Source organism: Mercenaria mercenaria, chromosome 12 (assembly GCF_021730395.1).
Source record: "Mercenaria mercenaria strain notata chromosome 12, MADL_Memer_1, whole genome shotgun sequence".
NCBI classification, from domain to species: Eukaryota; Metazoa; Mollusca; class Bivalvia; order Venerida; family Veneridae; genus Mercenaria; species Mercenaria mercenaria.
In genome coordinates this window covers 29,023,228-29,132,371 of record NC_069372.1, presented here as the reverse complement: position 1 = coordinate 29,132,371, position 109,144 = coordinate 29,023,228, and the positions used below count along the sequence as shown (strand labels likewise).

The 109,144-nt window shown below is 35.3% G+C and overlaps 1 protein-coding gene and 1 long non-coding RNA gene across 3 annotated transcripts; both read left to right on the top strand.

Annotated features, from left to right (window-relative positions):
• Window positions 1-49,318: 49,318 nt before the first annotated feature.
• LOC128547527 (uncharacterized) lies at window positions 49,319-49,910 on the top strand. Its single transcript, XM_053520499.1, has one exon. It carries the CDS (start codon window positions 49,452-49,454, stop codon window positions 49,908-49,910), a length of 459 nt encoding a protein of 152 aa, XP_053376474.1. The 5' UTR covers window positions 49,319-49,451.
• A 26,144-nt stretch (window positions 49,911-76,054) lies between these two features.
• LOC123534243 (uncharacterized) lies at window positions 76,055-108,498 on the top strand. 2 transcript variants are annotated; one of them, XR_008366434.1, is made up of 3 exons: window positions 76,055-76,272; window positions 102,948-102,982; window positions 105,412-108,498. It is a non-coding gene; the product is annotated as an uncharacterized LOC123534243 (long non-coding RNA). The 2 variants fall into 2 exon arrangements; XR_008366435.1 differs by having other exon boundaries at window positions 76,124-77,625.
• Window positions 108,499-109,144: the final 646 nt, after the last annotated feature.

Below are 109,144 nucleotides of genomic sequence, written 5' to 3'. Positions count from 1 at the left end.
GCCCTATATTTTCTGCTAGATGGGCAAAATTTTAAATCAAGCCAGGTAAATTCTGTTAAAAGCAATTACTCGAGGGTAAATTGTCAGAAGACATAATTATATTTTCGTGTTAAATTCTTTTGCATGTGTTTAAGTGTGTAAAAGGAATAAATTTTGGAAGACAGAAAGCGATCGTTATGTTTTTAGAAATTCGCTAACAATTTCTTCAGTTTGAAAAATCCAACAAAAATCCAAAGTTTCGTGCATATTGTTTTGTTTATGAACAGTATGTGAGAACTTTTATCATCTGAACAGATGTCTCCTTTCGTAACACTTGCATGTGTGAAGTTTCAGGGTTCTACAGTCGGCTATCGAGAATACAGTTGTATGAAAGTAAAAATCAAAGCACTGAGAGGACTGATGTGGGCAGCGGTTGACAGCTTTTGGTAATGGGCATGAACAGTTAGCTTAAGTTTGGTGATTCTAGTTAAACTACTTTTGATTAATAAGCATTTTCAACCTTTCTTTTACCAAAATCAAGGGGTAAAGCTTTTACTGTGCCAAAGGGGATAAAATAATATATGAGCAAAGCTCGTGTGCTTATTAAAAAATTTGTGAGGTTTGGTTAATTTTGCTCAAAACCTTTTTTGAATGATAAGCGTTTTTTAAACAAATCAATGGGAAACACCCTGCTTTTACCGAAACAAGGGGAAAAACAGTAAATGTGAGCAAAGGTCATGGACTAATTGATAATTATGTGTTATTTGGAGATTCTAGTTATAACAAGAGCTTGTAGAACACTTGAATGACTTAACTGACAAGGAACAGAAATTATTTGGTCACTGCGTACTGGACAATTAACGTATTGATCTTAAATCAATAATCATGGGTCATTTACCTGTCTTAAATGACCTCCGTATCAAGTGTAATCTTAGACCAAAGCATAATCTAGTTTTCTGGCAAAAAAGTTCTATTGTCAATGTGATATTGACCTTTGACCTACTGAACTCAAAACCAATAGGGGTCATTTGCTGGTCATGACAAATCTTCCGATCTCATGATCCTAGGCCCAAGCGTTCTCCAGTTGTCATCCGGAAACTGATTTGTCTACAGACCGACCAACATCCATCATCAAACATTAATATTGACAATATACCCCTCCTCCTTCGAATGAGGACAATTAAATTTCCAATTAGAAGATGCCCATGTCTCCCTAGTCCCCCAATGCATTGTCGTACTAGGCAAGAAGTCAATAGAGGATAGGAGCGAAAGACAAAGAGACACTAATGTTTGGCTGCAATAGAGATCATCTACTTGGCACGTCCAATCGCCATATGAAGTTACAAAATTCTTGGTCAAACGGTTCTCAAGTAAACCGTGTTCCATGTTCAGGCCCCTGTGACCTTGATCTTTGATCGAGTGAGTCCAAAATCTACAGGAGTCATCTACTCTGCATGTCCAATCATCCTATAAGTTTCAACATTCTGGGTGTTCTGTGTCAAATGATTCTAAATTTATTGGTTGGAAACTGTTTTCATATCATCAAGTGACCTTAACTTTTGATCAAGTGATTTAAAAATCAATAGGGGTCAATTGCTCTACATGTCCAATCATCCTATGAAGTTTCAACATTCTGGGTCAAGTGGTCCTGAAGTTATTGATCAGAAACGGGTTTTCCATGTTCAGGCCCCTGTGACAGGTGATTTTTTTTTCCAAATGAGATCTCATCTTGGTAAAAGCAGGCTATGAATATATTATACATAAATTACATAGATAAAAGACACTTCAGAATAGTTCTTAAACTAAAAACAACCATAAAAGAATATTTACAATGAAATTACATGTTTTATTCAATTTTAAAACAACCAAAACAACTACTACTATCTCCAATATCAGCACACATCTTCGGGTTGCATTTAGTCAATTTTCAGCTGTAGATTAATATACTATGCCTCATAATCATGCCAATATGCATGTTTTAGTGTTGTTATATTTTCTGGTCCTTTGGGATCATGGAGTTCATTCAACATATGTGTAATAAAGTTCTGCTTAAGCTGGCGCTAGGGGCACATTTCATTACCTCTCATGAAACAGACTCAATCAACCCGAGTCTAGCTGCTATTATTCTTCTTGGCTGCATTCTATGCATCCAGAGGATCTTTTTACGAATTTTATTGTTCAAATTCAAATATTAAAAACTGGAATTTTTCCAACTTTGTTTGAATGATCTCAAATTATTTCATTGCAGTTTTCAAAATCCCGCTATTGTATAATTATCCGAGAAGAAATCGTACGACAGAACGTGAATATTTGGGGACGAAAACACCGCAAATCTACCGGCGATTAAAAAGGCGAATTTGTTAAAAATAATGCTTCTTTCGAATTAATTATACTCTTTAATGATATGTCAATCACAAACACCAGCTGGAATGTAATATTAAAGGAAATTGAAGTGCATACGATCGTATTTTCGGGAAACAGGTACGAATTTTCCGCCCTCTCTGTTACGGCTGCAATTATTTTCCTGAGTCGTGCAAATAAAAATTATCTACGTAAATATTATGAAGTGATCGTATCTTTCTCTATGAAAAATAAATAGGCTAACACCTCTTCTGTTGATTTCATGCAATATATCTTTCCATAAACCCATTTCTATGCTACAAAGTTCGGTGCGATTTTATCCGAAAATAGAATGCACGCCGTGCTAGTTAGATGTTTTCTGATCATGTGACCAAAACAAGCTCTTTGGTGTTGTTATGATAATAAAATTTCGATTAACTTTTCTAGCAGGAACTAAGTTTTAATTTTAAACGTTCACAAAAGACGCAACTTGGTTTTAATAGCGATTATAGATATACGCGGATGGTGCTGAAGTAGCCTACTATACTATATTTTCGTAGGTTATTTATAGTTTATTTTGGTCACGTGATGAAGAATTGTTTTGGTCATGTGATCAAAGTAAGCATGCTCATTTTCATACGCGTTGTTTTTGTTATAAAATATAGATTACTGCAAATTTGTACTTAAGCAGTGCATTTTTTGATAAAGTTGAATCTCAGAAGCTTTCTGAAAGTTAAACAGACTTCAGTTAGGTAAAATTTATGGAGGACATGGAACTACTTGTTCTTCGCTTTCGGATAAGCATTTTGACTGTAAATTTGTGGTATGGTAAATCTGTGGTCACGCTTCGCTGCCCACAAAAAACTGTCTTGTAGACATGTTATATGCCTTTTAGTGTCTCTTATTCATGTATATTTTGTATCTGTTTAATCTATCTGTGTTTTTGCGATTTCTTCGTCTTTCATTTGTATACAAAGTGTATACTTACAGTCAGTAAACAGTTTACATATACTCATGTATGGTCCTTAAATTATTGTCATGTTGAGTAATTCTGGTTGATTTCATTATCATTGACCTTTTGGTTTAGGGTCTAAAAATCGCATAGTTCCTTTCGTCCGTCCGACCGCCCGCAGTGTCTTGTCCGGGCTGTGATTCTACATGCATGGACTGATTTTACAGTACTGATTTTTAAACTTCAAACATGTGTAACCAATGATACAAGTATATGTGAGCCCCAATCACGAATGGCCACCTCCAATGTCATTAGATCTATCAGAAAACAAACTTTAACACAGAGCTATTTATAAGTATTTTGTGTCGGACTGGCATTTTCTACATGCATGGACCAAATTTCAATATATTCATGTTATTTCATAGGTTTATAACGCAATATTTCTTTTCCGGCATATTACTTTATTATTCTTTGAGAGATTCTTAAATGTGTTACACAAATATTAACTACAGCCAAATGATCTTGGACATGCAAGAGTCATCAATAAAATTAAAAGCATCGAAGACAGGAAAACGGCTGCTTTCCTCGCCACAATTTAAAGCGTTTGCCAAATATTCTTAATTTATACACTTCTGCCAAATGTTTTTCACGGACCATATGTGTAGCTAACGTATAAACTAGAATTTGGGCGAAGCGTTTGAAGTTTATTTTTTATTAAAAAGGAAATTACAAAAAAAATGAATTGAGCGATTTTCCACGCGTGTACGATGCCGAACATTCACGTGGCTTAGCCACCATGTGGCTATCATATGCATATGATTAGCACCTTCACAGGAGAACCATCCGAAAATGTTTCAAGATTACAACAATCATCATTATACTAATAAATCCTGACAGGTGCAGGTTAAGTTGCAGAGACATAATTAGTGGAAGAGGATTTAGGTACAATACCCAGTACACGTGAACACTTTCTCGTGTGCAGAACCTGAACTTGTCCTTTAATTGGTTCTTGGATCTTAGATATCCAAGTGACCTCTGCAAAGTTTTGAACGGACCTTCATGCAGATTGACAATCCAAATCGGTATCACTATACCTCTGAGCCACATTAATACACGAATCTTAGTATACCTGAATACACTAAAAGTCTGTGTTTTATGGCGCATACATATCTATTGACCAATCAGTCTGCTCAGTGTACAGCTCAGTATAAACGCTTCTATTGGCCAATCAGTCCGCTTAGTGTACAGCTAACACATCTATTGACCAATCAGTCCGCTCAGTGTACAGCTCAGTATAATACATCTATTGGTCAGTCAGTCCGCTCAGTGTACAGCTCCGTATAAACACATCTATTGACCAATCAGTCCGCTCAGTGTACGGCTCAGTATAAACACATCTACTGATCTATCAGTCCGATGACATGATAACGCCTACAACCTACATTTTAGGTACAGGTAGTAAGATCAGTATAGAAGATTTGTGATTGGTTCATCCATAATAAATATGTATTGATCTATCAAACCATGACTGGTTCATCCATAACAAATATGTATTGATCTACCAAACCGAAAGGTTATCTTAAATCATCTCAGACCAGCTGGAACTATGTGATATGAACTTACATAATCTAAACTGCAGTCAATGATGTAATCGTAGGCTGGACTAAATCTTCCATAATCTAAATGATCAGCTTAACCTGTAACCAGTCACTGTTGTAAACGTGGTTTGACCACTACTTTATCTGCATTGCTCATGAATGGAATTATATTTGATGCAGCGCAGAAATTTAGATGTCGTTAGGAATAAAATAAGCTGATTTCAGAAAGTTAGTATTAACTTTGGAAACCGGTAAAATATTCTTGTCTAAGTCTGAAGCTTAGCTATGACATTTTGTTTGTAGCATTTTCTAGCGGTCCTCTACAAATAATATTCAATTCATTCCTCAGTTACTTAGATTTATATAGGAACAACTTTAAAGGTGGTCAATCACATTTAAACAACATTTAATGACATTTTTTAATTTTTGTATATTCTGGTAGAGAATTATTTAAGGAACAAAAAGACCGATTACATAGAGTCAGATTCCTATTTGAAATGTATATTTTATTATTTTTATAAAATTTTGTAATTACTCCCCTTTAATATGAAAGTATATAAAAAGCTGGGTATTTCTTTTTATTTCGATACAATGTCTAGTTTTACATTTGCATTTGATAGACATATCAACTATTGAACAATCTGAACCAAAATGCAAGTTTAAAAGCTGTGTGTAGCTTCTGAATTCATTTATTTCCAATCTATCTTGGTTGCGCAACCAGAGACAAAGGGAGGTAATAATAATTTTTCAAACTTGCGTTTCTAATGAATTCCATCTAAATACATAATTTTTAATGCAAATATTTTACAAATATATTACAATATGTCTTCTATTTAAACATTTCCTTAGGCAAAGTATGTTTATCAAATTTATACTTATGATAAAATAACTCTATCTTGGTTGGGCAACCAGGATAGGAAAATGAAATTTTAAAAATACCTCCAGTGAAAATCTAATTTGTATTAAGTGTTAAGTGAACATAAATGAGTGTAAATGATCAGATGCTAAAGTTTCGAACAAATCCGTTACATGGCCAAAATCTGATTATCCACCTTTAAAAGCCTATATATATGGCATTTAGCTTTGTGAAATGTTCCTCTACCAGATTATTCAAATATTGCCCCATTGGTCAAAGCTGACCAAGCTTTGAAGTATTTCTTGTATAAAACATTAAGGCCACTGTGTTTAGATCACGATAATCTATAATTAGCCAATCGCAAAGCAGTGTTGTATCCGTCTATTTCAAATGCAACAGTAACGTATATATATATATATATATATATTGAGAAACTTGAGCAAAAATACGTGGGTTTCGTGTTACTATCTAACAGTACTGGTAAAATGGCCTTACAATATTGTCATCAGTTATTTAACAAAAGTAACAGTTTCCATGACCACATATATTTTCATTAAACTGACTTTACAGATTCGCTGAAGCGTTCCAACTAGATTATGACAACAGTTGTAATTGTTTCTGGCTTATTCAAAAGAACAGACTTGGCTATGGAAATTTACACTTGTAGATAAAACAATCCCTGTCATAGTTTTTTGTTGGTCTAACACTGGAACTGCAAGATCCTTACAAATGCAAACATCTGTAGCAAAACAGAACAATTATAGCATATGTTACAAGAAAAATCACGTTATATTGTTATTCCTGCGAGTGTCTATGCATTACATATATCATAATAAACAACAACAAAATAAACACCAACATTGGGTTCTGTTTGAATAGCTTAACAACACTCAAGAAATAATTATCGGTAGAACCACAATTACTTTTTCCTGTCAGTAAAAAGGCAGACTTTAGTATTTAAAGATACCAATTAAAAGTGGTTTATACTAGAAGTTGATAATTTATATTTGATACCATTAAACAATATACTTAAAATACCAGTTTACCTCTGTACATTCTTCCTAACTAATATATAAACGTCCGATCTGCTACTAGCTTTTTATGGTTTTGGAAACTGTCTATTACCTTATATCAAAGTTTCTGCCTTCCGGGTGTTTCGCAAATATGCCCACTCCACACAAAAAGAGAGCAGTTTTGATTTTGAGTATTTCCGCATATTAGCTGCTTATCACTGATGACTGCAACTGACTCGAGGTGTTTTATAAGCGTCAAATTTGAGTAAATCCGGTATTTGGAAATTACAGAATTCATGCTAACTAACATGCATATTTTACTATGCTGGTAAATAATCTATAACGGTACAAAAATAATATTATTCTTATGTCTGTAGCAGATTATATTATAATCCTAATTTCTATAGAACGTATGGGACAGTTTCGAGTGATTACAATTTTTATATCAATGGTTTAAGTCGGATAGACAAACTCATAACCATCCCTATCCGATATATACCCTCGCTGCGCCCGGATATATATCTAATAGACACGGCCACTGGTTGTCTACCTATACCTGTCTATGTTATATCAGTGCAATAGAAAAGTAATTAAGCTATCTGTGTAACCTGCTATGCAGGTGACACAGTCATGCATCCAACACTACAGAAATTGATTTCTTGTTTTTTTTTCATACTCCTATATATTTTCCCCATACTTTTGACCAGATATATGGGTAGCAAGAGATTTATTCTCTTTCCAGCCGTACTTTTTCAATAGTAGTTTACCTTGTGAATTCCTGTGGGGTTTTGAATTTTTCACCACATAAAAATGTCACAGACTTTCCCCAGGGCATAAATGATTTGATCTTATTACATAGTATTCTTCAGACTGAGAACGTTGTAGTACATGGCTACTAAACCCTAGCGCCATCACCAAAAAGAGGCGATCACGAAAGGAGCTGTCGACATTTCCAAGGTTTATTACCGGTTTAAAATGGTAAGGATTTACATTCTGTCTTATATTTTTATTTATATACCTTATTTCGAAAATCGGAGAATGTAGTTCCTCGGAATACGTCATGGTTTCAAACATAATGGCTCATCTTGACTCCTTTACAATATGGTTTTCGCTCGAAACATTCATGCAAAACGCAACTTATCTCTTTTACACAAGAGATCTTTGATAACCTTGATGCTTGTAAGCAAACTGATTTAATTGTTATGGATTTTTCTAAAGCATTTGATAAAGTAGACCACCAGCTTCTAATTTACAAATTGGTGAACCTTGGTGTGAATAGGAATGTATATTTTGGGGATTAATCATTTCTGTAAATAAACCAGACAATGTAGTTAGGGCCACCAGCATCCCAATCAGTGCCATCTTGTCATGAGTGCCCAAGGTCATTGCTGAATCCCCTGTCTGTTCTTATGTTTTTATCAGTACTTCCTGAGATCAGTAACAAGAAGGGTCCCAGACTTTTCGGGTCGGGGCAAATAATGTCTAGTGAGTTAATTCAATCAAAAGTCTGATCATTAAATTACTAAAAGAGAAAACCTGACATTACTACAACTTTACCCTTTCAGTGAATTAAAAAGTAACAAAAATGCAAAATACCTTGGAGTAACTATCACGATGACTTAAGTTGGAAAAAGCATATTGTAATGTAACATCAAAAGCGAGTAATACCCTTAGATTTATAAAAACAAATGTACATACTAATAACAAAAGCATACATGACTTAAGTTGGAAAAGGCATATTAGTAATGTAACATCAAAAGCGAGTAATACCCTTAGATTTATAAAAATACTAATAACAAAAGCATACAAGACCTATGTGAGACCCCATTTGGAATACAGAAGTACAGTATGACAAAAAAAAAAAAGCTCTTACACATGGTATAGAAAGAGTGCAAAGAGTTGCAGCTAGATATGTCATGAGTAACTATTCATACCAAAGTAGTGTCACGGCAATGTTTATATCACATAAACAGCAAATTTAGAACAACGAAAATACATTTTCACTGGGGGACCTAACACTAACTGAAATTCTCCAACAGCATTGCGTCCTGTAGACCACTACCAGCGTAACACTATCTATAGACTACCAACAGCATTGTCATGGTAGACCACAACCACCTATCACTATCTATATCTACCAGTAGCATTCTAATGGTAGACCACAACCACCTAACACTATCTATATCTACCAATAGCATTGTCATGGTAGACCACAACCACCTAACACTATCTATATCTACCAAAAGCATTGTCATGGTAGACAACAACCACCTAACACTATCTATATCTCCAATAGCATTGTCGTGGTAGACCACAACCACCTAACACTATCTATATCTACCAAAAGCATTGTCATTGTAGACCACAACCACCTAACACTATCTATATCTCCAATAGAATTGTCGTGGTAGACCACAACCACCTCACACTATCTATATCTACTAATAGCATTGTCATGGTAGACCACAACCATCTCACACTATCTATATCTACTAATAGCATTGTCATGGTAGATCACAACCACACTATCTATATCTCCAATAGCATTGTCATTGTAGACCACAACCACCTAACGCTATCTATATCTCCAATAGCATTGTCATGGTAGACCGCAACCACCTAACACTATCTATATCTACTAATAGCATTGTCATGGTAGACCGCAGCCACACTATCTATATCTCCAATAGCATTGTCATGGTAGACCACAACCACCTAACACTATATATATCTGTCAATTGCATTGTCATGGTAGACAACAACCATCTTACACTATCTATATCTACTAATAGCATTGTCGTCGGAGACCACAACCACCTAACACTATCTATATCTCCAATAGAATTGTCGTGGTAGACCACAACCACCTAACAATATCTATATATCCCAAAGCATTGTTGTGGTAGACCACAACCACCTAACACTATCTATATCATAATAGCATTGTCGTGGTAGACCACAACCACCTAACACTATCTATGTCTACCAAAAGCTTTGTCATGGTAGACTACAACAACCTAACACTATCTATATCTCCAATAGCAGACCACAACCACTTAACACTATCTAGAAGCAATAGCATTGTCATGGTAGACCATAACCACCTAACACTATCTATATCCCCAATAGCATTGTCGTGGTAGACCACACCACCTCACACTATCTATGTCTACTAATAGCATTGTCATGGTAGACCACAACCACATTATCTATATCTCCAACAGCATTGTCATAGTAGACCACAACCACTTAACACTATCTATATTTCCAATAGCATTGTCTTGGTAGACCACAACCACCTCAAACTATCTATATCTACTAATAGCATTGTCATGGTAGACCACAACCACACTATCTATATCTCCAATAGCATTATCATGGTAGACCACAACCACCTAACACTATCTATATCTACCAATAGCATTGTCGTAGTAGACCACAACCCCCTACCACTATCTATATCTCCAATAGGATTGTCGTGGTAGACCACAACCACCTAACACTATCTATATCTACCAATACCGTTGTCTTAGTAGACCATCAACCACCTAACATTATCTATAACGCCAATAGCATGGTTCGTGGTAGAACCAAAACCAACTCGACACCAATCTAGAAACAATAGTCATTGTAAGGTAACCACAACCACCTAACACTACCGATATATCCAATAGCATTGTCGTGGTAGACCACAACCACCTAACACTATCTATATCTACCAATAGCATTGTCGTGGTAGACCACAACCACCTAACGCTATCTATATCTTCAATAGCGTTGTCATGGTAGGCCACAACCACCTTACACTATCTATATCTCCATTAGCATTGTCATGGTAGACCACAACCACCTAACACTATCTGTATCTCCAATAGCATTGTCATTGTAGACCACAACCATCTAACACTATCTATATCTCCAATAGCATTGTCGTAGTAGACCCCAACAACCTACCACTATTTATATCTACCAATAGCATTGTCGTAAAGAACCCAACCACCTACCACTATCTATATCTACCAATAGCATTGTCGTGATAGACCACAACAATCTAACACTATCTGTATCTCCAATAGCTTTGTCGTGGTAGACCACAACCATCTAACTCTATCTATATTTACCAATAGCATCGTCATGGTAGACCACAAGCACCTAACAATATCTACATCTCCAATAGCATTGTCATGGTAGACCACAACCATCTTACACTATCTATAACTCCAATAGCATTGTCGTAGTAGACCACAACCACCTAACAGTATCTATATCTCCAATAGCATTGTCATGGTAGACCACAACCACTTAACACTATCTATATCTCCAATAGCATTGTCATGGTAGACCACAACCACTTAACACTATCTATATCTCCAATAGCATTGTCATGGTAGACCACAACCATCTAACACCATCTATATTTCCAATAGCATTGTCGTAGTAGACCCCAACCACCTACCACTATCTATTTCTACCAATAGCATTGTCGTGATAGACCACAACCATCTAACACTATCTAGATCACCATAGCTTTTCGTGGTAGACCACAACCACCTAAAAACAACATCTATACTTACCAATAAGCAGTGTCCCATGTAAGACCACAACCACCTAACAATATCTATATCTCCAATAGCATTGTCATGGTAAACACAACCATCTAACACTATCTATATCTCCAATATCATTGTCGTAGTAGAACACAACCATTTAACAATATCTATATCTCCAATAGCATTGTCATGGTAAGACGCACAACCATCTAACACTATCTAATCTCCAATCACAATGTCCTTAGTAGATCCACAACCACCTACCATAACTATACTCCAATAGGCATTGTCATGGTAGACCACAACCACCTAAACTATCTATACCTCAGATAGCATTGTCAGGGTAGACCACAACATCCAACACTATCTATATCTCCAATAGCATTGTCGTGGTAGACCACAACCACCTACCACTATCTATATCTACCAATAGCATTGTCATGGTAGACCACAACCACCTAACACTATCTATATCTCTAATAGCATTGTCATGGTAGACCACAACCACCTAACAATATTTATATCTCCAGTAGCATTGTTGTAGTAGACCCCAACCACCTACCACTATCTATATCTACCAATAGCATTGTATTGGTAGCATCGGTAGCCTAGTGGTAGAGCGTCCGCTTCGAGTGCGGGAGGTCATGGGTTCGAACCCCGGCCGCGTCATACCAAAGACGTAAAATGGTACTAGCCGCTTGATCGCTTGGCAATCAGCATTAAGAAGGATAGTGCTAGGACTGTCAGCCCGGTTCAGTATAATGTGACTGGGTAAGAGTATCATGCCACTGTCACGGGCGTGATATTCAGTGAACGCAGCACTATGAAGTTGGGCATTGTGCTCACTGCCACAAGTAGACACTGTCGTTTATATGACTGAAAATTCTTATCTCCAAGAGCATTGCATCTAGACCACAACCATCTAACACTACTATATCTCCACAACGTTGTCCATGGTAGAACACAACCACCTAACACAAGCTATATCTAGCCAATAGCATTCTCATGGTAAGACCACAACCACCTAACACATCTAAATCTCCAATAGCATTTCGTAGTAGAACCACAGCCACCTAACACTATATATATCTAAACCGAAGCAGGTCGTGGTAACCACAACCACCTAACAACATCTATATCTACCAATAGCATTGTCATGGTAGACCACAACCACCTAACACTATCTATATCTCCAATAGCATTGTCATGGTAGACCACAACCACCTAACACTATCTATATCTACCAATAGCATTCTCATGGTAGTCCACAACCACCTAACACTATCTATATCTCCAATAGCATTGTCGTAGTAGACCACAGCCACCTAACACTATCTATATCTACCGATAGCATTTTCGTGGTAGACCACAACCAGCTAACACTATCTATATCTCCAATAGCATTGTCGTAGTAGACCACAGCCACTTAACACTATCTATATCTACCAAAAGCGTTGTTGTGGCAGACCACAACCACCTAACACAATCTATATCTCCAATAACATTGTCGTGGTAGAACACAACCACCTAACACTATCTATATCTCCAATAGCATTGTCCTGGTAGAACACAACCCCCTACCACTATCTATATCTCTAATAGCATTGACATGGTAGACCACAACCACCTAACACTATCTATATCTCTAATAGCATTGACATGGTAGACCACAACCACTTAACACTATCTATATCACTTATAGCATTGTCATGATAGACCACAACCACATAACACTATCTATATGTACCAATAGCCTTGTTATGGTAGACCACAACCACACTATCTATATCTCCAATAGCATTGTCATGGTAGACCACAACCACCTAACACTATCTATGTGGTAGACCGCAACCACCTAACACTATCTATATTTCCAATAGCATTTTCATGGTAGACCACAACCACCTACCACTATCTATATCTACCAATAGCATTGTCGTAGTAGACCACAGCCACCTAACACTATCTATGTCTCCAATAGCATTGTCGTGGTAGACCATAACCACCTGACAATATCGATATCTACCAAGAGCATTGTCATGTAGACCACAACCACCCCCCCCCTAAAACAATTATCTGTATCCTCCAAAAGCATTGTTCATGGGAGACCACAACCACCTAACAATATTCTGTATCTCCAATAGTCATGTTATGGTAGACCACAACCACCTAACAATATCTATATCTCCCAATAGCATTGTCATGGTAGACCACAACCACCTAACACTATCTATATCTCCAATAGCATTGTCAAGGTAGACCGCAACCACCTAACAATATCTGTATCTCCAATACCATTGTCATGGTAGACCACAACCACCTAACAATATCTATATCTCCAATAGCATTGTCATGGTAAACACAACCATCTAACACTATCTATATCTCCAATAGCCATTGGCAGGTAGAACCACAACCACCTAACAATATCTATATCTCCAATAGGGCATTGGTCATGTAGACCACAACCACCTAACAATATCTATATCTACCAATAGCATTGTCATGGTAGACCACAACCACCTAACAATATCTATATCTCCAATAGCATTGTCAAGGTAGACCGCAACCACCTAACACTAACTATATCTACCAATAGCATTGTCATGGTAGACCACAACCACCTAACACTATCTGTATCTCCAATAGCATTGTCATGGTAGACCACAACCACCTAACAATATTCTATAACTACCATTAGGCATTGTCATGTAGACCACAACCACCTCACAATATCTGTATCTTCTCCAATGGCAATTGTCAGGGTGACCACACCCGCCTACACTATCTATATCTACCAATAGCCTTGTCCGTGTAGAACCACAACCACCTAACAATATCTGTATCTCCAATAGCATTGTCATGGTAGACCACAACCACCTAACAATATCTGTATCTCCAATAGCATTGTCATGGTAGCACACAACCACCTAACAATATCTGTATCCCAAAGCAGTGTCCATGTAGACCACAAACCAACTAACCTTACTGTATCTCCAATAGCATTGTCATGGTAGACCACAACCACCTAACAATATCTATATCTACCAATAGCATTGTCATGGTAGACCACAACCACCTAACAATATCTGTATCTCCTATAGCATTGTCATGGTAGACCACAACCACCTATACAATATCTATATCGCTCCAGTACATGTCCCCGTGGTAATAACCACAACCACTAATCTGTATCGCCAATAGCTATTGCCATGGTAGACCACAACCACCTAACAATATCTGAATCTCCAATAGCATTGCCATGGTAGACCACAACCACCTAACAATATCTGTATCTACCAATAGCATTGTCATGGTAGACCACAACCACCTAACAATATCTATATCTCCAATAGCATTGTCATGGTAGACCACAACCACCTAACAATATCTGTATCTCCAATAGCATTGTCGTGGTAGAACACAACCACCTAACACTATCTATATCTCCCATAGCATTTTCATGGTAGACCACAATCACCTACCACTATCTATATCTACCAATAGCATTGTCATGTTAGACAACAACCACATAACTCTATCTATATCTCACATAGCATTGTCGTGGTAGACCATAACCACCTAACAATATCTATATCTACCAATAGCATTGTCATGGTAGACCACAACTATCTAACACTATCTATATCTACCAATAGCGTTGTTGTGGCAGACCACAACCACCTAACACAATCTATATCTCCAATAGCATTGTCGTGGTAGACTATAACCACCTAACAATATCTATATCTCTAATATCATTGACATGGTAGACCACAACCACTTAACACTATCTATATCTCTAAAAGCATTGTCATGATAGACCACAACCACCTAACACTATCTCTATGTACCAAGCCTTTGTTATGGTAGAGTCCACAACCTACACTATCCTAAATCTCCAATAGCTTTGCATGGTAGACCACACCACCTAACACTGTCAATGGGTAGACCACAACCACCTAAACACTATGTATATCCCAAATAACATTTGTCATGGTAGACCGCAACCACCTAACACTATCTATATCTCCAATAGCATTTTCATGGTAGACCACAACCACCTACCACTATCTATATCTACCAATAGCATTGTCGTAGTAGACCACAGCCACCTAACACTATCTATGTCTCCAATAGCATTGTCGTGGTAGACCATAACAACCTAACAAGAGCTATTCTAAACCAATAGCTTGTCCATGGTAGTCCACAACCACCTAACACTATCTGTATCGCCAATAGCATGTCATGTAGACCACAACCATCTAACACATCTATATCTAACATAGCATTGTCATGGTAGACATCAACCACCTAACAATAACTGTATCTCCAATAGCATTGTCATGGTAACCCACAACCAACCTAACCTATCTATATCTCCCAATACATTGTCCACGTAGACCACACAAAAACCTAACAATATCTGTATCTCCAATAGCATTGTCATGGTAGACCGCAACCACCTAACACGAACTATATCTACCAATAGCATTGTCATGGGTAGACCATAACCACCTAACAACTATCTATATCTCCAATACATGTCGTGGAAGAACACAACCACCTACCCTAGCTTATATCATCCCATAAAGCATTTTTTTTTCATGGTAGATACATCAATCACCTACCACTAAGCTAAAATCTACCCATTAGCATTGTCATGGTAGACAACAACCACATAGCACTATCTATATCTCCAATAGCATTGTCGTGGTAGACAATAACCACCTAACAATATCTATATCTACCAATAGCATTGTCATGGTAGACCACAACCATCCACCACTATCTATATCTACCAACAGCATTGTCATGGTAGACCACAACCACCTAACAATATCTGTAATAGCATTGTCATGGTAGACCACAACCACCTAACACTATCTATATCTACCAATAGCATTGTCATGGTAGACCACAACCACCTAACACTATCTATATCTCCAATAGCATTGTCATGGTAGACCACAACCACCTAACATTATCTATATTTCCAATAGCATTGTCACCACAACCATCTAACACTATCTATATCTCCAATAGCATTGTCGTAGTAGACCCCAACCACCTACCACTATCTATATCTACCAATAGCATTGTCGTGGTAGACCACAACCACCTAACAATATCTATATCTCCAACAGCATTGTCACGGTAGACCACAACCATCTAACACTATCTATATCAGCAATAGCATTGTCGTAGTAGACCCCAACCACCTATTACTATCTATATCTACCAATAGCATTGTCGTAGTAGACCACAGCCACCTAACCCTATCTATATCTCCAATAGCATTGTCGTGGTAGACCACAACCACCTAACCCCTATCTAATATCTACCAATTGCAGTCCCATGGTTGACCAACACCACCTAACAACTATCTGTTTTTCTCCAATAGCATTGTCAAGGTAGACCACAACCACCTAACACTATCTATATCTACCAATAGCATTTTCGTGGTAGACCACAACCACCTAAAAATATCTGTGTCTCCAATAGCAGTTGTCATGGGTATACCTCAACCATCTAACACTATCTTATCTCCAATAGCTTTGTCGTAAGACCAAAACATTTACAATATCTATATCTCCAATAGCAATGTCCATGGTAGAACACACAACCATCCTAACACTATCTATATCTCCAACAGCATTGTCCCTGGTAGGACCACAACCACCTAACAATATCTATATCTCCAATAGCATTGTCATGTAGACCACAACCATCAACACTATCTATTATAAAAAAAAATTCACCCTCCAAAGCATTGTCGTTAGACCACAACGCATATTAACAATATCTATATCCTCCAATACATTGTCATGGTAGACCACATCCATCAAACTAATATCTATAATCTCCATAGTATTGTTCCTGGTATACCGCAACACACCTACCACATCTATATCTACCATAGCAATTGTCAGGTAGACCACAAACACCTAACACTATCTGTATCTCCAATAGCATGTCATGGTACCACAACCATCCCAACACTATCTATATCTCCAATAGCATTGTCGCAGTAGACCACAACCACCTACCACTATCTATATCTACCAATAGCATTGTCATGGTAGACCACAACCACCTAACACTATCTATATCTCTAATAGCATTGTCATGGTAGACCACAACCACCTAACAATATTTATATCTCCAGTAGCATTGGTCGTAGTAGAACCCCACCACCTACCACAACTAAATGCTACAACAGCATTGTATTGGTACATCGGAAGCCTAGTGTAGAGCGACCGCTTCGAGTGCGGAGGTCATGGTCGAACCCGGCCGCGTCATACGAAAGACGTAAAATGGTACTAGCAGCTTGATCGCTTGGCAACTCAGCATTAAGGGGATATTGCTAGACTGGTCATGAGCCCGGTTTCAGTAATATTGACTGGCTAGTGTATCATCTACGTGTCTTCGGCGTGATAATTCCAGTGACGCACACATAAGTTGGGCATTGTCCACCGCCCACAAGTAGACACTGTCTTTTATATGAACTGAAAAATCTGTATCTCCAATAGCATTGTCATGCTAGACCACAACCATCTAACACTAACTATATCTCCAAAAGCATTGTCATGGTAGACCACAACCACCTAACACTATCTATATCTACCAATAGCATTCTCATGGTAGACCACAACCACCTAACACTATATCTCCAATAGCATTGTCGTAGTAGACCACAGCCACCTAACACTATCTATATCTACCGATAGCATTGTCGTAGTAGACCACAGCCACCTAACACTATCTATATCTCCAATAGCATTGTCGTAGTAGACCACAGCCACCTAACACTATCTATATCTACCGATAGCATTGTCGTGGTAGACCACAACCACCTAACACTATCTATATCCCCAATAGCATTGTCGTAGTAGACCACAGCCACGTAACACTATCTATATCTACCAATAGCGTTGTTGTGGCAGACCACAACCACCTGACACAATCTATATCTCCAATAGCATTGTCGTGGTAGAACACAACCACCTAACACTACCTATATCTCCAATAGCATTGTCGTGGTAGAACACAACCCCCTACCACTATCTATATCTCTAATAGCATTGACATGGTAGACCACAACCACCTAACACTATCTATATCTCTAATAGCATAGACCAGGTAGACACAACCACGTAACATAACTATTATTCTCTAATAGCATTGACCAGATAGACCACAACCTCCAAACACATCTTAGATTTTACAAATAGCCTTGTTATGGTAACCCACAACCACAGTATATAATCCTCCATAGCATTGTCATGGAAGACCACAAAACCACCTAACATTTCTATCTATATGGTAAGACCACAACCACCAAACACTATCTATGTGGTAGACCACTACCACCTAACATTATCTGTGTAGTAGACCACAACCACACTATCTATGTCTCCAATAGCATTGTCATGGTAGACCACAACCACCTAACACTATCTATGTGGTAGACCACAACAACCTAACACTATCTATATCTCCAAAAGCATTGTCGTGGTAGAACACCACCACCTAACACTATCTATATCTCCAATAGCATTTTCATGGTAGACCGCAATCGCCTACAACTATCTATATCTATCAATAGCATTGTCGTAGTAGACCACAGCCATCTAAACACAACTATATCTCAATAGCTTGTCGTGGTAACCCATAACACACCTAACAATACTATATCTAACCAATAGCATTGTCATGGAGACGCACAAACCATCTAACACATCATATCTACCAATAGCATTGTCGTAGTAGACCACAGCCACCTAACACTATCTATATCTCCAATAGCATTGTCGTGGTAGACCATAACCACCTAACAATATCTATATCTACCAATAGCATTGTCATGGTAGACCACAACCACCTAACACTATCTATATCTCCAATAGCATTGTCGTGGTAGACCACAACCACCTAACACTATCTATATCAGACAATAGCATTGTCATGGAAGACCACAACCACCTAACAATATCTGTATCTCCAATAGCATTGTCATGGTAGAAACCCACAACCATCTAACACATACTATATCTACAAATAGCTATTGTCTTAGTAGTACCCCAACCACCTAACAATATTATTCTACCAAAAAGCATGTCATGGTAGACCCCCAACCACCTACCACATCTATATCAACCAATAGCAATGTCGTGACTTACCGCAACCATCTAACACTATCTATATCTCCAATAGCATTGTCGTGGTAGACCACAACCACCTAACACTATCAATATCTACCAATAGCATTGTCATGGTAATCAAAGCCACACGAGCAAAAATCTGTATCTCCAATACTATTGTCTGGTAGACCACGAACCACCTAACACTTCTAATCTCTCAATAGCATTGTCGTGGTAGACCCATAACCACCTAAAAATATCTATAATCAACCAATACATTGATACATGGTAGACCACAACCACCTAACACTATGTATATCTCCAATAACTTGTATCATGGTAGACGCAACCAACTAACACTATTCTTTATCCTCCAATAGCATTTCCATGGTAGACCACAACCACCTACCACTATCTGTATCTACCAATAGCATTGTCGTAGTAGACCACAGCCATCTAACACTATCTATATCTCCAATAGCATTGTCGTGGTAGACCATAACCACCTAACAATATCTATATCTACCAATAGCATTGTCGTGGTAGACCACAACCACCTAACACTATCTATATCTAACAATAGCATTGTCATGGTAGACCACAACCATCTAACACTATCTATATCTCCAATAGCATCGTTATGGTAGACCACAACCATCTAACACTATCTATATCTCCAATAGCATTGTCGTAGTAGACCCCAACCACCTACCACTATCTATATCTACCCCCAAAGCAATTGTCGTGATAGACCGGTCAACCATTACACTAATCTATCTCTCCAATAGCTTGTCGTGGGTAGACCCACAACCACCTAACCCGAACCTCTAATCTACCAATAGCATTGTCATGGTAAACCACAACCACCAACACTATCAATATCTACACCACAGCATTGTCATGGTAGACCACAGCCACCTAACACTATCTAGAAACAACAGCATTGTCATGGTTGACCACAACCACCTAACACTATCTATAAGCAATAGCATTGTCATGGTAGACCACAACCACCTAACACTATGTATATCTCCAATAGCATTGTCATGGTAGACCGCAACCACCTAACTCTATCTATATCTTCAATAGCATTGTCTGGTAGACCGCAACCACCTAACACTATCTATATCTTCAATAGCATTGTCATGGTAGACTGCAACCACCTAACACTATCTATATCTCCAATAGCATTGTCATGGTAGACTGCAACCACCTAACACTATCTATATCTACCAATAGCATTGTCATGGTAGACTACAACCACCTAACATTATCTAGAAACAATAGCATTGACATGGTAGACCACAATCACCTAACACTATCTAGAAACAATAGCATTGTCATGGTAGACCACAACCACCTAACATTATTTAAAAGCAATAACTTTTATGTGTCATTCTCACGACCACAGTCCTCACATCATATTATTCGTCACCTCGCTCATCAGATATTGGAATGATAATCCATACCACACACGCATCAAGGCTTGTGCAAGCCTTCAGTACCTTACTAACAGCCTAGCTGCTTACATGCTTTAACGCAATCATATTGTTTTAATTTTTAACTATAACTAACACCCTTATTTCATAGTAAGATTTTACTAATGACCCCTGACCTTCCAGTTATAATAAGATTTGATTGTTGGAACACTTTTACTACAAGTTGGTTGTAATTGTGTTTAAATATTATGTAAATTGTGGTGCTAAGAGCTTTTCTCCTGATGCGGACGTTTATGTGTAATGGTGGGGGGGGGGGGGGGGGAATATACATGTATGAAAGTTGATCGTCGGCGTTGGTTAAAATTTTTTTTGGTCCTCATTTTCTCAAGTACTATCAGAGCTACAGCTTTGAAACTTTGCACACTATGTAGGTTAGGAACCATAACTCAGAATTATGGCCCTTTTTGTACTTAGAAACTATAACTCTTTTCTTACATATTGTCCAGCACTTGCAGACGAGCGATGGCACCTGTCACACTTCTCCCTTTCGCCAACGTTTTCAAGTATTTCTTCATATTAATTCTAATCATTAGAATTTTCTCATTTCTTTAAGTGTTTCTTGATTTGATATTGAATGACATGTGAAAGTTTTGCACTGTTTGGAAGGTCACTTTTTGTGACACATCTTTTGATTGATGAACAAATTTAGCCCTTTTGAATGGCAACATTTTAATGGAGTTAGTTTTGTTGTTGCAGAACTTGCCTTTCGTGGTGTACTTGTGTTTACTAGAACTATTTCTTTGGAGAAAAAGCTTGGCAAGATTTTGTTCTTCTTTTGGTTGTTTGGAGAGGCCCACTTTTCTTTTTCCGCTTTAAAATCTCCATATGCAGTAGATAAATAGCGTATGCAGAATTTATTATAGTGATACTTAAGTATATATAAAACATTTGTGTGATTCAAAAATTAATTGTTCACTGATTGTTAGAAAACATGCTTCTCTTAATTCTAAAACAACTTTTAAGACATGAGAATGAAAAGGTGAATGACAATCCAAGAAAGCATACCATATTTCTCGTGAATGAAACATACTTATTTCTGGTCAGATATTTAACACTATCTATACGCCAGAGCGCCACCACTATTGTATAGCTCCACCACTGATGTGATAGCGCCATCACTTTCAACAAAATACTGGCATATTTCTTTTAAAGGAGATTTCATTAATTCGATGTTGCATTTTATACGTATCACCCACATTTGATCATCCGCCCTGCAACCGGATGTTCATAAAGAAACGAAATGTATTTGGACTTACAACACATATCTCACAGATGTGCAAACGTCCGAATCAGGACGGAAAAGCTCTTGACATCCAAATTTACATGATATTTTAACACAATTACAGTTAACTTGTAGAAAAAGTATTTTTACACGGCACTACATTCTCCAATTTTCGAAATAAGGTTTATAAAATAAAATATAAAACAAAATGTAAATTTTACTTGCCGGTTTACAATATGAAACCAGCGATGGCTGCACCACGGAAATGCCTCAGGCTCTTATCCATTATCACCATTTCTGTACAAAATAAGCAATAATTTTATTAAAATCCTTTTTTGAATAAACATAATTCAGTAAAAAGTATATATTCCATACATATTGTTTTATGTTGGACTTATGAAATGTTTTGATACTATATATAAGGATAGGCCTTTGGTTGAAACTGATAAAGTCAGGTATAGGTGGTCGCCTTTTCAGGGTAATTAGGTCTTTATATCATGATGTTAACTTATGTGTTATACATTTGTCCGATTTTTATGAATCCCGCTCCAGGCCAGACATGGGGTGAATTACTTGAGATTGTAATGCATTAAATTACAATTCTACATTGCCAAAACAGTGCATTAAAATACAATACGTGGATTTCACATTTGTAATGCATTACATTACAATTAACTTTGGACCTTGTTAATGCATTAAATTACAATTACATTTTCCCAATTTATGATGATTAAATCACCATGACATATCTTTAGTAACAATACAATGCTATCCGTAAGCTATCCTGAATATAACAGAGGAACATTGGCGGCCTTGCCTTAAACGTCCTCATTTTTGTCAGATACATTGTGGAAAATATCGAACAGATCAAGGCTGTTCATTTTTGGCAAAATGAAGTTTGGCTTATTTAAACACAATCATAAACAGGTATTTTCACTGATTGGACATACCAATATCCACTAATTGTTAACAACCTCTCAGCAAGCATTTTGCATACAAGCACCAGGTCAGTAGTTAAATTATGTTCTTACAGTAATTGGTTAAGAAAGACTTAATTAATGCTATTGACAACATGTGATGTCATTTTTTGTTATAAGCAGGTAATTGGGTAATTGTAAAAAATTACTCAGGCTTGAACTGAATGGCAAATAATATATTTTCTTATAATGTTGATTTGTTTTTCATATAATGCTTTTTTAAAAATCAATATTTCTGTATTAATTGCTTTAAGTTTATTATTGTTAATTGGATACATTTCTATATACAACCAACACCAGTACATTTTTTGCACATATATTTCTTCCTAACCATCTTTACTTATGTAATGTAATGTAATTCATTGTAATGCACTTGCATTACACATATTTTTGAAACTGTAATGCATTGAATTACAATTACATGTAATGCAAAAAAGACTGCATTACACATTACATTGAATTACTTACAAATTGGAAAAGCATTGCAATGCCTTACAACTCCATTTTTGCATTACCCATGTCTGGTCCAGGCAACTGAACATTTCTGAGATCGTCTTGAGTGTCTCCCACCTATCTAGAGGCATGTACTGGTTTCCTTCCCAGGAAATGACGGTTACTTTCGCTGTATCGTGCTATAGCAACCGACACTGTATAAAGAACCAGACTGGTCTATTCGAAAAGAGCTAGGCTAAGTTAGACCGGACAACGTCTGTATCTGAAAAATTCTGCCTCTGTCTGTTCTCGGGGGGCTTTATCTCACTCTGTCCCTCTGGTCAATCGGCTCTGTGTCAGTATAGTAGAGGATGACTTCGCGCCCTGTTTGCCTGCAGTGCATATGAAAAGCGCTTTGAACGAGTTTATCATGAAAAGGCGCTATATAAATCTGTAATAATAATAATAATAATGTGACATTGGATTATTGCAAGGGAGATAATGTCGCCAGTTTTATTTTCACTGTTTATTAATAATACTGAAATACACCTACAAGAAAATGATAGTTTTTGACATTAGATCAACTTTCTATATATCAACAATTACTTGCTGACGCCGCAGTTACTTTTTTTTCAGATTCAGCAAAATGGATGCAGATATCTTGAAATAGCTTGCATGATACTGGGCAAAATGGGAAACTACAGTCAATGTTGAAAAAACATAAATCGTGATCTTCAAAAAAAGGAAGACGTGATCATCAAAACTATCAATTTTGTAATAATGGTGTCCAATTAGAAACAGTCACATCATTTAATTATCTTGGATTGGTTCTTATCAAATGGTGGATCATTTATGACTGTAACGCAAACACAAGTTTTTGGTAAACCGATCTTTATTTTCAGTACCAAAAGATTTTAGAAGTACCTGTAAAATTAATCGTAAATCTTTTGATACATGTGTGACATCTATATAAACTATCATGTGAGGCTGGGGTTTTTAATAGGGCTTAAAATATAGAAGAAGTACATAGAAATTTTTTATTATTGCTAAGATGTCGACCATGTAATACCGCTTTATACGTTGAAGATTAGAGAATTCCTTTGTATATAGTTACTAATGTTTTAGAATACTGAAATATCTCTTGAAATTGGACACAGAGAAAAACAACGTTAGAATTATAAAAACAATGATTATTACAATGAGACAAGATATAGACAAAAACGTAATTGTAAAACTGTACCAACACGTAAAAAAAATTTTTTAAAACTCCGGCTTTTTTATGATGTAGTTTAATTCCAGGAATCTGTAAACTGTTGATATATTTTATTTCCTATATTTAGGGTGCCAACCATCCCCATCAAAGCAGGAAAGTCACAATTTATGACATATAATTGGATCCGGTGCGACATTACACCCAACAAATTAGATAAAATAATATATCCTAAACTTTTGGAACAGACTCCTGTTTCCAAATAGAGGAATATTTTATTTTATCTCATTATGTAAATATTATATATTTACGAACTGAGAAATATATCATAGCATTAGAATTTTCAATGATATTGTATAAGAATAAAAAAAAAAAACTGAGAAATACTGACAACTTTGAAATCAGTATATCTGGAAAGAATTAAAACTTAGAAACATGATAGCCAAAGTTAGATTATCGTCACAACAACTTAAACATTGAAACAGGAAGACATCAAAACCCATCATAAGAATAGATTGAAAATGTACTATATGCCCAAAATTGACATTAAAAGAAAAATACCACTTTGTGTTTGTATGCAAACTATAATACTTAAAGGCGTAAGAATAATCTAATTTTATTACGATCGCGACCAAGCATGTAATAAAATTTAACAACTATGAAATTCCACAAATGAAAAAGAATTATTATATAAGTTAGCCATTTATTGTAAGAAATGCTTTTTTTAGAACACATATTGGAATTGTTGAATATGCAAACTTAACCTAGTATTTGATTTCATACTTTATGTTAATGCTAATTCATGTTTGACAGCGTGCGGATTTGCACATAATAATTTTAGATATTTTTCCCAATATATCTATAGAGTACTGTTGAGCTAGTTACTGTATCCCATTGTAAGTATTCTAAAAAAAAATCTCTTATCTTCAAAAGGTACCGCAAAAAGCACGATTTTTAGTGACCACTTTCTGGCATGTTTCAAGATAAATCGTGTGTTTTCTTTTCGGAAAGGTTTAAAAGACTTTAGGATGTTCGTGTCAACCAGTATGCCATCTAAGGACAGACAGACAGACAGACATTTCATTTCAAATCAAATAGGCAAAAAAAGCCAATGATGACATACATAGTCACAGATACAACAAGCGGACCGTGTTCAAAAGAAATATATATACCATGACATATATATACATACGATTAGCAAAACTGACATTGCTTTAAATAACCCCTATTAGATGGTAAGTACAAATGTATTCACCCGAGAAAGCCGGTAGAAGATAGAAAAAAGTTACCAAAATAATGTCTTAGAAGAATACATTCAAATATATTACATTACTGCGACATTTCACCTTTTCGTTTAATATTTACCAGGAAGCAGGATAACAACGATGCTGGTAAGCCGATGACAAAAAGTAGTTCCAGAAGGGGGTGGGGGGGGGGGGGGGGGGGGAAAAAGGGGGGGGGGGGGGGGGGTATAAGGGTAAAAGGGTAATGGGGGTGGAGGGTGGGGGGGGGGGGGGGGGGGGGGGGGGGGTATTGATGGGGTTATAGTGTTTTTTGGATAAAATGGATTAAATATGGGGGTTAGAAATCAACTACAATATACAACTCTACTCATGGCCACATTAGCTATATTTTACAAATTGTTATATATAATACACTTGTACATAATTTATGTACTAACAATATGGATGCCAAGCCTTGTCAAAATATAATACAAGACTAGCTATCCTACATATGATTACATTTATTAACAACATGAGCTTTGAAACCTTATAACGAAATCAGCGAAAAATAAGGTCAAATTATTATAACCCTAAATAAAAATTCAAAAGAGAAAGTACAATTCTGTAATAATAGTATCGTATCATGGTCCAGTAAACGTAAAATTAGAGAATACAATCAAGATACTTTCTTTGCCAATAGAAAATATGGTTATACATATTTATGATGAGTCCTTGAAGAATTACCTATACAAAAGTGATGTTTATCTTGTCATTAAAGGCTTTATCGTGTAGAAATACCAAGATTTTTTATTAAAGCTTTTTGTTTTCTGACTTTAGAAGTTCAGTATATTTAAACATGTTCGTGTCTGACCAAAATCTACGAGGTATATATCGCTTGTCTTATGTCTTGGTATAAGTCATTCAATAATAAAGTGATATTCATTTCTAATTTGCCACAGAGTAGGTATTTCTATCCAGATATGGTGTACGTTGATGTCAATTCCATCTACCTGGCTTCAATATGCAATCCTATGGGATGCTACTCTTAAACGAGTTAGAAGCTTGACAAAACTTATTAATATAAAACTAATCTAGTATGGTTGAAAACGAAAACTCGTAATAGTCTTATAAAATAATGCCGTTCTACTAAATTTTGTATTCTTTCATGCCATTTTTTGAAAAAAGTGATCAATTAATCGTGCTTCCCCACGAAAGGATTCTTGGTCATCTCCTACAACCTTGATTAATCCAAGCTACTGCAAACCAAGAGAACATAGGCAATCTTTTAAATAACGCACCAATTACTTTTATTTTGGATTATGTTCAGAATCACTTTAAAACATATTGTATGCTAAATAACAACATATTTCCACTTAACTTAAATTCTCAACCAATATTTAATGACAAACGAAACATATGAATAGTTTTTGAATGAAGATCGACCTATTTCGCCATAAATGAAATCATTTTGGGTAGTTTTCTTGGACTCCCTAATATTTTTTTTACAGAATTGCATGTGAACCCTTTCTACAGACAAGTTATTAGAAAAAACACATACTTTTCACAGCACTAGTTTTAAGATGGGGAATCAAGTTTATCGAACAATTCTAGCTTTATGACATGTGATATATATGTAAACTTTATACAAATAATTGTTTAACTTAAGGATAGCTTTAAAGTGCTTGACCCGATAAAGTATCTTAAGCACTACTTCACAGAAACCACCAGGCGTAAAAACAATATCTATATAACTAAATTTGATCACTATTTCTACAGGCTGTCCATTGTATTAAAACCGTGGGTCCCTAGGAAAGGCCCTCTCTTCGAAAAAACCATAAATTTTGTTTTACAACATTCACTTTTTAGTTTTCCACAGACAACAATATTCGTATAATAAATCGATACCTTTTTTGTAATTCTACAGCAGTATTGCAAATATGACTAATATATCATCATATATAGCACGAATAGTTAAAAGTGACATATCTAAAAACCTTACCATATTGTTGTTGATAAAAGAATCTGCAAGATAGTTGATTAGCAGGGAAAAAAGGAAAGGGACAGGCCTTCACCCTGTCTTATACACCTAACAAACCGTATAACTTCGTCACTAATTGATGATCAATAACTTAACTCTGATTTCAACGGAGTCATACATAGATTTATAATGTTTAAAATATTTCCCAAAGCCCAAGATTAAATTAATTTAGATACCATAGATGTCAGGTACCACATAGTCAAATGAGCCCTTGGTATATCCACAAATAACTTATAAAGAGACTTTTCCCTGGTTCAATATATGACTAATTAAAACTATTTAAAACAAATACATTTCTACAGTCTCATATTTGATCGAAATCCTCCTGACGTCGTGTACACATTGTATTTTCGCCCAGTCCTTAAACGTTGTCAATTACTCGAGTAAACAATTTCCAAACTACTTAAAAGGTGATACCTCTTTAATTTTCTACAATTGTTAATGAGCTTCCTTTCTTATTAATGTATAACAAAAACCCTCAGACCACCACTGGTAGGAAAGTATCCTAGATAAAAATATTATGTTGAATAAGATTTGTTATGAGTCACCCCCGTATAGAAGTACTTCCGGGTCGTTGAATCCTAGAAATATTTCTTTGAAATTTTTGAATTCCCAATTTAACGCTATCCCTACTTTGACTGTTATATTCCAAATTGTATTTATTGAAACTGTGTACATTTTTGTTCATTTCTGATGTCTATAACAGTTGTTTTATGTGTGTTTTTTCAGATTACATTTCTGTGCCGGAAGGATTAAAAACACTACACCAGACTGGTGGCCATAGACAGATTTACAGTGGGAAATTTAAACATGGACTAGATACTTTTGAAGTGTAGCAAAAAAGTTCATCGTTGATGGAGGTTTTTCTGTAGATATATTGATGGATAGTATTACTCCTTTAGAATACAGAGCTGTCAAATGCTGCAATTTTGTTGTGAAATTCACAATCCATGTCCAAAAGCGTGCTTGTTTTTATACTATACAGCAAAGAAAGGGAGAAATGTACCGGGCCGACACCTAATATGGCAAATTCAGAAAGTGGAACTACTCAGCAAACCATAGGGTTACATCAAGAAACTTCACACACTAGTAGACGATACCATACAAAATCAGTGGCTAAAAGGAAATTTTCTAAGGTTTTGTGAAATTTTAATTTTAATCAAATTTTAAAAATTCAGTAGTTGAATTTTTCTTTGAAAATTGAGTAAAAGTTAGTCCTCCTCTTGATTTGTCAGTCTTCCTACTATATGCAAAGATCCCTGAACAACAGGAAGCTTTTAAAAAGGCTATAATAAAAAAAGACACATAGTTTATTCACATTAATTTTAAGAAAAAAATAAATTTTAAATTCTTAAATTTTTTTAAAAAATTCTATTTCGCATAGCGTCTCTTTTCCGAAGAATTTAAAAGTCTATATATGTGAACAGTTACATAGTGCCGCAGAAACCATGGATGAACATGTCTATGTGTGGAAGCTGTACATTTTAGACCGGATGGGTTTATAAATGAGGCTATAGTCGGTTCGTAACAGGAGGTCGGAGAGACTGATTGCTTGTCGGCCTGGATCTCAGAACCGGTCACGGTGTTATTACACTAATGTTAAAGCCAGTCAGCATCTCTCATATAGAAAAAAAAATTGCGTGAATTTTCTTCCCTTGCGTATGAGACGCATAACAAAATTACACACGAGAATAATGCGTTTTTCTCATTTCAGTCAAACCAATTTGCACTGGCAGTTTGGGCATTGAAGGACATTGCTTAACTGGTGTGCCGCGTGCATTTGTCCGGCATTATAAGTTGGTAATAAAGCCAATTTTCTTTACACCTGAACAGGACATTGGTTGTATTACTCAGGGAATAACATGGAGATTGCTTCAGTGTGATAAAAAGTTGTGTTGTTGTTTTGTTGTTTGTGTATTATTTTATTATTCATTTGTTTTTTCAGTTAGAACATATTCCGAGCTTTCCAGCTTCAGCCCGCATTCAGGCCTCGTCAGATACATTCTGCCTGAATGGAATGCTTCTATTCTGAATTTGCTTTTCGGTTTACAATGGCAGGTCTGTGTTACTAAGAAAATAGTTAACGGGCTAATTTCCTGGTCGGCCTCGTGCATTTCCCTTAATATGTATTTGTCCTGGTACCCGACTGAACACAACTTGACGGTATTTTGTATTCATTTTGGCTGCTCGATTCATTCTACTTCCTTCTTAGATAGGACATTTCCTGTTTGGACTTTTAATCATGTTTTTCTGTATGTTTTTTTTTTCCATACATTTAATGTGTTTCCAATTCCTTTAAAATGTGCCTTTCATACTTTGATGTCTGTGCGAAAGTGTTTGTCTGTAATAGTTTTATTTTAATATTCTTTTCACTGTTTCAGCTTAAATATAGTAGAAAATTATTCAGCTGCAGTGTTTTTAAATGACAGACTTCCTGTAAAGTTCCTGAACCATTAATATCAGCATGATAAAGAAATGATAGATTGTACCAATCTGTGAAATATTATGTCACTTTGTTCTATAGGTGTTCCTGATCACAATTAGAACTATACACACTGTCACATCTTCCAGCTGTTTCTCAAGAAAGGCCGACACCTGTTCACAATCTTCTTTTGTCATTTGCAGCGATGAAATTCCATATCAGAAGAAATTTAGAATCGTACAACCCTGGTCAGCACTTCCCATAAACCATACCAACCTATTAAGCGATCGGGCAAAGCTGTGATTCCCAGTGAAACCCGCAAAATGACGCTAGTTTTCGGTAAAGGCGATTTACCAGTTCCCCCGTGCATTGGCCCTCTGTCCTAATGTTCTTTAGACAGAACTGTAAGCCTTAAAGGTCAGTAACTGCTTGACGTTTCAGGGTACCCTGAGACTGTGTCTGGCTCCAGTTGGAGTTCTTGACCTTCCCCCGTCACTTGCCTCTTCCAAGATGGCGCGGATCCGGCTTTGCATTTGGCGTTTTCAAGGCATTGTTTCGGCTTATCCGAGAAATAATTCATTTTAAGATAGACTGAGATGTATTGATCTGTTTTTACTTCCAGTAATGTCATAACTATAATCACATATTGGTCCTTTGCTGTGGGTTTTGTCTTTCATCATTAAAGATTTCATTTTTCTTTTGCAATTGTAGTGGAAAATAATGCATTTTTTTTACTAAAAATGCATATTTTTTAAAGTAAATACTCATTTTGATACATCATTTTTCAAAATAAATAAAGCTTAAAGTTACATAAAACATAAACTATAAGCATTAACTAGTGATATCACAGTTGATTTTCATGAAATTCTATTGAATTTTCAAGAAGGCAAATTTTTTAATGTGCCCTTTTTTCTTCAAAATCCGGTTTCCGCCAATTCTCCGCAAAGTAGTCCTAATGTTTGGAAATGTGTCTGCGGACAAAAATTTTCCTTTGCACATGACAATTCTTGTGTACAGACTGTGTTTTCTCGCAAAACCCTAAGTTACAAGATATTATGGGAAAAATTTGGCTAAATTAAAAATTTGATAAGATTTAGGTGTCAAACCCCGGTATAGAAAGTACTTCCGTCCGTTGTATCCTAGAAAGTAGTTCTTTGAAATTTTGAAGTTCCAATTTAAAACGCTATCCCTACTTTGACATGTTATATTCCAATATGTATTTTATTGATACTGTTACATTTTTTGTCTTTTCTATTCTTTAACAGTTGTTTTATGTGTGTTTTTTCAGGATTACCATTTCTGTTCGAAAGGATGAAAAATCTACACCAGAAACTGGTGGCCAGGACATATGACATTGGGAAATTTAACATGGACTAGATACTTTGAGTGTAGCAAAAAAGTTCATCGTTTGATGGTGTGTATTTCTGTTATATATTACTGGGATAGTAATACTCTTTAGACATACAGAGATGTCAATGCTGCAATTTTAGTTGTGAAAAAACCAATCCATGTCCAAAAGTGCTTGTTTTAACTATACAGCACAAGAAGGAGAAATTGTACCGGGCCGACACCTATATGGCAAATTCAGAAAGTGGAATATCTCAGCAACCATAGGTTTTCAGTCATGAAACTTCACACTAGATAGCCTGATTAACAAATACAAATCAGTGCTAAAAGGATATTGCCCAAGGTTTGTGAAATTTTTAATTTTATTCAATTGTAAAAAATTCAGTAGATGAATTTTCTTTGAAATTTGAGTAATAAGTTTATTGTCTCCTCTAGAATTGTCAGTCTTCTACTATAGTGGCCAAGACACTGAACAAGCAGGAAGCGTTAAAAAGGCTGATATTGAAAGAAGACACATAGTTTTTCACTTTAATTTTTAGAAAAAATTATAAATTTAAATTTCTAAATTTAAAAAAAGAATTTCTATTTCGCATAGCGTCTCTTTTCGAAGATTTTATAAGTAGATAGAAGTGGAACATGTTTACATAGTGCCCAGTAGACCGGGATGAACAGAGTGTCGTATGTGTGGGAGCGGTACATTTTGGAACGATGGTTTAAAAATGGAGCTATATCGGTTCGTAACAGGAGTCGAGAGACTGATTGCATGTCGGCCTGGATCTCGAACCGGTCACGGGTGTTATTAACACTGAAGTTAAAGGCCAGTCAGCAGGCGTCCTCAGATTATGATATAAAGAAATTGCGTGAATGGTTCTTCCCTTGCGTATGAGCGCATACTAATATTACACGAAATAATTTTTTTCCATGTCAGTCAAATCCAATGTGCTACCGGCATTTTGGCAGGGAAGGGCGTTGCTTACCGGGTGCCGATGCATTTGTCGCATTAGTTATGTAAACAAGTTTCTTACACTGACAGGACATTGGTTGTATTACACAGGGAATTACATGGAGGATGCTTCATTGATAAAAAAGTTTTGTTGTTGTTGTTGTTTGTGTATTTATTTTATTTATTCATTTGTTTTTTCAGTTTAGAACAGATTCGCCGGCTTTCAGCTTCAGCCCGCATCAGGCCCGTTGTCAGATAACCATTCCTGCCCTTGAATGGGATCTTCTATTCCTGAATTGCTTTCAGATTTACAACGCAGGTCGTGTGTTACTACAATTATTTAAACGGGGCTGAATTTCCTGGGGTCGCCTCGTGCAGTTTCCATAATATTATTGGTCCTGTACCGACCTGGAAACGCAACTTGACGTTTTTGTAGTTTCAGTTTGCTCGATTCATTCTACTTTATTCTTTAGATAGGACTTTTCCTGTTGGGACTTATATTCATTTTTTTCTGTTGTTGTTTTTTCATAGCATTTATGTGTTTCAATTCTTCTTTTAAATGTGCATTCAGATATTTTGTTGTCTGTGCTGAAAGAGGTTGTCCTGGTAATAGTTTTTTAATATTCTTTGCACGGTTCAGCTAACATATAAGAAAATATTCATTGCAGTGTTTTAAGCAGACTTCTGTAAAGTTCTGACCAGTTGATATCAGACTATGATAAAGAAATGATAGATGGTACCAATCTGTGAATATGATGTCACATTTTTCTATAGGTGTTCTCCTGATCACACTTTAGAACTATACACACACACTCCAGGCTGTTTTCTCAAGAAAGGCCGACTACCGGTTTCACCAACTTTTCTTTGTCATTTGGGGCAGGGCATGAATTCCATATGTCAAAGAGAAATTTTGATTTCGTACATACCATCAGCAGCTACCCATAAACCAGACCAACCTATTAAGTCAGCGGCAGAAGCTGTGATTCCCAGTGTAACACCGCAGAATGACGGCTAGTTTTCGTATGAGCGATTTACATGTTCCACCGGTGCATTCCCTCTGGTCCTAATGTCTTTAGTCAGAACTGTTACCGCCTAAAATGTCAGTAACTGCTTGACATTTCAGGGTACCCTGAGCTGTGTCGGGCTCCAGTTGGAAGTTCTTTCTTGACCTTCCGCACTTCCTGCTCCCAAGATGGCGCGGATCGGCTTTGCATTTGGCGTTTCAGGCATTGTTTCGGCTTAGCCGAAGAAATAATTCATTTTAGATAGGCAGTGATGTAATTGATCTGTTTTACTTCCTTAAGGGCATAAATATAATCACATATTGTCTTTGCTTGGGGGGTTTGGTCTTTCAATTCAATCATAAAAATTTCATTTTTCTGCAATTGTATGGGGTAAATTATGCATTTTTTTACTAAAAAATTGCATATTTTTTTAAAGTAAGATACTCATTTTGAGACATCATTTTTCAAAATAAATAAGCTTAAAAAAGTTACATAATACTGACTATAAGCATTAACTACTGATATCACAGTTGATTTCATGAAAATCTGATTGGAAGGATTTTCAGAAGGGAAGCAAATTTTTGTAATGTGCCTTTTTTCTTCAAAATTCCGGTTTCCGAGCCACATTCTCCGCAAAGTAGTCTATATGTTTGAAATGTTTCTGCGGGACAAAATTTTCTTTGCGGATGACACTGTCTGTGTAACTTTTTCTCGCAAAAACCTAAGTTACAAGATTTTATGGGAAAAATTTGGCCTAAAGTAAAAATTTGATAAGAGTTAGGTGTCAACCCCGGGTATAGAAAACTTCCGGGTCGTTGTATCCTAGAAAGTATTCTTTGAAATTTTTGAAGTTCCCATTTAACGCTATCCCAACTTTGACTTGTTATATTCCAACTGTATTTTATTGGATACTGTGTACATTTTTTGTCATTTCTGATTCTTGAACAGTTGTTTTTATGTGTGTTTTTCCAGGATTACATTTCTGTTCGGAAGGATAAAAAAACGACACCGACTGGTGCCCATGACAGATGTCAGTGGGAAATATAAACATGAGCTAGGATACTTTGATGTGTAAGCAAAAAAGGTGGTGTTCAAACGTGATGGAGGTGTTTTTTTTCTGTGATATATTGACTGGGATAGTATTACTCTTCAGAAATACAGAGCTGTCAATGCAGCAATTTTGTTGTGAAATTCACAATCCAAGTCCCAAAAGTCCTTGTTTTACTATACAGCAAAGAAGGAGAAAATTTTACCGGGCCGGACACCTATATGGCAAAAAAAAAAATTTTTGTTCCAAAAGTGGATACTCTCAGGCAACCATAGGGTTACGAGTCATGAAACTTCACACACTAGTACTATAACAATACAAATCATTGGCTAAAAGGAATATTTTCCAAGGTTTTGAATTTTAATTTTATACCAAATTTTAAAAAGTCAGTAGTTGAATTTACTTTGAAATTTGAGTAATAGTTTGTCTCCCTCTTGATGTTGTCAGTCTTCTACATAGTCAAAGACACTGAACAAGCCAGGAACTTTTAAAAAGGCTCTATAAAAGAAGACACATAGTTTTTCCACTTTAATTTTAAGAAAAAAATATAAATTTTAAATTTCTAAATTTTTAAAAAAAATTTCTATTTCGCATAGCCGTCTCTTTTCCGAAGAATTTATAAGGATATAGATGTGAACATGTTACATATGCCGCATTAGACCGTGGATGAACAGTGTCGTAGGTGTGGAAGGCTGTACATTTTGGGACCGGATGGGTTTTCATCAATAGGCTATAGTCTGGTTTCGAAACAGGAGTCGGAGAGATGATTGCTTGTCCGGCCTGGAATCTCGAACGGTCACGGTGTTTATAACACTGATGTTAAAGCAGTCAGCAGCGTCTCATATATTGATATAACAGAAATTTGCGTGAATGTTCTTCCCATTTGCGAGAGACGGCATAACTAATATTACACGAAATATTAATTTTTTCTCATTCAGTCAAATCCCATGTGCTACCACCTGCATTTTGGCATTGAAGACGTTGCTATTACCGGTGTGGCCGATGCATTTGTCGCATTATTAATGTATATCAAGTATTCTTTACACAGACAAGGACATTGGTTGTATTAACACAGGGATATTACAATGGAGGTTGCTTCAGTGTGATAAAATAGTTGTTGTTGTATGTTGTTTGTGTATTAATTTTATTTATTCATTGTTGTTTTCAGTTTAGAAACATATTCCGAGCTTACAGCTTCAACTCGCATCAGGGCCGTTGTCAGATACATTCGCGTGAATGGAATGCTTCTATTCGATTTGCCTTTTCAGATTTACAACGCAGGTCTGTGTTACTAAGAAATTTTTAACGGGGCTGATTTCCTGGGTCGGCCCGTGCAGTATCTTACTATGTATTTGTCCTGGTACCAGACTGGAACACAACTTGACGTATTTGTACTATCCTTCTCAGTTTATGCTCGATTCCTTTCTACTTTATTCTTTAGATAGGACTTACCTTTGGGACTGTTTATCATGTTTTTTTTCTGGTATGTTGTATTTTCATAGCATTTATGTGTTTCAATTCTTTTAACTGGCATTTCAGATACTTTGTTGGTCTTGCTGAAAGAGGTTGTCTGGTAAATAGTTTATTTAATATTCTTTTCACTGTTTCAGCAAACAATATGTAGCGAAAATTATTCAGTTGTCAGGTTTTAAATGACAGACTTCCTGTAAAGTTCCTGAACCAGTTGATAACAGAAGCAAAGAAATGATAATGGATACCAATCTGTGAAATATTATTCACTTTCTTCTCTCTATAGGTGTTCCTGATCAACACTTAAACTCGACACACAACACTCAAGCTGTTTCTCAAGAAAGGCCGACAAACCGGTTCAATTCTTTTCTTTTTCATTTGCCATGGCGAATGAATTCCATATGTCAGAAGGAAATTTTGAATCGTACAAACAGTCAGCAGCCTACCCATAAACCAGACCAACCTATTAAGTCGAGCGGGCAGAAGCTGTGATTCCCCAGTGTAACACCGCAGAATGACGGCTAGTATTTTCGGTAAGCGATTTACATGTTCCACAGTTGCCATTGCCGCTGGTCAATGTCTGTAGGTCAGACTGTAGCCAAAAAGTCAGTAACTGCTACAGTTTCAGGGGTCGCCTGAGCTGTGTCTGGCTCCATTGGAGTTCCTTGGACCTGCCGCACTTCTTTGCCCTGCTTCCAAGATGCGCGGATCGGCTTTGAGCATTTGGCGTTTCAGCATTGATCGGCTTCGCCGAAGAAATAATTCATTTTACGAGAGGCTTGTGATGTATTGATCTTTTTTACTTTCCATAATTGGCAGAATATAATCACATATTGGTCCTTTGCTTGTGGGTTTTGGGCTTTCAATCTGTTAAAAGTTTCATTTTTCTGCAATTGTAAGTGGGAAATTATGCAATTTTTACTAAAAATTCATATTTTTAAAGTAAATAACCATTTTGATACATCATTTTTCAAAATAAATAAGCTTAAAAGGTACATATAACATACTAAAAGATTAACTAGTGAATCACAGGTTTGATTTCATAAAATCTGAATTGGAAATTTTACAGAAGGGAAACAAATATTGTAAATTGTGCCTTTTTTCTTCAAAATTTCCGGTTCCCGAGCCAATTTCTTTCTCCCGCAAAGTAGTCTAATGTTTGAAATGTTTCTGCGGGAACAAAATTTTCTTTGCGATGACAATGTCTTGTGTAACTTTCTCGCAAAACCTACAGTTACTAAATTTTTTTGGAAAAATTTGGCTAAATTAAAAATTGATAAAGTTAGGTGTCACCCTCCGGTATAGAAGTACTTCCGGGTCGTTGTATTCCTAGAAAGTAGTATCTTGAAATTTTGAAGTTCCCAATTTAAAAACGCTACCATACTTTGACATTTATATTCCAAATGTATTTATTGATACTGTGTACATTTTTTGTCATTTCTGATGTCTTTAACAGTTGTTTTATGTGTGTTTTTCAGGATTACATTTCTGTGCGGAAGGATTAAAAAACTACACCAGACTGGTGGCCATGACAGATGTCAGTGGGAAATTTAAACATGGACTAGATACTTTGATGTGTAGCAAAAAAGTTCATCGTTGATGGTGGTGTTTTTCTGTGATATATTGACTGGGATAGTATTACTCTTCAGAAATACAGAGCTGTCAATGCTGCAATTTTGTTGTGAAATTCACAATCCATGTCCAAAAGTGCTTGTTTTACTATACAGCAAAGAAGGAGAAATTGTACCGGGCCGACACCATCTGATGGCTGAACCTATGTTCGGAGCCAGGGGCACTAAAAAAATTCAATGTAGAAACAACCTGCTGGAGTTACTTCCCTCTTAATGAATAAACATATATATATATATATAGAACAAACATAGGGACGGGAGCCAGTCTAGGGACTAGCTAGCGGGGTCCGGGGGCATACTCCTTCATAAAATTTTGAAATTCAGCGCTTCATTTCCTGCATTCTGGGGAATTTTGGGAGCATTTAAGAACACTTTTACCACTGCAATTTTATATACAATATACCACGTCTTGACATTTTTAAATGAATACAGTATAATGAGTATAGTATAAAAATTTTAAGTTTTTTTTTTTACATTTTCACATGTTTTCTGTTTTGATTTGACACTAATAATGTTAAAAATACAATTACAAAACTGCATGTCTGGTGACAGGTCACAGCTATTTAAAATGGACTCGCTGTCAAAAAATAATTAATTGCTAAGATAATTACCATACCATAACCCCTGCGCACCCCCACCCCCCTCGTTCCTACGGCCCCTGTTTTACACCTGTAAATAAATTGTTTTTATGATCCAACATTTGACTGAAGGATGTAGATTTTACATTAACCAATAGGTTATATTTAATAGTGATATCTTATACCATACATTCTACGCCAATGGAAATATCCGAGACGTTGCGGTTCGTCGATATCGGCCAATCAGAAATCGCCAAAATAAAAACAGATAGTCCACATGATTATTTTGGGACCAATGGCTTATTTTGGGACCAATGGCATTGCAGTATTCAGGTTATAGGGCATTTGTCGGTAGTTGGGCGGCTAATGCAGAACTGAAAAACCGAGGGGGTGGTAAAAACGTCAATACCACAACTAGCAATTGCTACTGACAGTTCTGAGCGGCCTTAATCCCTGTATTTAGTTATACTTGTTAGCAATGAATACTGAATGTGACCAGTGCTCGGCTGTCAACCACAGTTTAGTCCGTGTTTACGTACTTATTTTTTTAGCTACTGGGACTTTCAGCAAGTCAGGACCTTTGTTTACTGTCAGATAGATATTTCTTGAACGGGGAGGGCCTTTATGTAACTAAAAAAGCGAAAGGTTAATGATTGTCTAGCTGTTTTTATTTGTTTCACAACGGCATGGGAAGTGAACCCTCGAAATTCTGGTTTATTAAAATGGTATTTATCATTTGAAAGTGGCTCATATTTTACTACATATTTTTCATTTGGAAAAATTCCTTTTCATTTTTGCTAGATTTCGGACGAAAATCGACTTTTTTTATCTATCTGGTCATTTTTTTTCATTCCTGGTCCGATACTCGTGCCTTTACTCCCTATAGGATATTGCCGTTAATCTCAAGCACTCTTCAGAGCCTCATACGAATAAATCGATATCTATTTAAAAGCGGAATGAACTTTTACATAGCGGAATGACCTTTTACACATACTAGCCATTCCGAAAAAAATGTTCCATTTCAGAATTGAAAATATCAAAAAATTATGGTTTGCCGTTTCGTATAATACCAACAATTTCATAATGTACAAGGTGTCAAGTTAAAAATCTGAAAATTCCATCCACCAACTAATTTGCGTTTCAAAGATATGAATATTTATTTATAAGGACCTAAATTTACGAGTAACGGAGGTTAATTTCTGGTTCATAAGATTTCTTGGGCAACGTATATGTCATTTGATACATTTAATGCACATTTTCAACACTTCTGTACTCTACAAACCCTGAATAAGATAATAAATGTGCTATCAGTCCAACTTAAACAAAAAGTTGCTGTAGATGTGCCTATTTTAATATTGCATTGTTTCCCAACAAACGATTTTTATTTTCTTCTGTTAATATTTTGTTTGCTAGATGAAATTATTTCATATAAGGTATCTTTAGTAATGCAAAAATAAAATGTCAGAATGTGATCAAAAAGAAGGTGTAATTTTTTTCTGACAATTCATTCAATTATAACGTAACCGTTTGTGATTTTCAAACCAGGTGATAAGTAACGGATGTTAAACTTTTGAATCAAGTATTTTTATTTTGTAATATTTATATATTATAGATTACACAATCTTTTTGTTATCATTATGCAACAGTAATGATACTGCCGAATCTGTAACGGAACAGCTGCGGCATTTTAGAAGAGAAATTTGATACATGTACTATGTTTACTATTTCTTGAAGAAATATAGAAAATTGGGAATAAAACCGAAACGAACTGGTGTGATCGTATAACAGACCACTACTTTATGGTATTATCTATTTAATAAAAACTGTTTATTATTGGGAGCTAACATCACGTATGTGCCCAAAGTGATATTAGCCAAAATATATACTTAAATGAATTGATAGATATTGTAACGGATGTTAAACAGAGGACAGTGCTTTATGAAGATGGCAGTATAAATATAATTTTAAAGTCGGGAACTAATATTTTAGTTCAAAGAAAAAATATTCATTCTTAACCAGGTGTAATGACGCCTTTATGTATCTAAAGAAACTTTTATATATCCTGTTTAAGGCAGTGATCTCAGTGTTTCGATAAATTCTTTTTCAGGAAGTGATATCAATGTTTCTACATATCCTGTTTCATTGGGTGATCTCAATGTTTAGGGCCTACATATATTCCGTTTCAGGAAATGTTCTTAATGTTTTGATACATCCTGTTTCAGAGAGAGGTCTCAACGTTTCAATATATCTTGTTTCAGAGAGTGGTCTCAGTGTTTCTATATATCTTGTTTCAGGGAGCGATTTCAATGTTTCTATGAATCCTGTATCAGGGAGTGCTCTCATGTTTCGCTATATTCTGTTTAAGGGATGGATCTCAATGTTTTATATATCCTGTTTCAGGGAGTGGTCTCATTGTTTCTACATATCCTATTTCAAAGGGAGTATTCTCAATATTGTCAGTATTAGGAGCAAGAGTAGCCACTGCACTGTGATGTTTAAAAACATGAATTCCATAGCTGGTTATCTCATGCTGCCGGGTCTTGGTTTCGCGTGCTATGTTACTTTTCTCAGCTTCAGCAGGTAAAAGAAACAACAGAACTACGAGAAACTGAGATATATCTTTTATTCCACCATAAAATAAGTGTGCATAAAATGAGCAAATACATACACCAATAAAAACATACATACAACACAAATATAAACAAAAAATAATTTCAAAATAATTTGGCAATGTTGAATAGATGGGTAATTTAAGTGGAAAAGCGAGAAATATCAGGTATCTATAGGCCTGTTGAGTTCCGCACTGACGAAATACACTCCTACAATATGGTAAATAGTGCCTATATAGCTGAGATTTTGTATATCTGCGTGCATGAGTGGCATTCCCGAATAAAAAAAAGCAAAACAGATAGCCGAGTCTTTGATCATTGACACTAAGAGTTATTGTAATCACATCTGTTCAACTTACTTTTTATAGTTGAAGCTTTATCTAAATAATGCAGTGAAATTATATTTCATGTTCACAGTAGTATAAAAACATTACAACATTCTTTCAATGTCCGATTGGAAGAAACAAACATCTATATATCAAATTTTAACTTCCGTTACATTGTATGTCGTATTCAGGTTGTCGCTGTTCGGTTTATGGTATTTTCCTGCTATAAAAACATTTTTTGAGTTAAAGGAATTAAGATAAATGTTATGTTTCAACAGCCGCTTAAATAGTGTATTGGTAATCCTTAACTTAATTAAGTTTCAAAATATTGTAATATATTTAACCTCCGTTACTATTGGCACCAAATGGCACTTAAAATTGTTCTCCATTAAAATATTAACCTACAGTCACATTACCACTTATGTCTTTAACTGGTAGAGTAAGGAGAAATACATTTCCAAGTAACTGGAACAAGGGCAAATAAAATACTGTATATTTTCTTTTTCAAAGATTTTAACCTCCGTTACATTGCCGATCTGTTGATTGATAAACCATATATTCAAGTACAGTGGAATTAAAACTGTGTTTCTCTTTTGTCTTGGGTCTGTTAATACAAATCAAACATTTACAACCACTCTGAAACTGTGACAAAATCGAATGTGCTAAAATCTATCAAAGTTATCTTAAGATATTTACCTTACCCGTTAAAATGCCGTGTCTTTAAAAAAATATCCAATGTTGTCAGTTGCAGCTACCATGAACGCTTATGATGTAGATTAACCTATGACACAACTATATAGTAGTAAGAAAAAACCACGGGTGACGTTGGAAAAAAACTAATAGATCATCATTAAATTTGTAACGGAAGTTAACAGTAACGGAAGTTAAAAAAATGTGCAATTTCTGGCAGATTTATCACGAAAAAAGCAAAAATCCAACTGGAGTTACATCAGTACTGGCAAAACACATTGGCGCATCACTCTCACTAACCTCAGAATAATTCATAATCTCAATATTTTCTCAAAATCCTGGTCACGGAGGTTAACTGACATTTTCAACGATCCCAGTCAAATATACATTTGATATTCATATCAAAATATTGTGGGATGTATCACTAAAACTTAATAGTTTAATGAAACAAATGACATAAAAGAAGGACACAAGCACCTTTCTACTGTTATAACAAATATTTCTGTGGTACTTTTCATCGTCTTAAGTGTGATAACAGAGGTTAAAGCTATTTTGGGGACAATGGTATAATAGTTGATGATTTTTTTTATCTTCTGTGGCTACAAAATAAATAATATTCATCCAAACTATGATTCGTTTGAAATTATTTAGAGGTAGTCTTTTCTATTCAGCATTGTCCGTGCTTCTTTATCTCTTGGTTATATCTATGCACCCTTTCGTGGGACAGCCAAAAAATGCAAATTTCTGCATGTATTAGCTGACATTTTAAGGTTTAATGACCTTCTATCTGAAAATTTCCATTTTTCAAAGACAACACATATATATATACTGATAATTCAACACAGTGAACATCCGTATACAGCTCTTTTTCTACTAGTAAAATGACAAGGACACATAAAAATGGCAAATGGGACATTATTTCTGGAATGGCTGATACATGTATATCGCTCGGTAAATGCAACCGGGTGACTATAGTTGCGAATAGGAAAAGTAAAAAATGGGATTGGTACGTATCTTTTCCTAGATGTTTTTAATATTATCAAAATTTTATTATTCATGCGGCTACGTTTGCCGGTACGTTTCTATTCACATCGAGATGATCGAGCCGCGTTTTCACATTTATGCTCGTCCTATATCTGCACTTCAACAGCAATAAACAAACGATGTATTTGCAATCTTTTCCCTCTTTCAAACAGCCGTTACATGTAAGCTAAGTAGTAGAGACAATAGCTACATATGTACAGCATGTAGGCCTATTGTAATATTATACGAACTAGGATCGGGTATGCTATCAGCTAATGTATGCATGGTATGACATGATTATTTGACAGTTTTGCAATTTACTGCAACTTTAGTAACATTTCATGTAAATCTGTACTATTCGTATGAAGATTTCAATTTAGCCTACATCTTCAAATGGTGAAATGACATTATCATCTGTTTACGTGAGTTGGCGGATTTTCGTCTTTTCGCTGGCTTAAAAATTACCATTGAATGAAATAGTCTAGCTTCATTTGTGTCTAGGTGTTATATTTGATTACATTTTTAAAAGCAGTAGATCTAATATGTTCATATTAATATTTCCAAAACGTGTACATTGTCTAATTATACAGCCGGTGTGCGGTAACGTGTTTGTAAACATAACCTTTGACATTATACAATGTCAAGATGTACGTTGGCTAAAAAGGGGAAAAACTCTGCTTTTAATAAATAGGCCCGTATATGGGTTCAGGATTGCAGAATAGTTACTTAGTGTTAAACTCTTTAACTGATATCCTGCGAAAATAAAGTTGTAATCTTTATATCTGACAAAATTATGGAAAAATAATATCACTGGGACCAGTATTTAGCGTCCGAGTTGGCGCCTAGATAAACCAGTAATAAGCACTCAACTGCAAAAAGGCATAAAGGCTACTCGGGAATCAGAGTCACTCTAAACTTTATGCAGCTGATGACAAAGAAATGCGTGGCAAAAATTTGACCGTCTGTTTAAGGAGGTAGGTTACCTTGATATTTGTAAGTGCGCATGTCCAACCGGAAGCTAACGTGACGATTTACGACGACGTTTACGACAAACTAAATGTGTTTGTATTGGTCTGGTTCCCGTCGTACTATGTATTTTAGGTCAGAGACCACCAATTCAAAAAAGTACAAGGAACTTACTGGGAATGAGGTAAGTGTATACCTGGGAATAAGGTAGCATCTGTGCGTTCTGATTGGTCAGTCATGTAAACAATCCCAAGAAGTGATTATTTTTTTCGAAATGGAATATTTTTACTGCATTTACAGTATTTCATTATACATTTTGACAAAATTTGCTACATTTTATGTGTATTGAAAAAAGTGTCATCAAATGAATTTCTCCCGCCATGACAACGATGTAAACAGGGGGTCATCTCATTCACACGAAAATTACTTAAATAAAGTATCACTATTCATATGTTTTTCGTCCGATATTTTGGTGGAACTAAGATAGTTCTTGAAAGAAATGTGATTGGATATACATGTTTCGATGTATGGAAGGCCGTACACGCCATAATGTTATAATGGAAGTCTATGGGAAAACAAAAGGTGTTCTCTACCCTTTAGTACGTCAGGCAAAGTACAAACAAAGAATTCTTATACAATTACAGAATGGCCACTGCAATTTAAAAGAGCATAGACACAAGGTTAGACTGGACAGTAACCCTCATTGTGAATGTGGTGACCCAGAATCAGTAGAACATTACCTTCTGGAATGCCCAATTATTGAGAATCACAGAGAGATAATGAAAACAAATTCGCATCTCAGAACTGGTATATGTAATCTGGATCTCAAATTGTTACTTAGTTCAGGAGAAGACGACCCATGGAAAGACATAAGACCCGTTATATTAGACGAACTTACCCAATATATTGATAAGTCAAAGAGGTTTGTTAAAGCAGTTCTGGCCGATAACACAACCGGACTCCATATAAATGCTTAAATGTAAAAGTTTAATTTCAAAACACTACCTGAGAGACATTTACATTGTAAGACATATTTACCGGAGATCGAGACGACAACGATGAGTTATTGCGGCCGGAAGGCTTCGAAATCAAGATCAAGAGGCAGTGGCTTTTACAGATGGTTCCTGCAGAGGAAATCCAGGTCCCTGTGGTGCTGGAGCTTGCATCCTTCTTCCAAACACAGAGTTAGTTGAACTGAAACAACCGGTATCAAAATTATCATCCATCCTTGTAGGTGAAATGGTGGCTATCAAGATAACACTTAAAACAATTCTAGAAGAGTGTAAGAGATTACAAATCAAAAAGTTAAAAATATTAAGTGACAGTCAGTCTGCTATAGGCATTATTAATCTTGGATGGGAGAATAAAACACACAAATTCTTGTCATCAGAAATACTCCAACTGTGGAAAGATCTAGAAATGGCTGGAGTAGACATCCACCTTGATTGGACCCCAGGACATGCTGGTATCAGTGGGAATGAGACAGCAGACAGACTGGCCAAAGAGGCAGCTACAGAGGCAGAAAGCATGACAGATGATGAGGTAGTTACAAGTCAAGCAGATATCTGTCATGCTGCTAGAGAGTCGGTGCGTATGAAATGGCAGAGAAGATGGGATATCAGTGAGAATGGACGACATTTATATCAATTCAGGCAAGAAGTTAAATCCAAGTACATCAATTTTCAGGGATTGAAGAATAAAAAAATATTGCTCCAGCTGCAGAGTGGGTATTGCCTTAACGAATACCAAAATAAAATAGGAAATAAAGACACGCCATTCTGCAGATGTGGAGAACCAGAGACTGTGATACACTTTATAGACGAGTGTCCCATATATGAAGTCCATAGAGAAAGGTTAAAGCAGGAGTTATTCCTTAACATGGGTATCAGGGACTTCAGCGCTGAACTTTTTCTTGTAAATACATCAGAGGATCCCTACAAAGAACACAGGGAAAACTTGTCAGCTATAATTGATGACTTCATTGAAGCATCCAAAAGATTTGTTTAAGCCTTTTTATAAAATGAAAACAACCGAATTTCGCAAAACATTATACCATGAGTTTATAAGAGTACATACTAGAGAAGAAAACGTACAACGTGTACGGTATATACCGGAGAGACAGCACGGCCATTATTTTGATTTAGGTCAAATCCCTGGAGAATTTTCCTAGTTTAAGTAATAGGAATCGAGTTGTATATGTTTTTTCCTCGGAATATGATTAGCTAATGTGATTTTGACTCACCGACAAGTGTACACATTTCGGATAAAATGTGTTTTCGGGGAAAATTTGTAATATATTACATAGTGTGTTTGTGAACAGCATGGATCCAGACCAGCCTGTGCATCTGCACAGACAAATTATATTCCCAGATGTAGCGAGTGAGAAAAAATGTATATTTTGCCCTTATTTTATAATTACCTAGAACAGGAGACAAAAATTACATAATGGTGCGGCAATTTTTGGGTGGGAGCCGGGTACTCCCTCACCACCAAACCCCTGGATCCATTAGTGGTAATGAGTGGTAGAGTCAGTGTACCCGGTTTCGCACAGGACGCGGTTTCGCACACCTGCTGAAAATGAACGTTTTGTGTGTTATTTTCGGTTAAAACAATCGTTTTTTTTTAATTGATTGATCGAGGACAGCTTTCTATTAGTAGCTGACCGCGTGCCGACTTTTTTTGCACGCGAGCCTCGCTTTTAATCTGCAGCCGAACTTAAAAACAAAATGGTGACAGGCCAGTGAGTACGGATTCAAAACCCATTTACAGGTGTGTAAGCCACAATAATTCAATAAAAATGCCTCTAAACTGAAGAAAAAAGTTTCTTGTTTCGAAAAGTTAACAAAAAATATAGAAACTTACATTAATTTTACGTAAATATCCATTGACTTTTATTCTCCCAACTTAGAACTGTCAAAATACACGAAACTTGATTCATCGTTATTTCATTTGTTCCAAAATTTAACCGAGTAGATTTTTAGCAGAGACCTCTTTCTATGACAAGTACTAACTGCTACTAACCCCTTGTATAATTATTTGGCTTTCAGATGCTAAACTGCTTATTAATATGTCTTGCCTTCAGGTCAAAATGCCAAAGAAATATAACAAGGAAGACCTAGATTTAGCTGTTTTAAAAGTGAAGAGAGGTCTTTCTCTTAGGAAGGCAGCTGCAATTACAAATGTACCAGTTTCTACCGTAAAAGATTATGCTAGAAGCAGATACAAAAACAAAATCGTACATCGTGGTGGGAAATATGCTCTCACTGAAAATGAAGAGAGTGCTCTTTCCAGTTATGTGCAGTACATGGGAGACAGGGGATTTCCATTAACTCGAAAAGTCTATATATTTCATCATCAGCTGATATACACATTTTGGATATGATTTGTTTACACAGAAAGTTTTGACAGGTCAATTAAATTGGACAATACAATATCAATATGTCTATATTTTTTAAAAACAAGAGCTTCAGTAGACAACGTGCTCGACTATTCTCAGTGCTTGATAGTATAATTTAAGCTATGAGTAAAGCTGTAACATTAAAAATAAGCATATTCTAAGTTGAAAAGGGGCCATAATTCAGTCAAATCGCTTGAAAGAGTTGTCGTCTCCTTTTTACAGACTAGGGCGATGATGGTAAACAAGTATGCAAACTATGGAAGCTATATTTCAATGGATTTTAAGAATATTTGGGGAGATACGTAAACTTTAACATTACAATAAGCATATTCTAAGTCGAAAAGGGGTCATACTTTAGTCAAAATGCTTGATAGAGTTGTCTACTCCTGTTTACAGACTGGGGTCATGATGGTAAACAAGTATGCAAAATATGAAACTAATATCTCAATGGACTTTGAAAATATTTGGGGTGGTATGCAAAATTTTAACCTTTGTGTGATGCTAATACCGACACTCAGGCGAGTAGGATAGCTCCCCTATTCTTTGAATAGTTGAGCTTATAACGGAAAGTGTGCTAGAATGTCCAATCATTGAAGAAAATGCTTGGTTTTACTGTCTCAAAAGTGCATACAAATGCAACTATGTACAAAGCATGGGTAGTTAAATGGTAGAACACCATATGGGAGTAATCCCTGTGGAGATTCGGGTTCAAATCCCGACCCTTGCATACAGACTGCACAAGATATGCATTGAATCTAGTAAAATCAGGTCTTTTCTGTCTTTAAAAATTGAAATACAGGGAATCGAACCCAGGACCTGTCTCATCTAAGCCTAAGGCAGATATTCTATCACATTACTATGAAAGCTAGCTCATATAGCAAGGCAGTATAAGTGCACCCTTACACTATACTATATACACACCCTAATTTTGTTCTCGTGAGTTGTTTATGTTGGGCGCCTGGATTTCTTACATTTAGGGTGAAACAATCAGGACGTGGAAAGTTTACAGGAGAAATGTCTAGATGAAAACTCTTGATACCATAAAAGCTAGCTTACATGTATATAGCAATGTGGTATAAGTGCACTAATATCCTATACCCAACTACGTTAGGTCCTGAATCACAAGATAAGTTAAGATAAGATAATCTTTATTTAGCGTCGGTTATAACAAACATGTAAACATTAGGTTATACAGGCTAGTTTCTAACATAACATGATTATCTTACAACAATACAAACAATCTTAAAAGATAAGAAAACCACATGGTTAAATATAAGATACTTTAAATTAATGGTCAAAAGTTAGCATTGAAAGCACATAGAGCTGCATATACAGGCTGGAAAAAAACAAAATGCAAAGACTAACAATTAAACTACTGTATACTATAAGCAGATCTATTCTAAAAATTAATGCAAATTTCACATACATGTCAAGAAAATGGGATAAAACCATTATTAATCATAATCAAGTATTCATTATTAATCAGTTATTAAGACAAAATTAAATAATTGTTCCTAACATATGTATGTGTAATCTTCTTCCAGGGTAAAAAGATTTCTGATGCATTGGCACTATACAATAAGGCAGTTGGTCTGAATATAGACAATTTAAAGGAACTTCAAACAGAAGCAATACTGACAATATCAGGAGGAAAGGATTGTATTTGTTCTTTGCCAACTGGTTATGGCAAATCTTTGATATATGAGCTCCTTCCATTTTTTGACACTAGGTGTTTAGTTCTTATAATAGCTCCTCTTAATGCCATTATTGAACAACAGCAGCATGGCAATGCACCTAAAATCTGACCTTACACCAGTTAAAAACTGAGAGATTAATTACATGTTCAGTCATCCTGAGGATGAACTTGATAACAGAAACTTTAATGACTACTTCTCTTCAGAAAATTTCAGGCAAAGAAACATCAATGTGTACTTGGTGATTGATGAGGCTCATTGCATTTTAGAATGGGGCCAAGACTTCAGAAACAGTTCAAGAAACTTGCACAGATAAGGTCAGTACTTAAATGCAGAACCATTGCTCTGTCAGCAACAGTAACAGAATGTGGGCAGAAGCAGATCAGTCAGAGCCTTCTTATGAAAGACTTCTCTGCAATATGTGCAAGCCCTGCCAAAAATAACATTGCACTGATAGTTACCAGCAGGCCTAGTCCAAATGCAAAAGGAAACTGTGCAGAAACACCATACTATTACATATTCAGTTCTGTAATAGATGAACTGATGAAAAAACAGGATACCTTTCCTATCACCATCATCTATTGCAAATCAATGCAGTGGCTGGGTTATGGCTACCAGGTTGCAAGACAAAAATTGGGAAGTTATTTCTATGCTGGAGAGAGCAGACCTGAGAACTCCAGAGTCGTCATGTTTCACTCTTCTATGGAAAAAGATTTACTTAAAGCGTAAGTATATATCTAGATTTTATTACGATCGACCAAGCATGTATAAATTTATACAACTATTAAATTCCACAAATGAAAAAGAATTATATAAGTTAGCCATTTATTGTAAGAATGCTTTTAGACACAGATTGGAATTGTTGAATAGTGCAACTTAACCTAGTATTTGGATTCATACTTTATGTTAATGCTAATTAATGTGTGACCAGCCGTGCGGATTTGCACATAATAATTTTAGATATTTTCCCCAATATATCTATAAGAGTAATGTGTGCTAGTAACTGTATACCTTTGAGTATTCTAATAAAAAATCTCTTATCTTCAAAAGGTATACGCAAAAAAGCTCTATTTTTAGTGAACACTTTCTGGCATGTTCAAGATAAATCGTGTGTTTCTTTTCGGAAAGGTTTAAAATGATTTTAGGAGTGTTCGTGTCAACCAGTATTGCGCATCTAAGGACAGACAGACAGACAGACATTTCATTTCAAATCAAATAGGCAAAAAAGCCCATGATGACATACATAGTCACAGATACAACAGCGGACAGTGTACAAAAGAAATATATATACAATGACATATATAACACATACGATTAGCAAAACTGACATTGCGTTTAAATGAACCCCTATTAGATGAGGTAAGTACATGTATTCACCCGGAGAAGGCCGGTAGAAGATAGAAAGAAGTTACCAAAATAATGTCTTAGAAGAATACATTCAAATATATTAACATTACTGCGACATTTCACCTTTTCGTTTAATATTTACCAGGAAGCAGGATAACAACGAGGCTGGTAAGCCGATTACAAAAAGTAGTTCCACAATCAGTTTAACTCGTTATTATGTAACACATTTGAAAACCACATTTGAACAGAAACAACTACAAAAAGACAACAACAACACAATGCCACATTAGCTATATAAGTACAAATGTATATATAATACACAGTACATAATATTATGTACTACAATATGGATGCCAAGCCTTGTCGAAAATAAAAATACAAGACTAGCTATCCTACATATGATTACATTTAATAACAACATTTAGCTTTGGAAGACCTTATACGAAATCAGCGAAAAATATGGTCAAATTATTTATACCCTAAATAAAAATTTAAAAGAGAAAGTACAAGTTCTGTAATATAGTATCGTATCATTGGTCAGTAAACGTAAAATTAGAGGAAAACAATCAAGATACTTTACTTTGCCAATAGAAAATATAGGTTATACATATTTATGATGAGTCCTTGAAGAATTACCTATACAAAAGTGTGTTTCTTGTCTTAAAGGCTGTATGTGTATAAATACCAAGATTTTTTATTAAAGCTTTGTTTTCTGACATTATAAGTTCAGTAAATTTAAACATGTTCGGTCTTATCCAAAATCTACGAGGTATATATCGCTGTCTTATATCTTGGTATAACGTGCATTCAATAATAAAGTGATATTCATCTTCTAATTTGCCACAGAGTATGTATTTTCTATCAGATATGGGTGTACGTTGATGTCTATTCCATCTACCTGCTTCAATTTGCAATCTATGGGATGATACTCTTAAACGAGTTAAAGCTTGACAAAACTTATTAATATTAAAACAATCTAAGTATGGTTGAAAACGAAAACTCGAAATAGTCTTATAAAATAATGCCCTACTAGAATTTTGTATTCTTTCATGCCATTTTTGAACAAATTGATCATTTAATCGTTGCTTTCCCAACGAAAGGATTACTTTGTCATCTCCTACACCTTGATAAATCCAAGCTTCTGCAAAACCAAGAGAACATAGCAAGTCTTTTAAATAACTGCACCAATTACTTTTATTTGGATTATGTTCAGAATCACTTTTTAACATATTGTATGCTAAATATACATACTTATTTCCACTTAATCTTAAAATCCTCAACCAATATTTAATGACACGAAACATATGAATAGTTTTGAATGAATATCGACCTAATTCGCCATAAATGAAATCATTTTGTGTAGTTTTCTTGACTCCAAGTATTTTTTTACAGAATTGCATGTGAACCCTTTCTACAGACAAGTTATTAGAAAAACACAATACTTCACAGCAATAGTTTAAGATAGGGGAATCAAGTTTATCGAACAATTCTAGCTTATGACATGGTGATATATATGTAAACTTATACAAATATTTGTTTAACTTAAGGATAGCTTTAAGTGCTTGACCCGATAAAGTATCTTAAGCACTACTCACAGAACCACCAGGCGTAAAAACAATATCTAGATAACTAAATTTGTTCACTATTTCTACAGGCTGTCCATTGTAATAAAACAGTGTGTCCCTAGGAAAGGCCCCTCCTCTTCGAAAAACCATAATTTTTGTTTTAGCAACATTCACTTTTAGTTTCCACATACAACAATATTCGTATAATAAATCGATACCTTTTTGTAATTCTACAGCAGTATTTGCAAATATGACTATATCATCAGCATATAATAGCAAGAAGAGTTTAAAAGTGTCCATATCTAAACCTTCCATATTGTTGTTGATAAAAGAATCTTCAAGATCGTTGATTAGCATGGAAAAAAGGAAAGGGGACAGGCATTCACCCTGTCTTACACCTAACATACATGTATATTCGTCACCTAATTGATTACAATACTTAACTCTTGATTTCACGGAGTCATACATAGATTTTATAATGTTTAAAATATTTCCCCTAAGCCCAAGTTTAATTAATTTATACCATAGATGTTCAGGTACCACATAGTCAAATGCCTTGGTATAATCCACAAATAAAGTATAAAGAGACTTTCCCTGGTTCAATATATGACTAATTAAACTATTTAAAACAAATACATTATCTACAGTCTCATATTTGATCGAAATCCTGCCTGAGCGTCGATGTACACATTGTAATTTTCTGCCCAGTCTTTTAAACGGTTGTCAATTACTCGAGTAAACAATTTTCCCAAACTACTTAAAATGGTGATACCTCTTTAATTTTCTACATTGTTAATGCTTCCTTTCTTATGTAATGGTATAACAAAACCCTCAGACCACCTGGTAGGAAAGTATCCTAGATCAAATATTTTGTTGAATAGATTTGTTAACACTGGCAATAAGATTTCCTTTCCGGAGATAAAGAATTCATTAATTAAGAGATCTGGACCACCAGATTTATTGTTTTTCAGCTGTTTAATTGCTTTAGATATTTCTGAAGGAGAAAACTCACAAATCAGTTTCTGAAACATTATTTTAAACTCATTATTTTCGTATTTTTCTATAAAATCAATTACGTCGTCGTTTGGAACAAAAAATCTGTCCTCAGGATTATTAACTGCCTTAAAATATTCCCCAAAAGTTGAAGCTGATATATTAGACTGTTTTAAACCTGCCGCTTCCTTTAACATCTTCCAATAAAGACGCGCATTACTATACCTCATGTTTAACAATTTATCAGTTTTAGATTTATCATACCTGAACCTACATAAAAAATAGTACATTGACGAAGTACAGACTTGTATTCGGATCTGGCCGATACCATATTTATTCTATTCTCGTCATTTTTACAGTTTCTATATTTCTCTAGACATTTTAAAAACGTATTTCTCTTTTCAAAACAATCTTCGTTGTACCAAGGTTGATGACTATCAGAACTATAAGAACTACCCAGGTTATCATCACGTGACCGATTAATAAAAGGAGATGCTACACTATGTAATACATTTTCAAAATTCTGTATACAATTATCAGTACCTTGCTTTGTAACACAAGAATTAATTTCATCCGTTAAAACAGCAAAAGAAACAAAACCTTCTTCACTATTCAGTTTATCAATATATTCTTGTTTTTTCTCAGGTTTCCATGTATATTTAAAATTTACACCAGTATTTTCAGCATTATTTGTTATATTATTTACTTCCCGCACAGACTGTGTGTCAAATACGAAGGTAACATTCATTAAACAGTGATCTGAAACAATATTCGGTTCATCTATATCAAAATTCAATATATTTTTAAACAAATCGTTTTTACAAAGTAAATAATCTACAACACTGCTACCTCTACTAATAAACTTTGATAATCTGGCAGTTGACCTGAATACAATCGACACTATTTATTGTCCAATACAGGTAAATCCAATAATTGCTTTGCAATAGATATATGGCGGATTATATTTGAACATCCCTGGACCTATTGGACTCAACTGCCACATTATCAAAGTTTATTAGTATGTGTTACACAAGTAAAATTACCAATATTACAATCATTACCTTTTCTACCATTAACAATACGATAACCAGTCTGCTTACAAAAATCTAACAATAGACGACCGTTATTATTGACATGACCTTGATCTTTTGATGACCTTTTACACGGACGATCAATGATATAGCCCTCGGGAAGTAAATCACTGTTGCCAGAATTTAATTCGTCATGCTCGACATAATCAGGCAGTACAGATGTACGCGAGTTGAAATCACCAAAAATTGTATAATTACAATCACTACGGGACAGATTTTAAATATATACTACAGAGTCAACTAATCTGTCAAAGACATTATTATCGACCATCGAATACCTACTACTATCGTCCGGAATGACGTAACACAGACCAATGTAAAAATCGTCTACAGTACATAGTTTTTCTGCGGGAATTCTTAGCCAAATGATATCATCCTGCGAAGAGTACACTAATCCGTTATCACAAAAATATTTATTTCTCACATACAAATGTAGATTATAATCCCACCAGAATTTCGTTTTGATGTAGGTTTTAAGTTTTCCCTGTGTAAAACAACATGCTCAAACCCATCTACATGAAGCTCTGAAAAACTATCAGTCCAAGTTTCTGTAAATAAAACTATATCATTGTTCTCGAAAATATCAAGCACATATTCAGATTTCAATTTATTCGTTCGTTTACCACATAAACCATTTACATTCAAATATGCACATCGCAATGTGACCTTCTCCCGAACGTCCTAGCTACTGACCTCACTCCCCCGCTCACCAGAGTTCGGTGTATTCTCATTTATGGTTTTTCTATTTATAGTAACGGGGGAAAACCTATTTCCGTACCGCCTGTAAGGGCTAGCTGAATCTGCGCGACGCTGAACTCGATCTCTGGTACGGGAAACGTGTGACACAGAGCGACTTTCAGTAGGTACAGTAGGCCTGTCATTTTCATGGTTACCAGGAGACTGATTCCTGTGACTTATCAGAAGAGTTTGATCATTTTGAACAGTATTAGACGGATTTTGATCAGACTCCACTCTGCCACTTGCTGCTGATCCCTGAGAGTTTTGTGACAGTTGCGCGTTCTCTGTATTAGTTATAAATGGCTCATTTAAAACATGTGACGTGTCACGGATCAATGTCGAAGTTTCGTGTAAGCTAGATTGATTCTGCGATGTTGTATGAACGTTATGCACATTGATCTGGGGCGAGTTACTCTGCGAATTTATGGCACCAATGGGGAGTTGGGTATTTGAATAATCAACACCGGGGTTGGGCATGACTGTCACATTTTGTTGCATGCCAGGGGTGTATCCGGGCGGGGGGTTTATGTAAGATGATTCTTGCAAACTTGTTACCGGGAAACCCGGGGAAGGTCCAATGTTCCTGCAGTTAATAACCAAAGTAGGACAGTTCTGTTGCACAAGGTTGGTTCCCAGCGCTTGTGTACCGGCTTGCGCTACCTGACTTTGGCTTGGAGCAATTAGTGGAAAACTCTGAACAGGGTTTAATATCAGATGTTGTGAAATGATTTGTTCACTACCTTGGCGAATCTGGTCGGTCATATCCGGGCTGGTTAATGTGTGAACGTCAAACAGCCTGTCAGAATTCACATATCGTTGCCAGTTGGGGAACGCATCATGTATGACGCGTCCGTCTGCCACGATCTTTGCTGGAAAAACTAAACTAGCCTTAGTTCTCGGGTGCTCCTCACGATATCTCTTGAGCAGCGGCCAAAGACGGGAACGCTCTTGCTGAATTTCTTTTGGATAGTCACTGTCAATGGAGAAACCGGGAAAAATTTTCAGCTTGCTCGCACTACCGAGAATGTACGCAACATCGCCGTAATCTCTAAAATTTGTTATTATTGGGCGCTTGTTAAAGTTCCTGCCTTGAACACGGGCACCTAATCTGTGCGCACGCGCAATATATACCTCCCGAAGATCAATGTCTAATTTGTGTAAAAATTCACACACTAATTCATAGCAATTCTCATCCCTGCTTTCTGTGACCCCTCTGAAGATCATATTGTTACGTCTGGACCTAGCTTCTAAGTCAATAGTTTTGTAGGCAAGCCCTTTCATTATTTCAGTTTGCAAGTCTGTCACTCTGGCTACCTGCTGCACTTTTGAATCCATCTGCACTAAATGGTTACGAAAGTTAGCTAAACCTCTACTACAGTTCAATTGTTCGTATATTGCAATTCATCATACATTTGTAATAATTTATCATCTATCGACCCTGATATAAAGTTCTGCCTAGGGCTAAGTGTATTGTTACCGTTTTCTTGGTTATCCATTTCCCGCTCCCTGAGAATTTCAAATCGATTTTGTGTATGTACCGAGTAAACGTCTGAATTAAACTCCATAAACACTTCACAAACACTTCCAAAGTCACAAAAATTCGTTTGCAATAAGATCAAGTATCAATCCAAAGTAGAAAAACGTTTAGATCCAACCGTAAAATCTACTTTATAATAATAAATATTGAATAAAAATCTCACAGCGATAAAAAGTACGTGTCCACTGTCCGCCATATTTAATTACTCATGACTTTAACTTTATGTTAATGCTACATGTAATTAATGTGTGACCAGCCGTGCAGATTTGCACATAATAATTTTAGATATTTTCCCCAATATATCTATAAGGGTAATGTGTGCTAGTTACTGTATACTTTTGAGTATTCTAATAAAATATCTCTTATCTTCAAAAGGTATACGCAAAAAAGCTCTATTTTTAGTGAACACTTTCTGGCATGTTCAAGATAAATCGTGTGTTTCTTTTCGGAAAGGTTTAAAATGATTTTAGGAGTGTTCGTGTCAACCAGTATTGCGCATCTAAGGCAACCCTTGCATTTTACCAGACTTCATACTTTTACTCTATAATTATACTAGACGTATAGCGGTACGAAGTGACAGACACTATTGTCTCGCGCGCTACTTTCAACGTATGATACAACTGAATGACAGAGTACTTTGTATGATACAGTAACAGTATTCACCTTTGTATAGTAGCTTATATTGTACATTCGCTGAAGAAGGAATATCCCTGAAGGAATATTACTTATAAAACATTACATGTGTGTCTTTTATTCTCACAGCAGGTCATACTGCAACCATTATTGCTGGCATTTTAACTAAATGTTCTTTTGGTCTGTTCACTCTCGCATTACTATGCATGTTTTAGTATATTTTGTTCTAATAACGATGAACTGTACATGATCAATAAATTACTGTTCTGTTCTGTTATGTACTGTAAACGTTTAATAGTCGTCTGCTTAGATATTCCCCTCAATTCGGGAAACACCGGAAATTTCCGAGCCGGCCCGTCGTTGAAACATCACTGAAAAAAAAAAAAAAAAAAAAAAAAACAACATTGTTTTTCTTTGTTCATATTTTGCGCAATATATCAACGAAAATTACTTCAATGGAAAGCATGGGTGGTTATTGAACAGTTTAAAAGGGTACGTGAAAGCATAAACTTACAATTTTTAAGTGATCATTTAGAGGAAAGATTAAAACAACTTTTTCCGCCGAATTAAGCCATTTAAAAGATATTACAAGTAAGTCGAACTTATCCTTTATTTTGTGTGTTAGAAAACCAATAATATCAATTACTGGAAAAAATGGAAAGTTGGATATGTTTAATCCCAATTTTTCAAATGCTTAAAGTTTAGTTATATTAAAAACTATGTCAGGGCATCAACTAATGCAATGGATTAAATGTTTGTTGTAAAGGTTGACAGTTCACCTTCGGATGTGTAGGTAGAGCTTTACCAACTCCAGTGGGTACTTCCTGTATGAATGACACTCTCGGGAAATGTGTGTGACCAGGATGTGCTTCTGCATAGCTGTAAATCAAGATAAACTCATCTATCTACAATAAGACAGTGAAAGAATATGCAACTTGCGTTTAACTTATCCATGTAAAATTAACATAACGACATTGCTTTCTATGGTAATCTGTCAGCAGTCAGACAATATAATAAATATATACCTAATACTAAAAGCTGAATCAGAAACTTTTCTAATTTTAGTAATTATTATTCTTCAGCAATCAGCAATTATGCTTCCTTTGATACTGTTTCAAAGTGAAGGAAACCTTATTGCTTTAAAAATGCAATTCCACAGGCTAATAAATCAATAAGATTTCATCATAGCAAAAAAGGTTTGGTCCAAACCTATTATTGTCTTTGTAGGTGAAATAAGAAACCGTATACAAAATTCCGTATAAATTTGACAACGGGACATAACTACTATCCTGATACATTCAACACTGCTAAAAACTGTTAATGCAACACAGAGCTATCTCCTTAGCGACATGACTATCTCCTTATCGACAGAGCTGTCTCTCACAATAAAAAGTGAATATTTTTACTCCCAAGCCATTTTCGGTACATATTTTATTTCCAAATGCATTGTATACTTTATAGCTATCTCACGCCTACTCGGTTTGCTTCTGACTATTAGTTAAAATGCAAATATTTGACAATGAAACTGCATTCATGACGAAACGGCCAAATTCACTGCTAAATCAACTCGTTGGTAAACATCACCACGACCGCAAATTAAGAATAAATTAGCAAACTTTAAGTTCTCTGTTAAGCTAAATCATATCTACAACGCCTACCATTCCCCGATTTTTGATATTCGACACACTGCTTGTAAAAATGCAAAAAATATGATGACACTCACCTTTGTTGATGCTCTTTTATCGCGACGTGCGCTACCTCGGAAGTTGCGACAGAGCAATTTACCGTATACCTCCGAAAAAGGTAGCTCTGTTGTTTACCAGGCGTGTTAATGTTTATGGTCATAGCTCTGGTGTTTATGACAAGTTCGACTTAAGGTTAAGAGTCACATCTCTTGTTGGAAAGTTCTACTTAATGTTTAGGGTCAAATCTACAGTGTTTACGAAATAATCGACTCAGTGATTAGGTTCACATCCCTAATGCTTATGACAAGTTTGACTGTAGGGTCACATCTCTACTGTTTATGACAAGTTTGACTTAATGTTTAGGGTCACAGCTCTGGTGATTATGACACTTTCGACTTAATGTTTAGGGTCACGTCTCTATTGTTTACGACAAATTCGACTCAGTAATTAGGTTCACACCCCTAATGTTTATGACAAGTTCGACTGCAGTGTCACATCTCTACTGTTTATGACAAGTTCGACTTAATGTTTAGGGTCACATCTCTAGGGTTTATGACAAGTTCGACTCAATGTTTAGCTTCACATCTCTGGTGTTTATGACAATAAAATCTGTATGAAGATCCATTGGAAGCATAAAATGCAACCAAGCAAATTAATAGCAGACTCGGTTTGATAGAGCCTTTTCATGAGAGGTAGTGGAAAATGCAAGTTCGACTTAACGTTAAATTTAGGGTCACATCTCTGGTATTTATGACAAATTCGACTTAATGTTTAGGGTCTAATCTCTATTGTTTATGACGAGCTCGACTCAATGTTTAGTGTCACATCTCTATTGTTTATGACAAATTCAACTTAATGTTTAGAGTCACATATCTGGTGTCTATGACAAGTTCGAGTTAATGTTTAGGATCACAGCTCTGTTGTTTATGAGAAGTTCGACTAAATGTTTAGGTCACAGCTCTAGTGTTCATGACAAGTTCGATTTAATGTTTAGGGTCACAGCTCTAGTGTTTATGTCAAGTTCGACTTAATTAGTCGAAGCTCTGGTGTTTTGGGCGCCATATTGACCATCATTTTCAAGCCTAAGAGAGCCATTTTGGCCCTATATACATTTTCTCGTAGGTCTCATGAATATTGCTATAGAAATGAAGTATTCGATTCATGAACAAATTGAAAAATAAATTTAGATTGTCTTGCCTTCTGAACGTTTAAAAAAATCGGGATAAAAGCTGCGTTATGTATGACAAGCTTGTCTGCCAAACAATCAACATATGTTTGCATCTTGCAATCGGAATTTTGTATACGGTTTCTTATTTCACCTACAAAGACAATAATAGGTTTGGACCAAACCTTTTTTGCTATGATGAAATCTTATTGATTTATTAGCCTGTGGAATTGCATTTTTAAAGCAATAAGGTTTCCTTCACTTTGAAACAGTATCAAAGGAAGCATAATTGCTGATTGCTGAAGAATAATAATTACTAAAATTAGAAAAGTTTCTGATTCAGCTTTTAGTATTAGGTATATATTTATTATATTGTCTGACTGCTGACAGATTACCATAGAAAGCAATGTCGTTATGTTAATTTTACATGGATAAGTTAAACGCAGGTTGCATATTCTTTCACTGTCTTATTGTAGATAGATGAGTTTATCTTGATTTACAGCTATACAGAAGCACATCCTGGTCACACACATTTCCCGAGAGTGTCATTCATACAGGAAGTACCCACTGGAGTTGGTAAAGCTCTACCTACACACCCGAAGGTGAACTGTCAACCTTTACAACAAACATTAAATCCATTGCATTTGTTGATGCCCTGACATAGTTTTTAATATAACTAAACTTTAAGCATTTGAAAAATTGGGATTAAACATATCCAACTTTCCATTTTTTCCAGTAATTGATATTATTGGTTTTCTAACACACAAAATAAAGGATAAGTTCGACTTACTTGTTATATCTTTTAAATGGCTTAATTCGGCGGAAAAAGTTGTTTTAATCTTTCCTCTAAATGATGATATCACTTAAAAATTGTAAGTTTATGCTTTCACGTACCCTTTTAAACTGTTCAATAACCACCCATGCTTTCCATTGAAGTAATTTTCGTTGATATATTGCGCAAAATATGAACAAAGAAAAACAATGTTGTTTTTTTTTTGTTTTTTTTTTTGTTTTTCTTTTCAGTGATGTTTCAACGAAGGGCCGGCTCGGAAATTTCCGGTGTTTCCCGAATTGAGGGGAATATCTAAGCAGACGACTATTAAACGTTTACAGTACATAACAGAACAGAACAGTAATTTATTGATCATGTACAGTTCATCGTTATTAGAACAAAATATACTAAAACATGCATAGTAATGCGAGAGTGAACAGACCAAAAGAACATTTAGTTAAAATGCCTGCAATAATGGTTGCAGTATGACCTGCTGTGAGAATAAAAGACACACATGTAATGTTTTATAAGTAATATTCCTTCAGGGATATTCCTTCTTCAACGAATGTACAATATAAGCTATTATACAAAGGTGAATACTGTTACTGTAGCATACAAAGTACTCTGTCATTCAGTTGTATCATACGTTGAAAGTAGCGCGCGAGACAATAGTGTCTGTCACTTCGTACCGCTATACGTCTAGTATAATTATAGAGTAAAAGTATGCAGTCTGGTAAAATGCAAGGGTTGCCTTAGATGCGCAATACTGGTTGACACGAACACTCCTAAAATCATTTTAAACCTTTTCGAAAAGAAACGCACGATTTATCTTGAACATGCCAGAAAGTGTTCACTAAAAATAGAGCTTTTTTGCGTATACATTTTGAAGATAAGAGATATTTTATTAGAATACTCAAAAGTATACAGTAACTAGCAAACATTACTCTTATAGATATATTGGGGAAAATATCTAAAATTATTATGTGCAAATCTGCACGGCTGGTCACACATTAATTACATGTAGCATTAACATAAAGTTAAAGTCATGAGTAATTAAATATGGCGGACAGTGGACACGTACTTTTTATCGCTGTGAGATTTTTATTCAATATTTATTATTATAAAGTAGATTTTACGGTTGGATCTAAACGTTTTTCTACTTTGGATTGATACTTGATCTTATTGCAAACGAATTTTTGTGACTTTGGAAGTGTTTGTGAAGTGTTTATGGAGTTTAATTCAGACGTTTACTCGGTACATACACAAAATCGATTTGAAATTCTCAGGGAGCGGGAAATGGATAACCAAGAAAACGGTAACAATACACTTAGCCCTAGGCAGAACTTTATATCAGGGTCGATAGATGATAAATTATTACAAATGTATGATGAATTGCAATATACGAACAATTGAACTGTAGTAGAGGTTTAGCTAACTTTCGTAACCATTTAGTGCAGATGGATTCAAAAGTGCAGCAGGTAGCCAGAGTGACAGACTTGCAAACTGAAATAATGAAAGGGCTTGCCTACAAAACTATTGACTTAGAAGCTAGGTCCAGACGTAACAATATGATCTTCAGAGGGGTCACAGAAAGCAGGGATGAGAATTGCTATGAATTAGTGTGTGAATTTTTACACAAATTAGACATTGATCTTCGGGAGGTATATATTGCGCGTGCGCACAGATTAGGTGCCCGTGTTCAAGGCAGGAACTTTAACAAGCGCCCAATAATAACAAATTTAGATATTACGGCGATGTTGCGTACATTCTCGGTAGTGCGAGCAAGCTGAAAATTTTTCCCGGTTTCTCCATTGACAGTGACTATCCAAAAGAAATTCAGCAAGAGCGTTCCCGTCTTTGGCCGCTGCTCAAGAGATATCGTGAGGAGCACCCGAGAACTAAGGCTAGTTTAGTTTTTCCAGCAAAGATCGTGGCAGACGGACGCGTCATACATGATGCGTTCCCCAACTGGCAACGATATGTGAATTCTGACAGGCTGTTTGACGTTCACACATTAACCAGCCCGGATATGACCGACCAGATTCGCCAAGGTAGTGAACAAATCATTTCACAACATCTGATATTAAACCCTGTTCAGAGTTTTCCACTAATTGCTCCAAGCCAAAGTCAGGTAGCGCAAGCCGGTACACAAGCGCTGGGAACCAACCTTGTGCAACAGAACTGTCCTACTTTGGTTATTAACTGCAGGAACATTGGACCTCCCCCGGGTTTCCCGGTAACAAGTTTGCAAGAATCATCTTACATAAACCCCCCGCCCGGATACACCCCTGGCATGCAACAAAATGTGACAGTCATGCCCAACCCCGGTGTTGATTATTCAAATACCCAACTCCCCATTGGTGCCATAAATTCGCAGAGTAACTCGCCCCAGATCAATGTGCATAACGTTCATACAACATCGCAGAATCAATCTAGCTTACACGAAACTTCGACATTGATCCGTGACACGTCACATGTTTTAAATGAGCCATTTATAACTAATACAGAGAACGCGCAACTGTCACAAAACTCTCAGGGATCAGCAGCAAGTGGCAGAGTGGAGTCTGATCAAAATCCGTCTAATACTGTTCAAAATGATCAAACTCTTCTGATAAGTCACAGGAATCAGTCTCCTGGTAACCATGAAAATGACAGGCCTACTGTACCTACTGAAAGTCGCTCTGTGTCACACGTTTCCCGTACCAGAGATCGAGTTCAGCGTCGCGCAGATTCAGCTAGCCCTTACAGGCGGTACGGAAATAGGTTTTCCCCCGTTACTATAAATAGAAAAACCATAAATGAGAATACACCGAACTCTGGTGAGCGGGGGAGTGAGGTCAGTAGCTAGGACGTTCGGGAGAAGGTCACATTGCGATGTGCATATTTGAATGTAAATGGTTTATGTGGTAAACGAACGAATAAATTGAAATCTGAATATGTGCTTGATATTTTCGAGAACAATGATATAGTTTTATTTACAGAAACTTGGACTGATAGTTTTTCAGAGCTTCATGTAGATGGGTTTGAGCATGTTGTTTTACACAGGGAAAACTTAAAACCTACATCAAAACGAAATTCTGGTGGGATTATAATCTACATTTGTATGTGAGAAATAAATATTTTTGTGATAACGGATTAGTGTACTCTTCGCAGGATGATATCATTTGGCTAAGAATTCCCGCAGAAAAACTATGTACTGTAGACGATTTTTACATTGGACTGTGTTACGTCATTCCGGACGATAGTAGTAGGTATTCGATGGTCGATAATAATGTCTTTGACAGATTAGTTGACTCTGTTGTATATATTGAAAATCTGTCCCGTAGTGATTGTAATTATACAATTTTTGGTGATTTCAACTCGCGTACATCTGTACTGCCTGATTATGTAGAGCATGACGAATTAAATTCTGGTAACAGTGATTTACTTCCCGATGGCTATATCATTGATCGTCCGTGTAAAAGGTCATCAAAAGATCAAGGTCATGTCAATAATAACGGTCGTCTATTGTTAGATTTTTGTAAGCAGACTGGTTATCGTATTGTTTATGGTAGAAAAGGTAATGATTGTAATATTGGTAATTTTACTTGTGTAACACATACTAATAAACTTTGATAATGTGGCAGTTGAGTCCAATAGGTCCAGGGATGTTCAAAGATAATCCGCCATATATCTATTGCAAAGCAATTATTGGATTTACCTGTATTGGACAATAAACAGTGTCGATTGTATTCAGGTCAACTGCCAGATTATCAAAGTTTATTAGTAGAGGTAGCAGTGTTGTAGATTATTTACTTTGTAAAAACGATTTGTTTAAAAATATATTGAATTTTGATATAGATGAACCGAATATTGTTTCAGATCACTGTTTAATGAATGTTACCTTCGTATTTGACACACAGTCTGTGCGGGAAGTAAATAATATAACAAATAATGCTGAAAATACTGGTGTAAATTTTAAATATACATGGAAACCTGAGAAAAAACAAGAATATATTGATAAACTGAATAGTGAAGAAGGTTTTGTTTCTTTTGCTGTTTTAACGGATGAAATTAATTCTTGTGTTACAAAGCAAGGTATTGATAATTGTATACAGAATTTTGAAAATGTATTGCATAGTGTAGCATCTCCTTTTATTAATCGGTCACGTGATGATAACCTGGGTAGTTCTTATAGTTCTGATAGTCATCAACCTTTGTACAACGAAGATTGTTTTGAAAAGAGAAATACGTTTTTAAAATGTCTAGATAAATATAGAAACTGTAAAAATGACGAGAATAGAATAAATATGGTATCGGCCAGATCCGAATACAAGTCTGTACTTCGTCAATGTACTATTTTTTATGTAGGTTCAGGTATGATAAATCTAAAACTGATAAATTGTTAAACATGAGGTATAGTAATGCGCGTCTTTATTGGAAGATGTTAAAGGAAGCAGCAGGTTTAAAACAGTCTAATATATCAGCTTCAACTTTTGGGGAATATTTTAAGGCAGTTAATAATCCTGAGGACAGATTTTTTGTTCCAAACGACGACGTAATTGATTTTATAGAAAAATACGAAAATAATGAGTTTAAAATAATGTTTCAGGAACTGAATTGTGAGTTTTCTCCTTCAGAAATATCTAAAGCAATTAAACAGCTGAAAAACAATAAATCTGGTGGTCCAGATCTCTTAATTAATGAATTCTTTATCTCCGGAAAGGAAATCTTATTGCCAGTGTTAACAAATCTATTCAACAAAATATTTGATCTAGGATACTTTCCTACCAGGTGGTCTGAGGGTTTTGTTATACCATTACATAAGAAAGGAAGCATTAACAATGTAGAAAATTATAGAGGTATCACCCTTTTAAGTAGTTTGGGAAAATTGTTTACTCGAGTAATTGACAACCGTTTAAAAGACTGGGCAGAAAATTACAATGTGTACATCGACGCTCAGGCAGGATTTCGATCAAATATGAGAACTGTAGATAATGTATTTGTTTTAAATAGTTTAATTAGTCATATATTGAACCAGGGAAAGTCTCTTTATACTTTATTTGTGGATTATACCAAGGCATTTGACTATGTGGTACCTGAACATCTATGGTATAAATTAATTAAACTTGGGCTTAGGGGAAATATTTTACACATTATAAAATCTATGTATGACTCCGTGAAATCAAGAGTTAAGTATTGTAATCAATTAGGTGACGAATATACATGTATGTTAGGTGTAAGACAGGGTGAATGCCTGTCCCCTTTCCTTTTTTCCATGCTAATCAACGATCTTGAACATTCTTTTATCAACAACAATATGGAAGGTTTAGATATGGACACTTTTAAACTCTTCTTGCTATTATATGCTGATAATATAGTCATATTTGCAAATAATGCTGTAGAAGTCGATTTATTATACGAATATTGTTGTATGTGGAAACTAAAAGTGAATGTTGCTAAAACAAAAATTATGGCTTTTCGAAGAGGAGGGGCCTTTCCTAGGGACACACTGTTTTATTACAATGGACAGCCTGTAGAAATAGTGAACAAATTTAGTTATCTAGATATTGTTTTTACGCCTGGTGGTTCTGTGAGTAGTGCTTTAGATACTTTATCGGGTCAAGCACTTAAAGCTATCCTTAAGTTAAACAAATATTTGTATAAGTTTACATATATATTACCATCTCATAAGCTAGAATTGTCCGATAAACTTGATTCCCCTATCTTAAACTATTGCTGTGAAGTATTGTGTTTTTCTGATAACTTGTCTGTAGAAAGGGTTCACATGCAATTCTGTAAAAAAATACTTGGAGTCAAGAAAACTACACAAAATGATTTCATTTATGGCGAATTAGGTCGATATTCATTCAAAACTATTCATATGTTTCGTGTCATTAAATATTGGTTGAGAATTTTAAGATTAAGTGGAAATAAGTATGTATATTTAGCATACAATATGTTAAAAAGTGATTTTGAACATAATCCAAATAAAAGTAATTGGTGCAGTTATTTAAAAGACTTGCTATGTTTTCTTGGTTTTGCAGAAGCTTGGATTTATCAAGGTGTAGGAGATGACAAAGTATTCCTTTCGTTGGTAAAGCAACGATTAAATGATCAATTTGTTCAAAAATGGCATGAAAGAATACAAAATTCTAGTAGGGCATTATTTTATAAGACTATTTCGAGTTTTCGTTTTCAACCATACTTAGATTGTTTTAATATTAATAAGTTTTGTCAAGCTTTAACTCGTTTAAGAGTATCATCCCATAGATTGCAAATTGAAGCAGGTAGATGGAATAGACATCAACGTACACCCATATCTGATAGAAAATACATACTCTGAGGCAAATTAGAAGATGGATATCACTTTATTATTGAATGCACGTTATACCAAGATATAAGACAGCGATATATACCTCGTAGATTTTGGATAAGACCGAACATGTTTAAATTTACTGAACTTATGATGTCAGAAAACAAAGCTTTAATAAAAAATCTTGGTATTTATACACATACAGCCTTTAAGACAAGAAACACACTTTTGTATAGGTAATTCTTCAAGGACTCATCATAAATATGTATAACCTATATTTTCTATTGGCAAAGTAAAGTATCTTAATTGTTTTCCTCTAATTTTACGTTTACTGACCAATGATACGATACTATATTACAGAACTTGTACTTTCTCTTTTAAATTTTTATTTAGGGTATAAATAATTTGACCTTATTTTTCGCTGATTTCGTATAAGGTCTTCCAAAGCTAAATGTTGTTATTAAATGTAAATCATATGTAGGATAGCTAGTCTTGTATTTTTATTTTCGACAAGGCTTGGCATCCATATTGTAGTACATAATATTATGTACTGTGTATTATATATACATTTGTACTTATATAGCTAATGTGGCATTGTGTTGTTGTTGTCTTTTTGTAGTTGTTTCTGTTCAAATGTGGTTTTCAAATGTGTTACATAATAACGAGTTAAACTGATTGTGGAACTACTTTTTGTAATCGGCTTACCAGCCTCGTTGTTATCCTGCTTCCTGGTAAATATTAAACGAAAAGGTGAAATGTCGCAGTAATGTTAATATATTTGAATGTATTCTTCTAAGACATTATTTTGGTAACTTCTTTCTATCTTCTACCGGCCTTCTCCGGGTGAATACATGTACTTACCTCATCTAATAGGGGTTCATTTAAACGCAATGTCAGTTTTGCTAATCGTATGTGTTATATATGTCATTGTATATATATTTCTTTTGTACACTGTCCGCTGTTGTATTTGTGACTATGTATGTCATCATGGGCTTTTTAGCCTATTTGATTTGAAATGAAATGTCTGTCTGTCTGTCTGTCTGTCCTTAGATGCGCAATACTGGTTGACACGAACACTCCTAAAATCATTTTAAACCTTTCCGAAAAGAAATACACGATTTATCTTGAACATGCCAGAAAGTGTTCACTAAAAATAGAGCTTTTTTGCGTATACCTTTTGAAGATAAGAGATATTTTATTAGAATACTCAAAGGTATACAGTAACTAGCACACATTACTCTTATAGATATATTGGGGAAAATATCTTAAATTATTATGTGCAAATCCGCACGGCTGGTCACACATTAATTAGCATTAACATAAAGTATGAATCCAAATACTAGGTTAAGTTGCACTATTCAACAATTCCAATCTGTGTCTAAAAGCATTCTTACAATAAATGGCTAACTTATATAATTCTTTTTCATTTGTGGAATTTAATAGTTGTATAAATTTATACATGCTTGGTCGATCGTAATAAAATCTAGATATATACTTACGCCTTTAAGTATTATAGGTTTCGCATACCAACACAAAGTGGTATTTTTCTTTTAATGTCAATTTTGTGCATATAGTACATTTTCTATCTATTCTTATGATGTTTTGCTGTCTTCCTGTTTCAATGTTTAAGTTGTGTGACGATAATCTAACTTTGGCTATCATGTTTCTAAGTTTATAATATCTTTTCCAGATATACTGATATTTCAAAGTTGTCAGTATTTCAGTATTTTTTTTTTATTCTTCATACAATATCATTGAACTTCTTAATGCTATATCATTTCTCCAGTTACCTAATAATATATATATATACAAATGAGATAAAATAAATATTCCTATATTTGGAAACAGACGTCTGTTTCCAAATATAGGAATATTTATTTTATCTAATTTGTTGGGTTTAATGTCGCACCGACACAATAATATGTCATATTGTGACTTTCCAGCTTTGATGGCGGAGGAAGGCCCCTAAATATAGGAATAAATATATCAACAGTTACAGATTCTGGAATTAACCATACATCATAAAAGCCGGAGTTTTTAATTTTTTTTTTTTACTTGTATGGTCCAGTTATTACAATTAACGTTTTTGTCTATATCTTGTCTCATTGTAATAATCATTGTTTTTAAAATACTACTGTTGTTTTTCTCTGAGTCCAATTTCAAGAGATATTTCAGTATTCTAACATTAGTAACTATATACAAAGGGAAAAACTAGGTCACTAGGTCAAATCGAAGAAAAACATTGTGTATGCAATAGAGGATGTATTTTTCAATTGATCTTCATGAAATTTGGTCAGAGTGATTGCCTTGATGAAATCTAGGTCGATTTTGAATATGGGTTATCTGAGGTCAAAAATTAGGTCACTAGGTCAAATTAAAGAAAAATCTTGTGTATGCGATAGAGACTGTTTTTTTCAATTGATTTTTATGAAATTTGGTCAGGTTGATTGCCTTAATAAAATCTAGGTCGAATTTGAATATGGGTCATCTGAGGTCAAAAACTAGGTCACTTGGTCAAATCAAAGAAAAAACATCTGTATGTGATAGAGGCTGTATTTTTCAGTTGATCTTCATGAATTTTGGTCAGAATGATTGCCTTGATAAAATCTAGGTCGAGTTTGAACATGGGTCATCTAGGGTCAAAAACTAGGTCATATCTAAGAAAATGCTTGTTTTATCGCAAGAGACCAATTTTTTGGTCCAATCTTAATGAAAATTGGTCAGAATATTTGTTTCCATGAAATCACTAGGTCAAACATGTTTTACACTGTTATGGAGTGTTTCTTAGGTGAGCGACCTAGGGCCATCTTGGCCCTCGTGTTTTGAAAATACGAACTGTGATCTGCACAAAACGAACAGTATTAGATAAGTATGTGGAAATATTCCTTCAAATCAGAAAAATAGCTTACAACCTGCGATATATTAGGTAAAAAAGACCATTTTTGCAAGTCGCACTATTCCTTATCCCGTGTTTAACGGAGGATTTTTCATCGATTCGAATCTCATGACCAGCATTCCAGACAAATTACAGTACTGTTTCCAAAGTGAAAGGTACCGGTTGATAGAGAAAACAGTGGAACAGGTTGATAGACATGTGCTATTGTCTAGATATCCTTGAAAAAGGAAAAAAGTAAGAAAAACTCACATTTTCAGTTTTGGCCGCCATTTTGTTTCGGTGGTAAGGAGTAGATCGAATACCCCCCTTGATATTGATTTGAAACTTAACATGTTTCTTCAGGGTTATAAAACTAGTTGATAGCAACAAGTCCCATAACTCTGATATGTATTGGTCAAATTATGTCCCCTTCCGAACTTAAAACTCTTTTGATATTTAACATTTTGGGTAATAATTTCCTGCTTCTGTGACAATATTTCGAATAGTCAAGCTTGGCTGTCTTACAGACAGCTCTTGTTTTAATGTTTTGTCTCGCGTAGCTCCAAAAGTATTTGACGTAGAGTCACCAAAGTTTGCAGGAATGTTGGTCAGCATGTGTAGTTGTGCACCATGGGTTTCGCATCCGGATTCATTCAGTATTGTAGGAGTTATGGCCCCTGACTTAGTTAAAAATTGGTCATTTTAATGTTTTGTCTCGCGTAGCTCCAAAAGTATTTGATGTAGAGTCACCAATGTTTACTGGAATGTTGGTCAGCATGTGCAGTTGTGCACCTGGGATTTCTCGTCCGGATTCATTCAGTATTGTAGGAGTTATGGCCCCTGACCTAGGAAAAAATTGTCATTTTAATGTTTTGTCGCGCGTAGCTCCGAAAATATTTTACCTACAATCATGCCTGTCTACATACTTCTCAGACCACAGCATAGTCATCGTTGAGATCAGGCAACATTAAAATGCGGTGATGCACAGGTATCTAAAAATCTCAAGGAAGCATATATGTTTATATGTACATTATATATGGTTTTTTTTTGCATTTTTAGCTCGACTATTCATAGAATAGTAGAGCTATTGGACTCGCCCATGCGTCGGCGTCCGCGTCGGTGTCCGCGTCGGCGTCCGCGTCCCGATTTGGTTAAGTTTTTGTATGTAAGCTGGTATCTCAGCAACCACTTGTGGGAATGGATTGAAACTTCACACACTTATTCACTGTGATAAACTGACTTACATTGCACAGGTTCCATAACTCTGTTTTGCTTTTTTAAAAAATTAAGCCCCTTTTTTGACTTAGAAATTTTTGGTTAAGGTTTTGTATGTAAGCTGGTATCTCAGTAACCACTTGTGGGAATGGATTGAAACTTCACACACTTATTTACTGTGATAAACTGACTTACATTGAACAGGTTCCATAACTCTATTTGGCTTTTTTACAAAATTATGCCCCTTTTTCGACTTAGAATTTTTTGGTTAAGGTTTTGTATGTAAGCTGGTATCTCAGTACTCACTAATAGGAATGGATTGAAACTTCACACACTGTTCACTGTCATGATCTGACATGCCCAAAGCAGGTCCCATAACTTTATTTTGCTTTTTTACAAAATTATGCCCCTTTTTCAACATAGAAATTTTTGGTTAAGTTTTTGTATGTAAGCTGGTATCTCAGTATCCACTAATGGGAAAGGATTGAAACTTCACACACTAGTTCACTGTCATGAGCTGATAAGCACTATGCAGGTTCCATAACCCTATTTTACTTTTTTACTAAATTATGCCCCTTTTTCGACTTTCTCATTCATTCAAGCGACAAGGCTGTTAAATAGTCAAGCGTTGCTGTCCTCCGACAGCTCTTGTTAGTCCCCTACTGGTTGAAAACCAGTTTTGGGGACTATAGGAATGCTCTTTTCCGTCATTCCGTCATTCCGTCTTTCCGTCATTCCGTCATTCTGTCATTCCGTCCGTCCGCAATTTCGTGTCCGGTCCATAACTCTGTCATCCATTTAGGGATTTTAATATTACTTGGCACAAATGTTCCCAATGATGAGACGACGTGTCTTGCGCAAAACCCGGACCCCTAGCTCAAAGGTCAAGGTCACAACAGGAGGTCAAAGGTCAACAGGGCTTTTTTCCTGTCCGGTCCACAACTCTCCCATCCTTGAAGGAATTTTAGTATTACTTGGCACAAATGTTCCCCATGATGAGATGATGTGTCATGCACAAATCCCGGACCCCTAGCTCAAAGGTCAAGGTCACAATTGGAGGTCAAAGGTCAACAGGGCTTTTTTCCTGTCCGGTCCATAACTCTCCCATCCATGAAGAGATTTTAATATTACTTGGCACAAATGTTCCCCATGAGGAGACGACGTGTCATGCGCAAAACCTGGGCCCCTAGCTTAAAGGTCAAGGTCACAATTGGAGGTCAAAGGTCAACAAGGCTTTTTTCCTGTCCGGTCCATAACTCTCCCATCTATGAAGGGATTTTAATATTACTTGGCACAAATGTACCTCATAATAAGACGATGTGTCATGCACAACTTTCAGACCCCTAGCTCAAAGGTCAAGGTCACACTTAGCAGTCAAATGTTAACATAGCATGAACAGGGTCTGTTTCGTGTCCGGTCTATAACTCTGACATTCATTAAGGGATTTTAATATCACTTAGCACAAGTGTTCCCCATGATGAGACGACGTGTCATGCACAAATCCCGGACCCCTAGCTTAAAGGTCAAGGTCACAATTGGGGGTCAAAGGTCAACAGTTTTTTTCCTGTCCCGTCCATAACTCTGCCATCCATGAAGGGATTTTAATATTACTTGGCACAAATGTTTCCCATGATGAGACGACGTGTCATGCGCAAACCCAGTACCCTAGCTTAAAGGTCAAGGTCACACTTTGAGATCAAAGGTCAAGAGGATTTTTTTCCTGTCCGGCCTATAACTTTGTCATGCAAAGCAGGATTTAGATATCAGTTGGCACAAATATTCCCCTGGATGAGACAACATGTCATGCGCAAGAACCAGGTCCCTAGCTCTAAGGTCAAGGTCATATTTAGAGGTCAAAGGTCAAATTCAAGAATGACTTTGTATGGAACATTTCTTCTTCATGCATGGAGGGATTTTGATGTAACTTGGACCAAATGTTCAACACCATGAGGCACCCTTGTTTTTAGAATTACATCCCTTTGTTGTTACTATAAATAGATTTTATTGTAACTTTTTTATTACTGGCGGTAGAGAAAAATCGAGACCACTTTTCTGTGGTACAGCATGCATGTTACATCCAATTTTTAGGTGTATTTTTACCTATCTCTACCTGGTAAAGAGTTTCTTGTGGACTTATATTATTATTATTATTATTATTATTTTTTTTTTTTTTTTTTTTTTTTTTAAAGATTAATTTCCCTTTGTTGTTACTATAAATAACTTACATGATAACATTTTTATAATCAGCCCAAAAAATTCAATATGAAAACAACTGTGGGTTTTTATATATGCACATTTTAATCCAAGTGTGTTGTTATAATGTTATAACATATTGTATATGTAGTACAATATTGTTTATACATCATTGACAGATATCAGTTCATTATGTTATACTGCAGTAGAAAAAATTAGGTGCCTTCCAGTAGGGGACTTTGTATTGCATGGCAATACTTCATTCACTTGTTTTTTAAATAGCAACATATTGTTTTCCCAAAGTTGATCTGTGTCCTTTGTCATGTAGTGGGGGCATCTGTGCCACGTGGACACATTTCTAGTTTTTCATTTCTTTAAACTCTACTCCAAAGTCATGTCTGTATTAGTATATTTTCACTCCTTTATCCTGTACACCAGAGTCATACGTGTAAGTTTATTTTCACTTATTTATCATCTACACTAGTCATGTCAGTAAACATCAGAGCATAGAGTACTTATGGTAAGCATTTAGGATTGTTGAATGCCCATTGCCTATCCACAATATCTTGAAAGGAAATCTCCTAAAACACAAAGCCAATTTTAACAAAACTTCACTAGAATGGTCCTTTGTTGGTCTTGCATCTTCCAAATATCTTCCTGTCAGAAACTGCTAGCTCAGTTTTGAAATGATTTAGCATTCTACCAAGGTTGTTCGAATTATTTTGTTTCAGGTAGTACTTTACAAACACAGTTGGAATTTATGTGATTTATCTAAAAAATGGCCACTAGAGGACATGGTCATTTTCCAAATATGTATATACTGGAAACTTCAAAAATCTTCTTGTCTGAAACTGCATGCCCAATTTAAAATAATTTACACATTTAATATTTTACAAAGATTGTTCCAATTATTCTGATTCATCAGAAAACATGGCCGCCAAAGCTATAAATATGAAAATGCAAACATCTCCATAAGCTGTTCTGTCTGATTATGCTTCCATTTGAGGAAGCAGAGGTATATTTCCTTGCACCTGTTGTTCATGTCAGTTTGTCTGTATTCGGTCCGTCTGTCCACATGTTGGCAGAGCGAACGATTTCCGCCCAAAAACTACCACATGACCCAGAAGATTCATACTTAGTAGCATGATTTGGCGTATGAAGTATGTGACCCATATTGTTTTTAGGGTGAGTAGGTCAAGGTCACACATGCCTAAACCTTGAAAACAGTTTCTGTCCAATAACTTGAAAACCACTATACCCAGAACCGTCAAACTTGGTAGCATGATTGTGCTAATGAAGTGGGTGCCCTTGGGGTCAGTAGGTCAAAGGTCAAAGTCATAGGGGCCTGAACCTTGAATATTGTTTCTGCTCAACGACTTGAAAACCACAAGACATCAGGTAAAATGAATCTGTTTAAAATGATGCCTGAAGCATCATACTCTTAAGTTATAACTTTTCCCTAAGTAAGGCTCATGAAACTGGCACAGGTACATTGAAAACTATTTCTGCATTGTAACTTGAGAATAACTTGACCAAGAACCTTCAAACTTGAGAGCCTGATTGGGCTTAATGTAAGTTGTAATGTTTTTTGGTTCAGTAAGTCAAAGGTCAAGTCACAGGGGCTGAACCTTGAAAACAGTTCCCACACAATATCTTGAGAATATATTGATCCGGTATCTTCAGATTTGATAGCATGATTGACCTTGTAAAGTTAATGACCCATATTGTCTTGTGGGTTAGTAGTTCAAAGTAGGGCTGTAGATCGTTAGGCATGTAGCGATTTGATCCAGTCAAGGAGTCAGGGCAAACAGTTCACAGATAAAACCACAAATCAATATGGACACAATCAATAAGCAATGAACTGGTCATGCCAATGTAAATGTGTACTATGTCATCATATACACGAGTCTTAATTACAAATACAGACATTAAAATGAGAGGAATTCTGTCATCAAAACATCAGCTTCCAGGTATGCAAGTCACTAGAGAAAGATGAAAAATTTGCGGGAGCATTTTTATACGCAAAAGGTCAATGTCACATCTCATTATTTGGCTTCCAATTTTCAAAACTTCACTTTGTTTGAAAATAACGTAACAGTATTTATTTTTCAATGGAATGTATAAAGAAATCTGTAATGCAATTCAAATGATTTTCACGCATTTTGATATCTTCTACACTACTAGCTTTACGTAATTTATGTTTTGTTTACTTCTGATGAACAGTATTTTAGAAGGTAGCATATCACAGTACACAAATACTTTTCACTTCAAGGTTTATAAATCTTTTGATGGAAATTAATTAATATTAGGTTAAATCTTCACAAAGATTGCTATTCAACAATAGGTTATGGATATTCGTACTCGATTTTCAGGTTTAACTCATTGATATTATGAGTATTTGGGTTCTCGCTACAGCCCTAGGTCATCACCGATCATTGGGGGATTATGTTTTACAAACAGCCCTTGTTTTGAAGTAATTTCATTGAACTGTTGCATGAGTGAGCATCAGCCAGGAGTGTTTATATTATTTTGATTTGTCAAAAAACAGCCACCAGTGTTGAAAATAGTAAAATCTTTAAACACCATCTCCTTCTAAACCATTGATCTGTTTTTGAAAAAAAAATCAAGGAAATATTTCTTTGCTTGTGCTCTGCTAATTTGTTGAAAACCATCCTGATGTCAAAAAATGGCTGCGAGAACAGGTGAGTATATATGGCTCTATGTTTCTTGTTCGGTTTGAGCTGTGGATAATGGTAAGCAATATGTGAGTAAAACAAGATTTTTAGAAGATTCAGTCAGTTAATTATCAGAAACTTTTAAAAATCCTCTTCTTGAACAACAAAAAGCAGAGTTTTAATTTTGTTTTCAGACAATATTCCAGATCACACCTCTCGGAGTAACGGAATGGATGGCAGTGTTGAAGATATCCATACCAGTGATTATACTTGACGAGACTCTCAAGTTCATTGCAAGAAAGTTTACTGATGGTGAGACCTCCTATTTTGAGTTGGCCATCATAATGATTGTCTGGGCATTGTATATACCTTTAGCATCTGGTCTAGTTATATGAAGGACATTACAACCAGGTTAATACTGCGGGAGAATCACCATAATATACGTAAAAATCTACATTTTCATGATTTTAAACAATGGAATTGGGGAACATTAGACAGAACTATCAATGAAATTAGCTTTTAGGCAAAATTTGAGAAGTATACTTACAAAATATGAATAGATAGTGTCTTTCATTTGGAAAGAGTTTTCAGGAAAAAATATCCTTGAAAAAGTAAGCTTTGTAGGTGTAAGATAGACCAAGATAATTGTTTGGTTTCAGGATAAGGTCCAGGCATACTAGTGCTCAAAGCTTTTTTAATTGTAGTGTTCAAATGTTTGAGATGTATTGTTGATAGGAGTTATATTGTGATTAACAAATGGGTCTGTCAGGTAGTTATTCCTACCTTTCTCTTTACTCAGTTATTTCTCGTTTTTTTTGTTTTTTTTTTATATAGTGAAAATTAATTTTTATTATTTTGTGATTTCTCTCTTGGGTTGGACTTGGTTGTAATTGAAATTTATTGAAACTTTTCCCTGACAGTGATCATACTCCTGCTGTATATTTATGGATTGAAATTTGAATTACCTCCTTTTTTACCCTGTATTCTTGTATTACATCCCATTTTACCAAATCCCTCTCCCTGTTATGCTTCTTGTCACATTTTTCCGCTAACTAATGTTCCGAGTTTATTATTACTTCTATTTTTGTTTGTTCTTCTTGTGATTGTTTGAAGCCCATTTGGCTTCACTGTTTCAGTTTATGTCAACAAAACTGATTATCAAAGTTTAAGTACGATGAACATTAAATAACTTAACTGCAGAGAGAGAAAAAACATGTTTAAAGAGTTGTTGAACTGTTTTAAGAAAGACTAATGATAGTTATTTTATTTTTTCAATGAAAATATAAGAAATGAGGAAAGCCAGAGTTTAGTTGACATATGATTTGTTGAACACTTTATACACATTAAGGGATGATACTGGTGGCATGTTACACACTAAGGGAGCAGGGCTTTCTAAAGGGAGTTTCATGTTTAATCTATGCAAAAATGCAATCAACTTTTTCTATTTTGAAATTTACAGAACAAACTTGAAGCTCCTTTTTTCTTCATTCAGTTTACCAGTCTTCAAACGATAATTTGGATTCAGGGTTTTTACTTTTTGATGTTTTGTGTAAATAAGTTTAAAAGACATTGACAGTTATCTAATTTTATTTCATTATTGTATTTGTTCCATTGTTAGAATACCTGTCAAGTTGTTTGTGAGTAGGAAATAAGAGAATTCTATAGGTATGTCAAATGAATGAAGTAATGTAAATGTTATTTATTTTGAATCGTAAATTAGATTCCACTAGGCTTTAAATGTGGCAAGTCATTTTCAGTTGTGTGAAATCTTTATTTCAATGTAGATGTGATAATTCTTATTTCATAAATTTTGATAATTTTTAATTTTAACAAAAGTGAAAAAGAAAATTGTAGTCAAGAGGTAGTAAATTATTTTAAACAGATTATTTTTCTTTGTGCGCATAGTCCTGTTTTCCTGCATGGTGAATGTGTAATCAGAAAACTTCCCTATAGTGATGATTCTATTTAAATTGTAGCATTTAATGTAAACTCTTCTGATTACTTATTACATAACTGTTCAATATTTTTTCCACACCATGCAGTTTCTAATAAGTTTTAAAGTAACTTTGGTACTTTAAAGTCATGAATCAAAACAACATTCCACTTCGTTATTTATATGGCAATATTGCCATATTTACTCGTATATTATAGTGGAATGGATTATTTATAGTAGGTAATACAGTTTAATACATGTCTGATATTCCAGTGATTATAATGTTACTGTGTACCTTTTGTCTGTGTATGTGTTTTCATTAGTGATTTTTGCAGTATTTAATAAGGGTTTTTAGCAAAGAAAATTGTTTAATATGTAGATATTTTATTATGTTTTTAGAATTTATAACCAAGTTGAGATTCTTGTGCATAGTCCAAGCATTACAGCAGTTTTAGCATATATATTAAATCAACGTTTGACTTTGAATGACCCTTGTGTGACCTTGACCTGCATGTATTGTAACCTTGGTAGGCATGGCAACGGCTCATTCTAGTTGTAGTGGCTTTGTTTCATTCACTTTTTATTTCCTGTTTAATGTTTTGTGGCAGACAGTTTCAGCAATGTGAATTGTCAACATGAACAATTAAAAAAAATTAAAAAAAACAAAAAAAAAAACAGGTTTGAACAGTTCAGAAATATTTGTTTCTTCATACTACAGCATTGGAAGGGTATTTGATAATAACAAAAGAAAGGAAAATCAAGTGGAGATTTTTACAAGAAAAATATATACTTTTGCATATTAAGCTTGTTTGCAATGTAAAAAAAAAGGAAAACAAAGCATAAACTGTAGGCATAAAAATCCTGGAAGAATTGAGGTAAACAATATTTTTTCAGTATTAAGTATGTATGAAAATTACATGTCCATTTAAACAGAAGTATTTGGTGTTCTTTTATGTACACATTGCCCTTTCAAAAGCTCTGAAATATGTCATGCAGGTCAAGGGTATTGAACAAATGCTGGTCACATAATTTCAACTTGGTTAGTATTCAACATGAGCGTGTTGAAGGTAAACTAGGGTAGCACATTCCAGAAAAAATGTCATACATTTCATGTGCATTTCACACATTTTACATTATCTTCAATTAGGTACCAGTTTATATGAAGTATACAGATATTTTGCATGTTTTCATTTTTTATTTTAAAGAAAATCATTTTTGTGATTTGTATTTTGGCCATTTACTGGACTGCATTCAGCTTTAATTTAACCATATTTTTTAAACACATCATTAAATAAGATTTAGAGCTATATTGTTGAGATTTTGAATTATGTCCCATTTGCATCCATAAGATGTTTCACAGTTCAAATTTTTAATAAATCCTCAAAAAGAAAAGAAGTAAAATATGTAATACCCAGAATTACCTTGTATGTGAAAAATATGAATTAAAGAACTTGTTATAATACATAAGTTGTACATAGGCAATACAGTTACCAAAGTCACCATGTAAAAATCATTTGATCCTTCAACTTTTAAGCTTTTCAGAATTATTTCCTTTTTGTCAGTAAAACAAAGGTCAGTCTTACAATAACTGTAAGGTATGTTTATGACAAAGGTAACTCCTATGTTCTAAAGGCAGTATTGAGAAGATATTCTTTTAAAAAGTTTTCATGTTATTTTACAGTATAATTAAGCAAACATATTTTTTAAAAGATCAAGTTTGTCTTGTATCTTACAGAGGTAGAATTTCACCTTTTGTTGTAAACAATTTCTGAGGAGCTTAAAATTTTGAAATGAGTACATGAAATGATAGCAGTATAAATTAATCATTTTTGTGGATATACAAGTCCATTGGATTGTTACCAGTATGTATAAATTTTCCCTGTTATGACATGTAGTGCCAATTTTTGATTAAATTATGTGTCAATTGTAACATCCTTGTGTAAAAATAGCAAACAAACACATTTATATTAAAAGAACATTCACAATATATACTTGTGTTAGTGTAATTACTTAGTTTTGTTATTTACTGGAATATGAGGATCAGTGTTGTAAACAATAAACTTACCACACAAGAAACCTTTGAAGTGAGAATACTGTGTTGCTAGCAGTAGATCCTGAGATGAAATAGTGTCCAGAAACCTCATAGGCAAGTACCGGTATATGCGACTGGATCTTATATTTCCTCGACACTAAGTTGAACCGGGGAAAAAGGCATTGATTTCAAGTCGTTAGAAATTGATGTACATCAATTCTATACAGTACTGCAGGTGAATTCTTGTAATTATCATGTTTCGGAAACTCTGTCTGGTGAATTTGTACACTTCCAAACTTCTTTAGACTGATGTATATTAAACATCTTATTCTTAAAGGGAAATTTCTTGGTTTTAGCTCACCAGATCACAAGGTGCTTAAGGGGAGATACTTTGATTGCTCACCCTCCATGATATGCATTCTGCCTGTCAATATTTCCTTCAACATCTGCTCAGAAACTGTTTTGGTGGAATTTGATGAAACTTTGCATAAATTGGCCTCGTCTAAACTTGTTTGAACAGTTGTACTCCATTACACATACAGCTAAAGATAGAAAAATGACAGCTGATTTTGAATTGATTTCATAGAAATTTTTCTCAGATGACCCTCTTCCAAGAATGGTAAAAGTATAATAAAATGCGTGTTAGAAGTGGGTCTGGTACATTACCCTATATGTTTATTGTTGGAACTGTAAACATCTTTTTGTTAGAAACTGTATAATTCCACACAAATTTGTTTGGGTGACCAGTATTTTCAGTCTACATCGGGTTTGTCATGAAACTTGGTATTAGATAGCATGGTAACTTTTTATGTTCCGGTTGTTTTCATCCGAATTCATTGGAACTTTGTATACATAGTCAACATGAAGTTGATATGCACATATTTTTAGGACTTTGTGTCCTGATTATTATTTTTTTGAGTTATGCCCATTTCTTGGACTTGGCCATATGGCAACTGCATAGGTACTCATCTCCAACAGATTCCATCCAGTTCAAATGAAACTTGATAAATTTCAACATCTAGTGGACATGCATATGTTTTGCACTTTGAAATATTACAACTAAATCAAAACATTGTATACTCAATTCCTATAGTTTCCATCTAGTTGAAATGAAACTTGGTATACTTCCAGCATTGTGGGGACTTCCATGTCTGTTTATTTCTTCTCGAGTTATGGTCCTTTCTTGGACTTTGAAATATTACATCTACATCACAACATTTTACTCAACTTCTACAAGTTCCATCTTTGAAATACGTAATCAGCATTAAGCAGACATGTGCATTCTTGAACTTTAATTTAATGTTTGATTAGTTGTTCTGGAATTACAGCCCTGTTATGTAATTTATTATTCTATCAACTTTTAGGAAATCTACTGGTCAGAAACTGCCTGCCTAATTTCAAAATAATTTCAGAGGAATGTTCCATTGGTGAGGCCCTAACAGAACTGCTTCAGCCATTTTAATCCGTCATAATCATGGCAGCCAAGGGGCATGCCTAATTTTCCCCATATTACTATATGGAAAACTGACAATTTTCTGAATCTACTGTCCAGGTTTCAGAATTATTTTGTAGCCAAGTTTCTTGGATGACCCTCTACCACATATGTTCAAGCTGTTATGATTACTCCCATTTTTTTTTTCAGACTGAAATTCCTGCTATCTTATTTTTAGAATAATATCAAACATAATTTCCTTCCTTGAGCTACCAAGATTGTTAACACCATATTTATTTGTTGAAAAAACATGTAGCATCCTATTTAATTCAAGGCCATTTTTTGGAGGATGCGGGGAGGGGATGGCGATCTTTTACTAAATTATTCAGGCAGAAGGGGCTGCTAGTGGTGGGGCCAATTTTCATATGTACTTTTTTTATGTGTTTTAGATGTGAAACTTTGACGAGAAATCTACTTTTGCCCTCCTACTGTATTTAGATACTCATTTTGTTTTTTGGGGGTACCCATTGTAGAATTAATTTCCATATAAATTTATTAATCTGTACATATACAAATTTCTTCCAGTTGTTAGATTTGACTTACAAAAAATTTGGCAAGGTTATTTTTTGTCCACTTTGGTTTGAATTATTCCATATGAAATTTGCCATGCATAGTTTATTACCTTTGGTTGTAATTGCAGACAAAATTGACGATATCTTCTAGCTACAAGGTAAACAAGCAACTTGTTATTGTTAACAAAAAATGTACATGTTATTGGATTTCATAACAGTTGTATATACATGCAATAATAATAACGGTATGTACATGTTATATGATAGAGCTTGAATCTGTCACATACATGTAAATATTGTGCAGTCGTTGATATGAATGTTCATATTTATAAGCAAGTAAAACAGGAAGTATGCATGGTTTAGCTTTAAAAAAAGCTTTTACAGTGACCCCAGTATAATTCATTTCCAAAATGTATACACCAGATTTAGATGTTATCTGCTGTAATGACAAACAAAGTTGATAGCAATGAGAACTCCTCAAAATGAGTGAAAAAATTCTACAAATCCAGAATATAGCCTTGAACAGTGTTTGAATTACACACAAGCAGGGCTCCGGAAATTTTGATAACTCAATCGGTCCGAAACGAAAATCATGACATCGGCGCTACCCCACCCACCGCAATCCCAATATTACATATTTTGTAAAACGTGATAGAGTAAAGAAATAAGCATGTCATGCATCAAAACAAAGTTACCGGTCACTGCGAGTTACCATACAATGAAGACAGTGTTTCAGTGTTATGTGTGATCGTTACTTTGTTTAAATTTCGATGTTTTTCCTGCTTTCCTGCAGGGATAAAATTGCCGGCATTGACATCGTGTACATAACTAGTCTAAAAGCCAACGCACGTGACTTCGGTACCGTATACACGGCAGATACTTTGTGATGTTTCCTCATTCTTTGACGGAATTCTATAAAATACAATGCGTCAAAGTGAATTACACGACACATATTCTCTGCTAAACAGCCTCAGTATTTTAAGAATACTCTGCCGCGGACCGAATGTGTGTTATGTGAACGCTGAGATCGAATTTTCCACATGTATAGTACCAAAAGGTCACTTGGGTTGGCCACGCATATTTCATTTCACTTACGTTGTACTTCAATAAGCAACTACATTATATAAAGTTATATGTCCTCTTCTGATGTAAACAAAATTTCATTCTGAAACGTTTTTTAAAAGACCAATTTGATAAACAGCGCCACTTCGGTTTTCTTTATCATTCATGTTTGCCGGTCCATTTTTTCTTTTTCTTTTTTGTACAATCGGGTTTCAAAGACGATTTTCTGCACTTGTTTCAACTGGAGCCTCAACAAATGAATCATGTAATTTTTTCAAATCAAGTAATTATAAAAAATATTTTTATCGGTTTTCCGTATGATGTCTTTTTAAATCAGACCTATAATGTACATGATTAAATGCAGTGACCATTTGTTTTTTACCCGTGATCAAACATAACCTTTTTTAATAAACCATCCGTCGGATTCTAAATAAAAGAAGTGGATCCCCGTCGAAATGATTTGGATCCAGTCAGAAACATTTGGAAACCAATCAGAAATGTTTAATACATGGCAGTCGGCTGTCTGCTAACATTAAACGATGTGCCGTGCGAGCGCTGATTGCGTCACATGCTAATTACGGACCGATTATCGAAGTGACAATCAGACCGATTGACACGTTTATTGATTATCTGAGGGTGCGACCAACAATTTTCTGCTTGGCAGGTGATCGTGTATTGAGATATCAGACCGAAATTTATACTTTTCACCATTTTTACGGGACCGATTTTTTTTGTTTTTTCACTTCACGAATCGGTCTGAAAAGTCAAAAATCGGTCCAAAACCAACAAACCGGCAAATTTCCGAAGCCCTGCACACAAGAGTGCCCACATTTTGTCTGAGAAAGCTGAAGAACCTCTAATTGTCCAATTTACTTTGTAAAACAAGGAAAATAGAAGCATAAGTGATAATATCTTCAAAATTTAGAATTTACTGGGGATGATGTTGATCCTACAGTTGCACAGAAAACACGTTTTTTGAAGGGTAATGATTTCCAATCTGCAACAAGGCCATGGTTACATTAATTTTGTGTTGTTAGTACACTTGAAACAGCAGGGATACAGAAAATACCTTGTCATTCCACCCTCAATCTAGTTGCAGTGTTTTACAAACAAATAGATATTGAATGCATAATTCTTGTTACAAGAACAGATATTGGGCTGGCAATTATAAAATACCCATGCAAACAGCCTGGTTTACCTTGAATTGTGCAGAACTGTTAAATGCATACAATTTGTAATGATATAGAAACATGCATAAGAAATCTTAGCCATGTCATGTACATATACCTCCTTTGCACAAAATAACTGGCCCAAATGCATTTAGAACAAACGCGTCCACATGTTGTATCTATTATTTAAGGAGATCTCAGTGATTGTTTTCATAATGTAGAATACACACATAAATTCTATGAAAAAAGTTTGAATTGTTTATCTCCAATCAGTATTTAAAAGATAAACACCCTCTTATTTCATAAAGACAGGAGTCGTCCTCAATCATGCTATGTGTCTGATTCTGTATATTATCAGGCAGTCAGTAAACATTGTTGCAAATGAGCACTGCATCTTAAATTGTATTGGAGATTGCAACTTAACTACACTAAAGTATTTGTGCATGCGAGATATGGGGCTATAAACTGAAGAAGATCACAGCGGGAACAGGATACAAAACTTTACTGTCATTTGACTATAATTTGTATAGTTGTGTGAATTGTTGCTACCATGAAAAGGTTTGGTTTCCTTGCTAGATGAACTTTAAGGTGCCCATGCCAGGTTATGGAATTGTATAATTTAAACAAATATAATTATTAATGGCTTTGAGAAAATGGAATGTTCAGATATTGAAACCTGAAATAGTTTCACTGTAAATCTTTTAAATTTCAAATATATCTCTCAATCTTTTAGAATTCCACCTGGCAATGCACCTAATGGTTATTGAATGATAAACATCCAGGAATGGTTTAAATGTTCACATTTTATTGAAGGGTACATCGTTTTTAGCTTGTTTGATTTTTAGCTCATCTGATTTTTTGAAAAAAAATGATGAGTTATTGTCATCACTTGAGCGGTTGTCGGTTGTCGGCGTCGGCGTTGCCTGGTTAAGTTTTATGTTTAGGTCAGCTTTTCTCCTAAACTATCAAAGCTATTGCTTTGAAACTTGGAATACTTGTTCACCATCATAAGCTGACCCTGTATAGCAAGAAACATAACTCCATCTTGCTTTTTGCAAGATTTATGGCCCCTTTTGTACTTAGAAAATATCAGATTTCTTGGTTAAGTTTTATGTTTAGGTCAACTTTTCTCCTAAACTATCAAAGCTTTTGCTTTGAAACTTGGAATACTTGTTCACCATCATAAGCAGACCCTGTACATCAAGAAACATAACTCCATCTTGCTTTTTGCAAGAATTATTGCCCCTTTTGGACTTAGAAAATCAGTTTTCTTGGTTAAGTTTTATGTTTAGGTCAGCTTTTATCCTAAACTATCAAAGCTATTCCTTTAAAACTTGCAACACTTGTTCACCATCATAAGCTGACCCTGTACAGCAAGAAACATAACTCCATCCTGCTTTTTGCAAGATTTATGGCCCCTTTTGGACTTAGAAAATATCAGATTTCTTGGTTAAGTTTTATGTTTAGGTCTACTTTTTCTCTTAAACTATCAAAGCTATTGCTTTAAAACTTGCAACTCTTGTTCACCATCATAAGCTGACCCTGTACAGCAAGCAACATAACTCCATCCTGCTTTTTGCAATAATTATTGCCCCTTTTGGACTTAGAAAAATCATTTTCTTGGTTGAATATTATGTTTAAAACAACTTTTCTCATAAACTATCAAAGCTATTGCTTTAAAACTTGCAACAGTTTTTCACCATCATAAGTGGACACTGTACATCAAGAAACATAACTCTATCCTGCTTTTTGCAAGAGTGATGGCCCTTTTTAGACTTAGAAAATCATGGGTAGGACAATATTTCTATTATACAAAAAAAAATCAGATGAGCGTCAGCACCCGCAAGGCGGTGCTCTTGTTTTATTGTCAATTGATTTTTGGAGTCTAGTGTCCACATTGGTGTTAGTTAAAAAGTTTTTTAGGTCCAACTTTTCTCAAAAACTAGAAGAGCTACAGCTTTGAAACTTTGCACACTTGTTTATCATCATTAGATGACTATGTAGGCCAAAAACCATAACTCTGATAAGCATTTTGTCAGAATTACGGCCCCCTTTTAAGCTATAAGACTATATGAAGTATAAGGAGAGCTATCCTACTCGCCCCGGCGTTGGCGTCTTTCCATGTCCCCACCTTGGTTAAAGTTTTGGTGCACTTTCTCTTTTTTCAACTTATCTCTGTAATTACTTGATGGATTTGATTCAAACTTGAAATACTTATTCCTCATCAAAACCCACATCATATGACACAAGGTGCATAACTCTGGCACCATTTTTTCATGAATTATTCTCCCTTTTTACTTAGAATTTCAGGTTAAAGTTTTGTAGCACATTCACTCTACCTCTGTTATTACTGAATGGATTTGATTCAAACTTAAAATAGTTGTTCAGCATCATCACCCACATCATATGACACAAGATGCATAACTCTGGCACAATTTTTCATGAATTATTCCCCTTTTTACTTATAATTTCAGGTTAAAGTTTTGTAGCACATTCACTCTACCTCTGTTATTACTGAATGGGTTTGATTCAAACTTAAAATAGTTGTTCAGCATCATCACGCACACGATATAACACAAGATGCATAACTCTGGCAGCAATATTTAATGAATTATGGCCCTTTTTGCTTAGGATATACTTATATAGTGTTTTGATACATTTTACTTTACCTCTCTCATTACTTTAAGTTGATATTTTTGACATAGACTCAGGCTATAGTGCAATATTTTCATCCACAATTGGAGTCATTAAACACTCCAGTGACAGCTCTAATTTCCTCAGATGTGCCCAGTTTCACTATCCAGCATCGAAATAGTCAAGCGCGCTGTCTCCTGTGACAGCTCTTGTTGTGAGGTATTGTGATCGCTCAGCGTCCGGCCGTCTGTCTGTCGTCCGTCCACACTTTTCTTTAAACAACATCTCCTCCTAAACCAACAGGCCAATTTTGATGAAACTTCACAGGGATGTTCCTTGGATGGTCTTCTTTAAAAATTGTTCAAAGAATTGAATTCCATGCAGAACTCTGGTTGCCATGGCAACCAAAAGGAAAAACTTTAAAAATCTTCTTCTCAAAAACCAGAAGCCCTAGAGCTTAGATATTTGGTGTGAAGCATTGCCTAGTGGACCTCTACCAAGTTTGTTAAAAAAAATTGACCCCGCCCCAGGGGTCACTTGATTTTACATAGGAAAATCTTAAAAAATCTTCTCAGAAACCAGAAGCCCTAGAGCTTAGTTATTTGACATGTAGCATTGCCTAGTGGACCTCTACTAAAATTGTTCAAATCATGACCCCGGGATAAAAATTGATCCCGCCCCAGGGGTCACTTTATTTTACATAGATTTCTATAGGAAAATCTTTAAAAAAAATTAAAAAATAAACCAGAAGGCCTAGAGCTTAGATATTTGACATGTAGCATTGCCTAGTGGACCTCTACAAAATTTGTTCAAATCATGACCCCCGGGGTCAAAATTGACCCCCGCCCCAGGAGTCACTTGATTTTATATAGGAAAATCTTAGATATTTGATATGTAGCATTGCCTATTAGACTTCTACAAAATTTGTTCAAATCATGACCCCTGGGATCAAATTGACCCCGTCCCATGGGGTTACTTGATTGTACATAGAAAAATCTTCAAAATTTTCTAAAAATAAACCAGAAGGCCTAGAGCTTAGATATTTGACATGTAGCATTGCCTAGTGGACCTCAACAAAATTTGTTCAAATCTTGACCCCCAGGGTCAAATTGACCCAGCCCCAGGGGTTACTTGAATGTACATAAGGAAATTTTCATAAATTTGCTAAAAATAAACCAGAAGGCCTAGATCTTAAAGCTTTAGCTAAGAAATTTGTTCAAGCAAGCAACTCTACTCAGATGAGCGATATAGGGCCATCATGGCCCTCTTGTTTTACTTAGTAAACTTCCAAGGTCAAGGTCACAGAGCTCAAAGGTTAACAGGGTATATTTCATGTCCAGTCCATAACTCTGCCATTCATCAAGGGAATTTGATATGTTTAAGTTCTCTTTTCTTGCATGCTTACTATAGCTTTGAAACCTCTGAAATTTTTGTCATCAATTAAGATGAGTAAAAAGGCCAAGAAACATAACTCTTTTTAGCTCACAAGGTGAGCTATTGTGACCGCTTGATGTCCGTTGTGCGTTGTCCGTCGTCTGTCAACAATTTCTAAAAAAGTCTTCTTCTTGAAAACCACTGGGCAGAATTACACCAAACTTCACAGGAATGATCCTTGGGTGGCCCTCTTTCAAAATTGTTCAAAGAATTGAATTCCATGCAGAACTCTGGTTGCCATGGTAACCAAAAGGAAAAACTTTAAAAATCTTCTTGTCCAAAACCACAGGGCCTAGGGCTTTGATATCTGGTGTGTAGCATCATCTAGTGGTCCTCTACCAAAATTATTCAAATTATCCCCCTAGGGTCAAATATGGCCCTGCCCCGGGGGTCACATGGTTAATATAGACTTATATAGGGAAAACTTTGAAAATCTTCTTGTACAAAACCACATGGCCTAGGGCTTTGACATTTGGTATGTAGCATCATCTAGTGGTCCTCTACCAAGATTGTTCAAATTATCCCCCTAGGATCAAATGTGGCCCTGCCCCAGGGGTCACATGGTTTATATAGACTTGTATAGGGAAAACTTTGAAAATCTTCTTGTACAAAACCACATGGCCTAGGGTTTTGATATTTGATATGTAGCATCATCTAGTGGTCCTCTACCAAGATTATTCAAATTATCCCCCTAGGATCAAATGTGGCCCCGTCCCAGGGGTCCCAAGTTTTACATAGACTTACATAGGAAAAAAAGTTTAAAAATCTTCTTGTCTGAAACCAAAACACTTAGACCTTTGATATTTGGTTTGTAGTATTGTCTTATGGTCCTCAACCAAAATTGTTCAAATTGTACCACTTGGGTGAAAAGAGGCCCAGCCCTGGGGGTCTCAAGTTTTATATAGACTTATATAGGAAAAAAGCTTTAAAAATCTTCTTGTCTGAAACCATACGACCTAGGCTTTTGATATTTGGTATGAAGCATTGTCTAGTAGTCCTCTACCTAAATTTTTCAAATTATGCCCCTGGGGTTAAAAGAGGCCCCACCCTGGGGTCACTTAGTTATTATGTGAGTTATATGGGAAAAATACTTAAAAATTATCTGATCCTATTTCCAAGACTGTTTAATTATAATTACCTGATGACCCCAAGTAATATGATGTCACTTGACTGTGAACTTGACCTACTGACCTACTTTCTTGTTTTTTTAAGATACAGCCTTGAAATTTTGATGACATACACAGTTTTGCACACAAATCGTAGAACTGAATTTCATTGACCATGAATGTGACCTACTGACTTTCTTAATTTTTATCATCAGTTTGACATTTGAAACATGTAGCTCATATTACTCAGGTGAGCGATCCAGGGTCATCATGACCCTGTTGTTTTTTAACATATTGTCCAGCACTTGCAGGAAAGTGTTGGCACCCACAGGTGGTGCTCTTGTTGAACCATAAGCAAAGCTTGAGAAGGCAGAAGTTTTTATTGCTGAAGCAAAATATTTGTTCTTTTGTTCAATTTTTTTACTTAAAAGGCTGGTGAATATTGGTCCTATTCTATTACTGAGTTTTCCCATATATAGCAGAATTCCTGGATGTTCAAACTAGATGTGACTGTTACATGTAACATTTTTGAATGAAACACTTAATGTACTTGCACACTTATAGCAGACAGACAAAGAATACTGTAGGTAATCAGCCAGATTATTGAAATATTGTACCTTTGGAATAGATGTTGTAAACATATTGTCATAGTGTACTAAAAGCATGTTTCTATAACTGCCATGTGATATCTACAGTGAAAACAATAATGAGTCTTTGGGGATTTTTTTTTTGTTCCCCCCAAAAATGTGTGGGGCAATTGGATTTACCCTTGTTCATATGACTGTCCATCCTTCTGAATTATTGAAATGCATATCCTGAGAAGTATTTAACCTAGAGTCATTGATTATAAGGCTCTTGTTCAGCTTGTGAAATTATGCAACTTGTGGTTTTCTTTAGACTTTCATTCAGCCAAGCCAGAGTTATAGCCTGTGACTTTGTAAAAACATGTGCACAAGTTTTAGTTGTATATATCTATAGTGTAAACCATTTGGAGAATGCTTGACTAATAGACAACATGATACTGGGTTATAAAATTTTAGGAATCTAATAATTTATACATAATCAATCTATATTGATTTCCTGAACAGTACGAAAGTTCTTTTTTCAATTCTAATAATAGATGGTCTTTAATACGCATTTTGGTAAAAAATAGTTGTGATTTTTAATATCCAAATGAAATTTAGTAGCGTATTTTCAGGACTTTATGAAAACAAGTAATAATTATGTCTCCCACCACACAGTGGTGTGGGAGACATATTGATTTACTCCTGTCTGTGTGTCTGTCTGTCACAAAGCTTGTCCGCACTCTAAGTCGAACATTTCTCATCCGATCTTCACCAAACTTGAACAAAATGTGTGTGCCAATAAGTCCTCGGCCAAGTTCGATAACTAGCCAAATCGGCCCAGGCACTTCGGAATTATGGCCCTTGAATTACCGAAAAACGCTCAGATTTTAGGCGCATTCCTGGAGCCAAAAGGACCCCTATACTACTGATGAGTAGTATAGTAGTCCTTTTGGCTCCAGGAATGTGCATGCAATCTGAGTAGTATAGGAGTTCTTTTGGCTTGATGAATGTGCATGCGCTCTAGTAGGGCAAGTTCGATAATGAGCCAAATCGGTCCAGGCACTTTGGAGTTATGGCCCTTGAATTACCGAAAATCGGCCTTTTTACTCTTGTCCATGCTCTTAGTCGAACATTTCTCATCCAGTCATCACCAAACTTGAACAAAATGTGTTTGACCATAAGTCCTCGGCCAAAGTAACTAGCCAAATCAGCCCAGGCACTTTGGAGTTATGGCCATTGAATTACCGAAAATCGGCCTTTTTACTCTCGTCTGCGCTCTAAGTCCAACATTTCTCATCTGATCTTCACCAAACTTGAACCAAATGTTTTTGACCATAACTCCTTGGCTAGGTTCATCAACTAGCCAAATCGTCTGAGGCACTCCAGATTTATGGCCCTTGAATACCCAAAATCGGCCTTTTCAAAGGTATATTTGTTGAGTAAACAGTGTATAAAGACTGACTTGCTATTTAGATGATTAGGCAGTTGTGGGAGACATGCGCTTTTCTCAAAAGCAACTCTAGTTTTAAAACTAATAATATTTCTACACTCATTAGTTGTTTAACAAAGAACACATTGCACTCTCTTCCCATCCAACCAGAATACAATGATGCCTAGACATCTAAATCTAACATCTATATGCTGTTGTAGATATGACATTGCGACCAAGATCCAACTTTGGTACAATGTCAGTGTTTGCTATGTTTCAAGTCTAGGTTAGATCTTCATGAGACTTGGTTGGAATGTTTGTCTGTTTTAAATGTAAGGTAGATATGTAACTAGGACACATGAGAAAAAACTAGGCCATTAGGTCAGATCATAGAAAAATCTTTGTTAATACTTTAAGAGGCAACTTTTCCCACTTGATCATAATGTCTTTGTCAGAATGTTTGTCTGTACGATATCTAGGTCCAGTTCAAAAGTGGCATACCTAACGTCAGAAACTATGTCACTAGTTTAATGAACTGCATAAAGGATTTTCACCAATCCTAGGTCAAGGGCCTCTTCAGGTGTGCAACTTAGACCCTCGTGTTTCTTGATGATGTTTTGCAGTGTCCGTACTCGCCCCCATCCCACCCCAAAATGACATCCCAGCTCAGGGTATTGGTATTATGAAAGTGGTTTTAGTAAGTCTTGCATTATCAACAAGTAACATACAACTATTTACTGACAGGAAGTGGGGGCACCAGTGTCCAGTGGACACAAATTTATAGCAAAAGTTGTACTAGAAAAGGAGAATATATCTAATAATTATTTTTTATCAAATTCTGTATCATCCCACCATGATATTCTGGAATATGACCAGCCTTATTGGATCAGTTTACTCAAGGTTACTTAAGACCATCAAAACATAACACCCACTACCCCATCATCTGATCAGCATACCCATTGTTATGTAATTCATTGTATATATCACATGTATGTAAGAGCAATATTTGTATAAATACTACTTTCAAGCAAGAAAATTGATTTCAGTTACTGACATGGTATGGAATAAGGAAATTTCACTTAACTTGTAGTTTTGGAGTTGCTTCTATATAAACTGTTTAACCAACCAGAAGTTTTAAACTTAATAGTGTTTTAACTGCAATAACTTGAAATATTACACAGAATTGCTCATATTTGTATTTATTTTTAAAGTCTATCATGAAATACATAGCAAAATTCTGAAGAGCAGAAATGTTTGAAATGTTGACATTACTGTAAAAACTTGAATATATTACGCAGGGGTTTTTTTTCATTTTCACAAAGGGGTTGTATTATACACCAAAGTAGAGCTTCATACAATTTTAGCTCACCTGTCACGTAGTGACAGGGTGAGCTTTCGTGATCATCCGTCCGTCGTTGTCTGTCCGCAATTTCTTGTGAACACGATAGTGACCACATTTTGCAATCAATTTTAATTAAACTTGCACACAACTTGTATTGGTATAATATCTTGGTTCCTTTTGAAAACTGGACAGATCCCATCATGGGCTCTAGAGTTATGGCCCCTTAAAGGGCCAAAATTTGCTATTTTAAGCTTGTGAACAAGATAGAGACCATATTTTGCAATTGATTTTAATCGGACTTGCACACAGTTTGTATTGGCATAATATCTCGGTTCCTTTCGAAAACTGGCCAGATCCCATCATGGGTTCCAGAGTTACGGCCCCATAAAGGGCCAAAATTTGTTATTTTTGCTTTTGCAGCCATATAGAGAATCCGGCACATCCAATAATAAGTTTTGGAGTAACGGCCCCTGAAAGAGACAAAATTTGTTTATTTTACCTTATTAACACGATAGAATTGACATTTAACATTCGAGTTTAACCATACTTACATACAGTTTAAGTTACAACAATATCTCGGTTCCTTTTGAAAACCGGCTAGATTTGGTCATGGGTTCTAGAGTTACTGCCCCTGAAAGGGGCAAAATTTTCTATATTGGCCCTTTCAGCCATAATATTATAGAGGTTTCATTTATGCTTTGATTTGATACAAACTTGCACAGAATGTTTATCTTGATGATCTCTAGGACAAGTTTGAAACTTGGTCATGTGGGGTCAAAAACTAGGTCACCAGGTCAAATCAAAGGAAAAGCTTGTTAAAGGCCTCAACAGAAGGTAGGTTCTAGTTGTACAACACCAATTATCTCAAAGATTTACAATTTTAAAATTGTACATTTTTCACATTCAGACAGTATTCCACTCCCAAATAACTCACAGAGATTTTTTACCTAGTAAACATAGTGCATCAGGTACTGAAAAGAATGTAACCAGTAATAATAAAAAATAATATTCACCTTTTTATGTCCCATGAATTTGATTACACATAACACAAATGAGCCACGCCATGAGAAAACCAACATAGTGGCTTTTCTACCAGTATGGATCCAGACCAGCATGCACATCCGCGCAGTCTGGTCAGGATCCATGATGTTCGCTTTCAAAGCCTATTGCAATTAGAGAAACCGGTAGTGAACAGCATGGACCAGACTGCGCAGATGCTCAGTCGCAAACGCACTATGTTGGTTTTCTTATGGCGCGGCTCAAATCATTAACTTTTCAGTGTCATCCTTTTTCCATTATGCATTGGAAGCCATTTTTTTTTTGAGAATTATGTTAATTTTTTGGGCAGTTATTTCTGGAATTTCATTCACTTGCCTCTTATCAACTAATTATTTACCAATTTGTTGCTTGTCAACGTGGGTGGTACTTAAAGGTCCATTACTAAGGGAAATTGAGTTGGCATTTTTTTTCATAGCCAGTGCATAGACTTCTGCAAGACACTAAATAATGAATTTGGCAGGTCAAAATTTTCAGAAGGTCTTTGGAACTCAAAGAAATGTATGTGTATTATGTTGAAATTTCAATGAATCGACAGAATGACCCACCAGGTCTTTTTAACTTTCTTCATACTTCATAGAAAAATAATTGTACATATAATGCGATTTATTTCGAATTTCTGCATACCGACTTTCATTTTCCAATGAAATAAAATAGTTTCTGTGCTTTTTAAAAGAAATTAAAATGTTCACTTTCCTTAGCATTGAACCTTTAAGGCAAAACTTACGAAATAGAACATGTCCTAATCTGTAAGTCAAGACTTAAGATTTATGAAATCAAGGAATAGCATCATACACATGATAATATTTGGCTGTACATCTTACATTTAATTGGTGTTGTACAACAAAAACCTACCGTCTGTTGAGGCCTTAACACTCTTGAGGCCACATTTATGAAACTTGATCAGAATTTTGGCCCTTTCAGCCATATAGAGGTTTCATTTATGCTTTGATTTGATACAAACTTGCACAGAATGTTCATCTTGATGATTTCTAGGCCAAGTTCGAAACTGGGTCATGTGGGGTCAAAAACTAGGTCACATTCTCAAATCAAAGGAAATGCTTGTTATCACTCTAGATGCCATATTTATGACCCTATCTTCATGGAACTTTATGAGAGTGTTTATCTTGATGATTCCTATGCCAAGTTCAAAATTTGGTCATATAGGGTCAAAAACTAGGTCACCAGCTAAATAAAAGTAAAAGCTTGTTAACACTCCTGAGGCCACATTTATGACCCTATCTTCATGAAACTTGGTCAAAATGTTCATCTTTATGATTTCTAGGCCAGGTAAGAAACTGGGTCTTGTGGGATCAAAAACTATGTCACCTGCTTAAATCAAAGGAAATGCTTGTTAACATTCTAGAGGCCATATCTTCATGAATTTTAGTAAGAATGTTTATTTTGATGATTCCTTTGCCAAGTCTGAAACTAGGTCATGTGGGGTCAAAAACTAGGTCACCACTCAAATCAAAGGAAAAGCTTGTTAACACTGTAGAGGCCACATTTATGACCCTGTCTTCATGAAACTTGGTCAGAATGTTTATCTTGGTGATTCCATGGCCAAGTTTAACAGGTGAGCGATATAGGGTCATCATGACCCTGTTGTTTCTTAGTTTGATAGCACGTTAATATTGCCGAAAATTAGGCAATCTTTGTATGCTGTCTGCTGATTATGTTACTTGCACCTCCTATTGAAGAGCGCTTTCGGCTGGGTTTAAAAGCAGGTATGTTGCCATAAAGTTGCTTTTAATTGCGTGTTTTCTTTTTAGCTCACCTGAGCAATGCTCAGGTGAGTTTTTCTGATCGCTCAATGTCCGGCGTCCGGTGTCTGTCTGTCGTCCGTCGTCTGTCTGTCAACATTTAGCTTGTGTATGCGATAGAGGCTGTATTTTTCAACTGATCTTCATGAAAATTGGTCAGAATGATTACCTTGATGAAATCTAGGCCGAGTTTGAAAATGGGTCATCTCGGGTCAAAAACTAGGTCACTAGGTCAAATCAAAGAAAAACCTTGTGTATGCGATAGAGGCTGTATTTTTCAATTGATCTTTATGAATATTGGTCAGAATGATTGCCTTGATGAAATCTAGGCCGAGTTCGAAAATGGGTCATCTCGGGTCAAAAACTAGGTCACTAGGTCGAATCAAAGAAAAACATTGTGTATGCGATAGAGGCAGTATTTTTCAATTAATCTTCATGAATATTGGTCAGAATGATAACCTTGATGAAATCTAGGACGAGATCGAAAATGGGTCATCTCGGGTCGAAAACTAGGTCACTAGGTCGAATCAAGGAAAAACCTTGTGTATGCAATACAGGCTGTATTTTTCAATTCTTCTTCATGTATATTAGTCAGAATGATAACCTTGATGAAATCTAGGCTGAGTTCTAAAATGGGTCATCTCGGGTCAAAAACTAGGTCACTAGGTCAAATCAAAGAAAAACCTTGTGTATGCGATAGAGGCTGTATTTTTCAATTGATCTTCATGAAATTTGGTCAGAATGATTGCCTTGATGATATCTAGGCCGAGTTTGAAAATGGGTCATCTCGGGTCAAAAATAGGTCACTAGGTCAAATCAAAGAAAAACCTTGTGTATGCGATAGAGGCGGTATTTTTAAATTGATCTTCATGAATTTTGGTCAGAATGATTACCTTGATGAAATCTAGACCGAAATTGAAAATGGGTCATCTCTGGTCAAAAACTAGGTCACTAGGTCAAATCAAGGAAAAACCTTGTGTATGCGATAGAGAATGTATTTTTCAATTGATCTTCATGAATTATGGTCAGAATAATTACCTTGATGAAATTTAGACCAAGTTCGAAAATGGGGCATCTGGGGTCAAAAACTAGGTCAAATCAAAGAAAAACCTTGTGTATGCAATAGAGGCTGTATTTTTCAACTGATCTTCATGAAATTTAGCCAGAATGATTACCTTGATAAAATCTAGGCTGTCTTCGAAAATGGGTCATTTGGGATCAAAAACTAGGTCACTAGGTCAAATCGAAGAAAAACATTGTGTATGCAATAGCGGATGTATTTTTCAATTGATCTTCATGAAATTTGGTCAGAGCGATTGCCTTGATGAAATCTAGGTCGTTTTTGAATATGGATTATCTGAGGTCAAAAACTAGGTCACCAGGTCAAATTAAAGAAAAATCTTGTGTATGCAATAGAGACTGTTTTTTTTAATTGATTTTTATGAAATTTGGTCAGGATGATTGCCTTAATGAAATCTAGGTCGAATTTGAATATGGGTCATCTGAGGTCAAAAACTAGGATACTTGGTCAAATCAAAGAAAAAAACTTGTGTATGTGATAGAGACTGTATTTTTCAATTGATCTTCATGAATTTTGGTCAGAATGATTGCCTTGATAAAATCTAGGTCGAGTTTGAACATGGGTCATCTAGGGTCAAAAACTAGGTCATATCTAAGAAAATGCTTGTTTTATCGCAAGAGACCAATTTTTTGGTCCAATCTTAATGAAAATTGGTCAGAATATTTGTTTCCATGAAATCACTAGGTCAAACATGTTTTACACTGTTATAGAGTGCTTCTTAGGTGAGCGACCTAGGGCCATCTTGGCCCTCTTGTTTAAATTTTAAGATGTAATAAATCATTAAAGCGGCCATGTGTTCACAACGTCTGTCAATTGTCATACATATCCAACAGCGATGGATAATGGGTCAGTAGAATTAATAAAACCTTATGAAGTGCAAAATTTCGCAGTTTTTGTAAAATCAGTAAAAACATTTTCTGTCAGAGGCTGTTCAAATAAAATGCAATTAAAATGGATGTTCTCAGAGTACCTAGCTGTAAATATTGATGACTTTTTTAGATGTCCGTAACCGATTGCAATTTTTATGCTAAGTCATCATGCGAGCCGCAAAAATGGCAGTTCTGACTGATTTTCGATGCATATTATATTCCAGTGTATATGTTTTTCCCAAGATTTTGATACTAGATCGGGGGTGCGTAATGTACACGCTAGCTTAATATATTCTAGTTTTTACGGTATTTGCTAATTCGGAAATGAAATTAAAAAAGAGAAATGGTAAATATACTTGCTTGACTCTAGTTGAATGTATGTAGTCCTGATTTTGCTTAACTACATTTTGAAATTACACAAACAAAAATGCATAGTAGAATGAAATGAAAACTGATTTACATATCTAAAGTGCTAATTAAGTTTGGAATTTTCTGTAATGTGTTGCTTGTTGGTATATTTTGCGAGTGTGTAATTTTGAAAATACAAATTTATAAATTCACAGCTTTGTCATAGCTTTACTCCCATATAGGAAATGGACTGTTTTGTTATAGCAGTGGAATAGTGATAAAGAAAAGTTTTGTTTTTTATGCCCCCAGCATCTACTGATGCGAGAGGCATATAGTGATTGTCCTGTCCGTCCGTTTGTTTGTTCGTCCGTCCGTACGAGGTTAACCAAATGGGACTGTTTCGTCTAGCATCAATACCCCTTACTAATGCAGATGTAACCTGTGACCATTCCTCATCTTCAGACATCACCTGACCTCAGTTTGACCTTGACCTTGACCTCATTTTGGACTTAGGTTGCTTTATACTGGCCATCTCTTGGTTAACCAAATGGGACTGTTTCGTCTAGCATCAATACTGCTTACAAGGATGACTTGATACTAATGTAGATGTAACCTGTGACCATTCCTTGTCTTCAGACATCACCTGACCTCAGTTTGACCTTGACCTTGACCTCATTTTGGACTTAGGTTGCTTTATATGGGCCATCTCTTGGTTAACCAAATGGGACCGTTTCGTCTAGCATCAATACCGCTTACAAGAATGAATTGATACTAATACAGATGTAACCTGTGACCATTCCTCATCTTCAAACATCACCTGACCTCAGTTTGACCTTGACCTCGTTTTGGACGTAGGTCGCTTTGTATCGACAAGGATGCCACCAGGGGCATCAAGCGTTTATTGAACGCAGCTCCTTGTTTGTTTTTATGTTATATAACACTGGTTATGGGGTTAGTTGCCTATTGTAGTTCACTCATAGGGTAGTATTCTTACAAACAATTCGGTTGTTGTACATTATGTGCAAGTCATTAAAGAGATACTTTTCATTATTCATGTCTAAAAAGCATGCTTGAAAGGCTTTATAAGAACTGGCTATCTAGTTTTCAAATTGTTCACAGAAGGATTTTCTCTGCAATTTTATCAATGTTGTAGTGCATTGATCTTTTTTACCTCATATAGGTAAAACTTGTGGTTTTTGTGCCGTGGGGTGGGGGGAAGGTGGAGGTACTTAGAGTTGCCCTTGTCTGTCAGTCCGTCCGAATTTTTATCATTCATATCTCAAAAAGTATCAGCACAGGCAGCAGTGTACTACGAAGGCTCAACGTGAAACTAGTCTATCCGCTTCTGTTTCTATATACACTTAGACTAGTTTCGCGTTGAGCGCTCGAAATTTAGTCTAGAGGTTTTAGTTTGGATCTCACTGTCAGACCAGAGTTATGGCCCTTGACTTAGTCTAAAATAGGCATAAAAAGGGCCTAAGTTTGTGTCGTATGTATCTCAAAAGGTGTTTGACCCAGTATTATGAAACATTACAGGAATATTATTTAGCATGTGAAGTTGTGCATTTGGGGTTTTGTTAGAGATATCACTCAGTCAGACCAGAGTTATGGCCCTTGACATAGTGAAAAAAAATTGCATAAAAGTTGTGTCGCACATCTACTAAAAGGTATATGACAATCATAGGGTCATGAAACATAGGAATATTATTCAGCATTTGAAGTTGTGCACATGGGATTTTTATCAGTCAGACCAGAGTTAAGGCCCTTGATTGTCAAAAAATATGCATAAATGGGATACCAGTTTGAGTCACTTGTATCTCAAAAAGTATTTGACTTAGAGTCATAAAACATTAGGAGATTGTTATATAGCTTGTAAAGTTGCACACCTGGTGATCTGTGTGAGATTTCACTCAGCCAGATTGGAGTTATGGTCCTTGACTTAAAAGTACAAATAAAGTGCTTGTGTTGCATAATTATATCTTAAAAAGAACTCTCCTTGAGTCATGAAATCATGTAGGAATATTATCCAGCATGTGTTTTTGTGCACCTGAGTTTTTAGCTCCACTATTCGGAGAATAGGGGGGCTATACTACTCGCCCCGGCGTCGGCGTGACCCTTCTTGGTTAAAGTTTTTCGGCAACCTTTGTTTTTCTGTCATATCTTTGTTACTATTGCTTATATCTTACTGTAAATTCACATAAACATTGTTCAGTATACAAACAATGTATGTGCAGGGGCTGAGCCCATTATACCCAAGGTCAAGGTCACCAAGCTGTTATACTTAGGTTATTTTTAAGGTTAAAGTTTTTCGCCAACCTTTGTTTTTCTGTCATATCTTTGTTAATTTTGATTATATCTTACTGTAACTTCACATAAACATTGTCTAGTATGCAAACAAAGTATATATATAGGGGTTGAGCCCATTATACCAAAGGTCAAGGTCACCAAGGTGTTGTACTTAGGTTATTTTTAAGCAACCTTTGCTTTTCTGTCATATCTTTGTTACTATTGCTTATATCTTACTGTAACTTCACATAAACATTGTCCAGTATGCGAACAAAGTATGTACAGGGACTGGGCCCATTTTATCCAAGGTCAAGGTCACCAAGGTCTTATACTTAGGTTATTTTTGAGGTTAAAGTTTTTCGGCAACCTTTGTTTTTCTGTCATAACTTTGTTACTTTTGCTTATACCTTACTGTAAGTTCTCATAAACATTGTCCAAAGGTTAAAGTTTTTCGGCAACCTTTGCTTTTCTGTCATATCTTTGTTACTATTGCTTATATCTTACTGTAACTTCACATAAACATTGTCCAGTATGCGAACAAAGTATGTACAGGGACTGGGCCCATTTTATCCAAGGTCAAGGTCACCAAGGTCTTATACTTAGGTTATTTTTGAGGTTAAAGTTTTTCGGCAACCTTTGCTTTTCTGTCATAACTTTGTTACTTTTGCTTATACCTTACTGTAAGTTCTCATAAACATTGTCCAGCATACAAACATAGTATATGCAGGGGCTGGGCCCATTATACCCAGGTCAAGGTCACCAAGGAGTTATACTTGGAATTATTTTCATGTTAAATTTTTTTCGAAAGCTTTATTAATAGACATATCTCTGGTACTTTAAAAGATAATGACTTGAAATTAAAACTATTTGTGTTTATAATCATCATCTGCATGTGTGGTTACATAACCCATAACTCTAATTGTATTTTTGACAGAATTATGCCCCTTTTGTACTTATATCTTTTTTGCAATCTTTGCTTTCTGGATATTACTTTAATGCAGTATAAGATAACGATTTGAAACTTAAAATGTATCTTTATCTCCATTATCTGCATGTGTGGTAACAATCCCCATAACTCTGATTTGTATTTTTGATCAAATTATGCCCCTTTTACACTTACATTTTTTTAATAAACTTCATTTTCTGGACATAACTCTGGTACTATATAAGATAATGACTTGAAACTCAAAATATATCTTTACTATCATCATCTGCATTTGTTGTAACAATCCTAATAACACTGATTTGTGTATTTGATGGAATTATGCCACTTGATATATCTTCCTTTTATAGTAGAGGTCTCTTATTCAGACATTTATTTATTTTACTGTCAAATCCCCGAGTAGTGGAGTGCGCTGTCTTACAGACAGCTCTTGTTTTGGGGGGTTTTTTTCACTTTGCTTGACTAGAGTTATTTCAAAAAATAAAAGTTTGTGCAGCATGTATGCCAAAATGTACTTTACCTAGAGTCGTAAAACATAAGAGGAGTGTTTTATAGTCTATGAAGTTTTGCATCAGGTGTTCTCTTTGGGATTTTACTCGGCTAGGCCAGAGTTTGGCCCTCACTAACTGAAAAATACACGAAGGTCTTAAGTTTGTGTTGCAAACATCTTAAAAGATATTAAACCTTGAGTCATAAAACCATGTAGAGTGACAGGAGTGGGGGCACCTGTGTTCTATGGACACACATCTAGTTGAAACTGTATTTAGTGCTATTTGGAAGGTGTAGAGAGCTGCACTTGTCATGTAAATAATTTGTAAGCCCATTTTCTTTTTACTTAATTAATCTTGGTAAAATAAAATTATATATTACATAAGTACAACAACTTGTTTTAAAGGTATCCAATTTTCAGATGTGTTAACTTTATTTAATGTGTAAGTTAATTTAGATTTTGCATGTTTTAAAATAATACATTCTACTTACTTATAGTTTGTTTAATAATTTATTTTCAGCAAAAATGTTGAACACCAATATACAATGATAAGAGATTTCTATTCAAAATATAAATCTGACTTATGTTATTCAGAGTAGCCTCTGTTTACGCAATCTAATGTTTTCTTTAATACTTTAATTATTAATATATTAAACAGATATTTAAGTAATCAACTTTACTCTTGAAATTGAAGAATAGTTGAAATAAAAATTTAATTATTATGTAAAATGATGTTTTCTGTGCATGGTATGTGTTTAGAACATGAATATTTTTAGCATTAAAAGAATTAATTAAAGCAGTCAGGTCTGTGTTTAGTAACTGCAGAGTTTGATTTGTCATACTTCTGTTCCATTTGGTGAGAGTTATTAAATCTTTATCAACAAATATGCACGAAATCTGTGGTTGAGATATTGCGCAACTTAAAGAGTGCAATATAATTCTATGAAACAATGAGTGCATATTTATTGGTACAAAAATAGTCATCTTTTTATTATATACACATAATATACTTTGCATTATTAATTTTTTTTATATAAATCTGCCTTTAGCCCGAAAGATATTGTAAGTATTGCTGTACATCGACATCGCTTATGATGTCATGCACTGCAAGATATGAAACTTGCAAATCAATATGGAAAAAAATTCTTGCCAGTAAACTAAGAGTGAAAATTTGTATGTAGTAACTTGTTTTTATGCCTGAAAAACTTGGGGCAGAGATCACATATCAGTATAACTCTCCTCCCACAACTTATGTGGAGGAGAGGATTGCTAAAAATAAAAAGATTAAATGCAGACTTGACTGTTACTTTGTTTAGTTTGGTTTTGCTTTGATAGAGACCAAGTAGATCATAAAATTGGATGAGTCATTGTGAAACTGGTTATTTCCCTTTGCACTAGACTGGCAGTTTGCATACACATGCTTGTTTTTGTGTCTTTCAGCAAAAATGTAATTTATCTCAGTGAAGGTCTATAGGGTAGGTATAGATAATCTCATATTACCAATATTATGCATGGTGTCTCTTCTATCAGATTATAACTTCTTTGTATATCTGTATACAACTATACATTATATGATATATATTCCAGTCTTAGTTTACACTATTGAACTGGATATTTGCTGAAAGGCATGCATTAGTTAACAATCTCATTTTTTTCTTAATGAGTATGATTTTCCTGCTGACTGGTTTTATGCATGTGACAGTAAGGATGAATGGAGTTATATTAATTTCTAAAGGCTGCTTATTCTCTACACTTTTTTTTTAAATATGCATGTTTTTCTACTTTTTCAAATAGGCTTGAAATGAATATACATTCAAACCTGTATACAGGAACATTTTGCTCTAATCATTGTATCTGAGATTCTCAACATGGACTTCATGGATGTAAAAATTGCTGTTACTTTCCAAGGTGTTCCTCTTATACAGATTTGACTGAAAGCTTAGTTAACAAAAATCTTGTTCTACTAACAACACAATATCCAGATTTACTTGAATTCAGCTTTACATATTTTCAGACCCCTTCAGTCTTGGGTATGACCCCTCTGACAATTGTGATTTCTTCTGCTCTTGCTTCAACCCAATCAGTCTTATCCCAAAGTTTTTCTTTCAAACTGTGAAAAGATTATGTTAACAGTATTCACTAGAATGAAAAAAAAACAACACCTGAATGACTGGAAACCCAGCATACTGCACCAAAGAATGTATTCATTTTACTAAACCACCTTAAGTACATTGTATGACTAAGAATTTCTTGCCTGCTATTTTATAATAATTAAATACTTACTCTGTTTAAAATGTTTTAAGAATGAATGCAGACTTTTATTAGCAAGGAGACCTTCATTTTGAAAATTTGGATTCTTCACTAGAATCTGTCATTAAAAAAGTCTAGTATATAATGTCAAAAGCTCAAGGTCAACAGCATATTCTGTTGAAAGAAGCCTCCATGGCTGAGAGGTTATGGTCACTGATTGAATCACTAGCCCCCCACTGATGGGCTGTAGAATTCTTCATGTGAGAAAACTGTTCAAATGGCTTATAGAAGCTTGATGGTTCTACTCAGGTGCCCGCTCGTGCCTGAAATAATGCACGAAGGGGCATCTGGGGTCCTCCACCATCAAAAGCTGAAAAAGTCACCATATGCCCTTCATTGTGTCTTTATAGCTCTAAACCCAACAAAAATAAAAAAAACATAATTATGAAGATAATTTGGTTAAACTTTACGTTAGAAATAAGTCTGCTGCATTTTTCTACAGAATAAGATCAGCAGCATATGTTTATAACTTTGTAAAACTTTAATATAGAATAAGACTTTGTAAACCTTTAATATAGAATAAGATTAACTTTTAAAAACTTTATTATAGAATAAGATCAGTAGCATTTTACTAGAGAACAGGGTCAGCAGTGTTCATAACTGTGTAAACTTTTTTATGCCCCCGAAGGTGGGCATATTAAAATCGCACTGTCTGTCTGTGTGTCCCATGTAAATTCTTGTCCCCGCTGTAACTCTGCCATCCATAAAGGGATTTTGAAATAACTTGGCATATATGATCACCATAATGACACAACTTGTCATGCACAAGAAATTACTTGGCAGAAATGTTTACCATAATGAGACGATGTGTCATGCGCATTACTCAGACCCCTAGCTCCAAGGTCAAGGTCACACTAAGAGTTAAAGGTTAACAGGGTCTGTTTCATGTCCGGTTCATAACTCTCTCATTCATCAAGGGATTTTGAAATTACTTAGCATAATTTTTTCCCATAATGAGAAGACATGTCATGCACAAGATCCAGACCTTTAGCTCTAAGGTCAAGGTCACACTAAGAGGTTAAAGGTTAACATGGTCTGTTTCTTGTCTGGTCCATAACTCTGCCATCGATGAAGGGATTTTGAAATTACTTGGCATAAATGTTCCCTATATTGAGATGATGTGTCGTGCGCAAGACCCAGACCCCTAGCTCTAAGGTCAAGGTCACACTTAGAAGTCAAAGATAAACAGGGTCTGTTTCTTGTCCAGTCAATAACTCAGCCATTCTTCAAGGGATTTTAAAATTACATGGCAGAAATGTTCCCTATAATAAGTTGATGTGTCATGTGCAAGACCCAGACCCTTAGCTCTAAGGTCAATGTAACCTTTAGAGAACTTTTTTTTTTGTCTGGTCACAAAATGATTCATACCTCTAAACTATTCTGGCTTATTTTGCACAGATATTCTGGGCACGCTTCGGGGGCATTTGTCATTAATAGTGACAGCTCTTGTCTAAAGCGTAATGTTAGCAAGAACAAGGTCTTATTTTACTATTCAAACTGCATACACTCTAAGCTCAAGAGAAGTATTTGCAGAAGATGTTACAAAAACATATGTATTGTTCACATTGGTAATTTGGTCCATTTTGGTTTTCAGAGTATCCCAGCTTCTTTTGAGGAGTCAACAATTTTCATAGCTGTAGTTAGATGCCAGTCTTCTGTAGAAACTACCCAGGATTCCATTATTTCTTCTGATTGATCAGTGGTTGCCTAGCAATGAAGTGTTTCACAAAGTTTTTCACATCAAGGGGTGTGCTGAGAACATGACAAAACTCCACATAGAAATCTATATATTGTGCAAACTTTGTGACATTGCATGATCTCAATTTAACAAGAATCAGCAATCTGAGAGCTTCTTGTAATCAACCAGTCTGAAAGCTTCTTGTATAATGGCAGCAGGTTTTTTCGTATTAAGCAGTAGTGTGAATTTTTTTTTTTACAAACTAATTTAGTGTAGGTGTTTTTGATTTTTGTTGGTATTTTTTCTTGAAAGCTGGTCAGTTGCTTGCATAGTGGAATTTTTTAATTTGTTTGTCAGAAACTTTTTATACATGTAGCGGTGTAGTGATAGATTAACTTTTGATATTGTTTTAAAACATCTGTAATATATAGCATGACAGTAGAAAAAGAAGCATAAGTGTTGTGTAAATTTGTTATGCACATTGACAGTGTACTCAGTTTTTTTTTGTATTTAACTAAAGTACTCAGCTGTGTTGTTCATGTGCTTTCAAAATAACTGCTTTGAGTATATATTTATTAAATTTTGGATACAATTTATAGTTCCAGTTCAGCTAGAGGATACTAGAGAGTTCAGCAGATATCGATAGACGGTTCCTCAGAAGGATTACTTCAGAATCCAAAAATACCAGCATCAAAACAAGCCAGTTTCATGATGCATTGCATTAACTTTATTTTTATTATCAAATATTGAAATAGGACTTCACCTCATGTCTGATGAAAGATGCATAAGAAAAAGGTATGCTTCAGATGAGAATTTGCCTTTCACAAATAAGCTGCTGTCATGTTTGAAACCTTTGTGTTAATACCTGTCAGAAACTTCGAATACCTCAGAGAACCTGCTTAAAAAAATGCCTAGGTATGGCCGGACGTCTGGTAACAAATTTAGGTAGCTTTCATTTGGAAAAAACTGAAATGAAAAAGTTAATGCTGATATTGATATAAATGATTGGAGTGATTTGCTGGTTTAAAGAAGAGAAGTACTTGGGATAGTGCCAGATACTAAACAGAATATGAACCATGACCATCTTTCGTCTTTAAAATGCAGCGGGACTCAGAAGATTATTTTTGACAAATTTTCCATAACTTGAATATTTTAACACCATCATTGTGCTGTATCTGGCCCTGCTCTTGACTATTTCTTTCTTAATTTTTTTCTGATTTACAAAAACATTTATTTGATTTCAGCCTAAAACTTGCAATCTTACTCCTTATTTTATAAGGAATTGTTACCTCAGTTGTACTTGTTGTAATGAAATTGTTAGTATTTATAGAATCTACGTCGCAATTTTCCGTCTTAATTATTATAACATTATATTGTATAATACCCCCATCTTTCTCCTGTTTGTTATTATTGTTATATACTTGAGTGATATAATTTAAACTTTTAGCTCAGAACATTGTTTATCATGTGTGTGTGGTGTTAGGTATTAGACATGTATAAATTTTATTTCAAGAAATTTTTTGATCTTATCGTGCTAATGACAGGTCCATGCAAATTTGTGTCATTACAATTCGCTCATCTTAATATTTGTTGACGAAGAAAATGTAGTTGTTATATAGTCATTCAAGTATTTAAATGAAAACATGTTTGTACCATACTTCATTTTGTAAATTATTTATTCCAAAATAGTCGGGAAGTTTTATTTTTATGTGAACGTTTTTCTTGTATATAATTTAGAGGCCCTTGTTGCAGCAGTAGTACTGTCACGATGGATAGATGCAGCATTGTTACATCTTTGCAGAAAAACTATAAGATGATACATTCTTGCATCCATCTACCAAGTTTGTCTGAATGAAATTAGACACGGTGTGAGTGATTTGCAAGTCCCCTTTTTCCAGATATTACAACACTTTGCAGTAAATTTGACTAGCCGTCAAGCAGAAGTTGCCAGGTGTCTGGGAAAAGCTAGATTTCCTCAACATTCCAAAAACCATTTCCAGATTTCTGCTTGAGAAAGTTTTCTAAATTCTTTTTCCAATTTCTTTCTAAACAACAGTTAGAACAAAAAGCATGCTAGGTCAAAGAAATGAATAGGGGGACTTTCATTGAAAAGTTAATGGATTTTAAAGGACCTCATCCTCACATTTGACCAACAGACATTGTAAAATCCATTTATACAAACATTTAGATCTCTTCCACAAGACAAACACACACTGGAGTATTGTAAGTAAAAGTAATGAGTTGTCAAGTCTGTCTGATTGGAGAGTGACTTCCCATTGCTAAAATTTATTAAGTAGTGTTTCAAAATGTAAAATGTCTTTGTGTCCCTGTTAGTCAACTTAAAATGGCTGCCCTTTCACATTGGTAATGCAAAATGTTTGAGTAAGGGATAAAATGGCTGCCCTTTCACATTGGTTATGTAAAATGTTTGAGTAAGGGATAAAATGGCTGCCCTTTCACACTGGTTATGCAAAATGTGTGAGTAAGGGATAAAATGTTGGAAGGTCTGTGAATGAATTTGCTGTTGTATATTTTGTCGTTTTTTTTCCACAATTAGATGTACCATTTTTAGAGCTTACAGCTCGAATGATATAAATACAGATGTCAAATAACTTTGGAATGGAAGCTATATTTGATTTCTGTTGTAGTAGTTTTTGTCTAAAATAGTAACATGTTTAAACATCCTGCTAGATTATTTTTGGCAGTATTTTAAACCTGTTATTCTTTCATAGACGTTTTTATTTTAGTATTTCTCCAGTGTTTTGATACATTAGGCAGCTTTTTTCAGAGTAATATATGAAATCCAAGTTTAATGGGAATATTTTTATTTGTTTTACTAAGACAACAGCGCAGTGGAAATAAGATAGAATTGTGTAATTAATGCAGTTTGTGTTATTATAATATATTTGAGAATTATGCATTGTTTTAACTAACAGTAATACAAGAACCATCAAAGACTGCCAAATTGTTAATAAAACACTTTAAAAAGAAAAATACACAAAATGTCTTGCCTTATCCTTATATTGATGCAAAATGGAGAGAAAAATACAAGTCCTATGCTTAAACAGTGTTTTTGTGACGAAAGAGATATCCAGTTGCTGTAGCATAAGATTTGCTCTGTGCTATAATTGGTAAAGTATTTGGCTCAGTTGCAGCTGAAGTTATGGTGAACTATTTTGGGATCACTTTAAATGAGCTCATTTTTATACCCCCAAAGTGGGCATATTAAAATCGCACTGCCCGCCCGTCAATCTTGTCCATGTAAATTCTTGTCTGGGCTGTAACTCTGCCATACATAAAGGGAATTGGAAATAACTTGGCATAAATGTTTACCATAATAAGATGATATGTCAAGTGCAAGACCAAGACCCCTAACTCCAAGGTCAAGGTCACACTTAGAAGTCAAAGGTTAACAGGGTCTGTTTCGTGTCCGGTTCATAACTCTGCCATTAATCAAGGGATTTTGAAATTACTTTGCATAAATGTTCCCCATAATCAGAAGACGTGTCATGCACAAGATCAAGACCCTTAGCTTTAAGGTCAAGGTCACACTTAGAAGTCAAAGGTTAACATGGTCTGTTTCTTGTCTGGTCCATTACTGCCATTTATCAAGGGATTTGAACATAATTTGACACTGATGTTAACCATA

What these genes read in the sequence shown, in the direction of transcription:
- LOC128547527 (XM_053520499.1), top strand. Translation starts at nt 49,452, where the DNA reads ATGGGGCCAAGACTTCAGAAACAGTTCAAGAAACTTGCACAGATAAGG.